The 104,242-nt window shown below is 39.0% G+C and overlaps 3 protein-coding genes across 4 annotated transcripts; 2 read left to right on the forward strand and 1 right to left on the reverse strand.

Annotated features, from left to right (window-relative positions):
- Positions 1–21,759: 21,759 nt before the first annotated feature.
- chd1 (chromodomain helicase DNA binding protein 1) lies at positions 21,760–46,608 on the forward strand. Of its 2 annotated transcripts, none has more exons than XM_063013585.1 (38): positions 21,760–22,040; positions 25,089–25,179; positions 25,288–25,445; positions 26,414–26,600; positions 27,313–27,447; positions 28,056–28,114; positions 28,196–28,345; positions 29,699–29,958; positions 30,546–30,771; positions 30,897–30,997; positions 31,095–31,273; positions 31,390–31,514; positions 33,061–33,277; positions 33,746–33,835; positions 34,778–34,968; positions 35,148–35,336; positions 35,444–35,606; positions 36,019–36,171; positions 36,286–36,357; positions 36,442–36,591; positions 36,739–36,887; positions 37,026–37,125; positions 37,216–37,311; positions 37,424–37,594; positions 38,223–38,383; positions 38,511–38,552; positions 38,641–38,774; positions 39,374–39,512; positions 39,614–39,764; positions 41,132–41,254; positions 41,517–41,660; positions 43,030–43,338; positions 43,418–43,543; positions 43,877–44,055; positions 44,163–44,262; positions 44,389–44,440; positions 44,632–44,848; positions 45,042–46,608. In XM_063013585.1, the coding sequence occupies exons 3-38, from the start codon at positions 25,393–25,395 to the stop codon at positions 45,349–45,351; spliced, it is 5,403 nt and encodes a 1,800-aa protein (XP_062869655.1). In that variant the 5' UTR covers positions 21,760–22,040; positions 25,089–25,179; positions 25,288–25,392; the 3' UTR covers positions 45,352–46,608. The 2 variants fall into 2 exon arrangements, with proteins under 2 accessions (XP_062869655.1, XP_062869656.1); XM_063013586.1 differs by having other exon boundaries at positions 37,029–37,125.
- A 1,799-nt stretch (positions 46,609–48,407) lies between these two features.
- On the reverse strand, positions 48,408–61,627 carry reep5 (receptor accessory protein 5). Its single transcript, XM_063013755.1, has 5 exons — positions 61,393–61,627; positions 61,099–61,192; positions 56,175–56,313; positions 50,045–50,213; positions 48,408–48,695 (listed from the first exon to the last, which is right to left on the reverse strand). Exons 1-5 carry the CDS (start codon positions 61,508–61,510, stop codon positions 48,646–48,648), a joined length of 570 nt encoding a protein of 189 aa, XP_062869825.1. The 5' UTR covers positions 61,511–61,627; the 3' UTR covers positions 48,408–48,645.
- A 3,895-nt stretch (positions 61,628–65,522) lies between these two features.
- On the forward strand, positions 65,523–97,447 carry LOC134332213 (m7GpppN-mRNA hydrolase-like). The gene is made up of 22 exons (XM_063013763.1): positions 65,523–65,755; positions 67,847–67,998; positions 68,100–68,227; positions 68,305–68,403; positions 68,489–68,641; positions 70,071–70,183; positions 70,288–70,383; positions 71,952–72,078; positions 75,120–75,203; positions 75,298–75,349; positions 76,886–76,936; positions 86,980–87,012; positions 90,296–90,466; positions 90,562–90,704; positions 90,853–90,945; positions 94,273–94,339; positions 94,504–94,661; positions 94,800–94,926; positions 95,206–95,271; positions 96,345–96,359; positions 96,445–96,529; positions 97,077–97,447. The coding sequence occupies exons 1-22, from the start codon at positions 65,703–65,705 to the stop codon at positions 97,135–97,137; spliced, it is 2,127 nt and encodes a 708-aa protein (XP_062869833.1). The 5' UTR covers positions 65,523–65,702; the 3' UTR covers positions 97,138–97,447.
- Positions 97,448–104,242: the final 6,795 nt, after the last annotated feature.

The raw sequence follows: 104,242 nt of genomic DNA on the forward strand, positions 1-104,242 counted from the left end.
CATTCGGCCTAGCATTTTCTGAATCAGATGACTATTGAACAATTGAAAGACGTGGTGGAAAGTGATGTGGCATAGGCATTATCTGGGTTTTGTTCTCAGTGCATTCACTCTTTCTCGATTCAATTCAAGAAGCTTTATTAGCATGGCTGTTGAAGTAGTTTTGCAAAAGCTTAAAATAACCTTGTTTCTACACTCATTGTCCATTTTATCAGCTCCACTTACCATATGGAAGCACTTTGTAGTTCTACAATTACTGACTGTAGTCCATCTGTTTCTCTGTATGCTTTTGTAGCCCCCTATCATGCTGTTCTTCAATGGTCAGGACTCCAGGACCACTACAGAGTAGATATTATTTAGGTGATGGATCATTCTCAGCACTGCAGTGACACTGACATGGTGGTGGTGTGTTAGTGTGTGTTGTGCTGGTATGAGTGGATAAGACACAGCAGCACTGATAAAGTTTTTAAACACCGTGTCCACTCACTGTCCACTCTATTAGACACTCCTACCTAGTTGTAAAGTCGGAGACGATCGCTCATCTATTGCTGCTGTTTGAGTTGGTCATCTTCTAGACCTTCATCAGTGGTCACAGGACGAACTACAAAGTGCTTCTATATGGTAAGTGGAGCTGATAAAATGGACAGTGTGTGTAGAAACAAGGAGGTGGATAAAACAGATGTGCATAAATAAACATTTTTAAGGTTTTGTATGTGTTGGGTGTATCAGTCATTGTATTTTACCCTGACCTAACACTGGCAATTACCAAATGGCAATAACCAAAAGGAATATTGCATTGAGCAATATGTGCTTTGTCTCTGCCAGTGTAAAACTGTACGCCCCTAATTTTCTAGATAATTGTTCTTACTAGTGATGGAAGAGAAACTCATTGTCATGGTGTCTAACTTCTGCAAACTGACAGCAGCAATCACAAAAAACAAAGGCAGTTTTCTTGTTATAGTGACAGCTCAGGCAGTGAAGCACTATGCAGGATCGAAATTTATAGACAAGCAATTTCACTCCAGTATTTTGATTTTTACTGGGAACGCGTCTGATTTTTGGCAAAAACTGGATGGGAAGGAATCAATTTTGTGATCAATTTTTGTTCCATTTGCTTTGTAGATACTAGCCAGTAAAGTATACTGTACTGCCATGGCATTTGCTTTGTTTTTCTTTGGCATCAGCACCCAAACGCCCACATGCCATGATGACACTGCCAGTGTGAACACTGAGTGACGATGAGCGATCAGTAATTTGGGTGTCAAGACGCAAAAAGTCACTGCAGGTGTAAGATCAGGGTAGGGTTGCCACCTGTCCTGGTTGTCCCAGGGTCGTCCTTTCTTTTTAATATTCAGTCCTCGAAAGTTTTTTCTCTCTCCCGGGACACTACAAGTTCCGGTTTTCAATGGGATAGAGTTTCTGAGATTGGATAATGGCTCAGCACTGCACTGGTCTATGGGGTTTGTTTATGTAGGCCCAATTTCAGGTTCGGTCCATTAGCATTACAGCTCTTGGAATTAGTAGTCTGTTCTGGACTACAGGGCAGTTGTAGCCTAGCGGTTAAGGTATTGGACTAGTAAGCACAAGGTCACCGGTTCAAGCCCCACCACTGCCAGGTTGCTGCTGTTGGGCCCTTGAGCAAGGCACTTAACCCTCAATTGCTCAGACTGTATACTGTCACAGTACCGTAAGTCGCTTTGGATAAAGGCGTCTGCTAAATGCCATAAATGTAAATGTACAACGGGCCAATCTACACTAAAATAAACACAGAATTCATTGACTCTCAGCCCGAGAATGCAAAATTTAAAACACACACTTTAGAAAGCTGAAGCTCAACGGCCGAGGCTGAATTGATACAATACTGTTTGGCACGAAGGACGAATGCGATACAAGATGAGCTATGTGGTACCTTGGTGAACACCCAGGCTCAAAGCCAGATAGGGAAAGGATAAACAGTCTTTGTGTAATCTTTGCTATTAATGGACCGATGCTACTCTCTAATGCCCAGACTATTATTAAACAGAGGAAGTGGGCGAGTCACTGATCCTAATGTTAGGCAGTAATTTTGATTTAAATATTACTTAATGTTTAGAGATTATTTTGGGTTTAGTGAGATCTCTTTGAATAGTATAACGCGAATGCAACATCAGCCAACTACCTTCCTGCTCCACCTATAATGCGTAAACTATTTTAATGTTATTTACAAGTTTAAATGGATTATATACTTCAATCTAAACTATCAGATTATCTAAACAACCATTAATCTCTCAATGTCCAGGGACTGCTCCAGTTAAAATACCACCACTATGAAGTCTATTATATAAGAAGTATATTTAAATCAGTAGCTACTGATTAGGAATAAAGTAGTTAGTTTGTCATGTGCCACATTTTCAGTGTATTTTTATTGCTGTATGACAGCAGTTGATGAATCACCACACAAGCGAACAAAGTCATCCTGCTTGGAACAACCAGGTTGCCCATTCGCTGTGGGTTACAGATACCAACCACCTAGTTCTTGTAGACATTCAATATCAGCATCTATATTTGCTTTAACAGCATAAGGAACACTCCTTACTTTCAGAAACTTATGTTAAAGTTGATGTTAAAGTTTTACCTGTTCAGAGCTTTCTCAATGCCTGAACATGACATGTTACCTGGTTTCTCTGGCTTTCTCTTCAATGCTCTTCTGAACTACAACTACTGGTGACTAAAAGGCTCAATATTGTCCAGATCCCTACACTACAAACATGATTACATTCCTATACTGATCACACAGACATGATCACAATATCGATCACACAGACATAATTACACTTCATTACTGATTACATTGGCATGATCACATTTCAATATTATGGTGGCACAGTGGTAGACTGAAATTGCCTGTGATAAGTTTTTCTCATTTAGACAAACTGTAGTTACACACATGCCCCAAGCCTGCTTTAGTTGTGCCATCTGCACCCATCTTAATTCACCTATACACACAAAGAACAGTAGTCTCCAAGCGCTCAGCCCACCTTCACAGTGGTTAAAATTAGAAGGTGTTTGTGGGAGATTTAACCACGCTTCTCTACCCAAACAAGGAAAATACAATGGAAAGCATGTTCAATACATATACTAAGAGTAAAACTTTATATTCTATACTATTTTATGTATGCCACATTAAAATGTTGTTTCTGTATTGACATGCTGTTTAATACGTGAAATGTAGTTGCACAGTGATTTTCAGTACCAAGATTGTAGCACTGAATCACAGAATGTAGTTACTTTTCTACATTTAAAACTGTTTTAACATTTTAGTTTAACAAATATCCTCCAATTTATTAGGAAATTATATTAACACAGGCTGCCTTCATGCAGAAAAGCATGTTCCAGAGGCCTAAGTAATGAATAGGGCCCCATTATGATAGCATGGCACTACTGTATTACTGAATTATTTTGATACTGTAATATTGATCCGACTGATGACTAATGCCTGCATTTTTTTTAACTAATTTATCTTTTCATTTCATCCTTTTTGTATCTTTAGCTCTGGTTAAGTCTAAAATTTAATCTGTGTAAAATGACTTCTTTCTTTAATAAATGACATTTTTAATTTTCAGAACTGTGTGTACACAAATGTAACACTTTACTTCTCCTTTATGTAATTCAGACTTTGGGGGATATAAAAAAAAGAGTTTATTGTTTGGGTGCATTCAGAGCCGGCCTGTGGCATAGTGGAGGTGAAACTAGGGGCAGCTTCCATTCATTGGAACAAAAAATGTAAAAATGATTTATTAAAAATAATTCTTAATTTTAATTTTTTTTACTATTACTATTTATATTAGTATTTATATATATATATATATATATATATATATATATATATATATATATATATATATATATATATATATATATATACAGTGTATCACAAAAGTGAGTACACCCCTCACATTTCTGCAAATATTTCATTATATCTTTTCATGGGACAACACTATAGACATGAAACTTGGATATAACTTAGAGTAGTCAGTGTACAGCTTGTATAGCAGTGTAGATTTACTGTCTTCTGAAAATAACTCAACACACAGCCATTAATGTCTAAATAGCTGGCAACATAAGTGAGTACACCCCACAGTGAACATGTCCAAATTGTGCCCAAATGTGTCGTTGTCCCTCCCTGGTGTCATGTGTCAAGGTCCCAGGTGTAAATGGGGAGCAGGGCTGTTAAATCTGGTGTTTTGGGTACAAATCTCTCATAATGGCCACTGGATATTCAACATGGCACCTCATGGCAAAGAACTCTCTGAGGATGTGAGAAATAGAATTGTTGCTCTCCACAAAGATGGCCTAGGCTATAAGAAGATTGCTAACACCCTGAAACTGAGCTACAGCATGGTGGCCAAGGTCATACAGCGGTTTTCCAGGACAGGTTCCACTCGGAACAGGCTTCGCCAGGGTCAACCAAAGAAGTTGAGTCCACGTGTTCGGCGTCATATCCAGAGGTTGGCTTTAAAAAATAGACACATGAGTGCTGCCAGCATTGCTGCAGAGGTTGAAGACATGGGAGGTCAGCCTGTCAGTGCTCAGACCATACGCCGCACACTGCATCAACTCGGTCTGCATGGTCGTCATCCCAGAAGGAAGCTGACGCACAAGAAAGCCCGCAAACAGTTTGCTGAAGACAAGCAGTCCAAGAACATGGATTACTGGAATGCCCTGTGGTCTGACGAGACCAAGATAAACTTGTTTGGCTCAGATGGTCTCCAGCATGTGTGGCGGAGCCCTGGTGAGAAGTACCAAGACAACTGTATCTTGCCTACAGTCAAGCATGGTGGTGGTAGCATCATGGTCTTGGGCTGCATGAGTGTTGCTGGCACTGGGTAGCTGCAGTTCATTGAGGGAAACATGAATTGCAACATGTACTGTGACATTCTGAAACAGAGCATGATCCCCTCCCTTCGAAAACTGGGCCTCTGGGCCTATTTCCAACAGGATAACGACCCCAAACACAACCTCCAAGATGACAACTGCCTTGCTGAGGAAGCTGAAGGTAAAGGTGATGGACTAAACCCAATTGAGCACCTGTGGCGCATCCTCAAGTGGAAGGTGGAGGAGTTCAAGGTGTCTAACATCCACCAGCTCCGTGATGTCATCATGGAGGAGTGGAAGAGGATTCCAGTAGCAACCTGTGCAGCTCTGGTGAATTCCATGCCCAGGAGGGTTAAGGCAGTGCTGGATAATAATGGTGGTCACACAAAATATTGACACTTTGGGCACAATTTGGACATGTTCACTGTGGGGTGTACTCACTTATGTTGCCAGCCATTTAGACATTAATGGCTGTGTGTTGAGTTATTTTCAGAAGACAGTAAATCTACACTGCTATACAAGTTGTACACTGACTACTCAAAGTTATATCCAAGTTTCATGTCTATAGTGTTGTCCCATGAAAAGATATAATGAAATATTTGCAGAAATGTGAGGGGTGTACTCACTTTTGTGATACACTGTATATGTATATATATACAGTACAGGCCAAAAGTTTGGACACACCAGCCAAAAGTTTGGACACACCTTCTCTTCAATGTTTTTTCTTGATAATTTTTTTTTACATTGTAGATTAATACTGAAGACATCCAAACTATGAAGAATTATGTAGTGAACCAAAAAGTGTTAAACAAACCAGAATATGTTTTATATTTTACCAACTCTACCTCTGCACAACCCAACTGATGGTCTCAAACACATTAAAAAAGCAACAAATTCCAAAAATTCACTCTAGACAAGGCACAAACATTCATTGAAAACCATTCCAGGTGGAAACCTAATAAAGCTGGTTGAGAAAATTTCAAAGAGTGTGCAAATCTGTCATTAAAGCAAAAGATGGCTACTTTGAAGAATCTAAAATATAAAACATATTCTGGTTTGTTTAACACTTTTTTGTTTACTACATAATTCCATATGTGTTCCTTCATAGTTTGGACGTCTTTAGTATTAATCTACAATGTAGAAAATTTAAAAAAAATTAAGAAAAACTACAGGAATGAGAAGGTGTGTCCAAACTTTTGGCCTGTACTGTATATATACATTTTCTTTATGCATTTTTTCCCCTTTTTCCTCCCTTTAAGCACGTCCAGTTGTCCGATTGCATCATGCTTCCCCTCCACCAATGCCGATCTATGCTCTGATTGAGGAGAATGAAGCTAACCCACGCCCCCTCTGACACGTGGGCAGCATGCTGTATGCATTTTATCACCTACACTTTGACGAGTGCAGTGCAGCTTAGCGTTGTGTACAGAGGGACACACCCTTAAGAGCACTCTTTTCTCATCTCTGTGCAGGCGCCACCAATCAGCCAGCAGAGTTTTTACCGCTGCGCCACCTGAGCGGCCCTATATTATTATTTCTAAATACTGCATTACAAAAAGCCTAAATCATAACCTCACAGTCTGATAATATACGCCCTAATAATTTTCATTTGTATGTGGCATTTACAAAAAATCAAAGTAACATCCTCTTATAGTATGAACATTAATAATCCACGGTTGTAGTCTGCTGTGTTTTGTGTCTGGCATTCACTGGTCCAACATCCTTCAGAGTAAAGACTCGAATCACCACATATTTTGGGTCCCATAATGAAGTAATTCATTCTACTGCTACTACATGTCCTTTTTCTGAGTGAGAGCAAGTGTAATCTATTTTCAGGGACGCAAAAATGATATTTAAGTGGCCACGACGCAGGAACAACAAAGGCAGGGTAACGGAAATGTCAAACAAATGATTAACTGAGGCACAACGACAAGAACTGCATGTTAAATGGCAGCAAAAAAACAAAACAACTCCCACATTCAGCTAAAAGAGCCATCTCAGAGAGCTGACTCAGATCTCAGTGCTTCACACTTCTGTGAATTAATTGTCTGCACTGATTCATTTAATATGATATTAATAAAGTATTTTGCGCAATACCTAATTTATATTTACACCAATCAGCCATAACATTAAAACCACCTCCTTGTTTCTCCTTGTTCATTTTATCAGCTCCACTTACCATATACAAGCACTTTGTAGTTCTACAATTACTGACTGTAGTTTATATGTTTCTCTGCATGCTTTGTTAGCCCCCTTTCATGCTGTTCTTCAATGGTCAGGACCCCCACAGGACCACTACAGAGTAGGTATAATTTGGGTGGTGGGTCATTCTCAGCACTGTAGTGACAATGACATGGTGGTGGTGTGTTAGTGTGTGTTGTGCTGCTACGAGTGGATAAGACACAGCAGCGCTGCTGGAGTTTTTAAACACCTCACTGTCCCTGCTGGACTGAGAATAGTCCACCAACCAAAAATATGAAGGAGAACCCTACAAAAGGTGGTTTAAAATGTGCCAAAGAAACCACATATAATATCCAAAGAACTTCAGGATGTGCTGCAGTCATGGTTTCAACCCATACCATATACAGCATGCTGAACAAAATATGGCTGGAAAAAGTTCTATATTCAAATTCAACCATTGTCTTTCAGACTCAGCCTTCTTATTTTTATCCTGGAGATAAAATTGCTCCAGAGAAAACCCACGTGAACACAGGGAGAACATAGTTATCTGCAAGAGGTGCCAGTACTGGGCTGAAGAAAAGCAGAAAGCCACCCACATCCACACACGTAGCACACAGACAACTAGATTTTCCATAAGCAGGCCATAGCTTTTTTTTATTTTATTTTTTTATCCAAGCAGTAAGCACAGATGAAGCAGCTCAGCGGTTTAGCACATTCAGTGTTTTGGAGGCAGATGGAACACTAATGTGAATGATTATGCAAGCACCACACTGATGCCATGATTTTACTGATGCGCAGGAGTATTTCACTGTTCATTGCTAAATGAACCTCCTAAATAAGGTGCATTTAATGACAGCATTTCTTTGCCACCGGATGTCTGGTGGCTTGCGAGCAAAACTTTTAATTGGGGCCACATAATGCTGTCATAATGCTGATAAGGGTATCAGCGTTATGGTCATTTACAGATGCATGCAATGGGCAAAGCAAAGCTGGCAATAAATGTAACTCATCAGGTTATTTAGTAAAATCTAAAGCAGTAAACTGAAGTATACAGTGCCATGGAAAAGTATCTACACCCTTTATTTTAAATACATCAAACTTATTTATTTAATATTCAAAATTTAATTTAAAACAATGACAGCATGAGTGAACAATAAGTGATCACTTATTACAGGGGAAAAGTATTTGCCTCTCTAAATCTTTTAATACTGTTTTAGATTTGCTACACTAAAAGGATCAACACCTTAATTTTGTTTGTTTTGAATTCATTTAGAGATGGACTTGCTTGTGTGGTCTGGATCACTGTCCTGCTGCAGAACCCAACTGTGCTTGAGCTTTAGGTCTTATACTGACAGACAGACATTCTCCTTCACGCTTTTCTGATTTTCTGAATTCATGGTTTAATCAGTTATGACAAGTCGAGCAGATCCTGTGAATGCAAAGCAGCCCTAAACCATTACACATCTGTTGGCACAAAGAAGACAGATGTACTGTTTTGTGGGGGAGTGAATACTTTTGCTCATGCAGGTGATTGTGTGTAAGCACATAGTTGGTGGGGGTAATGTGAAAGTACTTTTGCTCAGGCAGGTAACTGTGTGTGTGTATGCGTAAGCATGTCATTGGTAGAGTGCAAATACTTAGGCTGCTTAGGCAGATGATTGTGTGTATGTAAGCATGTGTTTGGTGGAGGGTGTGCATATTTTTCTTCAGGTAGGTGACTGTGTCTGTGCAAACATACAGTTGGTGGGGGTGCAAATACTTTTGCTCAGGCAGGTGACTGTGTGTGTGTGAGTGTGCATGTGTGTTCAAGCATGCAGTTGGTGGAGGTGTGAATATTTTTACTCAGACAGGTCAGGTGACTGTGTGTAGAACCATTTATTTGGTAGAGGTGTAAATACTTTTGCTCAGACAGGTGTTTGCTGTTATCTGTGTGGTTGCTGTTTTAGGTATTGTAGGTGGTTGCTTTGGTGAATAAACAGGAGTGAATGGGTGGAAGGAGGGATAAATAAAAGGAGAAACGTAGGAGGGAGGGTCACTATGTTTGTAAATTGGTGTACATAAATTTTGTTGGCTGTCCGTTACAGAAAAGATGGTCTTTTTAATAGGGGCAAAAATGAATGGGAGTGAATGGGAGGAACAAGAGGGAGGGGGGAAAAAGAAAAAATGGTGTAGCGAGTCAATAAGTGTGGGTATCCAAAAGCTGTATTCAAGATGCTTCAGAGTTGGAACTGTAACAATATCTCTAGAAATCTGCAGAAGAAAGCCGGGCATAAAACACTTCGAATCTCGGCATACCATAATTACTAAGGCCCTACCTTATTCACGGCTGTGAAAATCGAGTGACGGACCATGAAATGAGCCATTTTACGTGAAGTATGCAATTTGCTGTAAAATAAAAAATGTAAGGTTTGTGTTACACATTAGTGTAACAGACGTTTTTGTGGTGTCGTGTGCTGACAATGTTTTTTTGTCTCTTTGGGGATTCCATAGTCAATGAAAAAGTGTGCTTCTCTACACACTTGATCATCTCTCTGTAGTCTGTGCCAGTAAAGTATTATGATCCCAATAGTTTGTCTTTGTACAGTTTATTTCTTTCTTTATAACCTCAGCAAACTCTAAAGACGCTCGGTTACACTAGCAATCAGTTAGACAAAATGTTCAAGACGTTGAAGTCTAAAGCAGCTAAAAACATTTACATTTACAATTCCTATCAGTACTGGTATTACTGTAATACTAAAGTATTTCCAGGTGCATAAGCAGCACAATCATTACATTCAGAAACAATATGAATATTATTTACTTTGTTACCACAGTATACAGTCGATCCAGGAAGTATTTAGACACTTTGCATTCAGTGTGTCAACAAGCTTCTGTTTGTGTTTTCTCTCACGTTGGCCGTCCCACCTCAGTAATTTTAATCAGAACTGTAAGTGCTTAGGCAGACCAAATGTTTGCTGAGAATTAGGGTTAATTATCTATTCTGATAAATGGAAAAGGTTTTTATGCATGAGTTGAGGCTTTCATCATTAGAGGATTAACATTAGGCTAACATGAAATAAAGTTCTCCCTGTACCACTTATTCTATTATACCTTGAATTGTGTATTAAACACCAGTATGTACCATTATACTGTAGATAATTTTATATAAAGGCAACAATAAATATTACAATATTATTACAGACTCCAGCTCCAATAATATCTTAGAAATTGCCCTCGGTAGTGTGCCTACAGCATGTGTTATTAATATTAAGGACTACAGTTTATTCCCAGCTTATTGTGGTATTTATAGTTCACTGTTATATAGCGTCCTCACGCAGCAGTGTACTGTCTCAGTACTTTCGCTCTGTGGGCTCAGGCCCTGTTTCCATGGTTCCTACAGTGATGCTCTGATGTGCGTAATGTTAATGGTTGTGTCTCTGTGTTTTCTTTAGTGTTGGGTGTTTACATTTGTGGTTGCAATCGGAAAAATTCAACTCTCAAAGGGTGAAACAAGTGGTTCAGTGGCAGCCATAAGAAGAAAACTGAAAAATCAAAGACTTCAGGATAGGCCTGCTAACACAGGGACACAGCTCTATGGAGTGACACCAAAACATGAAGTCTGTGGCCTTATTGATCAGCAAAATGGTCAAGCATGGAGACAGGTCTGATAATGTGGGGATGTTTTTTCTACTGCAGGAACTGGCATCTTTGCCATGTGACTGGTATCATGGATTCACAGAAATACCAAGGCATTTTTGGGAAAAACACTAATTAGTCTGTGGTAAAACTGAACTTTGGTAATAAGTAAGCTTTCCGACAAGACAATGATCCCAAGCAAGACAATGATTCCTTAGGTTTGGTTAAGGAATCAGTCATGAAAAATTCTGGAGTGGTCTCCAAATTTTAATCCAAATTAAAAAAAAAAAAAAAAAAAGCTAAAGCTGATCCCACATCGACCACCTATTCCCAGCATTTTTCTCACCAATGTACGTTCTTTGGCAAACAAAATGGATGAGCAACGACTCTGGACTACAACACAAAGATGGATCATGGAGTGTAACGTCATGATTCAAATACAGACATGGCTGAATTGTAACATCCCCAATGGCGCTTTGGAGATGGACAGACAAATCGTGTTCAGAGCGGACAGAGTGGCAGAAGGAGGTCTGTAAAATTATGTTAATAAAACTTTGGTGTACAGACTCCACTGAAACTGAAAGTCATTGCTCTGTTATCTGGAATATTTGATGATTAAGGGCAGAACAGAGTTACCAGAATTTATACAATTATATTTTGGTTTTAATTGTGTGTGCTGTTGACACTATTCGGACTACCCACTGTCATGCCCTCCTTTTTGGTGTCTGATGTTTTCCTTTTCGCTGTTATGGAAATGACCCCCCCTTAACTGGGACACAGGTTTGAAGTATAGCCTGGACAGGGTGCCAATCCATTGTAGGAGTACACACTCACACATAAACTTATGACAAAATTCAGAATAGCCAATTCACCCTATACACTTCACCTTTAACTGGAGTGAGTACCTGGAAGAAACCCATGCAGACACAGACAAAAAAGTCTTTGCTCCACGCATTAAATATGAAGCTTTTGGTAATAATTAATACATGATTTAGGAAGCGCATTTGAACCTGATGTTCTGATACTGATTTTGGTAATTAATTATATTTTTTAAAAGCTAGAATGTAAACAGAACATACACCGACCAGGCATAGCATTATGATACACTGATTATCATGACACCTGTTAGTGGGTGGGATATATTAGGCACCAAGTGAACATTTTATCCTTAAAGTTGATGTGTTAGAAGCAGGAAAAATGGGCAGGTGTAAGGATTTGAGGGAATTTCACAAAGGCCAAATTGTGATGGCTAGATGACTGGGTCAGAGCATCTCCAAAACTGCAGCCCTTGTGTGGTCAGTATTTATCAAAAGTGGTCCAAGGAAGGAACAGTGGTAAACCGGCGACAGGGTCATGGACGGCCAGGGCTCATTGATGCACGTGGGGAGCGAAGGCTGGCCCGTGTGGTCCGATCCAACAGATCTGAAGAAGTTAATGATACCCCAGCACATCTTCAGGGGTCTACTGGAGTCCATGCCTCGACGGGTCAGGGCTGTTTTGGCAGCAAAATGGGGACCAACACAATATTAGCAAGGTGGTCATAATGTTATGACTTATCGGTGTAGTTGTTTTCAACTCAAGGTCTGCCCCTCAATTGCATTAACGCCGCTCCATGGTAGCACACACGCGCACACAGAAACAGCACAGTCACGATTTCTTAACGGATACAGCGCGGGTTCTGTTGTGGAAACTACCTCCTCTCATGGAAACCAAAACTCAGTATGCAGCATGCTTAATAATAATAATTATTTGCTATAATATTCAAACATTTAAGTGTAAGTCATATTAAATAATCATGTTAAATTCGAACGCAGTGTCGGCTATATACACGACTATACATTTTATCAGCTCCACTTACCATATACCATAGAAGCACTTTGTAGTTCTACAATTACTGACTGTAGTCCATCTGTTTCTTTGCATGGTTTGTTAGCCCCCTTTCATGCTGTTCTTCAATGGTCAGGACGCCCACAGGACCACTACAGAGCAGGTATTATTTGGGTGGTGGATCATTCTCAGCACTGCAGTGACACTGACATGGTGGTGGTGTGTTAGTGTGTATTGTGCTGGTATGAGTGGATCAGACACAGCGATGCTGATGGAGTTTTTTAAACACCTCACTGTCACTGATGGACTGAGAATAGTCCACCAACCAAAAATATCCAGCCAACAGAGGCCTGTGGGCAGCGTCCTGTGACCACTGATGAAGGTCTAGAAGATGACCAACTCAAACAGCAGCAATAGATGAGCGATCGTCTCTGACTTTACATCTACATGGTGGACCAACTAGGTAGGAGTGTCTAATACAGTGGACAGTGAGTGGACACAGTACTTAATGGCATAAAATTAACAAATGTGCAATTATTTGGTTAACTTTCCTTAAAAAGACTTTATATTTTTGTAATTCTTTTTACATATTCTTACTTTTCTACTTTTTGATATATGTGTAAATATGTGTAAACACTTTGTATTGTTTTTATTTTTATATTCTTGAAAGCTGCTGTAACACTGCAAACCCCCCCCCCCCTCCCCGTGGGATAATAAAAGGCTATCTTATGTTATCTTATCTTAAAAACTCCAGCAGTGTTGCTGTGTCTGATCCACTGATACCAGTACAACACACACTAACACACCACCACCATGTCAGTGTGACTGCAGTGCTGAGAATGATCCACCACCTAAATAATACCTGCTCTGTGGTGGTCCTGTAGGAGTCCTGACCATTGAAGAACAGGGTGAAAGCAGACTAAAAAGGTATGTAGAAAAATAGATGGACTACAGTCAGTTCTATATGGTAAGTGAAGCTGATAAAATGGACAGTTAGTGTAAACAAGGAGGTGGTCAGTGTATAAAACGGTACTTACTGGTTCAAGTAACAGTTCAATAACATTGTTGAATAAACAAAACTTATACAATATATATATTTAATGCCAAGCACAACGTGCAGCATACATGAATACTTGTGGCGTATGAGTTCTACATTTTCCTCAGAAAGTCTGGAGTAAACTCGAGTAACCTACTTTCCAGTTAAGCAAGGCTCAACCCCCACCAGCTGTCCAACCACAATACAAACAACAGTCGAAATACAGAGTCGATAATACAACAAATCTCGCTCTTACCTCGTTTAAACATTCTGTATAACACGTCGTGATGATGTTCCTCTACGTATGTTCGTCAAAATATAGACGTCCAGTCATATTTGGTTTCCATCATCATCTAGGTTCAACTAGGTTCGTCGTCTTCAGGGTTTTCTCACCAGGTGAGTGTTTAAGGTGGCGAATAAAAAGATGAAATATCACCTAAAATCAACCTTCTATCATCCCAAAACCCCCTCTCCAAAAATTGGTGTTAAAAACAAATCCCCTGCGCTCCTAAACGCAGCTTTCTCGTATTTCTATTAACAGTTCTTTATATATTATGGATGCAGTTATCAAAAGCAGTAAAACTACCCAGATAAATCTAGATCAGCCAGCGTGCATGTGTAGGTAAACAGAGACGCTGATGGATGGATGGAGATGGAGGGAGGGATGCTGTGTGTAGGTGGGAATGGGAGTTGTTTAGGGAGCTGGTGCGCTCTCTGACGTTAAGACGTTCACAAACACAGACAGGAGATGTTTGCTCGTGTGTCCTTAATTCATTTCACGTATGATTTATTCAGCTTTCCAGTGTTATGGATATTTTAAGGATTAGAATGTACTCGTGTCTTCTGTTTTAGTATTCTGATGCTGATTCCACCGCTGATGCCTTCAGCCATAACATTAAAACCACCTCCTTGTTTCTACAGTACACACATTGTCCATTTTATCATGCTATCCCTTTCATGCTGTTCTTAAATGGTCAGGACTCTCCCAGGACCACTACAGAGCAGGTATTATTTGGGTGGTGGGTCATTCTCAGCACTGCACTGACATGGTGGTGGTGTGTTAGTGTGTGTTGTGCTGGTATGAGTGGATCAGACACAGCAGCGCTGCTGGAGTGTCCACTCACTGTCCACTCTATTAGACACGCCTTCCTAGTTGGTCCACCTTGTAGATGTAAAGTCAGACACGATCGCTCATCTATTGCTGCTGTTTGAGTTGGTCATCTTTTAGACCTTCATCAGTGGTCACAGGATGCTGCCCATGAGGCGCTGTTGGCTGGATATATTTTGGTTGGTGGACTATTTTCAGTCCAGCAGTGACAGTGAGGTGTTTAAAAACTCCATCAGCGCTGCTGTGTCGTATCCACTCATACCAGCACAACACACACTAACACACCACCACCATGTCATTGTCACTGCAGTGCTGAGAATGACCCACCACCTAAATAATACCTACTCTGTAGTGGTCCTGGGAGAGTCCTGACCATTGAAGAACAGCATGAAAGGGGGCTAACAAAGCATGCCGAGAAATATGGTAAGTGGATCTGATAAAATAGACAATGTAGGAGGTGGTTTTAATGTTATGGCTGATCGGTGTATATTCGTTTTGTGGCAGCTAATGTTAAACATGGTCAAACAACGTCAGGCAGTCAGGAACTGACTGAGACTAAACCTGAAACTTAATCTTGTCTACTGTGTTTTAATAACATGATCTGTGTTTGCAATAAAAAAGGCTGCCACAATGGCAATTTGCGGATCAGACCAAGTACTGAGGGACAGGGACTTTGCAGAACTGTTGCCTAATGCTCTAAAAGTAGCTTACAGCAAACAAAAGGAACTTAAGCAGGCATCACTATAACTCAGTTTTGAAAAATACTGTACATCCGAACTACTGCATGTTCTTAAAAACTGGAAAAACACCAAAGACCCACAGGATATCTACACAGACATGGAAATAACTTGTGGACCCATGTTGCTATGTGGTTTCTGGTCTACCAGCTGTAGCACCATGGCATCAGTCTTGTCTAATCTATTCTTAAAAAAACATTCTTTTAAAATTCAACATTCTTTTTCATTTGTTGTCAGTGCTGATGAGCTTGTGAAAGTCAGGACATGGACCAATCTAATCTGTGTATTAAAACAACAACTCTTACAAGAAGAGAGCTGTATTAGAGGAGCTTAAAAGCAAAGAGAAATCAACATTGCGTGTGGTGTTGTGATCCTCCCGCTGCTTCTCCCTCGGGGTCTAATCGACAGACCTACAACATGGGTCTCCCATGAGCATGAGCACTTTATTATCACAGCAAGGGAAACTTTAATACCAGTGCCATAGTGAATTATAAATAAACTTTAAACTTGTCTACATTAAAGCGGTGTTAAGCATGAACTGTCTAATTAAGGTCTTGCCACAGCATTTCAATGGAAATCCAGTTACAACTTTGACTCAACCACTTAAAAATTCAATTTTGCTTCTTTTCAGTCATGAACTTGCATGTGTGCTTAGATCATTGTCCTGCTGCATCAAACAGCTGCACCTGAGCTTTAGGTCACAAATTTATGGACGGATTTTCTACTTTAGATTTTCTGATAGAGAGCAGAATTCATGGTTCCATCAATTATGACAGTTCTTCTAGGTTCTGCAGAAGCAAAGTAGCCCCACCACCATGTTTGACTGTTGCTATAATGTTATAGTGGAGGAATGCAATGCTGGCTTTACAGAAGAAGTGTTAGAAGATCCATGTCTTCTAAAAAGTTCACGACTAAATTCAGCAATGACATTTTTATTTTTTAAGTTGGAGAAAATATAGGTAAGTCGCTTTACCCCGATGACGGGGCACTCGGGATCAAGGGTCAAAAGAAAATATTTAAGAAAGAAAATGCAAAATGCAGTAGAAAGAGTAGAACAATCAATGGACAGTGAGCGTAGAAACAAGGAGGTGGTTTTAATGTTATGGCTGATCAGTGTATGAGGAACAATTAGAAAAAGAATCTTGTTGGCAACACAGTGGGTGGAAGAAAATAACCAGAACCAAAGTGTCACCATAGTCTCTGACAGTTTATCAGCTTTATCAAGTATACAATCAACCTAATATTTCATATGCTTCTTAAACTTCATAACAGTGGACTGGGTGTATCTTTAAGGAAACGAGACTGTGGATTGCGCTCACTAAAACATCAAGTAGCTGATATACAAGTGCCATTAAGTAAACTATCATAAAGAAGTATACATACAAAACATGGCAGCAATATGGGGACATAACCAACGCAGGATGACATCTATGCAGCATTAAGAAACATGTTGGAATGAGTTGGACAGAGTTTGCATGTTCTCCCCGTGTCTGCGTAGGTTTCCTCCGGGAGCTCCGGTTTCCTCCCACAGTCCAAAAACATGCAGTCAGGTTAATTGGAGACACTGAATTGCCCTATAGGTGAATGGGTGTGTGGATGTGTGCGTGTGTTTGTGTCTGCCATGCGATGGACTGGCGCCCCGTCCAGGGTGTTACTGTGTGCCTTGCACCCATTGAAAAGCTGAGATAAGTGGTTAAGAAAGTGAGTGAGTGTGAGAATAGACCATGATGGATTAAATCTAACATAACAAGTACAAAAACACCCCCACTAGACTTTGTAACCACTGTAATGCACAGGAAACCGTTGAACACATATTAATAGATTGCAAAAAGAATAAGGAAGAAAGAACAGAGTTAAGGAGGCACAGTGGAAAACAAAACATGACATTAAATAAACTGTTTGGGAGAACGCATGGAAAAGAGTGTAATGTCCTATCAAGCTATCTGAAAGATTCTGCTGCTTTTTTGCTACAAGTCCAGTTGGTGGCAGTAATGCACCCTAAGTGTGTTTGCCAACCTCCATTGAAAACTAAAGGAATTATAAAAGAAAAAGAAGAATCGTATTGCAGCGCCCCCTGTAGGTCATGGGCACATGCAGTTTGGTCTCAAGAGTGGTGAGAAGTTTGGTTTTGGTTATCCCTCACAGTTTACTTCTAAAAGTCTGCATATTAACATATTATTTATCATATTAGGTAAGAACATTGACTTGTGAATTGTCTTCAAGTCATTCTGTTAGCAATATATACAGTATATCACAGAAAGCTGTCTTCTGTAGGTGATAGCCTGCATATTGAGGACAAAAAGTGCCTTACCTTGGGTATTTTGAGATGGATATTAGATTTCCAGCCAGTGATTATAAGACAGGAGCAACTTTTACTCTCCTAGCTCTTACGTGCCCAGACCAAATCTCTGTCCTGGCGTTAGTCCCTCAATGCAGGGTCCACTCTTGTGCACAGTCTTCTCCATTTCGTGCGGTCTAGGGTGTCTTCTGGGGCCACGTTGACGATCTTCATGTCTGCATTGATACGATCCAGCCACCGTATCTTTGGTCGTCCCCTTGGTCGGCGCCCTTGGGGGTTCAGTTGCAGGGCTGTTCTGGCCCAGATCAAATGTACAATGCTAAAACTCCCTTATCTGTAGGGACTAATGATGGGACTAAACATACACACAGCTATGAGCTTGGCAAGATAAAAGCAAAACAGCTTTAATCTCTTGAGCACACTTTCATTGATTTATTGCAGATAAAATCATATGACTTGTAGTTCGGAAATATTCAACTCTCTCATCTTAAAAGGTATTGGTGATGTGTATAGAATTGACTGTATTCAACAAACATTTTCATACATTTTCATAATCATACATTTTCTGTTAATCTCACCAAAGATTTTCGACAGGATTTTAATCTGTAGACTGAGTAGGCCACGCCTTGATTTCCAGGACTCCTTAGCTAATCTTTGGGATTTTAGAGAGATACATGCTGACATTAAGGTGACATCTTTTCCTGGGAAGTTAAAGCTTATTTCAGCAAGATGATGCCTGGCCTCATTCTGCATGTGTTACAACAGCAGGGCTTGTGATAGAGAGTGCATGTGCTTGACTGGCCTGCCTGCAGTCCAGATCTGTCTCCTACTGAAAATGTGTGGAGCATCATCAAGGGGAGAATCAGACAACAGCAACCACAGATTGTTGAGTAGCTAAAGTCTCGTATCACGCAAACTGCAACAGTTAGTGTCCTCGTTCCCAAACCATTAAAGTCTCATTAATAGAAACGGTGATGGAACACGGGTACAAAAAGCAGTGAAAACAGAAAATCTTTTCCTTGTACTTATAGTATCTTATACATTACATTTAACTTTTCTAGAAATGGGGTTTGTGTACATAGGTGTAAAAATGATTTACTATGCAATGTTTGGCAAGCACTTGTGGTTTTTCAGGCACAAAAATTGCTAACAGGTGTATTAAATAAATTATATAAAGAAAAGTTGTAGGCATATTAATACCTAAGTTTTTGGAATGGAATGTCCAACAAGATTATTGTAAGTTGTCCGAATACTTTTGGTCATACAGTGTATGCTACCACCAAGGCATCTTTTTCTGGGCAGTCTATGGTTATTTCAACAATACAATCCCAGGCCTTGTTCTGCACATGGTACAACTGTGTGGCTTTGGGACACAGAGTGTGTGTGCTTGTCTGGCCTGCCTGCAGTCAAGATTTGAAATGTGTGGCACATCATAAGGAGAATCAGACAATGGACCAAGGACAGTTGAGCAGCTGAGCCAAGTCTTGTATCATGCAAAAATGAGCAGAAATTTCACTTGCAAAACTGCAATAATTAAAATGATGGGCAATGATGGGAAAGTGAAAGTGTCATTAATAGGAACAAGGTGATAGAGTTGTACATGTCTCTGTGTCAACTTTTTGAGAGTGTTGCAGGCATCAAATTATTAATTACTGTTATTAATTAATTAATTAAAATTAAATTAATTAATAACTGTTTATACTTACCAATTCACCTTAAGTTGGTCAGTGGAAACATTGTAAATCTTCTTTGTACTTTTGTCAATGAAATAAAGGTTCAACAAAAATATAAATTACAGATTTTTGTTTTTATTGCATTTTACAAAATTCCTCAACCTTTTGTTCAATGGGTTTGTACTAACATGAAAGTAATGATGTAATTTTGTTAATACCCCATCTCATTATGAAAAATGTTAAGAATTAAATTAACACCCTCTCAGTCAGCTGTTATAGACTTAACAAGACATCTGAATGAGTCCTGTGGTATCTGGTACCAGGACATTACCAGCAGGCCATTGAACTTCTGTATGTAATAAGATGGGTTGTCCTACAGTACATTCAGATGCCATCTTTTCCACAGGTAAACAACACAAATGTGCCCGGCCGTCCACATGATCTTGGAGAAAACAGGATACCAGTCAACCTTCTTTCAGTGGTCTGATTACCAGATCCAAATGCCTGCATGCCTAGTGTAGGTGTATTCAACAGTGCACATACGTAAGTTAGCAACTTTGACTGGCCTGTGACTATGTAGCCTCATACACAAAGGGGTTTGGTGTACACATTCACCTTATCACCTTATTCACCTTATAATTAAGAAGATCTGCAATATGAGCCACAATAGCTCTTCTGTTGTTCCGAACCAGATGTCATAACTTTATTAGTGCGTCTTGGCCACCAACAACATGTATGATTTTAACTAAATTTTCTGTTGTTTTACCCCAAGGTTAAAGACTGCACGTTGAGACTGCTGTGCCAACAATGCTGCTCCTGCTAGATGTGACGGTAACCTGGCTTGTTTGCACCAAAAATGTCAAGAACTCACTACGGACTTTATCACAGACAAATAATGAAGAACTTTTAGTTGAATTTAATTTTGTGTATGTATGATTTGTGTAAATCCTATTTATTCAAATTATCCTCCAGGCCACCCAAGAAGGATGGGCGTCCCTGCTAAGTCTGGTTCCTCTCAAGGTTTCTTCCTGTATTTTTAAGGGAGTTTTTTCTTGCCACTGTTGCCCTCGGCTTCCTCAACGGGGGTTTTTGGTCTGTAGGTCCTGGATTCTGTAAAGTTGCTTTGAGACAATGTTTATTGTGAAAAGCGCTATACACATAAAATTGACTTGACTTGACTATAGTGTGGCTCTTCTCCCACCTATTTGTAGCCATTTATGCATTACTAAATCTAGACTTAAATGCACTTAGCTTAGTTGCATTAACTAACAGCATTAGGCACACAAACAGCCTGTAGCTCAGACATGCATGAATAAAACTCTCAATTGTTTGACACACCTCCATTCCATTAAATATCCATTCCACTTTTATGTAAGCCTATAAAAGGTTGCACTTCTGTAACATGTCCTGTTTGTTTGTTTGTTTATTAGGATTTTAACGTCATGTTTTACACTTTGGTTACATTCATGACAGGAACGGTAGTTACTCATTACACAAGGTTATATTGAACACAGTCATGGACAATTGAGTATCTCCAATTTACCTGACTTGCATGTCTTTGGACTGTGGGAGGAAACCGGAGTACCCGGAGTAAACCCACGCAGACACGGGGAGAACATGCAAACTCTACACAGAAAGGACCCGGACCGCCCCGCCTGGGGATCAAACATTTACATTTACATTTACATTTTCAGCATTTAGCAGACGCTTTTATCCAAAGCGACTCACACAATGAGCGGAACATGATGAGCAATTGAGGGTTAAGGGCCTTGCTCAGGGACAACAGTGGTAACTTGGTGGTGTCGGGGCTTGAACCGGCAACCTTCTGTTTACTAGTCCAGTACCTTAACCACTGAGCTATCACTGGCCCTATCAAACCCAGGACCTTCTTGCTGCGAGGCAACAGTGCTACCCACCGAGCCACTGTGTCGCCCAACATGTCCTGTAAAGCCTGCATGTGTAAAATATAAGTAGCCATGTAATTACTGAGAAAGGTAACTTGGGAATGACTCACCTTTGACACGTTAAAGGAATGTTAGATAGATAGATAGATAGATAGATAGATAGATAGATAGATAGATAGATAGATAGATAGATAGATAGACAAATTTACATTAGCATACTTAAGTACACATATATACGCTCAGTGCTCATGTGACTGAAAAGTGAATCCTCAGTCATGTTACAAAGTCTAGGACTTTTTATACCACTAAAATGAGGACCAACCCGATTATTCTACATGGTTTTACACGTGAGGTGCATATACTTTTGACCACAGTGTATGAGTAACACATCAGAAATGTAATATAGTAGTATAACTGCTGCTTCTCTTACTTGAGGGCCCAGGAGCGTCTGTGTGACGTCACTACCCGGGGTTTCCATCAGCACTAGTCGGTGTAAGTGAGCGAATGAATGTGAGGTCGGGACGCGTCATGGCGGAGACCGGTTAATGTAGTACTCACGGCTGAAATGCTGCCCGTCTTCTCCGTTCGGTCTGTTTTCGGAATACACTGAGGTACAACCATTTTAGTCGTCGACATTTTGCATTTGACTATACGCGTACGGTTTCGCTCAGAGCTGGAGTGTTTGGTGCTGCGTTCATTTTCTCTCAGTGGGAGTTGTTAGCTTAGCCACGGTTAGCTGCTAACGCTAGCCGGGAGAGGAAAACAAGAGAAAGGAGCGAGTCTGGTTCTGAGCTGCTCTCTGAGGGCAGGTAAGAGCGCAAATACACCAAACTTCATTACTTTTACCAACAGAGTGACACTATTTAAATCCAGTAATAGTGTATAGAGTTAAAAAGTAAAACATTATTTGTTATTGCTGCGGATAATTTGGAAAGTTATCGACCAAAACACTTTCAGCCAAGTTGGATGATGCAGTGCGGGAATTAGCATTAGCTATCAAATTGACATATCTCCGCAGTTACAAAGTAAATCTTATTCCCCCCTGATTTTAACTTATTATGAATAGTTTTGCGTTTATGATACACACTAGAGTCAGAAAGCTAAGTCGTGTCAACTATGCTAACGTAAATACCGAAGGTTAGCTCGTTAGCCTAGCAGACTTCGCAGGCTAACTAAAAAAAAAAACTAAACAAATATGTAAATTATGTCAGCTTTAACATCAAACCCAAATATACGAATGGACTCAAATTAACATGTTTTCACTGTGTTTATAAATCATATTTTAAAGTAGTTTCTGAGTTTATTTGACACATTTTGTGAATCATGGACAGCCAAAGAAGCAGCACGCTTCTCTCTGAGCTGTTAGCATGTCCCCGCTGCTGCAAGCGACTTATGTTTTTACGAATCGGTTCTTTGAATCGGCTGTCTTGTAGTTGAAGAACAAAATGGTTAAACAAACAATTTTATTCTCTCCAGTCACGATTATGAGAAAATAAGCAACAATTAATTTCATAGATATGATAGTGATTGTAATTAACCATTTATTTGTTTGTCGTTTTGCCACTGACAAACTGCTGGTGGTAACTTAAAATGCACATATAGTAAAAATATGTCATTATATAAAACGTTTACCTTAAATCATTTGTAAAATATACCAGTGAAAACTGTGACAATTTTATATAACAACGTTTACTGGAAAGGTTAGAACAATCAGTGTTCTGTAGCAAAATGCAAGCAATAATATATAATTTACTATAGCAAAAACAGACTTTACATTACAGCTCTATAATGCATTACTGTCACACACGCACACACATCCAGTTTATTGCCCTTAATCCAAAACTAAATTGACAGGTTTATTACTCTTTGTACTTAATCATGTGTTATTAAGTTTATTTATTCAAGAAGGGTATTATGGAATGTAACCACTGATCACAGTTAACAATATTATTTACTATCTAGGTAGCTATATGGTACTAAATCATTTTCAAACATGTAATGCTTGTCTCATGTTTTAAAATAAATATGCATCATACTGTTTTATTACACATTATCTTATTATTTAAGTGTAAGCAAAGTAACATCAAACTCAATGCAAAGAGGTTGGAAACTGAAAGCTTAAAATATACATTTATAGTCGATGAATAGCATTATAGATCATTAAAGCGCTCTGTCTGGGTTTCATTGTCCAGGAGAGCTATATTTCAATTGTATTCTGTATTATTATTCATTGTTACTTGTAGCCGTTTTATGCACTTAATGAAATGTGAAATCTAATTTGTTTAAAAATAATACTATAATCAGTACTAAATGTATCAGTTAAAATGGTACATTTTGGTAATTAGATTTTTACACTAGCTTTTTTTGCTTTGTTTTTATAAATATCACTAAATAAAATATTGAAGACTACTTATAACACTTAAATATTGAAGAGACCCGAATCATTTATTCTTTTTATATCTAAGCCAGCGATTTTGTTATTTTTTCCCCATAATTTTTCCCTATAGGTATGGAGTTATTGCTCATGTGAATTTAATACAGAACACAATTTATTTTTATATATCGCTTATTTTGTTTAAGTTTGTGGAAATTGAAAAAGATTGATGACCCAAGAGTTGTTTGTGAGTCGATTCTTATTGTTGATCTGAGCCAACTGAAATGACTCGATGAAGAACCGAAACGTTCATCAGCTAGCACGCGATCCGGCAACTTTTGTTGGGCCTGTCCCAAACCCCGGTCTGTTTTAATAAAAGTGCGCCTAAGTAGTACGCGTTTGTTTTTAACTCCATGCGGTGGAGTGATGGCTGTGTGGAACGGCCGTGTGCTGTTTGGAACGTAGCACCTTTTGTCAAAAAGAGGCTTCGTCCAAAGCAACACACTACTGTACTAAATAGTATTAAAAATAAAACCAACCAATCTAACACCATTATTACGATCCTAACCTAATATGTGTCGCTCTAATATGCGCTTCGGCACGCAGCCTCGGGTTCACCATTAGCCTGTTAGCTCATTCAGATAGACAGAGATTGATAGGCTGGATTTAAAATGTACCGCGAATTGAAGACTCGCATTAGAGTAAGTAATGTAAACTCACTTTAAGATGAAACATTATAATTGATGCGGTTTTGATTTCACACATTTTGGTTTTCTGCTAGAGACTAAACACACTGAAACGGAATAACCTTTATTCGGCATTGCTCAGCATGTGCATCCTCAGGGTCGGTGTTGTAGCTCCGGCCGCCAGAGAACGCGCTCTGTCTGGGTTTCATTGTCCAGGCGAGCTTGCTGCGTTGGCCTAACACCGGGCCTGTGTCCGTTCAGAGTTAAACTATATTCTTTATTATTATTCATTGTAGCCGAAATCTAATTTGTTTAAAAATAATATTGGATCAGTACTAAATATATCAGTTAAAATGGTACATATTGTTAATTAGAATTTTACACTATTTTTTCGCTTAGTTCTTTATAAATATCACTAAATAAAAACTTAAATAATGGAGAGACACGAATTACTTGTCTAAGAAAAAATATAATTTATTCTTTTTTATCCAAGCCAGCGATTTTGTTATTTTTTCCCATAATATTTTCTTTAGATATGGAGTTTTTGCTCATGTGAATTTAATATAAAACACAAATTTATTTTTAAAGGATTTAAATATTTTATCTCTCCACAAAACATGACCGTAAAATGTCAAATCAGTCTGTAAGGTGTTTGAGGTGGGCACACAACTCTGGTTGCTGAATGATAATAATGAATAAAAACACAGTTAGGTTTCTCATCAGTCTAGTATGTGTTTGGTTATTTTACCCTGGGCATTTCTTTTGACAGTTTTCTTTTTTGTGGTCTGTGTACACAGGGGTTGATCAACAATCACTGCAGACGTGTTAACAAAAAGCACTTGTTTCACACTGTTCTGATTTCTCCTTAATGTTTGGCTAGTCCCTAAGGTAACAATTTTTCTTAATTAAAGACAAGGTTACATTAACACCTCACTGTAACATTGTATTAGTTTGCTAAACTTGACAAAACACATAAACCATTTTTTGTTACTTCAGGCGACCTTCCCTGTTCAGGGCTGGAGGTCCCAAAAATTTAAGGAGCTGGCGTGGCCCAGCTGCGAACTTTCTTCTTTTGAAGACCCAAATATTTAAGCCACAGACATGGATGGCCGCAGTGAAGATGAAAGTGTGAGCAACAGCAGTGGAGAGTCCAGGTATTAAACAAAGAATTCCTTTTAACTACACTTTCTATACTGTGTATTGTTTTTTGGTTATAATATGCAATTATAATTTAATGTTTAATCAAGCATAAAAAAATCGTTCCAAATGTAGATCAGCAGGAAAGTCATGTTTAGTATGTAATATTTGCTTTTTAAATGAGTTTTTTTTACCAAAAACACCAAAAACAATAACCCTTACATACTTACTTTGAACAACAATTAAGTACTGTTACCTCATTTTTACATTTTACTAGGTATCTTTTCTAAATCAAAGAAGGTAGGCAACTAGTTTACATTTGCACAAGTTTTAGCATAATGCCTGTTGTTGTCTGTAATATTACATTATCAAGAAGAAAAGAGCTTCCATAACACTTCTTTAATCAATGCTTTATTTTTTATAACTTTTAAAAAAAGTAGGCTTAGATAATCAATACTGTGTTCTAAACCACAGATGAAAGACTGTACGATAATACCTAAAAATCTACAGGAGTTACATTACCCTTTTAGGTCCAGTGCGAAACGAAGAATTCTTGTTTGACTGCTGTTGAGATAACTGGGCAGTTTTTAAACGATTAAACTTTTAGCAAACAAGTCCTTTCATGCAGTTTACATATTTACAATGTGGATGCCTGAGCATTTATGACCCAGTGCATGCACATGTACGATTCACACTGAGCTAAGCTTGGTAAATGAGGGTGTCAGAGGTGCACATGCATAGGCTTTTACATCCATCTTTATACAGTTTCTAGAAATTATTTTATTTTAAGTATAATTCTTCTTTAGACAGCAGTGGTTTGATGTGACAGTCATTGGACAGTGATTTGCCTAGAATAAGTGCAACCCTAAAAATTAAACACTAGTCAGTTTTGAATAAACTTAGATTGCTACAAAAGTGAAAATGGACAAAAATATTTGGACAAATAAGAATTTTGTCACTGACACAGAATAAATGTATTTTTCAGTAACTCTGATGATGAGTCTGGATCGGGTTCTGCATCTGGCTCCAGCTCAAGCAGCAGCAGCTCCAGCAGCAGTCAGTCAGGGAGCAGCTCAGGAAGTGGCTCCGACTCGGGCAGCCAGTCCGATTCTGACTCTGAGAAATCCAAGAGAAAGAATGTTCAGAATAATGCTTCCAAGATTGATTCTGAAGTAAGGCTTTTATATATTGAGATGGTTTCACTCAGATCACATTGGCTTTATTTACATGCAAGGATTTTCTCCAATATGCAGTTTGCATGTACACATAACGATCTAATGAAAATGTCAGTTAACATATGCACTACAAGTAATCAAATCCAAAATGATATGCATGTGTGCAGTAGCACTTAGTATACACGTTACCATGACGGCGAGCATCGTGAGAGTCAAGTTGGAGTAAGGGACAGAGTATTCATGTGATATGCAGCAAAATGGCTTTTGCGCTGTCTGTGCCATAGTTTCTTGTGGAGGGGCAGCTTATCTTGCCACTGCTCTTTCCTGAGCGGCACACACATTTGCAGCATTGGCTCGTGATTTTAGTGCTTGCTATGACACTGCTTTAATCTGACTGCAGCTGTATGTTACCTGAGTTTTCAGTTGATGTGTTTTTTAAATTGCTTTAAAGTTATGATGGACACCGGTAAATATACTGATTAAAGAAGGAGCGAGAGGAAGATATCATGTTCTGCAACATTCCATATTTTTTTGCTTCTGCCATGTTAAATTTTGTAAACATTTTCTCAGGCCAGGATTTGAAACAGGATTTGTGCCTACCAGCTTACATTCACTGTAAAATATATTGCAATGTGTCAGTCAGATTCTGTAAAGCCTTAACAGAGACTCACTATAATGCAACATGGTCTAACTTTCCCCCTAATTGCAGTTTTGGAAGTCTAACCCAAGTATCCTGGCAGTGCAGAGGTCAGCCATGCTCAGGAAACAGCAGCTGCAGCAACAGCAACAGCATCACCACCACCACCACCAACAACAAAGCTCTTCAAACAGTGACTCAGATGAGGTAGGTCCTTGACAGACAGCATTTCAAGAGTACTGTTTAGAATTACCTTTGTTTTTACCTGTCCCATTTTGTTTTTTATGCAGCACTATGTTGACTGGTCTAGTAGTCCAAATTACAAGTTTACACTTCCTGCACGAACATACATTTAACTTGTTTAAACTATGTTTAAATCTGCTTGAAGACACCAACATTAACATTCATGAATTTAGTGGTGATTTAATGAGTTTAACCAGGATTATGGTTGTTAAATTAATCATGGAGTAACAGATATATTTGCATTTGTATATAGTTGGCAGGTGGCCGCTCTTCTCAGTCAGGGCAGTGGTGGCACAAGCATCTGAGGAGTTACAATTGGGGGGAAATGGGGTATAAAATAGGGATACTGCAAAACAAAACACAAACAGTTTCATCTGCTTCAAAGAGAACATATGTTAGTCCTTATTTATTTAGACTGGTTGCCATGGAAAAAATGCTGGGTGGAAACTGTTACACATATTGTGTTAAAAAGATGAACCAGCCATAGAAATTCTAAATCTGGTGTTTTGGTGATGGTGTGTTAAATTGTATAATGTACTTTAGATTCAACTTATATTTTGTTCTTTTCTAAGGCGTCCTCAAGCAGTGATGACTCTGGCGATGACTCCTCAGGAAAACGAAAAAGCAAAAGGTGAGTCCCGTCACATTTACAGGGTAACATATATCGACAAAATGGTCGTGTATAATGGTTTTCTCTTTGCGTTTGAGACAGGTCTGGATCTGACTCGGATTCAGGTTCTGGGTCTAGCTCAGGGAGTGACTCGTCTGATTCTTCAGCCGAGGAAGAGACGAGACACAGTGAAGAGTCGGTTTCAGACTATGAGCCCTCCCACAAAGTCAAAAGCCGGAAGCCGCCTACCAAGTAAGACTAAATCTCTGCTTATTCAGTCAATGTGTGTTCTGTTGTTGTTCCAATTCCTATTTTCAGTAAGGTTAAAGTTAAGGTTAAAGTTTGGACAGAGGCCAAATAAAACTCCGGGTTATACAAGTCATGTTGGAAGGTTTCCTGATTAGTGTTTTTACTTGTAACAGGTCATTAATGTTGTATGAAAGAAGCATCCACCAAAAAAAGTGTGCTTCTCTACACACGTGAACATATGCGCTCAAAAGAACAGGCCAGTAAAGTATTATGCTCCCGATAGTTTGTCTACATACAATTTCTGTCTTTCTGTCTTTCTTTCTTTATAAACTTAGCAAACACTAAAGGCGCCGGTTACACTAGCAACTGGTTAGACAAAATGTCCAAGATGTCGAAGTCTAAAGCAGCTAAAAACACTACCTAGGGTAACTGAGCTTGGAAAACTCCTAACCAATTATCTGGATGTAGGGGGGGGTGGTGTGTAAAAATACAGACAACATTTGATTTAAAAGTGTCATTTTATGTGGCTCTTTAAAAAAAAAAAATTAATCTGTGAAATCTGTGATTTTTGAAATACAGGGTCCATGAATTTAGTAGGGCTCTAGTGATCTGCATATATGTAAAGGTACCATTGATGCAGAGGCTTATATTGGTGTTTTGGAGATGCATATGCTGCCCTCAAGACATCTTTTCCCATGAGCTCCATGTCTTTCAGCAGGGCAATGTCAGGCCTCATTCTGCAGGAGTTACAACAGCAAGGCTTTATAGACATAGAATGCTTGTGCTCGATTGTCCTGCCTGCGGTCCAGATCTGTCACCTGTTGTACATGTGTGGCGCATTATGAAGAGCAAAATCAAGTAGTGGTGGCTATGGACTGTTGAGCAGCTTAGGTCTCGTATACTGCAAAAATTCCACTTGTAAAACTATAACAATTATCATCTTTATTTCCCTAAACATCTAAAAAGTAAACAGGTCTCTGTCCCAGCTTTTTTGAGTATCTTGCAGGTATCAATTTTAATGCTTTTATATTTAAGAAATACAGTTAAGTTTTTCCTCCAGGAGCTCCGGTTTCCTCCCACAGTCCAAAAACATGCAGTCAGGTTAATTGGAGACACTGAATTGCCTTAAAGGTAAATGGTTGTGTGTGTGTAGATGTGTGTCTGCCCTGTGATGGACTGGCACCCCATCCATGATGCTACTGTGTGCCTTGCACCCATTGTTTGTACTTTGAGCAGGGTTTGAGCGAATTTTATTTGAAAAACATTTATCATTTGTTTGAACTAATTGGTTCTTAATGTAATTTGCTTGTTTAAAAAAAGCACTTTCACAGTGGTTGCTCCTTCCTTGTCTTTTAGGGCAAATGCCAGAAATGGGAAAAAGGTTTCAAAAAAGAAGCCGGCAGAATCTTCATCTAATGATGACGATGACTATAAAAAGTCTCTGGCTGGTCCACGAAGGCAGGCCACAGTCAACATTAGCTACAAAGAGGATGAAGAGTTAAAAACAGACTCGGACGATCTGGTGGAGGTTTGTGGAGAGGACGTACCACCACCTGAAGAGGATGAGTTTGAGACTCTGGAAAAAGTGATGGGCATAAGAATAGGACGAAAAGGAGGTAAATGCCTTACTCTGTTCTTTAACTTTCTTTCTAAGGGCCATTAGGTCCTCATGTACCTCCAGTACCTTAGGTACTGTTATATTACAAGCCGATCTTGACTCTTGGCAACCAGATGGATTATGTTTCTCAGGAACAAACTGATTAATGTTGAAGTCTTCCGGATTCTTAATGGCTCATTTATTATTCTTATAAAGTCTCCAAAATAAGACAGCTTTAGTTTGATTATCTGGGCTTTGAGTGAGAGTTTAGATTTGATTTGTTAAAGGAGCAGTTGGTTTGTCTTATCTGGAGTCCAAGGTACACAAGTCTCCACCAGCACCAAAGTTTAAAGCCACTGATATTTAAGTCCTGCTTTTTTATTGTCCAGATATTACTAAAGTTTTTTCACCAAGCTCGAATTCTCTATCATCCTTCTCTAGTCCTGTTTAGTTCACCGTGCGTTAAGTGTACAGGTTAAACAGGAATGGTGACATAATGCAGCCTTGTTTAACTCCTTTTTTTAGTGAAAATGTTTTTAATGAACATGATATTCATATGAACATACTATGGTTCTAATTTCCATGACTTTTCTTTGTTGCATACAGCCACTGGGGCCACTACCACAGTCTATGCTGTAGAAGCCGACGGAGATCCCAATGCCAACTTTATCCCGAACAAGCAGCCTGGAGACGTGCAGTACCTGATAAAATGGAAAGGCTGGTCACACATTCATAACACATGGGAGACAGAGGAGACCCTAAAGCTGCAGAATGTGAAGGGCATGAAGAAGCTGGACAATTTTAAAAAGAAGGAGCAGGACAAGAGAAAGTGGTAAGACTCCAGTCTGACTGTGGTATGACTGTATGGGTTGCATCCTCTGCTTTTGGCTCATATTGATAAAACCAGAGACATGTACTTCATTCTTTTTAATTCAGATTTTTTTATGCTGCATACAGGCTTAAAGCAGCTTCACCTGAGGATGTGGAGTACTTTAACTGCCAACAGGAACTACTGGATGATCTGCATTCACAGTATCAGATTGTAGAGAGAGTTATTGGTTAGTAGTAAAGGAAATACTTTAATACCTTTTCTTAATTTGTTTTAGTCCAACCCTGATTTAATATTTATGCAAGCATTTTCTTTAATTTTTCAAGCGCATTCAAATCAGAAGTCAGCAGCTGGCTTCCCAGACTACTTATGCAAATGGCAAGGGCTTCCATACTTCGAATGCAGCTGGGAAGATGGAGCGCTTATTGGTAGAAAGTTTCAAAAGTGCATCGATGATTACATTAGCCGAAACCAGTCCAAAATGATCCCTTTCAGAGACTGCAAGGTAACGGGACAGGAAAGACTGCATGCTTTTAAAAGTAGATAAAAATAGAACTTAAGTATTTGCTGCAGTGTTACTAAATAGCTTCATGTTTTGATTGAATGTTCGTTTTTGATTAGGTTTTAAAGCAGAGGCCACGGTTTATGCCCATGAAGAAACAGCCTCATTATATTGGTGCAGAAGGACTTGAGCTACGGGACTATCAGCTGGACAGCTTAAACTGGATGGCCCATTCTTGGTGCAAGTATGTACACTCATCTTTCCATTAAAGTTACATGAATTATTTAAGGTAGATACAGGGGTTGGACAATGAAACTGAAACACCTGTCATTTTAGTGTGGGAGGTTTCATGGCTAAATTGGACCAGTCTGGTGGCCAATCTTCATTAATTGCACATTGCACCAGTAAGAGCAGAGTGTGAAGGTTCAATTAGCAGGGTAAGAGCACAGTTTTGCTCAAAATATTGCAATGCACACAACATTATGGGTGACATACCAGAGTTCAAAAGAGGACAAATTGTTGGTGCACGTCTTGCTGGCGCATCTGTGACCAAGACAGCAAGTCTTTGTGATGTATCAAGAGCCACGGTATCCAGGGTAATGTCAGCATACCACCAAGAAGGACAAACCACATCCAACAGGATTAACTGTGGACGCAAGAGGAAGCTGTCTGAAAGGGATGTTCGGGTGCTAACCCGGATTGTATCCAAAAAACATAAAACCACGGCTGCCCAAATCACGGCAGAATTAAATGTGCACCTCGACTCTCCTGTTTCCACCAGAACTGTCCGTCGGGAGCTCCACAGGGTCGATATACACGGCCGGGCTGCTATAGCCAAACCTTTGGTCACTCGTGCCAATGCCAAACGTCGGTTTCAATGGTGCAAGGAGCGCAAATCTTGGGCTGTGGACAATGTGAAACATGTATTGTTCTCTGATGAGTCCACCTTTACTGTTTTCCCCACATCCGGGAGAGTTACGGTGTGGAGAAGCCCCAAAGAAGCGTACCACCCAGACTGTTGCATGCCCAGAGTGAAGCATGGGGGTGGATCAGTGATGGTTTGGGCTGCCATATCATGGCATTCCCTTGGCCCAATACTTGTGCTAGATGGGCGCGTCACTGCCAAGGACTACCGAACCATTCTGGAGGACCATGTGCATCCAATGGCGGTGCCGTGTATCAGGATGACAATGCACCAATACACACAGCAAGACTGGTGAAAGATTGGTTTGATGAACATGAAAGTGAAGTTGAACATCTCCCATGGCCTGCACAGTCACCAGATCTAAATATTATTGAGCCACTTTGGGGTGTTTTGGAGAAGCGAGTCAGGAAACGTTTTCCTCCACCAGCATCACGTAGTGACCTGGCCACTATCCTGCAAGAAGAATGGCTTAAAATCCCTCTGACCACTGTGCAGGACTTGTATATGTCATTTCCAAGACGAATTGACGCTGTATTGGCCGCAAAAGGAGGCCCTACACCATACTAATAAATTATTGTGGTCTAAAACCAGGTGTTTCAGTTTCATTGTCCAACCCCTGTATATCTTATATAATTCTGTTAAAGAAATAGTGCAGACAAAATTAAATGTACATGCTTTTTTGTTATTCCAAATGTATAAAGCCATGGCATTTTTATACAAGGTTAATATTGCTGATTACATGCTTTGGTTACTTACTATTTCTCTTATAGGCTGTCTTCTTATTACTATGACTATCTATAAAAAAAAAAAGTTAGATTTTTTTCAGTGGCGGAACCATGTTTACTGGTCTGTTCTTCTGCCTCAGGGGGAACAGCTGTATTTTAGCAGATGAAATGGGCCTGGGAAAGACTATTCAGACCATCTCCTTTTTAAGCTACCTGTTTCATGAGCACCAGCTCTATGGACCTTTCCTACTGGTGGTGCCTTTGTCCACCCTCACCTCCTGGCAAAGGGAAATTCAGCTCTGGGCCCCACAGATGAACGTAGTGGTCTATCTGGGTGACATCAGCAGCAGGAACATGGTATGAAACTGCAAAACATATCCAAGTTGGTCTGGTATTTTTGGTAATGATTTGTTTAAAATAAATATGAAACAAAAACAGGGTTTACATCACAATGTAAAAAGATTAATGGCTATAATGTAGCATGCACTGGCGATATATTGGTAATTATTTTAATAGAAAATTTCAATTGATTTTAATTAGCAAGTAGACTAAGCTTTTTCTCTTGTTCTGAATTACTATGAAATATTTGTATGCCATTATGTATAGTAACATAAAGATAAAGATGTTAATGAACTGAATTGCATTTTTAAGTAAAATATCAGTGCAGTAACCATTGGATCATAGACATTTACTAACCAAGTTACTGTGAAACTAGGACAAACTTACTGGCCACTTGGAATTATGCTTTTTGTGAACTGAAAATTTTTAATCCTAAAGCATTATACAGTAAATAACCCTTGTGCTGTGTTTTTTTTTTTTTTTTAGATTAGAACACATGAATGGATGCATGCTCACAACAAGCGGCTGAAGTGTAACATTCTTCTTACTACATATGAAATTCTTCTCAAAGACAAGGTATGGCATAAGTCCTTTCTTCTTTTGGTTTTATTTTCAAACTTCAAATTTCATTTTTTCAACATGTAATTACTAGGGCTGGGTAATATATTGAAAATATAGATATTACTTTTTACACAATGTTGAAAATGACCATATCGTTATATCGAGTATGCCTGGGACACACAGGTTACCATGCTCTCTTTCGTGCATGAGCAGGTGGGCGTGGGCGCCGTGCACGCATGCACATGCAAGCGCGCACACACGCTCAAACATACACCATGTGGACCCACCATTATCAGTGTGTGTCGCTATACTAATTTTCCCCACGTTCATTAAAATCATTCAGGTCTACCTCATTATTAACTAATAAGTCCGGAAACTGGAGAAAAATGAACAAAGTGGCGAAGATTTAAAAAAAAAAAAAGGGGCATGGTTCAGTTGTCTGGAAATGGTTCAGCTTCCGTAAGGATGATGCGCAACAGAGTAGAGTTTTGTGCAATAAATATTCTGGGAACATAAAGGAAAACATTTACAAAAAAGTGGAGTTTATCCCTAATGGAAGAGCACACAGCTATAGATTTGGTCTTAATTTGAAGAAGAGAAGCTCAGGTAAGCAGCAGTTATGATTTTATGCTGCTGCTTTTTCTGGATTTATTTGAAGTAAAATGGACAGTAGAAATGTAATTGTGAGTTTATGCTGGTTTGTTGTAATAATACAAAATATAAACACTCAGGCAGTGGCCTGCCATTGTACTTTAAGTTTACATTATATTGTATAGTATTGTGCATCGCCACTTCTCAAAAGCATATCGAGATGAGTTTTTTTTTGTTATATTGCCCAGCCCTAGTATATACCCAAGTTTGTTAATCTATTAATTGATATTCAGATTAGTATTAATGTTGAGGATAAGTTCTGTAGAAACAAAAAGTGATGTGACTGTCATATGTTTCTGTTTTTAGTCATTTCTAGGGAACGTCAGCTGGGCTTTTATTGGTGTGGATGAGGCCCACAGACTGAAAAATGATGATTCACTTTTGTACAAGACCATGATTGATTTCAAGTCCAACCACCGGCTTCTTATCACAGGAACACCCCTACAGAATTCTCTTAAGGAGCTTTGGTCTCTTCTCCACTTCATCATGCCAGAAAAGTGAGAGCCTGTTACATGAGTTATTGCTACATGATGTTTAACCATGTAGCTGCGAACCTTTAGTCATTCTGGTGTCCTTGTTAATGAATTAATGTGGTCTTTGGATGGGTTCTTTACAGCTATTAACTTACTTTTTGTTTACTGTGACCTATAGTTCAGTTTGGATGGTTTGTTTTTAGGTTTTACTCATGGGAGCGGTTTGAGGATGAGCATGGTACAGGCAGGGATTCAGGCTACACCAGCTTGCACAAGGAGCTGGAACCTTTCCTGTTGCGCAGGGTTAAGAAGGATGTGGAGAAGTCACTGCCTGCCAAGGTTGAGCAGATTCTCAGGGTCGAAATGAGTGCCATTCAGAAACAATACTACAAGTATGATGGTGTTATTCTTTCAATGTATACTTTGCATGAAGAATTTGTGTAAGATGTGTAAGCTGTTATTGAAGATTATGGTATGTAATACCTGTATTTTTCCAAAGGTGGATCTTGACAAGGAACTACAAGGCCCTTAGTAAAGGCACAAAAGGGAGCACTTCTGGTTTCCTCAACATCATGATGGAGCTAAAGAAATGCTGTAATCATTGCTACCTCATCAAACCGCCCGATGACAACGAATTCTACAGTAAAGTTGAGGCCTTGCAGGTACGAGTAACATTACCGACTGGAATCTAGTTTGGCTAGACCACTACTGCAAAACTGCACGAACAATAGCTGTGTAATTGACCGGCTGGGCACCCACACAGATTGGCTCTGTCGATATAGTTGAAAAGGTTCCTCATTGCTGCTGCAATTGCAGTATTTTGTAACTGGTCAGTGTGCTGGCTTGACAAATAGTTGTGCATGAATATCTGTACACTATTTTGCTCTCTGAGCAAACTTATCAGGTGAAAAGATGCAATTGGTGACTGTGCTATAGCATGTGACTCTTCTTGGTCCATGTGGGGCTGCAGTGCTGGATAAAGTTAGTTATGGAATTCAGTATAACTAGATTGAAGGGGAAAAGGGGTAAATGCAATAAATAAAAAAATAAACCAACTTTATGCTATCTGTACAGCATCTGATCCGGAGTAGTGGGAAGCTTGTCCTTCTGGATAAGCTGCTGGTGCGACTAAAGGAGCGTGGACATCGTGTGCTGATCTTTTCCCAGATGGTTAGGATGCTGGACATCTTGGCTGAGTATCTGAAGAGTCGCCAGTTTTTATTTCAGGTAACCAAACCACTTTTAGGTGGCAACCATCTCTTGACTCTAGCTTTTTAAGCAGCCAAACCGGCTTTGAAAATACTTAGTAGATAAGGTTTGTCAAAATGTGTTGTCTTGCAGAGGTTGGATGGTTCCATTAAGGGTGAGATGAGGAAGCAGGCACTAGATCATTTCAATGCAGAAGGATCAGAGGTATTTGCACAAACATACTTTTTGCGCTGTAATTGTTTGTTTTAAGAATATTGATTGACTGAACGTTAACCTCTGTCTTCTTAGGATTTCTGTTTTCTGTTGTCCACGCGAGCGGGTGGCCTGGGTATTAACTTGGCCTCTGCAGATACCGTAGTCATATTTGACTCTGACTGGAACCCCCAAAATGACCTGCAGGCTCAGGCCAGAGCACATAGGATTGGACAAAAGAGACAGGTAAACCAATTACTGCAGTTCCTAATCAACTCATCAGTTATCATTTACAAAAATTTATAGATAGTAGATAAATCATTATATCAATGTTTTTGTTGTTGTGGATGAAGTGTTTTTTGGTTAAACATGTGCTTGATATTTTAATTTTAGGTAAATATCTATCGTCTGGTGACCAAGGGATCTGTGGAGGAGGATATCATTGAGAGAGCTAAGAAGAAGATGGTGCTGGACCACCTTGTGATTCAGAGGATGGACACTACAGGAAAGACTGTCCTCAATACTGGTTCTGCACCATCCAGGTCACTTCATAATACAACCTGCATCTATTATGAGTTTATGTTTACCTGTTTATAATACTGATGTGACGCTACTTTATTTTAAATCTACTTGTTCTTTGTGAGTGTATTTATTTAGTTATTTATTTATTCATTAAACAGCAGTTCCACCCCTTTCAACAAAGAGGAGCTGTCTGCAATTTTAAAGTTTGGTGCTGAAGAACTCTTCAAAGAGCCAGAGGGAGAAGAGCAAGAGCCTCAGGTGAGTTTATTTGCTTGCCATGTAAACTGCACACAATGTTAAACCACTATCAAATAAGAGCCGTGTATAGAACATTGTTTTTATTTGCAGGAAATGGATATTGATGAGATTTTAAAAAGAGCAGAGACGAGAGAAAATGACCCTGGCCCAGCTACTGTAGGAGAAGAGCTTCTCTCTCAGTTCAAGGTAATTAGTCTTATTAGTCTCAGGCTGCTTAAATATTAGAAAACAATTTGTGTGGCATTTAAAAATAATTTTTTTGCCAGACTTCCATTTAACAGCTTTTATTTCCCCCCAGGTGGCAAATTTCTCCATGATGGAGGAGGAGGACATGGATGCAAATGGCAACCGAAAAAACTGGGACGATATTATTCCAGAAGAGCAACGCCGAAAACTGGAAGAAGAGGAGAGGCAAAAAGAACTGGCAGAAATCTACATGCTGCCCCGCATGAGAAATTGTGCCAAACAGGTTAGTGAATTAGCTATTGCAAAGAAATTTCAGATATTTCATTAAAACACTTTTGTGCTGTAGGATATCAGGAATGTACATAGACATGCACATTTATCATAGTAATATCTAAACTTCCTACTGCCTACCCAGCAAAGTATCATTACCATTAGCCAATTAATGTAATAAATTAGTTGAAATAATTTTTCACTAACTAAAATTTGATTTAAATTAGAACAGAGTAACAGACCTCACAGCTGTACATGAGTTTTCAAATGTGATACATCCTTACCCACCTTCATTTTTGTTTACATGTAGTGAGAGTATGCAGCAGTTTTAACCAAAACAGAATAAAACACTGCATTTGTATTACAAGCCTAAATTTACCACACCAGGGTAGTATGTTTTGTAAATGGCTGATTAATACAATGGCATCATCCAAACAATGTTGTGTATTACTTTACTAAGTACTGTGTTGAATTAATACCCCATCAAACGTGTCATTGTTGTTTTAGCAGTTTGCCATGCAAGAGGCTTCTTTCTCAGAATTTTTTGCCTTATTATATTAATAAAATGTGATACTTGTTGACTCCTGTGTTATTGTATTTCCTTTGTATTAAAACCTGTCTTACTGCAATTATTATTTTAGATAAGCTTTAACGGTAACGAGGGCAGACGCAGTCGCAACAGAAGATACTCCGTCTCTGACAGCGACTCTGCCTCTGACCGAAAACGGCCCAAGAAACGAGGCAGACCCCGGACTATTCCTCGAGAGAATATTAAGGGCTTTAGTGATGCTGAAATACGAAGGTCAGTAACTTCCTTAAAATCATTATACCTAAATGATCATTTATGAAGTGTAAAAGGTTGATAGGCCATTAGAAAGCTCTTGATGAGTTAAAATGTTAATTCACTGTCATGCTTTATTTCTCCATAGATTTATCAAAAGCTACAAAAAATTTGGTGGTCCTTTGGAAAGGTAAACTTTTAAACAAAAAAAATCGTAGCTTTTAGAATTTCTTCCACATTATCGACTTTTCTTTGACACCTCCTTGACTGTATAACAGGCTGGATGCTATTGCACGTGATGCTGAACTGGTTGATAAATCGGAGCATGATCTGAGGCGGCTTGCTGAAACTGTTCATAATGGTTGTATAAGAACCCTGAAGGAAAACCCATGTGGACCAGAGAAAACCTCAGGTAAGTAGATCTCACACAGCTAGCTGAATCATTTCTGACTTTTTGGGCATAATGGACCTCACCAATGTTGTTGTATTAGCTACTACGAGGACATTATATATAAACACTGAAATGACAAATTTCACCAATTTGGTCAGGCATTTGTTTGGCTTTATTTATATGTATGATGTTAATGGTGCGAAGCTACCAAGAGGCCATTAAAAGATCATAGGTGACACATCATTGATGATGAACAATAATTGCCATGTAGCGTTATAGTTGTTTTTATTAGAATCCTTAAACTCTCCTTTTTCAAGTTACCTGCAGCCACCTTGCCTAGCTGGCAGGACTGGCTAACGTTGCTAAGTGAATAAAAACAGCAATTAAACAATCAAACAACTAACAGACTATATATAACAAGAAATACTATAAGACACTGAAATAACACTATGTACAAAATTGAAAGAAACGACTAGGTTTCAGGTGAGGAAATCAGGTGTCTAAATGTGTCTACATTGTTCCAGAGGTCCATTCATTAATTAGGCTCTGATTTTTTTTGTGTACTTTTGTGACAAGCCATTGGCACTTACAATTCATGTCTGTTTGCTTTGTGTGTTTAGGAGGCAGAAAAGGAAAGGTAAAAGGACCGACTTTCAGGATCTCAGGGGTTCAAGTCAATGCTAAGTTAGTAATCTCACATGAGGAGGAACTGGCACCATTGCACAAAGCAATTCCTGCTGACCCAGAGGAGAGAAAGAGGTACTTTACGGTTATTCATTTTTATTAAAAAAAAAAGTGTTTCTGGTTATGTTTTGCTGTTTGTCAGATTTGTGCTTTAATATGACTTTGATTTTGTGTAGGTATATGCTTCCTTGCCATGCAAAGGCAGCTCATTTTGACATTGACTGGGGAAAAGAGGATGACTCCAGCCTGCTTGTTGGAATTTATGAGTATGGCTATGGAAGCTGGGAAATGATTAAAATGGACCCTGATCTTAATCTGACCCATAAGGTATGACGAAATTAGTACAAAGATGCTTTGTTAATTTGCATAATAGATGGATGGCCACATTTATACTGTTTGTTTTTTTAAACACACCTGGCCCTTCTATTTAGAAATATCACTTCATTTAAAATATTACTTCACCACAAAAAAATGTGTAATGACAAACAGAGTAAAAATATGAGACCTCAGCTCGAAGAAGACCATGGTCATGATAACAGGAAAGACCAACAACTTGTCCAGCTTCCAACAACTTTTTGATGGCGATGGTGTTGAAATGATGGACAGCTTTTGACTCTTTGTATCAATTATAAATAGTAAAGGATCCAGCAGTCATGAAATATGGAAATGGCATTTGGCAGAACAAGAATAAAGTAACTGGAAAAGATCTTCAGGTCTTAAATATTTGTTTCTTTAATCAAAGATCCTTGATTAAAGAAACAATCCTTGATCAAATCTAACCTAACCTTTCACTTGAAGCCCGGATCACCAGACTAAAGCTCTTTTATTTTTGACATCTTCTAAGAAGGTGTAATTACTTGGGAAGACAAGTATGCTTGTGATAGTTTAAATTAAAGGAGGAAGATGGCAGCATGCTACAAGATGGATTGGTACTATTAAAGGACAATAAATGGCCATTAAGAAGTTTGAAGGCCGCCGCTCAGGTGGCGCAGCAGTAAAAACACATACTGGAACCAGAGCTGGAATCTCGAATACATCGTATCGAATCTCAGCTCTGCCTGCCGGCTGTGCCGAGCAGCCACATGAACCAACGATTGGCCTGTTGTTCAGATAGGGGTGGGATTAAGCCGTATAGGGTCTCTCTCATAATCTCTCATGATTGATGCCGCCTGCAGAGACGGGAAAAGAGTGCTCTTAGGGTGTGTCTCTCCGTACACAAAGCTGAGCTGCACTGCACTCGTCGAAGTGTAGGTGATGAGATGCATACGGCATGCTGCCAACGTGTCGGAGGGGGCGTGGGTTAGCTTCGTTCTCCTCAATCAGAGCGGAGATCGGCATTGGTGGAGAGGAAGCATGGCACAATCGGGCAATTGGACGTGCTAAAAGGGAGAAAATGCATAAACAAACAAAAAAAGAAGTTTGAAGGCCTAAACAGAAGACAGGATGTTCTGGAGAAACGCTATCCATACGGTCAAGAGTCAGAATCGACTTAAGTTAGGTTAAAAGAAGCAGCCTTTTTCCTGTTTTAGGCTTAATTAGCAGTGGCCTGATTGGCTGGTTATAATATTATAAAAAAAAGCCTTCATGTGACCAGCAGACCCCCTGTTAAATCAGCCTGGATGCATATTTGTGCATGCTTATTATTAAAAGTATTGTTGAATTTCTATTTGGTAATTTGTTTCCTGTCCTACCAGCTTTTACCAGACGATCCTGATAAAAAGCCACAGGCAAAGCAGCTCCAGACTCGAGCTGACTACCTCATTAAATTACTAAGCAAGGACCTTGCCAAGAAGGAGGCCCAGAGGCAGACTGGCACAGTAAGAACTATTTTCAGTCATGCATGTGTGAACTGATGTAAATATCATTAAATTAGCCACTTTATTAGGAAAAAATGTACACCTGTTTATTCATGTAATAATCCATCCAGCCAGTCATGTGTCTGCACTGCGTTAAATCACAGGCTTCGGCTAATATTTTCATTGAGCGACATTGTGAAAAGCACGGTTGTTGGTGCTGGATGTGCTTATTTTATGTATATCTATTTATCTATCTGGTGATTCACCTTTTATTTTGTTGCAGGCAAATTCAAGAAAGAGGAAGCCACGTGGAAAGAAGAACAAAACTGTAAAACCAAAAGTAGAGGAAGTGGTCAACAGTCTTTCCTCTGCTCCTCCATCTGATAAGAGTTCTGAAGATGAAGATGATGAAAAGGAAGAGGAAAAGGTTGGTTTGCTGAAGATTGGATTTAGTTCTGTATATTTTGTATTCACTGTAATGCTATTATACCCTGCTTGTCTAAATATATCTACCAGGTGTATCTTAGTCAGTTAGTAACAATTGTCCCAATAAGCTACTGCCCAGTAATGTCTAAAGGTATAAAGAGACATATCTTCATTAGAGCTGTCCATACAGTCAGAGTTTACTATTAACTTAGCAAGTTTTTACTACTAGAGACTTAATTATGCTAGAAGAAAACTTACAGAGAATCTCAGTCCCTGCTGGTTAACTGTGAAGCAGTTTCCTCTGCTGGATAGATACTTTGTGATGTACCATAGGTGCCAGAGGTAAAGATGTACCAGTCAGGATTTTTGATGCACAATCAAATAATTGCAGATTTCAATTAGGTGAACCTTACATTAAATCAGGTGTTTTAACCTGTGTGGTGTGTGAGAAATCTAATATTAATAATCACTTCTGTTTTAATGTTTTATTTTGCTGAAGTTATTTCCATTTGATTATATTTACTTTAATTAAACAGAGCAGCATGTTTTCTAAGTACAAACGATTGGGCATCCATCCAGTTGTAAAGGCCTTAATTTGTTAAGACCCTTTAGGCTGGCCATTTTTAGGTAAGGACCATTTTCAAAGCATACTAAGTTTTCTGAAGTTTTAAACCATGTTCTAGCATTTAACTAAGGGGTCCTCCAAGAAGCTGCATGATGATTTGGAAATAGTCATTAATGTTTATATATATTATCTTATTTAAAGATATATCCCAATTTAGTGTAGTCAATTTGTCTTCCGCTGCTGGGGAATCCCTGATGTTTTTTGCAGTTGAGCAGGGTATAGAACCCTTTTCAACACATGAACTCTGCACAGACGCCTCTATCTGCCAATCAGGGTCCTTACACAGCGTTTGAAGACCCTGTCCACATATTAGTCATCCCTTCCTGAAGGCACTGCCAGTTATGCCCAGTAGATGGTGCCCAGCCGAACGGTGGCAACGCCAAGTTTCGAACTGAGGAGTTCAGAATCTCGGCGCTGGTGTGCTAGCGGAATATCTCGCTGCGCCAGCTGGGCGCTAAAATTAATGTATTAGAGCAGAGTGGGGCAATAAAAAAAACTGTAAGCTCAAAATATTAAATGTCACATGAAATTGATAAGAAAAAGGAGGCTTATATATATATATATATATATATATATATATATATATATATATATATATATATATATATATATATATATATAAAACAATGTTTGCATACATATATACATAATTTGTGAGAGAAAAAATGTTTGTTTAATCAAATACTTGGGGGTTATAAAGGCCAAAATGTTTACTAGTCACCTTTACACCCTCCACACCTTACAGGAATCAGCACCTGCCAAGCCACCACCAAACAGAAGGGGAAAAGCCTCTGATCTAGTGGTAAAAAAGGAGGAGGAGGAGGAGGAGGAAGATGATGATGATGAAGACGAAGAGGAGGAGGAAGAGAAGAAACCGGAGCTAGAATCCACAGTCAAATACACAGAGGAGGAGACAAAAGAAAAAGAGATTAAGAAAGAGATCAAAAAGGAAAAGAAAGAAGAAAGTCGAGAGAGCAAAGAGAAAAAGGAACCCAAAGAGAAAAAAGAGGGCAAAGCTGTGGAGCACAAAGTAGAAGATTCTCCCACAGAAAAGGTTATTATTGTCGAATATAATGTGTATTGTATTGTATGGTGTAAGGAAAATAGTTTTAATAGCTCTTTTTATTCCTTAGGTTCCAGAAATTAAAGTTGAAGTTCGGGAAAAGAACAAAAAGCCTGACACTCCAGTCCATGTTACTGCTGGTGGAGAAAACATTCCGGAGGAATCGGAGGAGCTTGATCAGAAGACCTTCAGTGTGGTAAGTCTTAGTTTACTGTAATTGGTTTAGTGACAAGTTTTAAAATAGTTGTCTGATGAGAATTAAACAAATGTGTGATGTATAACAATACATTTCTATATCTAAAATAATGTTACTTCGTATCCTAGACTGCATAAATGTCTACATTTGATTAAATTTGTAAATTTTTTAAAACTCTGAGCCAGCAATCACACTTAAGCCAGTAGACTTTTCCCAGATGAAAACACTTATGTCACAAAAATCTTTACTTACCAACATAAAAAAATCAAATAAATATATGTATAATTTAAAATACCATATTAACAAAGACATGTAATTCTCCCATTTTACCAGTGTAAGGAGCGCATGCGACCTGTGAAGGCAGCCTTGAAACAGCTGGATCGTCCTGAGAAAGGTCTTTCAGAGCGTGAACAGCTGGAGCACACTCGCCAGTGCCTGATCAAAATCGGAGACCATATCACAGACTGTCTAAAAGAGTACACTAACCCCGAACTGATCAAACAGTGGAGAAGGTATTTTTTATTTATTTATTTTAGATTCACGTGTTTTAAGGTGACCGCAGGTATAATGTAGGTCTGTGTGTACTTTTATAACTCATATTTTTGTCTCCCAATTACAGAAATCTTTGGATATTTGTTTCCAAGTTTACAGAGTTTGATGCCAGAAAATTGCACAAACTGTATAAGCATGCAATCAAAAAAAGACAAGAGACCGCTCAGGTAAAAAAATACACCCAACAAATGCAAATTATTAAATGGGATGTCTGCATGCTTTCAAGTGGCTTACATGTAAAAATGTCCACTGCGTATCTTTGTTATAATCAAATGTATGAATACTGTTTTTAGACAGCGGACCAAAACACTAGCACTGTAAATACACAAGCCCTCAAACAAACAGGTATGTCTTCTATCAATTATAAATGCTTATGTTTCTTCATACTATGGAGCATATATATATTTTTATCCTTAAAACACTGACATTGATATAATAAAATAAGAGACTGAACTATAACTGAGTAATACAGCAAAACTAGAATGAAACTGGGACCATATCTCCAGTCTTTCTTTCCTCTTTTCTTGTGTCCTTAGACATAGAAAGATTAAAGGACATACAACAGGATGAAAGCAGTAGAGACAGTTACAGTTCAGACCGACACCATTCAAGCTCTCGCAGCCATGAGCAAAACAAGGAGCGCCACCCTAGTGACTCCTACAGAAAAGGCTCAGACTCCAGAAAGAGACCTTACTCCTCATTTAGCAATGGCAAAGACCACAGAGACCACTACAGAGATCGCCAGGACAGCAGGTCAGAAACATTTCCCCCCTCAGATAGATATTCCTTATAAAATAGAGAAGTATCTGTTTCAAAGCAGTTCAAAAATGTTGTGTGTGGGGTTCTGCAATCATAAGTCAAAATGTTGTTGTATCATCAATACTACGCTGAAATCTGTCTCTTTTTACAATTTGTAAAAGCTGCAATTTTATCTCTATTTTCACAGATACTACAGCGACAGCAAGCATAGGAAGCTAGATGATCACCGGTCCAGTCGAGACGGTTGGTCAGACAGCAACAATAAGGAACGTCTTCACTCGGATCACCGCTCCAGCTCGGACTACCACAAATCTCGGGACTATCGCTACCACTCAGACTGGCAAATGGAGCAAAGAGGTTCAAACAGTGGACCACGTTCCCCTCGAGACCAACGGTCGCCTTATGACTCGCGTTCTCCCATGGGCCGCCGCTCACCCTTCGAGTACTCTGAGCACAAGAGCACACCCGAGCAAGTCTGGAGCGGTCGCAACACATAGCAAGCGTTCACTCAGTCACAGACACATAAACACATGCAGGCCATGCCTTAAGGGACTGTCGACCGCAGTACTGCGCACCTGAGCCTTTCTTCTGGGCCACGTGCACTCTTTATTTTTTTTTCCCAGGATGCATACTGGAGAATGAACACAAATGACATATTTTTGTATTTAAGAGTCTCGCTGCGCCACTTTCTAGGTGTGGCAGTGTAAGCTTTTGTTTTTTAATTATTTTTATACAATGACTTTTTTTTTTTTTTTTTTTTTTACTTGGATATAGTCATGTGAGCTTTTGTTTTCCTGCCACCTGCAACACTGGATCCTGGCATTGATGTACCACAGCCTTTATGTGCTGCAGCTCTTGACTTATTTAAGACAGAAGTATTTGAACAGAAAGAAACTTGCATCATATACTGCCTCCATTATTAGGCTCCATTTAAGGGTCTGTTGTCTGAACAGTTTGAAGGACTTGGGTTCACCTTCCAAAGTACCTCGTTTACAACGTTTTTCATGTGACTACCCTGCCGACGTCTTTGTTTTGTTTTTTTCATCATGCTTGAAATATTTAATTCTCAGCTGTAAAATAATCTGTTTTGCAAGCATCCAAAATGTCCTTTTCACAAATTGTACTACTGTAAATTATTGTATAAAGGTAAATTGAATGGGCTTTTTCTTCTCAGGCTTTTCTTTGAACTAGACGTTCCCTTCCCCCATCAACTCAGGCTTTTTTGTCAGTTGTGTTGACTTAACATTTGTTTGTCTATAGGACAGTTGATCCTAATAATGGTATTTACAGTGTAATGTGTGTAATAAGGGAGACCATGTCCTTTTGTGTATCCATGTGAAGGGACTCTAGTCCTTTTTCCACTTATTTCAGTTAAGCAAAAAAGCCTCGCTGCAATAGCAACATGTCAGAGAACAGTGTGAGGGGTTGGGCATAGCTAGAGGCACTTATGTGAACTTGAATTAGGATTGTTTTCCCCAATGAAATTCCATCTTTGTATCCTTTTCTTTGGCTGTTGGTTTTGGGTTTTTTTGTAATAAATGTAGGCAATAATGTTAAATCTTCTATGCAGCCCAAGTGTATTTCTGGTGAACGGCCCAATCAAGTCAAAATGCTGTTACAGTACACACTGTATATAGATTTGCTCTATATTTCAAATCAAATTTACACTGAAAATGCATGGAATTTTAAAAGTAATTGTTTTATATAACTGTTTATAATTCATTAAACTTAAATCACTGTTTTCACCTGGTAAATGCTTTGGTTGGGTCAATTTACAACATTGTTTTTGCTTGTACTGAACGTATAAAGGCTACAACGATCACTCTTTTTGACATCTACCTCTAATGTTTAAGCTATTAATCTAAATTTTGTTTAAAACAATCTGTGGGGCCGTAAAAAGAAACGCGCTGCAACCAGGGCTGGATTCTGAGAGCGTCGTATCGAATCCAGCCTTGCTTTACCGGTTCGAAGCCGAGTGGCTATATGAGCAACGATTGGCCGGTTGCTCAGGTGGCGCAGCGGTAAAAAGAAACGCGCTGCAACCAGGGCTGGATTCTGAGAGCGTCGTATCGAATCCAGCCTTGCTTTACCGGTTCGAAGCCGAGTGGCTATATGAGCAACGATTGGCCGGTTGCTCATGTGGGGGGTGGGACAAAGAACCGGATGTGGGTCTCTCTCTGTCAGAATGCGATTGCGTTCTCTGCCGGCTGATTGGAGGCGCTTACACAGAGATGGGAGAGGGTGCCCTTAGGGTGTGTCTCTCCGCATGCAACGCTAGGTGGCGCCAAACTCATCAATGTGTGGGTGGCAAAGATGCATCTGGCTGCTGCTCGTGTTTCGGAGGGGATACGGGTTAGCTTCAATCACCTCCGTCAGGGCAGGGTTCGGCATAGACAGAGAAGCACGATGCTAATTGAACAATTGGATGCACTAAAAAAGGGGAGAAAAAGGGGTAAAAAAATAAATAAAAAAATCTGTGGGCCAGGTTTTATTTAGATTGTCATTCAACTTTCGTCTGACACATAGCACATTTATAAAAAACAGCTGTACAAGGGTATCCTTGGGATGTTAGGGTAGGCAAAAATGTGTTGACAGGGCATTTGCAAGGTCTCGCTGTTTGGGTTTGAACTTGTTTCATTACTCAAAATGATGGTGCATGAAGGATCATCAAACTTGATCTGGTTCACACATTTAATGAATTTGACTGAGAGACTTTGTGTGGTAAACAAAACTGTCACATAAGTGCTGTTCAGTACTGACTTTATTTACTGTAACAGAAATCAAGTTATTTTTGTACTCTTCTCTTGTTACCGATCTTCCTAACTATCTCAGTTGTACAGGTTTTTTAATGTGGCTCTTCTGGTTTGTGATTATTGCAAAAAATAAAATAAACGTTGTGATCGATATCTTGCATCAGGAGGCATTGTAGCGAAGCAGATAGTGTTGCTGCCACACATTCAAAAAGCCAGGTCTAACCCGTGTCTGCTTGCATCTTTAAAGGTTTTTACACGTCTGCTCCCTGTCTATCTGGGTTTTCTTCATGTACTGTTTTCTTTCTACATGCCAGCAGTAAATTGGCTATTCTAAATTCATGTGACCCTAAACAAAGAAGTTACTACAGATGCTAAATATGCTGTATTGTGTAAATTCCCTGTTATTATAATAAACAGTCTATTACCAGGGTCTAATGCTGATAAATGAATTTACTCAGTATCTAGCGTTGTTTAATGTTATGTTTTGAACAGACATACCTCTAGGTCCGTTTACAGGTCTGGGACTAGTAATCCAAAGGTTGCTGGTTCAAGCCCCACCACTGCCAGGTTGCCATTGTTGGGCCCTTGAGCAAGGCCCTTAACCCTCAATTGCTTAGACGATATACTGTCACAGTACTGTAAGTCGCTTTGGATAAAAGCATGTTCACATTCTTGTATCAATGCAGTTGTGTTATTGTTTCATCCTTTATACGACAGGTGACGTAAGACAGCAAGATTATAATATTATAAGACAAAGTAATCCATTTAGCTGCTACTCCTAAAAAAAACACACAATCAGATTTCAGGAGATAAAAGTTTAATTTATTGGGGCTGAAGCACAGCTGTTGAACATCACATTTAGTTTTATGTGATTTATACATTTAAATTGTACTCGCTTTGAATTGCAGGCACTGACATTTCACAGAGGAAAAAGGTGAGCAAAACAAGGAGCAATATTACAGATGTTTACAAATACAAGAAGATCAAGGCAACATTTATTCAGGCCTGTGATTGTACCATTCGGAGTCTTACGGCTGCTTAAGAGCTCTTCTTCTCCTCGAATATCAGGTTTGCAGTGGCTTTCTTGGCTAAAAGAAGGACGGTAAACAGTCAGTGCAAAATACTTACAGCATTAAAACCCAAATTAAACATGTACACAAACTAATTAGTAAGATGTGAGGACATATAAACATTGGTTGTGCCTAGGGGAAGAAGGTTGTCTGGGCTTCATTGCTGCTGTTCATTAGTGACCTCTGCTGTCTGGTCAAGGTACCTTGCCTAATGGTGGGGTATTTATGGATTTCAGTGTCTGTATTTACGATTCTCTGTGACCACCTCCTTGTTTCTACACTCACTGTCCATTTTTTAGCCTGCTTTCACCCTGTTCTTCAATGGTCAGGACTCTCCCACCAGGACCACCACAGAGCAGGTATTATTTAGGTGATGGATGATTCTCAGCACTGCAGTGACACTGACATGGTGGTGGTGTGTTAGTGTGTGTTGTGCTGGTATGAGTGGATCAGACACAGCAGCGCTGCTGGAGTTTTTAAACACCTCACTGTCACTGCTGGACTGAGAATAGTTCACCAACCAAAAATATCCAGCCAACAGCGCCCAGTGGGCAGCGTCCTGTGACCACTGATGAAGGTCTAGAAGATGACCAACTCAAACAGCAGCAATAGATGAGCGACCGTGTCTGACTTTACATCTACAAGGTGGACCAACTAGGTAGGAGTGTCTAATAGAGTGGACAGTGAGTGGACACGGTATTTAAAAACTCCAGCAGCGCTGCTGTGTCTGATCCACTCTTACTGCTGTGCTGAGAATGATCCACCACCCAAATAATACCTGCTCTGTGGTGGTCCTGTGGGGGTCCTGATCATTGACGAACGGGGTAAAAGGGGGCAAACTAAGCATGCAGAGAAACAGATGGACTACAGTCTGTACTTATAGAACTACAAAGTGTTTCTATATGGTAAGTGAAGCCGATAAAATGGACAATGTGTGTAGAAACAAGGAGGTAATTTTAATGTCATGGCTGATCAGTGTATATTAGTTGTTAATTGTAATAACCTGCATATTGGATTAACAATTGGCCCAAGATATTGCAGTTGTGATGTCTTTTATTCTTAAAACAGTTATCTTGTCCTAAATTCTAGGATTTTGAATGGTCTTGTCTTTATCATGATAAATAATAATCAGTATGATGAGTGGGTAGTGATAGTCACTGCTGTAAATGTTTGTTCATACAGGTTGTGTAAGAGAGTTTCATAAACAGATGATGTAAGCGGTAGGAAGCTTCTGCCCATGAGCTCTAGCAACGAAGCAACACAGCCTGTAGTCGAACCAAATCCCTCGTGATCGTTACAACCACTAATTGCTCTTTAAAATGAAAGCATTTTCAAAGCAACACACAGCCATGCTTGATGTCACTTACCCTCGTCCTTAAACTTATCTGCAGCATCAGTTGCTTTGTCTTTAATGTCTTTAACCACGTTGTCGATCTTAGCCTCATTCCTCAGGAAGAAGGGACGAATGATGCGTGTGTAGATCTGGACGGAGCCGTTGGAGGGAGTGGGAGCCATGCACCACACCAAAAAAGCACACTAACACAAGAAAAGACAAATACAGACAGGGGTGTGACATAAGTGAGACCTACGTAAATGAGTGGAGAAACATGACAGGTGCAAATGTTTCCTGACAGATGTACAGTACAATGATCTCTTAAACTGATCTCGAAATTATTTAAGTGACTTTAAACAATTGTTTTAGACTGTGTTGGTAAAAAAACAGTCAACACCTGCAGTAAGAGATACACCAATGAACCATAACATTAAAACCACCTCCTTGTTTCTACACTCACTGTCCATTTTATCAGCTCCACGTACCATATAGGAGCACTTTGTAGTTCTACAATTACTCACTGTAGTCCATCTGTTTCTCTGCATGCTTTTCAGTCTGCTTTCACCCTGTTCTTCAATGGTCAGGACCACCACAGAGCAGGTATTATTTGGGTGGTGGATCATTCTCAGCACTGCAGTGACACTGACATGGTGGTGGTGTGTTAGTGTGTGTTGTGCTGGTATGAGTGAATAAGACACAGCAATGCTAATGGAGTTTTTAAACACCTCACTGTCACTGCTGGACTGAGAATAGTCCACCAACCAAAAACATCCAGCCAACAGCACCCCATGGGCAGCGTCCTATGACCACTGATGAAGGTCTAGTAGATGACCAACTCAAACAGCAACAATAGATGAGCGCTCGTCTCTGACTTTACATCTACAAGGTGGACCAATTAGGTAGGATTGTCTAATAGAGTGGACAGTGAGTGGACATGGTATTTAAAAACTCCAGCAGCGCTGCTGTGTCTGATCCACTCATACCAGCACAACACACACTAACACACCACCACCATGTCAGTGTCACTGCAGTGCTGAGAATGAGCCACCACCTAAATAATACCTGCTCTGTGGTGGTCCTGTGGGGGTCCTGACCACTGAAGAACAGGGTGAAAGCAGGCTAAAACAGTATGTAGAGAAACAGATGGACTACAGTCAGTAATTGTAGAACTACAAAGTGCTTCTATATGGTAAGTGAAACCGATAAAATGGACAGTGAGTGTAGAAACAAGGAGGTGGTTTTAATGTTATGGTTGATTGGTGTATATCTTGAGAGAAAAGTGTTTCATCCATCCAGTACAGTTAAAGACACTTGTAAAATCTTTGCTAAAGAGCATTTCAGATGTTCTGCCTGCTTGTGGTGGTGCTGGTGCAACATCTTACACAGACATTTTATGTTTGTTCTCCCTTTAATCTGTCTGTATATCTATGCTCAACACATGAGTTCTGAGAATACACTTAAGGAACAGCGTTTAATTATACAACAAACGTCTTAACAAACATTTTTCAGATGTTGAAAATAAGCAGCTTCAGGTATTTAGCCAGAAACTACGACGGCATATTAGGGCCACTGTAAAAATATTTTTAAGTTTTGATTTCGCGAATAAAGTCGTATAAGTTTTAATTTCAAGATTAAAGTCAAAATGATTATGAGAATAACGTCGAAATTATTTTGAGATTAAAGTCGAAATGATTATGAGAATAACGTCGAAATTATTTTGAGATTAAAGTCAAAATGATTATGAGAATAACGTCGAAATATTATGGCTAAAGAGTGTGCAGCTATCGTAGGCCTGTCAGTTCAGAGAAGCGCAGGTCTCAGTACCTGGATCGGCACGCAAGCGCTGAGGGCAGCCACCCTCTGTTTGGCTACCCTCGGTGGCTGTTTGTAGTGTATGCTTCAATCCACATGACATGACCACTAAACCCGTCAATGCAACAATTTATAGCGATGGCATACGGCTTTAGTTTATCGTACGAGTCCGCAAGGCTCGGTTGAAGTACTGGTTACGTCATTTTAACACAAGGAGGTGCTATGGCCATAATATTTCAACTTGAATCTCGAAATAATTTCGACTTTAATCTCGAAATCATTACGACTTTATTTTCAAAATAATTTCGACTTTAATCTCGAAATCATTTTAACTTTAATCTCGAAATCAAAACTTAAAATATATATATTTTTTACAGTAATAATACACCACCGTAAGAAACACTGTAAAGCACCATACACAAAAAACGTCTGTAGATAAACTCTAAACTAGGTTTTTTTTTATCTCACACAACTAAAACAATCAGCTTTGTCTTTCTTAGTCCGATTTCTGTGTTATAAATACATCACCCTAGCATAGACTAATTGTTTCTAGGTTTACTTTAAAGGTGGAGGAATACATGACTCATCTTTGAGGTTTAGCCTTAACAAACACTCCGACCATCCCAACCTTTAACAAATCATAGATTAGATCTTAGATCAGCTTTCCTATACTAAAGTCTTCAGTTTACACCCTAAAGACTTCAGCGTGAGTGAAGACTTTAACCGCAACTTTGACCATGTACCATTACTGCACATTTATTTTTAATGTTTTTAAAGAAACACAGCACAGTCTTTTATTTGTGTACATATTTCGAATGTTAACCATAGGGCAGAGTTTTGTGTAACAATAATGTTAGATAAGCATCAGTCAACTGTTAGTGCTGCTGTTGTTAGGTAAATACTGTATTATAGTTAGCTAGTGGAGGGTTTAACGGCAGGACGGCTCCTGACAGCAGCGGTTTTAATTGGTACTGTCTTGGGGTGTTAGATACATGTTTTTTTAGTAATGTTATTGTTAGGAATTTGAGCAGTGTTTCAGCATTGGTGTGGGTGAAGATGTCCTATTGTTGAAGCTATGCAAAGTTAGTGCCTATCGTGGTGCATTCTATTTGCAAGTGTTTGACTGTAAGGAGGGTTTGGCAATTTTCACAGTGTGGGGTGCTTACGTTCTTTACTGGGGGAAGTGTGTCAGCCTTGTATACCATTTTGACATCTGGTGTATAGCACCTGGTCCCATTATGCTGGGGTTTGCCTCATGCAGTTTGTTGGTGGTTTGCCTGTCCCACTTAGTTTGCCATCTGCTTATGACGTAAGAAGTCAATACTGGCTTAGCATCAGTTGGCAAAGACATGTAGTCAGGGTCCTGTTAGTATTCCTTGCTACCTGATCTGCTCTTTTGTTGCCATAGAGGCTGATAAGGCCTGAGATCCAGCAAAAGACTATGTCATAGTTCCGTTTACCATTACTAAAAATCTGACACCCCAAGACAGTAACCATTAAAACCACTCCTGCTAGGAGCTGTCCTGGCATTAAACCCTTGCTAAATGAGCTTAAAAGAGGCATTGGATGCATAAGACCTGTGTGAGGAGTGCCAGGTTGCCATCACAACAGACACTGGTGCTAACATTGTTAAAGAAATAAACCTCGACTAGGATCCAGTGTTTTTGGACGTATTCTTCACATTGCCATTGGTAAGCTAAATTGATTTAATCTAGTTTGTTACAGTGTTACACACTGTCGTTACATTATTATGACCACCAGCTAATATCCAGGGTAACCGCCATGTGCAGCACAGATAGCAGCTAGACGGGCTGAGAGTGCTGGGAGGTTGTCACAGGTATCTGGAGCCATGCTGTCTGCAGTGAATCCCACAGCTGCTGGATGGTGCATGGGGTAGGATCCATAGAGCGAACACAACGATTGAGGTTGTCCCACAGATGCTTAATTGAGTTCAAGTCTGGGGAATTAAGGAGCCAGGGTAGTACTTGGAAGTCTTGGTCATGCTCTTTCAACCAATGTGGACATTTGCAGCCATGTGACATGTCGCATTGTCTTGCTGGAACGTCCCATCTGCCCCAGGGAAGACGATCAGCATGTGTGGATCTATGTAATCTATCTACAAGGATGGATTCATACCCAAATTGGTTAAGAGTGCCCTACACATGGATGTATGTGCCCAGAGAATGGCACAAAAACATTCCTCAGACCATAACGCTGCCACCATCAGCTTGTGTTCTTCCAGCAGTGGTTGCAGAGTGTTTGTTCTCTGATGTTTCTCGCCCGACACGCCAATGTCTAGCCGCTCGATGAAGCAGAAAAGTGACTCTTTGGAGAAGGCAACCCTTTGCGAATCATCGGAGGTCCAGTTCCGATACTGCAGTCTTTTCTGCCGATGCAACTTTGTTAGCAGAGGTGCAGTGACCATCCGTCTGCTTCAGAGCCCCATACACAGTATTTTGGGTTGCTGAACTGTTGTTTTAGACACGTCTGGTACCCCCCTGGTTTAATCTGGTGGTTAGCTGCTCCACTGTGGCGTGTCAGTCCACCCTCACGCACCTTCGCAGCTGTCTTTCACCTCTCACATTAATGCCATGTGGTGCTCCGCAGTTTCCATGTCGCTTATTCACAATGGTGCCATCTGTCCACTGATGATACACTTTTATCACAGAAGCACACGAACAATACAAACTGCACAGTTTCAGAAATACTGCCACCCTTGGCCCAAAAGCCAATAATCATCTCTTTTTGCCGACAGCCTCACACATTATTTACCCACCAAGCCAGCTCACGAAATGTGACTTCCTTCATGAGCTATGAGTTGTCGAAAGTAGGAAGTGGTCATAATAATGTGACTTGACAGTGCCATTTCACAATGACAAACTCACTCACTTACTCAATTTCCTAACCGCTTATCCAATTAGGGTCGCAGGGGGTGCTGGAGCCTATCCCAGCTTTTCAATGGGTGCAAGGCACACAGTAACACCATGGACGGGGCACCACACCATCGCAGAGCAGACGCACACACACACACCCATTCACCTATAGGGCAATTCAGTGTCTCCAATTAACCTGACTGCATGTTTTTGGACTGTGGGAGGAAACCGGAGCTCCTGGAGTAAACCCACGCAGACAGGGGGAGAACATGCAAACTCCACACAGAAAGGACCGCCCCGCCTGGGGATCAAACCCAGGACCTTCTTGCCGTGAGGCGACAGTGCTACCCACCGAGCCACCGTGCCACCCATACAATGGCAAACTGTTTAATAAAAACAATATCAAAATTTTACCTTATTAGCTTTGTATACTTTAGCATTTGTTCAATCCTGTGTTGAGAAGATCAGTCAGGAAAAGAAGAGTCATTTTGCTAACATACAATACAGATCTTCAGAGATTTTTATAGGCATCTATAATAAAGGATTATGCTTAATGCATTAACAGTTAACAGGGCTACTGGGATATGCAAAAAGATTGTAAGCCACTTCTCCTATAGCTGGTATTAAAGAGTGGCCTTGAGGGAGGGCCAGAGAGAGCTCAACCTTCCAGATGCCATGGTGACAGACTGCTCAGCACAATGGCCTTAATAAGGACATATGTGAGCATATCTTAGCTGATGCCTGTTCTGCATCTTCTGAACACCTCACTACTGGCTGAGGAACAAGTGGGCACTGATATGAAATATGAAGACACGAAGGACCTATTCAACATAACATTCGTAGACCCAAGGTTCTGAACACAACATCTGTGCAGAGGTTAATTATTGCACACACTGTATTATGTGTGTGTTTTGGAAATTTACCAGCAGCAGCCTAACCCTAAAGCACTACAGGAATGTGCAAAATCTACCTCCACCTGAAGCCAAGATGAAAACTTTGGCCAGTTTCTTCAAGTATAGCCCCCACAAAGTGACACCAGTATCAGTGTCAAACACATCTGTTCCAGTGGTACCACACAGAGAAACAGTAGCCGCAAAATAACAAAATAAGCTTTCCTCAGCTGGGTAAACTACCACAGAAATATCTGTGCATAGAAGCAATAAGCTCTCCATCAGAAAGAGAGCTTTTAGCACTGGCGATAATGTTGTATCAGCCCATCGTTCATGTCTGAAACCAGATAGGTAAATATGCTTGTGTTTTTGGCACAGGTCTGGGCTTTGTTGCTCCCTGTTTGAGACAATACAACCATGCTCCAGAGGCCTTGCTGTGTTAAACGGCCAGAATCACGGACTGAAGAAATAAACAAATTGTTTTGTTTTTGTAGTTTAGTTAGTAACCCCTACATTCCACCCAACACACATTTTATATTTCCACCCGGTCTTCAGTGGTTCTTTACTTCAATTTAAAGCTTACACTTACCTTTCCTGTGTAGTAGAATGGAAACCAGGACAGAAAGATGTCAGCAAAGAACTCCGCCACGCTGAACACACCATACACGACCCAGTAGGTAAGCCACTTCGTGTCATCTTCTTTATCGCTACTTTCAATGGCTTTGATTCTGTAAACGAGTAGGTGTTCATGTGAGTCATACAATCTGGTTATTACACTTGTGAGATTAACTACAGTTGCAAAATAAAGATCTCTCCCTACTTGCATCATATTTATGTCACGCTTTCCCCATAATACAACAGTATTTTGAATTCAAATGAATTGGGCACAAAGGGTAGTGTTGTCGCCATGTGCTCGATTATCTGTGTGAAGTTTGCATGTTTTCCATGTGTTTGCATACTTTTCCCCCAAGTGCAGTTTTCTCCCACAGATCCAAATACATGCAGGCAGGTCAGATAAGGATACTAAATTGCCCTAGGTGTGTGTTTCTGTGAGTGTGAGTCTGTCTGCCCTGTGATGGACTGGTGACCCGTCCAGGGTGTTTCCTGCCTTTCGTCCAATGAATCACACCCACTGCGACCCTAACCAGAATAAAGTGGTGGTAAAACAGACAATGAATGAATGAATAAATGAATTGTGAGTGAGAAGCAGATATCTTTCTCTAGGCCACGTGTCAAACTTAAGGCCCGCGGACCAAATCCGGCCCGCCACGTCATTTTATGTAGCCCCCGAGAGCTTAAAAGACGTACGATTGTCTTAAAATACACTGCAAAATCCAACATAAACTGCATGCCGATTTTGTGACCAGCAAAGTGACAGCATCCCACCACTATATGGCAGTGTTTCCACATCAGTGTTTAACTGAGGCGGTTTTCCAACAAGTGATGTTGAGAAATATTTACAAATAATCCCAAAATGTACAAAAAGAGAAAATTGAAGCAGAAGGAGGTAATTTAATTAAAGATGGGAAAGTGAATACAAGTTTGTGCTTCAAGAAGAAAACCCGGTACATCTCTTGTGTGATGAGGCCGTGTCTGTGATAAAGGAGTACAATATAAATGTAGATATATATTATAAATATACAGTATAAATTTGGCAGAATTTAGCCTCCAAGAAAAACAAAAAATTGTCTAAGACTTAAAAGGCAGACTGCAATCACAGCAGGATACATTACAATCGTCCCTTTGAAGGCCACCGTAATGCAGGTGTGGCCCCTGGTGAAAATGAGTTTGACACCCCTGCTCTAGGCGTATTTGCATTGCTGTGACTTCTCCATTGATTACGGTTTGTGTTTTAAATAACATGCAGGTAAGAACATGAACTGTGTACAGAACTCCAGTATGATGAAAGTCAGTTAGTCAGAGGTACATGTGGTACAGCATACAAAATGTCGTAGATGTAGGCCAAGCTGCAGCCACGTGCTACTGGGTGAGTCACAGCGGGTTTTTGTGGTTTAACACAAGAAACTGTTTCTAGGTTACTTAGTAAACTAATTTTCTTTGTAATGTGTTTGGTAAACGGTTTTAACACATTTAAAAACACACAGAAAGTTTATCATACTAAAAAGTAAAACCAATCCCATGATCCCATCAATCCAGACAATATAGCCAACACCACTGGCAGAAACGCAGCCCCAAACCAGGACATACCCTCCACCATGTTTCACTGAAGGCGAGCAGTCATTATTCCATCTGTCTCCTACTCTTTCACTAACATACTACTGAAAACTGGACCCAAAAATTTCAAACTTGGATTCGTCACTTGGATTCGTAATATTTTTCTTGGCTGCTACCCTACCAAAAAGGCCATTCCTGATCAAGCTTCTTTGGACTCTAGAAGAGTCACTTTGGCATCCCAATGAAGCTGCCAGATGCTGAGCCAGATCATTGCTGGACTTCTAAAAGTCTTGTCAGAAACTTGTCCTTAGATTTTGAACGTTTTCTTGGCCTTCCAGTCCTTTTTTGTCCTTGACCTCTCCTGATTTTACAAATTACTTAAAAACAATTTAAATACCACATCTTAAGTATTAAGTTTGTTTGCTAATTTCCCTTTGAAAGTGGCCTTATGGAATTGTGTTATTGAAAGTTGGTCTTATGCATATTAGCAGGCTTCCAATAATTTAATCTCATCCAACATGTGTATGTAATGTTCAAGCATGTCTTGCACAAACCTGGTGTAATAGACCATTTAGGTTCCTGCTATTGCTCAACTTTAAGGGGAGGTCACACTAAATTGTTGCCACTTTAGCCAATAAAGGAAGTTTTCTGTTCTTTTCACTACTGGATACAACTTCTACTGTCTGGTCAAAACACTGTCACCAAAGGTGGAGTAGTACATAACAGTTTATAATAGTATATCTTCCACACAAGGTAAAGCTCTCTATAAACATTTACTGCCCGAGCAGAATACTTTACTGGCTTGTACTTTTGAGGCTCAGCACAGACTACAGAGAGATCACATGTGTAGAGAAGCACACTTTTCCATTGACTATGGCACTCAATACATAAACACATACATAAACATTAAACAGCACACTACACCACGGAAAAGTCTGTTACACTAACGTAATTGTTGTATGATTGCTAGGACCACATTATATTACATATTGTGCCTTATATTTAATCTGCTACGCGAATGAAAAATGTTTAATTGCTAAACACAAACCTTAAATTTTGAACTTACAGCAAATTGCATATTATATGTGAATAAGGTAGGGCCTTAATTATAGACAAGTTTAAATTTCAATTATTGAAAGAGTAAGTATTGAAACAGTAAGTATTGTTACCGAGTTCAGGTGTTTCCACACCCATTGCTAACAGCTATTAAAACCCAAAAGGCTGAAGGCTGTTCTAGTCACAAAAAGAGGGTGGGCAACTCTATATTAATATCCAAGGTTCTTTTTACTTTTCTTGCACTCTAATCATTCTATAAAATAATGATATCCAGACATAGTAATCTAGTACATTATACCAAGAGAACAAGAGATTTAGTCCAAAAAGGTAATAGAAAAACACAAGATGAGACAAATAACGTAAAGGTCAATTTTATTATTTTAATTTTAAGTCATTTTAAGTCAAATTTTAATTATAATAAACTATTGTCAGTTCCTTCTTACACTCCAAATTCACACAATCAGGCACCTTAATCACTCATCAAAAACTATCTGTATTTAAGTAAAGGTGATATGTCAAATATAATGTCTAACTAAATATTACCAGAAAAAAACTAAATTATTTAAAAGTGGGTACAACATGTTTTCTATTGCTATTTCTTTGCATAAAAAAAGAAATGACCTGGGAATATTTCACTGCCATGATGAAGTTTTACTGTTAAAATAAAAATACATTCCCAGTATATTAGTCTTTGGGTTTTTATAGTTGGATGGTATAGTCTAATGCTAATACTGTGTATACTAAAGATGTCTTCAAATACTGCACTATTTCTATAACACATCGGCCACTCCTAACATATCAAATATATTTACACATTGTCTCAGGAGACATCTGATCTACTTTAAGAAGGCTGCAGTGAACCTTAGAAATGCCAGGGCGGGCCTAATGTGGCAACAAGACCTTGGGCAAAAATAACATTTAGTATTAAACAGATTAGAAGCCCAAAATAGTAGTTTGTTCCCCATATCAATAACACACCAACCCCCAATTCCCCTAAACTCCCCTCAACTGTGATTAATCTTTCCCTTTTTGGTACTGCTTTGTTGTTTTTGTGAATTTTAACTTCTGAAACCAAGGGAGCTCAAATAAAGTGTTAATTAAACCATTCATTTATTCATTCATTCACTTAGTTATTTCAAGTAACAATCTTATTCTAGTCAGGGTTGCAGTGAGTCCAGTGCCACCCAGAAACCCTGGTCACAAGGCAGAAACACGCCCTTGACAGGGTGCCATTGCTCACTTATATCTGGGTGCAATTTACCTTCTGTAAGTTGTCAGTGTGAGGACACTATGGTATGTTAACACAAGATAAACATGTAAAATATCACTACCTTTTTATGATGTTTAATGTTCCACTGGTGTTTTACATAAATAATTGTGCATCTGCACATGTCAATGTTTTGTGCCAGAATATATATGCTGCTCTATCAGACACTCCTAACATATCATAGTAGAACAAATACATGTGTGTATGTATTTATGCAATGACATTAATTAGGGTACCATACCATTTAGGTTTCTGCTATTGCTCAAATAATGTTACACTAACTTGTTGCCACCTTAGCCAATAAAGGAAGTTTTCTGTTCTTTTCACTACTGGATACAACTTCCACTGTCTGGTCAAAACACTGTCACCAAAGGTGGAGTAGTACATAACAGTTTATAATAGTATATCTTCCACACAAGGTAAATCTCTCTATAAACATTTACTGCCCAAGCAAAATACTTTACTGGCTTGTTCTTTTGAGGCTCAGCACAGACTGAGATGATCACATGTGTAGAAAAGCACACTTTTCATTCTTTTCATTGATTATGGAATCCCCAAAGGAGACAAAATGCACTCAATACGTAAACACATTCATTAAACATTGTCAGCACACTGCACCACGGAAAAGTCTGTTACACTAACATAATTGCTGTATGATTGCTAGGACCGCCTCATACTGCATATCGTGATTTAAATTTTATGATTTACATCTGCAAATGTCAATGTTTTGTGCCAGAATAGATCTGCTGCTCTATCAGACACTCCTAACATATCAAATAAATAGGCATTGTCCTAGGGGACATTTGATCTACTCCAGAAAGCCTGCATTGGGCCTGGGCAATGTCAGGGCAGGCCTAATGTTGCAACATAGCTTAGGAATCAAGCTCAGACTCCTTCACTAGTAAGTAGGGGAAATGCGGTTTGGGACGCAGCCCTCCGCCTATAGAGAAGGAAGCAGGGGGCTCGTTGTTGTTTTTTCTTTGTCTAAAAATACATTTAAAACAGGAATACTTACGATATGTAAGCAGGATAAGCAAATCCAATCAGATTACAGAGCAGGGAAGCGCCATAACCGATAACGAGGTATACTGCAACAATGCCGATGACAGCTACAGAGGAACGATAAAGCATCATTAGACCATCCTAAATACATCATAAATCTGATCAGAGTAAACAGAACTAATCACTCATAACTATTCAGATCTCTTTAAAGGAAAAATACCTGTAAATATTGTATCGATCTGGACTAGTTTAGTATATATCACATTGCGTATTTGTGCCACATTGCGGAAACGGTTTGCGCACTTACCGAAAGCGATATACGATCTTTTCACTCCCGTTTTAGCCTCGATCTTCGCTAATGCGTCAGTCATTACATTTTTTTCTTGCAGAAATTTATCAAATCTTCCCATTAAATTCTGAGCCATGGTTTTATTATTATTTTTGTGTTGATTGTATTGGAATTAAATTAAAGTTTACGAAGTACGACACCCATATGCAGCGAATCGCACTTTCTACACAGTTCAACTGTGTCGTTCGCAAACGTACCGGCTCTGAACCGATTCTAGGAGTCGGCTCTTTTAAGCAAATGTTTGGACCCGAGCCGCAATAAAGAATCATTCTGAAGTGCAAAGCCTTGTGGAATATGGAGAAGAATCAGTGTGTCGGTTCTATTTTTTATTATTATTATTTATTAGGATTTTAACGCTATGTTTTACACACTTTGGTTACATTCATGACATGAGGGCAGTTAACCTAGTGGTTAAGGTACTGGACTAGTAAGCAGAAGGTCACTGGTTCAAACCCCACCACTGCCAGGTTGTCACTGTTAAGCCCTTAGGAAAGGCCCTTAACCCTCAGATGCTTAAATTGTAAGTCGCTTCGGATAAAAGCGTCTGATAAATGCCAAAAATGTGAATGTAAATGACTGAAACGGTAGTAACTCGTTACACAAGATTCATCAGCTCACCAGTTAATATCAAACACAGTCATGTACAATTTAGTATCTCCAATTCACCTCACTTGCATGTCTTTGAACTGTAGGAGGAAACCGGAGCTCCCACACAGACACGGGGAGAACATGCAAACTCCACACAGAAAAGACTCCGACCGCCCCACCTGGAGATCGAACCTTCTTGGTGTGAGGCGACAGTGTTACCCACTGAGCCACTGTTCAGTAACGTCTGGGGGATGAGAAGGTGATGACTGACACACGTTCTTTTACAGGGGCATTAGACCTTTTGCAGCAACAATTAGTAGATGCAGGATTTATTGATAAAAATGCATCCTGGTAATATACAGTAGCTTAGCTTCCACTCAAAGTTAATGGTTTCTTGGAGGTCAACCCACCTACAAACCCTTTTTTTTGTAAAATGCAACAAAAGCAAGTATTTTCTTAATTATCTTAAGCATATATTAAAGTGACAAACATAGAAAGAAAACATTTCCATCAACTTAATTTTGTCAATATCAACAAATGAAGAATTTGATGCATGCAACACACTCAAAAGATAGAGGATAGAGGCTGTTTCTGATTCTGCTTTTCATGATCTTCCAAAATTTTTAACAGGAGACAGGTTTGGGTGGCAGGCAGGCAACTTAGCTGCATTTTGCATATAATTGATGCATGGCTTTCTCTTTGCACAACAGTTTCAGGCTTTGTTTCCTGATGTAACGATTGACTGTGTTAGGTAACAACAGTTTTCTGAAGTACTCCCAAGCCCATGTGACTGTCTTTTTCACAGTTTCATGATGGCTTCTCATGCTATGCCATCTGAGGGCTTTTTCCTCTTCTGTGGTGGAAAAGCTATGTCATTTCACTGTCCTTTAACATCTGGATTCATGGATTCTTACAAACGATACTTCTGTGACATTTGTATTAAAGTGTAAAGAGTCGTCATCAGCAGCAGTAAAATCTATATGTAATATTTACCCAATACAATAATTGATTAAAGTAGTAAATCAGCTCAAGCCTTATTTATTAGATGGAACTATAACGTGATAAACAAAGTTACCCACCAAATTTGCATTTGTGTCCTTATAATATTGTGTATTTGCTGTACTAAAAATACTGAACAAGGAGCCGTTTGGTAGCTGAAAGAGTCGACTCTTATTAGTAAGCTGAGCCAACTGATTTGACTCACTAACATGAGTCGAACTGCTCGTTACTACTGCACACAGATGCTGCGTCAGAGAAACGATAATGCTGACGTCACTGTACAGTAATAGGTGTGAATTCACTCCCCCTATTTCAGTATTTCAGTTTTTTTAATTCAATTATTGTGAAGAAAACTGAGATTAGAGTTTAGAAATATGAATAAATGGTCACTTAGGAGTCATTTAAACCATTAAAGTTTCATGTTTCATAATGACATACTGATGTGTATATACATACACCATTATGACAATATAACATTATGACCACCTTCCTAATATTGTGTTGGTCCTCCTTTTGCTGCCAAAACAGCCCTGACCCATCAAGGCATGGACTCCACTAGACCCCTGAAGGTGTGCTGTGGTATCTGGCACCAAGATGATAGCAGCAGATTCTTTAACTCCTGTAAGTTGTGATGTGAGGCCTCCATGGATTGGACTTGTTTGTCCAGCACATCCCACAGATGCTCGATTGGATTGAGATCTGGGGAATTTGGAGGCCAAGTCAACACCTCAAATTCGTTGTTGTGCTCCTCGAACCATTCCTGAACCATTTTTGCTTTGTGGCAGGGCGCATCATCCTGCTGAAAGAGGCCACAGATATCAGGGAATACCATTTCCATGAAAGGGTGTACATGTTCTGCAACAATGCTTAGGTAGGTGGTACGTGTCAAAGTAACATCCACAAGGATGGACCCCTCTGCTGGCTTGCCTTCTTCCCATAGTGCATCCTGGTGCCATGTGTTCCCCAGGTAAGCGACGCACCCGGCCATCCACGTGATGTAAAAGAAAACGTGATTTATCAGACCAGGCCACCTTCTTTCATTGCTCCATGGTCCAGTTCCGATGCTCACGTGCCCATTGTTGGTGCTTTCGGCTGTGGACAGGGGTCAGCAAGGGCACCCTGACTGGTCTGCGGCTATGTAGCCCCATATGCAACAAACTGTGATGCACTGTGTATTCTGACACCTTTCTGTCAGAACCAGCATTAACTTCTTCAGCAAGTAGCATATTTTAATACTGGGAGATGTCCTTGACTTAATGATACTGCTATTGTGATAACTACTGTCTGTTTGGGGTGCTGACAAGAGTAGAATTCTTGAGTAGCCTATACCTATAGTGCGTTTCTTTTGTTAGCTGTGGTCCTATGTAGAAGTATGCCAATGGATGTTTAAAAGAACAGCCCAATGGCTTCACGTACCGAACTGACCGTAAAGTACTCTGTGGTCCTTCTTAGCCAGCATTAGTATCGTGTATGAAGGCAGAATGTGCAGTTAGATGCGAACAATTGTCACTTTATACTTTACACCGATCAGCCATAACATTAAAACCACCTCCTTGTTTCTACACACATTGTCCATTTTATCAGCTCCACTTACCATATAGAAGCATTTTGTAGTTTTACAATTACTGACTGTAGTTCATCTGTTTCTCTACATATTTGTTAGCCCTCTTTCATGCTGTTCTTTAATGGTCAGAACTCTTTCATGACCACTACAGAGCAGGTATTATTTGGGTGGTGGATCATTCTAAGCACTGCAGTGACACTGACATGGTGGTGGTGTGTTAGTGTGTGTTGTGCTGGTTGTGATGAGTGAATCAGACACAGCAATGCTGATGGAGTTTTTTAAACACCTCACTGTCACTGCTGGACTACGAATAGTCCACCAACCAAAATATATCCAGCCAACAGCGCCCCGTGGGCAGCGTCCTGTGACCACTGATGAAGGTGAAGGTGAAGATGACCAACTCAAACAGCAGCAATAGATGAGCGATCGTCTCTGACTTTACATCTACAAGGTGGACCAACTAGATAGGAGTGTCTAATAGAGTGGACAGTGAGTGGACACGGTATTTAAGAACTCCAGCAGCGCTGCTGTGTCTGATCCACCAGCACCATGTCCGTGTCACTGCAGGGCTGAGAATGATCCACCACCCAAATAATACCTGCTCTGTAGTGGTCAGTCAGTAATTGTAGAAATTCAAAGTGCTCCTATATGGTAAGTGGAGCTGATAAAATGGACAGTGTACAGTATACGCCGTGTTTTATTATGCGTGTAGGTGCCTCACATTTAAGTCTGATTGGCTGTTATTATACGTCAATCATTTTAATAATGAACGATTGGCTAGTCTTTGCCGTTAGTCTTTTTACGCGATGCTATTGGTCTATGTAGGGTTGCGCCCGCCCCTAAAGAAGTATTTTCCTATTGTCGCGCGCGTAGCGTTAGCCAGGCAGTATTTTTAGCTCGTTAGCTAGCTGCGCAGTTACAAATGCATTGTGTAAACCTGTTTAGTTCTGTAGTGTTTTTCAGTATATTGTTAAATACTTCGTTAAAATGCTAAGAGTAATGTCTTTTTATCAGAGTTATTGTGGTCTAAGCTGAGTGAGTATGGTACATTAGTTGTGCCCGGGTTGTTTATCAGAGCGGCGTCGCAGTTCGGGATGATTTTTGAGTTGATATTAATATGGAGAATAAACGAGGAGAGATTCCGACCAGCGTCCTGGATAATCTCTGCAGGTAACTGCTTATCATGTAGAGAGCCAGACACCCGGTGCTGTTAATATTACTTCTATTTCGCGAGTACAGGCTACATTCGTCGTGCAGAGGAATAAAATGACTCAATGCCATATAAGTTAACCTGTACCTAAGCTCAAGGAATTCAGTTTATATTTTTAAACCATGTTATAACTTATTTGGTTTGAACTACAGTATTTAAATTATACCTATAAGCCAATACACTTCCAATGACTTGCTGTATGGAACACTGTTAGTGTCAGTCTCTAACTTACCTCAGCGTTACAACTTAACTTTTGTTATTATTAATGGTGATAATAATAGTACTGCACAATATTTCCCCATTTTACATTAAAACCACCTCCTTGTGTCCATTTTATCAGCTCCACTTACCATATAGAAGCACTCTGTAGTTCTACAATTACTGACTGTAGTCCATGCTTTGTTAGCCCCCTTTCATGCTCTTCTTCAATAGTCAGGACCCCCACAGAGTACATGGACATGGACATGGTGGTGGTGTGTTAGTGTGTGTTGTGCTGGTATGAGTGGATAAGACACAGCAGCGCTGCTGGAGTTTTTAAATACCGTGTCCACTCACTATTAGACACTCCTACCTAGTTGATCCACCTTGTAGATGTAAAGTCAGACACGATCGCTCATCTATTGCTGCTGTTTGAGTTGGTCATCTTCCAGACCTTCATCAGTGGTCACAGGACGCTGCCCATGGGGTGCTGTTGGCTGGATATTTTTGGTTGGTGGACTATTCTCAGTCCAGCAGGGACAGTGAGGTGTTTGAAAACCCCATCAGCATTGCTGTGTCTGATCCACTCATACCAGCACAACACACACTAACACAGCACCACCATGTCAGTGTCAGTGCAGTGCTGAGAATGATCCACCACCCAAATAATACCTGCTCTGTGGTGGTCCTGTGGGGGTCCTGACCATTGAAGAACAGAGTGAAAGCAGGCTAAAAAGTATGCAGAGAAATAAATGCACTACAGTAAGTAATTGTAGAACTACAAAGTGCTTCTATATGGTAAGTGGAGCTGATAACATGGACAATGAGAGTAAAAACAAGGAGGTGGTTTTAATGTTATGGCTGATCGGTGTATATCCACATGCATGAAACTCTGCATGCAGTTCTGAAGAACTGCTAAAGAATAGTTATCTTTCTAAATCAGTTTTGCACATAAATTGCCCCATTTAGCACACTTAGGTCACCTAGAAACATTGGCTTTCAAAATGCAATAGTTGTCTTTCTAGTGTTTTATTTTTTTTTTTTTCATTGAACTTACATAGTTGACACACCACCACCATGTCAGTGTCACTGCAGTGCTGAGAATGATCCACCACCTAAATAATACCTGCTCTGTAGTGGTCCTGACTATTGAAGAACAGCATGAAAGGGGGCTAACAAAGCATGCAGAGAAACAGATGGACTACAGTCAGTAATTGTAAAGTCATTAAAATTTAAACAGCCTCATGAAGCCAACACACAGCGAAGATTCGCAAACTGAACCACAGTTGAGAACCACAGTTGTCTGAGGGGAAGAACTGTAATTCGTTATTTATTAATAACCACTCTATCCTGGTCAGTGTTTTAGTGGGTCTTGCGCTTACCCATAAACACCGGGCACAAGGCAGGAATCTGTCTTGATCAGTGTGTCAGTTAATCTTAGGGCAGCACACTTAAATATTCATTCACACAGGACTTTTGGGTGAGAGGACACATGAGAAGTGCAAGCAAACTCACACTGACATGGGAGAACATGCCAAAATCTTCATAGGCTGTGAATTGACTGTACAATTTGCTGTCATTTAACACCTGTTTTTTGCTGTTGTTAACTTGTTTTGTGGTCCAGCAGTGCTGTTACCAGCTTATTTTGGTACCTTGTAATTTTCTATGGCAATTAAAATGTTGGTCTTTTAATTACAGTCTAAAGTCATAACACCCATATTCAAAATATTACTTAAATGGTACAAATCCATTTTATTACATACTTTTGTAAAACTGTGTATAAGTTTACAATGATAGTTACATTTTTCACAAACCTTCAATTTCAAACGTAATAAAAAAATTTTTTTTTGTAGTCGCTTCATCCTGCACGTCCCAAGTGAAGAAAGAGACAATGCTATCCGAGTTTGCTTCCAGATTGAGCTTGCCCATTGGTTTTACCTGGACTTTTACGTGCAGAACACACCAGGATTACCTCAGTGTGGGATAAGAGACTTTGCCAAGGCTGATATCCTTCTGTGTTTGACATTTGACATTGTTTTGCTTTAGATTTTCCATGTTTATGCGTCTGCCTTCATGTCTAGCTTGTTTTCCTTGACATTTTTTTACTTTTTAATCACTGTCCCTTCCTGCTTCCCCAAGGCGAGGATGTTCAGAAGGTTTTAGATAAGTGGAAAGAGTATAAGATGGGGGTTCCTACATATGGTGCAATTATCCTAGATGAAACCCTTGACAATGTGAGTATGCTAAAACAAAAGCTTTCAGTAGTTTTAGAATTGGTTTCTCATTGAAGCTTCATCTGTGTTATGTATAGGTTTTACTAGTGCAAGGATATCTAGCTAAATCAGGATGGGGCTTTCCTAAAGGAAAAGTTAATGAGGAGGAAGCGCCACATGATTGTGCTGTACGAGAGGTATATCTTAACATTCACTAACAGAACTGAATTTTAAATTGTAAATATTTTCCTATATCTGCTTCATGTTGTATATCTGCTGTAGGTTTTGGAAGAGACTGGCTTTGATATCCGAAACCGCATCTGCAAAGACACTTTTATTGAGCAGAAAATCACAGAACAGATTGCAAGATTGTACATAATACCTGGTGTTCCAAAAGAGACGAAGTTCAACCCCAAAACCAGGAAAGAAATAAGGGTACAGTCATTAAAAATACTTTAAATGTTCACAATTTTTCACTTGGCCCAAATATAGTTGTATACTAAAATATCTATGTAGAATTAACAGCTTTTTTAATAGGTACAGTACAGAAATACAATACAAAATTATTCACAACCTGGTTAAATAAAGGCTAAAAAGTTTGTGGTTAATTGTGTTTAATTGATCTAGTACTAAGAATATGAGAAATCTGACCTTTAAAGTTATTTAATTTTGAGAAAACAAAAACCTTTATGAAAAACAATTATGTTCCAATGTTATTAGATCTCCTTATGAACAAAAATCTATATATTTGTAGCATGCTCCTATTTAAGTTTCACTTAAGTTCACTTTCGTCTTTGACTTCAATTCAGTGGCAAGATTTTCTTAGTTATTTAGCAACAGAAGATTAAAGGATACACAATTGACCACATTAAAATATGCACTGGCCATATTATATTCACTGTTACTGTAATAATGGGAAAGTTTAATGTATTTTGCTTTATTGGCATGGAGGCAAATGATTACAGACTAAGGCTTTCTTGAGAACAAGAATTGAGCGGCATATTGACAATTCATTCTTGTTCTTAAATTTTTTTACCAACTGCTTCATCCTGGTTGAGGTTTGCAGTGGGTGAAAGGTGGCCATGTAGTGGACATGTAAAACTCCTCACAGAGAGGGATTTTGATTCATTTACACACCTTAATGTCTGGAATGTGCTAGACACTATTAAAACTTTAAATGAAACTGGATTCTAGGGTCATATTTACCAAATAATGGCCTTCAGCAGTAAACAGTATGTGGGTTTGGGGTAAAATCCCCCTGTGCCCCATTTACTGAGCGTGACCCCCATTGTACCCCCACGGACAAGATGTTTGGTGATTCTCATCACTGCAGTGACATGGGCAGTGGTCAGCTGTTAAGATACTGGGCTCATAATCAAAATTGCTAGGATTTTCAAATCTCTATGTCAATACTGGGAGGAGAATGGTGATCTAACCAAAATAAAAATCAGACAGTGTAATCAGATACAAGTCTAGACTAGTACTAATACAAGATTAGCGGGAGATTAACGTACGTTGTGCATGAATAAATAAAAAAAAACAGATCTAGTCTCTACACCTATGATCAGTGCTAGCAAGGTATGCTTTCCTAATTGAGACACTAGTTAGTGTAAGTTTAGCTTTATTTACCTTTTTTGTAATTAAAACATTCCAACAATACTGCTGTACCTTATACACTTATACCAGAACAAGACACACTACAGGTTGTTTCCAGGTTGTTGTAATTGCAGTGCTGACTGGTCTGACTGGTCAAAATGGGTTTTAATGAGCAATTAAATTCACTAATCTGTGACTGTCATTTTATAACAATTGTGGAAAAGTGGTTACATTTGTCAAATTTAATTCTCCTTGTTATTTTTATTAGAACATTGAATGGTTTTCGGTTGACAAACTACCCTGCCATAGAAATGACATGACTCCTAAATCCAAGCTTGGCCTTGCTCCCAACAAGTTCTTCATGGTTATACCTTTTATGAGGTATCTCTTCCTTTATCTTATTTTCATTATTAATTTCATTGTCTGGTACGTTACTTATTCTTCATTGTATATAACATACTACTTCTGTACCAATCCCCTTACAGACAGCTCAAAGAATGGATATCCAAGCATAAATTGGAATCAACTAGCAGTGATGAAGACTTTATGTCTAATGGTAGCACTCCATGCAAGTCTTTTCAGTAAGTAAGATTATTTGGTTTAGCCTTTAGGGGTGGATTAGTAAATAGTAAATTCATTAACTAGCATCCTACCCTTAATGAGATGTTATTGAGTACCTGTCAGAGTTGCACTGATATGAGCAAGATACATTTTATTACATTTAAATGCATTCAGTACATTTAAATGTGTTGCCTGCAGGGCTGTGATAATTTATTAGGCAAAAGGTTAGCCAAATTTACATTTACATTTTCAGCACTTAGCAGACGCTTTTATCCAAAGCAACTAACAGTATTGTGACAGTAAATTGTCTAAGCTCAAGGGCCCAACAGTGGCAACCTGGCAGTGGTGGGGCTTGAACCAGTGAACTTTCGATTACTAGTCCAGTACATTAACTACTAGACTACAACCCAAGTGCTTGCTGTAGTTATGTTTTGTCAATACGAAAAAATACAACAGGCTAATATTGATGCCCTGTCCCAAAAGTCTATTTAACCATGCACCCAGGCTAGTGATTTGTTCACCCCCAATTTTGCTTTACAACTTACAGCATACAATCATTTGGGTACGTTTGCATGTGCACGTAATTGTATTAGAGCAGCTCAAACGGCCACATATGCCACTATGTGCTTTGTTAGCTAATGTTGTAAATTTACTGGCTGTGAAATGTAAAACCTGATTTACGTATGTTTTTAAAAATTGACAGAAATTGTTTAGCCCGTATTGACGTATGACTCAATGGATGGGTCTAAAATTGTCATTAGAAATTGTCACCTGTTTACAGCCAGGTGACAACAACATGTTCTCTGCTCATGTTCTCAGGTTCTCAGCTGCAAAGCAGAGAAAAGCTATAAAGAACTTTCTGAATTGTTGTTAAAAAAGTAGTTACGGCTAATATTACTACTATACAGTTACACGCAGCGGTAAAACATGCTAGCACACCAGAGCTGACATTTCGAACTTGTCGGTCATCCGACTGGGCTGGGTGGCTATATGAAGAACGTTTGCCTGTTGTTCGTACGGGAAGAGAAGCCGGATAGGGACCTCATAACTGATGCAATTATGACCTCTGCAGGCTGATCAATGGTGTCTGCACAAAGTAAAAGAATCATGCGATCAGGGTGTGGCTCTCCGTGCACAAAGCTGATCTTTGTATGAACGCTCCTTGTGCAGGTGAAAAGATGCCGTTGGCTACTGCACACATGTTGGGGGCGTGTGCCAGTTCGTTCTCCTTAATCGGGGCGGGGGTCAGCACCAGTAGAGAGGAAGCATAATGCAGTTGGGTAAAAATCGGGAGAAAAAGTTCTGTACTACATGGCAGTGTGGCCTGCACAGACGGGATCTGCAAAGAAACATTACCAGTGACCTCATTATGAATGTCAACATTTCAGTTATTCAAAACATCCTCTAGATAAGTTGGAGACATGTTGAAAATGACTTTTGGACTGATAATGTAAAATCCAAACTATTTGGTCACAGTCACCAAATGCACAATATGTTTAAGGGGAAAAAAAGAGAGAACACAGAACACTTGGCTAAGGTGTGGTGCTAACACTTTTACTGTAACTGTACACTTATTGTATATGTTCAGCTCTCGGCCGAGGCGCTCACATGTGTCAGTGGACTCATCTCTGGAAGATGGCTTGGCAAAGCCCAATCAACTAAAAGCTATTGGACAACCCAGTCCATGTGAGTTTGGAGACTTTCTTACAGTCAAGGTCAGTGTTTACTGTATATTTTTGGACAATTATATGAAATGTATTTTTGTGTCACCATCCTGCTGCAAGATAAATACTTTTTCACAAAGACACAGACCAGAAGGTATAGCATGTCTCTTAAGAAGGGAGTAAAGGAAGTGGTGTCCAGTAGACAAAACATTACCAGACTTTAATTTTCCCACCACATGCTACACTGTTTTTTTGATGCTCTGTTGCATCAATATCTATCTTTTTTTGCATACATGTCAACACTGTACCAATACCAAGCTCTTGCCATGTTTACCTTCTTAAAAAGTTGTTCAGACACTGCTACTTAATTTATTGACCTAAACAAGCTTCTGATCGGCCAGCCAGGTGCCTGTGTGTGTGTAGTAGCCAACCGCTTCTGTTCATCTGTGTCAAAGGAGACGTGTTAGGTACGTCCCTCCTTGGCCTGGGTAGTTATCTGCAGCAGGAGAGAACTTATAACTGGGTAATTGGATATTACTAGATTAGGAGAAAAAGGTAAATTGCATACATAGAACAAAAACAAGCTTCTGGTGAGTAGATCAGATTTACCTGAGTATTATTGTGTGAGCATGTGCTTCAATGGAAAAAAGATCAATAAAAAGGAAATCCAACCTTTTGTACAAAGTAATTGACACGGTCCAGTTCACCAGTGTGTTTACCTGTTTTTTTTTTAGTAGTGCCGAATATTAAATTCAGAAATTCATGTTAAGTTTTTATGTGAACACTAAACCACTGATGTAAATTGTAATGCTTATTACATGATTTGTAAAAATACAAAGGTGTTTAATTCAAGAAAAACACAAACTAGAAACAAGTGCACTAGTGGTCTCAGATTCTTGGCCCCAGCTGTATATGTATGCTAATATAACAGTTTCTACCCCTAAATGTGTATGTAGTTTTAAATTCAATATTTATTGTGTTATGTTAGAAACAAGCTTTATCCAATGTCCTAACAGGTCACTTTAGATCACAAAAATTTAGATTCAGCTTAAACATTTCAATGTTGATGTCAACCATTGTGTTTTTCCGAGTTTATATTAAGTACCTTTGGTGAACAGCAGAGGTCAGTGTTGTAATGAATTTTGCTCACACCATGATTCTTTTGTCTGTCATTCTGGCTCTGATTAGTTACATCAACTGCTTTATTCTGTACAGGGTACTGGTTGGTCCTGCCATGTTCAGGTCACCAGTCCTCTCAGATCTTCGGCCATTCCCCCACCCCTGACATAGCCAATAATGTCAGAGTAAATGCCTGGCCAGCTGATGGCACTGCTTAAATCTGATCATTCTAAATTGTATACATGTACAGTAGTGTTCAAAAAAATAGCAGTGATTTTTAAAAAAGTGAATAAAGCACAAAATCATTATAATAACTTTTATTTCCATAAATGCAAATGCACTGAAAATACTCCACTTTCAATTGTAAATCAAAACATTAACAAAATTTAGCCAGTTTGTGTTCATCCTTTACAGAAAGTTAAGAAAAATGAATATTAGGCTGTTCAAAATAATAGCAGTGCAGCATTTTTCATTAAAAACTCCAAAAAATTTATCTATAACATGAAATTTTTTTTGAGGTTTTACTTTACTTTAAATTACTGAACTAATATTTAGTGGCAAAACAATTGTTTCTGAGATCTGTGTTCATCACTCCGATCAACTTCTGGCTCCTCTGAACAGGTATTCCAGTCCAGGATGATTAGACTACATTCCACAGTTCTGCAATTTTGGGTTTTGCCTCAAAAAAATGCGCTTCAGATATCAGAACACAAGTTCTCTCTGGGATTGAAGTCAGGGGATTGGGCTGGTCACTCTATTACCTCAATCTTGTTTGTCTGTAACCAAGATGTTTTGGGTCATTGTCATGTTGAAACACCCATTTTAAGGACATTTCTTCTTCGACATAGGGCAACATGATCTGCTCAAGTATTCTGATATATTTAATCTGATCCATGATCCCTCGTATGCCATAAATAGGTGTAACACCATGGTATGAAAAACATCCCCATATCATAGTTTTGTACCACCATGCTTTACTGTCTTCACAGTGTACTTTGGCTTGAATTCAGTGCTCGAGGGTCGTCTGACATACTGTCTACGGCCACTAGACCCAAAAAGAACGATTTTGCTTTCACCAGTCCACAAAATGTTGAGCCGTTTCTCTTTGGACCAGTCAATGTGTTCTTGGCAAATTTTAACCCATTCAGGACACGTCTTTTTCTTAACAACGGGACTTTGCAAGGAGTTCTTGATGGTAAATTGGCTTCACTTAATCATCTTCTGTACTCACTGGTAACTTCAGATGTTCCTTGATCTTTCTGGAGGTGATCATTGGCTGAGTATTTGCCATTTTGGCTATTCTTCGATCCATTTGAACAGTAGTTCACTCACTTCCTTCTGCATCTTTCAGGTTTTGGTTGTCACTTCAAGGCATTTGAGATCATTTTAGCTGAGCAGCCAATAATTTGCTGCACTTCTCTGTATGTTTTTCCCTCTACTATCAACTTTTTAATAAAAGTATGCTGTTCATCAAAACAATGTCTGGAACAACCCATTTTACCCAGTATTTCAGAAGGAAACGCGCTATGACCAACCTGTGCAACATTTGCCACCCTCCTACCTTAAATAAGGACCAAAATTGACACACGTTCTTCTGCAGAATGAATGACTTCACCAGTTGAACTCCTCACTGCTATTATTTTGAACAACCCCCTTTCAATCAATGCTTCGATTAGAATGAGCGGCATGCATGTCCTAATTGTTGGGTTTGTTTTGTTTTCATTACTCTACTACACTTTCAAGTCAATTATTTGCTATGCAGAAATATCACTTCTACTAAAAACAGTGATTTATCAGGTTAATGGTGTTGGACTGCTATTTTTTTGAACACCACTGTATAATAATATTACAGTTTATTATTGTGTTGCTTATCTAAGTGTTAGTTTTACATATTGTTAAGACTAAGCAGTCTAATCCTTAGAAGGAGTAGCAACAAAAACTGCAATAATCTTCGTAATGTAATGTTTCTTTAGAATCATAATGTGAAATGCAATGGAAAGAAGCACCAAGATTTGTCTAATGTGAAGAAAAGGACAAATGACTTCAATAATCATCAGGTACATTCACCCCCTCCCAGTTTCTAACCAATAAAGCAGGAAATGTAAATTGTGATTTGTAAATAACTATGAGAACAATTACACTCTTCTGTAGAAAGAGGAGAAGAAGCTTCAGCCCAGACGACTGCAGGACAATTTTGATGCTGGTATGTAGGGTTTTTTATTGTTTTTGTTTTGTTTTTAAATTTTTGTTAACTGTTTTTAATTTGAAGTGGTTAAACCATATTAACAAAAGTCTTTACCCCTGAAATGTTAACTTTAATGTACTTTTTAGCTTAGGGCCTTATTAAAATCACTTCAAATTCTTGTGTGCTTAGATCTACCACAGTTATCCTAATGCCTAATTACAATCGTTTGAGATAATCATGATTCTCAATATAAGTGTATGTTCCACAACTCTGCATTTCATGTATTGACAAAAGCAATGTTTATTTTAAATGATTTTATTTGCTGGACTGTTTTTTTGTATCATAGTTTTTATACGTTTAATGTGGTATTATTATCGTTACCATTAAATGCTGTCATCCAATATTGATATGGTCAATAGCTATTGATCAAATTGTGTATGCCTTGTAAATTGCTACAATGCTCAGAATATATAAAGCATTGTACAATGAGAAATATAAGTGGCACAACATAAAAGACGATTCATCTGTAAACTGCTGATTTGCATTATGGTATTCAGCTAGACCTAAATTCAATAGTTTATATACACTGATCAGCCATAACATTAAAACCATCTCCTTGTTTCTACACTCAGTGTCCATTTTATCAGCTCCACTTACCATATATAAGCACTTTGTAGTCCTACAATTACTGACTGTAGTCCATCTGTTTCTCTGCATGCTTTGTTAGCCCCCTTTCATGCTCTTCTTTAATGGTCAGGACTTTCCCAGGACCACCACAGAGCAGGTATTATTTGGGTGGTGGATCATTCTCAGCACTGCAGTGACACTGACATGGTGGTGGTGTGTTAGTGTGTTGTGCTGGTATGAGTGGATCAGACACAGCAGTGCTGCTGGAGGTTTTAAACACCTCACTGTCACTGCTGGACTGAACAACAGCACCCTGTAGGCAGCGTCCTGTGACCACTGATGAAGGTCTAGAAGATGACCAACTCAAACAGCAGCAACAGATGAGCGATCGTCTCTGACTTTACATCTACAAGGTGGACCAACTAGGTAGGAGTGTCTAATAGAGTGGACAGTGAGTGGACATGGTATTTAAAAACTCCAGCAGCACTGCTGTGCCTGATCCACTCATACCAGCACAACACACACTAACACACCACCACCATACCATGTCAGTGTCACTGCAGTGCTGAGAATGATCCACCACTTAAATAATACCTGCTCTGTGGGCTCCTGACCATTGAAGAACAGGGTGAAAGCAAGCTAAAAAAGTATGTAGAGAAACAGATGGACTACAGTCAGTAATTGTAGAACTACAAAGGGCTTCTATATGGTAAATGGAGCTGATAAAATGGACAGTGAGTGTAGAAACCAGTGGGTTTAATGTTATGGCTGATCAACTGAAAAGATATTTAAATTTTGATTGTAAATTAAAAGGAATTTACTATGATTAGTAGATCTAATCAGATGCTTAACACAGCTGGATGTTCATGATGTGATGAGCTGAGATTGCACAATTTCTAAGTGTGATCATTTGTTTTTCTTTTCCAGATGCTCAGGAAGAAGTGCACAGTGTAAATGGACGATCAGATTCTTGCAATGGTGATTATGAGCAAACGTTCTCCTCACAGTCCTTCCTCAACTTTAAGTTTGATCGTGAAGCAATCATGAAGTCATGCTTTGACTTCTGACTACCTTTTTCAGTTTCTGCAGTTTTTAAATGCACCACATGTTGGTGCTTAAGCTTTTCTGGCAAACATGCACAAGCATAATAGGTTTTCTATTATGTTTTATGATGAAAGGGTAGTCGTATAATGTTCGTTGGACCAATATGACAAACAAGGGGGTATTGTTTTCACTCCCAAATACTGATTTATGTGTGTATCATTTAGAAATGGTGAGAGTCGGTGGTTATTTTAGATTGGTCAGTTGAATGGCAGTAAAATTTCAAATATGTCTTTAATCATGTCTTTCTGTCCTCCCCTTTACTGTGGGTTTTAAATGATTGAGCTTACAGTATACTGCAGTTGGCCTGTTGGGTTCTAACCAATCGCTATAATATACAGCTAGTGCTGGACATTAAGGTTTTAAATAGAAACGATGCTTCTTCTAAAAACTCTGTGTTCGCTCTCTGTTAGTAAACAATGGTTTGGTGTGTCCTTAAAAACACTTAACCACTGGATACTATAGACAGTATGTATGTTTTCGAAATTTATTATAGGCAAAATTGATGCGGTAAAGAGGCAAGCGTGGATATCTATAGGTGTCTGTTATTAGTCGACAGTTGTTAACTGTTAAACTCACAGCGTCCCGTCAAAACATAAAACACATCACACAGTTATATATTTTCTAAAAACTCAATGCTTTATGCTTTTTGAATGTGTCAGTAGATAATGGTAAGATGAACAAACTCATTCAGCAGAACCAGTTCAGTATTCAGACAGCAGATTTTAAGCAGAATTAACATTCTAATCGAATAAGAGATACAGTCAGTATATTAAAGCTCTCCCTGACATTATTGTAGGTATTAAAATATAAAGAACAGTTTAACCATTATACTGGTGTATGATGCAAATATCCACTAAATAAAGACATTACACACAGATCTACAAGTGCATGCCATCAGACTCCACACTGATTCTAACTGGCTTCAGTTTGCCTAATCTTTCATTATTTCAGTAATACACCGATCAGCCATAACATTAAAACCACCTCCTTGTTTCTACACTCATTGTGCATTCTATCAGCTCCACCTACCATATAGAAGCACTTTGTAGTTCTACAATTACTGACTGTAGTCCATCTGTTTCTCTGCATGCTTTTTTAGCCCCCTTTCATGCTGTTCTTCAATGGTCAGGACTCTCCCAGGACCCCCACAGAGCAGATATTATTTAGGTGGTGGCACAGCAACGCTGCTGGAGTTTTTAAATACTGTGTCCACTCACTGTCCACTCTATTGGACACCTACCTAGTTGGTCCACCTTGTAGATGTAAAGTCAGAGACGATCCCTAATTTATTGGTGCTTTTTGAGTTGGTCATCTTTGAGGTCTTCATCAGTGGTCACAGGACGCTGCCCACGAGGCGCTGTTGGCTGGATATTTTTGGTTGGTGGACTATTCTCAGTCCAGCAGTGACAGTGATTGCTGTGTCTGATCCACTCATACCATCACAACACACACTAACACACCACCACCATGTCAGTGTCACTGCAGTGCTCTGTAATGGTCCTGGGAGAGTCCTGACCATTGAGGAACAGCATGAAAGGGGGCTAACAAAGCATGCAGAGAAACAGATGGACTACAGTCAGTAATTGTAGAATTACAAAGTGCTTCTATATGGTAAATTAAGCTGATTAAAACAAGGAGGTGGTTTTAATGTTACGGTTGATCGGTTTATAAAGACATACAACAAGTTTTTTTGTTTGGGGTAGAAACTCAGGGTGCACATTCAGGTGGGTAAAAGCATGCTTCATATTGTCACTTTTACATTGTACAGACTGTAGATACTTTGATACTAGGCATTTTTGAACATTGGGCTAATCTGATCTGAACACATTACATATTTTAAGACCTGAATTATCTTAATGAATTGGCCGTCCTACTGAACAAATGTTTAACAAGTAACTATTTGGAAGTTTTAGTGATTTTGGGCTGTTTTCATTACATAATGTATTACTTTGCACATATAACCAATGTTATATGGTTTATTGCCATTTGTGCTAATAAACCATGCAGCTCAAGGTTTATGCAGCTGTGTTTATTTTTTTTAAATTAGTTTTTTTTTTTTTCTAACTAGATAGACACAATGGCATCATTGGTCTCCTTCTGTAGTAATAATTTTATATGTAAATGTGTGTTTTTAAGAGCTCTTGCGTTACACAAGCTTTGCTATTATAAATAGCCACAGCTATATCATTCCCTTTTAGAGATTATTTTCCAAGAATTAAAAGACTCCAGTTTAACATTAGCTATCACACAACCCGAAGGCAATATGATGCCATGTTGTGTTGTAATGTCTGTTGATCTACTTGTAGGTGATCAGACTATAACCTACCACTATGTTGTGTCTGTGAAAAAAAGCAACCTTTTTTTTAATTCTAATGTGAATTTATTTTTAAGTGTCAGTTATTGTTTTAAGGAAGCAACTGTACTTTCATCATGCTTCAGATACTGCTGAAATTTAAAATGTTGTTCCTGCGTTCTTACTTCTTTCTTAATTTCATGTTCGCTGTAAAGTGGCACTGACATTTTAAGAACGTAATACATTTCATGTGGAATATCATAGTGACTTGTTGAGTTTTTCTTTAATAAAGCTTTTATGTGGTACCTTGGCAGTTTTTAAACCAGCTTTTCTATAAAAAAAAAGAAGAAGATAATTGTCTTGTTTTTGTATTTTAACACCTCTTCTGAGAATAAAAGGGCAACTTTGTTACTTTTTCCTTTATTAAAAATAACATCTAAAATGAATTTATCTTTACAAAAGTTTTTTTTTTTTGTTGTTGCTATGAACAGCTGCTGAAATTTCATTACTAGGTCAAGCTAAACCATTTAAAAGGCATCTCATATACGTATAATTTGTACCTTTGAGTGGAAGTTGCAGCTGCCTGCAGTGTTTGACACTTATACACTAAAAATAACACAAATATAATATAAAAAACACTGAAATAAAAAGCTGATTCTGATTCTTACAATTTCTCAGAACCTCCAGCTGTAAAACAAGTTTAAAAGTAAAACAGTGAGGAAAATCCAGCTAAACACAGATCCATGTGGAGTTTTCAAAGTGAATTTGATGGTTATTCCACACAAATGCAGATTCGTCTCATATTCGCACTTTGATGATGTTTTACCACACTGCTCAAGCCGAGCGCTGAACAAAGTGACTATTGTTAATTGGAAATTAAATAAATAAAAAAAAATTTTTTAAACAAACTGAACACGTCGAGTTTTTAAAGAACGTCAGTCTGTCCTGGTTTTTTTTACTTGAAGGGAAGTGGCTTCTTTGCTGCTCTTCTTGACACCAGGCTGTCCTACAAAAGTTTTCACCTCACTGTGTGTACAGATGCGCTCACACCTGCCTGTGCTATTCCCCAGCAAGCTCTGTACTGGAAGTGACTCAATCCCATAGCTAAATCCTCTTTAGGAGATGGTACTGGCACTTGCTGGACCTCCTTGGGCACCCTAAAGCCTTCTTCACAGCAATTGAACCTCTCATGAAAGTTCTTGATGAGTCAATAATCAATTGATTTAGGTGCAATCTAACAAGCAGCACTGTGGTAACCATAGTTAACAGAAGAAGACAATGATTTTAAGCACCCCCTCTTTTTAAAGCAACTGGTCTGCTCTTCTAATTTAATCAGCATGACAAGTGATATCAGCTGCCTTGTCCTCATTAACACGTTCTCCTGAGCTAACAAGAAGATTAGTAAAATGATGTTAGCAGGCCATTTTGTGGCAGGGATTAAATGCAGTGGAAATGTGGTTTTTATGATTTAAGTTCATTTTCATGGCAAGGAATGACTTTGCTGTTAATTGCAATTCATCTGATCACTCTTCATAACAGCACAAATTGCCTCCATAAAAACTGAAGCAGAAAACTTTGTGAAAACCAAAATTTGAAACTTTTGGCCATTACTGTAAGTGCTATTTCATTGACAAATAGAAGTTGTACAAAGGTTCAAATGCAGGGGTGCAATTGATTGTTGCACAATTTCGCTTTTTTTAATAAGTCGGCTTTAACTAAATGTTTATTGTGAGATTAAGACTAAATCAGTAAAAAGGTGTATATATTTATTTATGTCATAATATAAAAGTTGACAATTATTTAAGTACACTTTGCTCAAGATGTTTTGTATATATAAAGGATGGGGGTGGTGGCCTACCAGTAGCTGTGGAGTGTTAAAAAGTACATTAGCTAGCACAAGGTGTTTGGAAGACTGTCCAGAGGGAGCTAGAGAGACAAATGTACCGGGCACCTTGAGATGGCCCTTGATTGGTGGTTTTCTTGAGGGCAGCCTTTAAGACTCCACCCCAGGTGACAGTGCCTCTAGTCAGTCAGTCACTGAGTGAGTGAGAGTGTGTCTGTGTCTGTAAGGGGAGAAAACTCTGGATCAACATGCTGTTAGAGCTTTTCATCAGTGTCCTCCTGGTTCACAATCAGGTACTGGGTGACACCTCATCTGAAGGAGATAATGGGAGCAGTGAACACAAAAGTGGGTGTAAATATACAGTTTTTTTTAATTATTATTTTAAATAAATGCTACTTCATATGTATGTTCTAATCACTAAATAAATTATTTCATAATTAAATCAGTTCAAGATGTTACTGCTTTTATGGACTAATAACTAATAAAGTCTGTAATGAATCATTAATCAAGTGAAACACAAGAAGGGTTTTTAAGTGACTATCTTTGAATTATTATTCATCAAGTAATTAGGGGTTATCTTTCTATGTCATCTGCATTTTTTTAAAGCACAGGTTTTAAAATTAATGTTATTTGTCAGAACCATGATGTGTTTAAATACCATTATTATGTATTTAAATTGGCGCCTGGTCATTGTCTGTGAGCACCCTGGAAATGTTGTTCCCATATGGCATGGTTTATTGTTTGGATACTCTGGTTACTTTCCATCTCTCAAAATTATACAGATGGTGGATTGGCTCCTGTAAATTGCATCTATGTGTAATTGAGGAAATTAATAAGTGAATGAATGAGTGAGTTATGATGGAATGCTGATGGATTAGTGCCCTGTCTGAGATGTAATTGCATGTAGTGTTTTCAAGTAGACCCAGCAAGACCCAAATCGAGATGAATTGGTTACTGATGACAGTTCTACTGCATCTGTAACATATTAGCATTTATCACAATTATTATGTACCAGAAATCCTGTGCTACAAGTATTTAGCAGTCATATTAATAAGCTAAAAATGCTTGAAGAGAGTTTTGCTTGCAGTTTAATTTGATTGATTCAATTGTTCCACTTTGTCCAGTCAAGTGGAGTTTTTAAATACCATGTCCAGTCACTGCCCACTCTATTAGACACTCCTACCTAGTTGGTCCACCTTGTAGATGTAAAGTCAGAGACGATCGCTCATCTATTGCTGCTGTTTGAGTTGGTCATCTTCTAGACCTTCATCAGTGGTCACAGGACGCTGCCCATGGGGCGCTGTGTGCTGGATATTTTTGGTTGGTGGACTATTCTCAGTCCAGCAGTGAGGTGTTTAAAAACTCCAGCAGCGTTGCTGTGTCTGATCCACTCATACCAGCACAACACACACTATCACACCACCACCATGTCAGTGTCAGTGAAGTGCTGAGAATGATCCACCACCCAAATAATACCTGCTCTGTGGTGGTCCTGACCATTGAAGAACAGGGTGAAAGCAGGTTTAAAAAGTATGTAGAGAAACAGATGGACTACACTCAGTAATTGTAGAACTACAAAGTGCTTCTATATGGTAAGTGGAGCTGATAAAATGGACAGTAAGTGTAGAAACAAGGAGGTGGTTTTGTATAGATGAACCTGGAAAGACCAACAATGCAGACTACAAACAATAAATGTTCGCAAATATCTTGTTAATATCACAATAGCACGTTAATGTCAGACATTTACTAAATGAAATTCTGAATTTGTATTTAAATTGGATTATTCTATGCCAAAAATATGGAAGTAAGCATTGCATAACTGAACACTTTGAATATACTGGGGCGGACGGTCCATGGCAACACACAAAAACTGCACAGATCAGAATTTCTACTCATGACTTGTGCTAGGAATTTTGTTTTAGTCAGATTTGTAATAGTCAGAGAGTTGATAGTCACCAGCATATTCATTATGATGTTAGTTGCTTATTCACTGTGGCGTGGGTGAGGTTTTTTTGCTAGTTGTGAAACTTATGTTGGTGAAATCTGGCTGTATTTGCAGTTGTGGACATGCCGTAAACTTATCAAGCTGGGTGACCTCTCTTCAGTGGGAATCACTGAGTTTACACTGATTTGACACCAGACGTCCCGTTTCTGCTTGATTAGTTCAGCTTATCACTAAAGTGGAAATGCTGGACTTGGACCAGCAGAGAATTAATCTTCTTTTAACAGACTATTCAAGTATGAAGTATGTATACTGTGTTGTATGTGTGCTGACTTTAATAATAAATTTAGGCTCAATTGGCTTACAGTTTAGGCTGGACTACACTACCACTACAGAACTATGTTTTCTAATATGAATGTCAGATAAGGTTGCTGAGCCTTTTGGTGTTCCCTAAATTTCAGCATTATTTACTTAATTTATTACATTATTTATGGCACAGTGGTGCACTTGGTAAGTAAGTAAGTAAAATTTATTTATATAGCACTTTTCACAGATAAGAATCACAAAGTGCTTTACAAAAACATTGCATTACAAAATATATACGCTCCTCTATATAATAAACAATAAACAATAATAAAAAATAATAAAAAATAAAATAAATAAATAATTCATTCAACATTATACAAATGCCTGCTTGAAAAGATAAGTCTTTAGTTGTTTTTTAAAAGAATCTACAGAATCTGCAGATCTTAAAAAGTTGGGTAGTGCATTCCATAATTTTGGAGCAATTATTTGGTAGCACTATCGCCTCACAGCAGGAAGGCAGCCTGGTGCGTTTTGCCCAATGAATCGTCCCACCACGACCCTAACCAGGATAAAGTGCTAAAACAGTCAAAGAATGAATGTCTGTTATGATGGCTCAATATGATCTATGTTCAAACACATAATAGAACACAAAACATTACATAAAAAAGTCAGTTGTATCTGTTCTAAAAAGTCGGGTGTTTAAAAGAATTCGATTAAATTAGAGGTGTGGGTTGTAGAGGTGCCATGCATAATAAAATAGCACATCAGTGTAAACCAAGACCCAATTAAACTAATTTTGTAAGACTTTAAAATAATAACTATACAGAAGATTAAACCTAAAAAATGTAAATGCAATAAATGCACTATGGGTGGCACGGTGGCTCAGTGGGTAGCACTGTCGCCTCACAGCAAGAAGTTCCTGGGTTCCATCCCCAGGTGGGGCGGTCCGGGTCCTTTCTGTGTGGAGTTTGCATGTTCTCCCCGTGTCTGCGTGGGTTTCCTCCGAGAGCTCCGGTGTCCTCCCACAGTCCAAAAACATGCAGTCAGGTTAATTGGAGACACTGAATTGCCCTATAGGTGAATGGGCGTGTGTGTGTTTATGTGTGTGTCTGCCCTGTGATGGACTGGTGCCCCGTCCAGGGTGTTACTGTGTGCCTTGCGCCCATTGAAAAGCTGGGATAGGCTCCAGCACCTCCTCGTGACCCTGATTGGATAAGCGGTTAAGAAAGTGAGTGAGTAAATGCATTATGCTACTGATCAGAGAGTTTAGGCCCCACCACTCCGCCTTAAGTCTTATTTGTCTTAATTTCAAATGCCCAGTAACAAAATAATGTAATATAATGTATTTCAGTAGTTGCTAACTTAAGAGAAGATTAAGTCTTGCAAAGATCCTATTGAGAAAAGCAGAAATTTCCTACTACTGTTCATGTATCCACTAAAAGAATAACACCTGCTCTCCAAAACATTTCTGCACGTACCATGGTTGCAAAAAAACACCTGCATGTCCCACAATGTTTTAGGAACAGTGTTTTTGAATAGATAAGACAGCTTTTTAGAGCCAAGTGCACTTCACTATGTTAGAGGAAACACATAAGTGCAAAACAACCTTCACCACAATTTTTCTGCATATCCTGGTGTCCTCTCATCTCAGATAAACATACCCTAAGTGGATTGACCCAGGAACCCGAAACACACCAGTACATGAATGACAGAATGGTCTAAAATGACCCAACTGAGATGTTTTGGCATAAACTGAGGAAGGTTGTTCATGCATGTCTAATCTGCAGCTACCAAAAACATTATTCCTGATAAATGAGGTTGTACAGTAAATAAGTAATGCATATCAAATACAAACATATTAACCAGCCGGAATTGTGATCAAGTATTTCTAATCTTGATTTCTTGCTTTAAGAACATGGTGGTTTTTTTTACTTGCATGATTATTTTTACTTTCTCTGTTACTTCTGCTAATTTCTGCCTTTTCTTTAATACTTGAACACAGTGACTGTATCTAAAGGTCTGGACACACTTCTTCGTAGTTATACAACATTGGTATAAGTGATCTAGTACTGCATCATTTATTATAATTTTTCACTTGGATCAGACACAGCAATGCTGATAGGTTTTAAACACCTCACTGTCACTGCTGGATTGAGAATAGTTCACCAATCAAAAACATCCAGCCAACAGCGCCCTGTGGGCAGCGTCCTATGACCACTGATGAAGGTCTAGATGATGACCAACTCAAACGGCGATCGTCTCTGACTTTACATCTACAAGGTGGACCAACTAGGTAGGAGTAAAAACTCCATTAGCATTGCTGTGTCTGATCCACTCATACCAGCACAACATACACTAACCGACCACCACCATGTCAGTGTCACTGCAGAGCTGAGAATGATCCACCACCCAATAATACCTGCTCTGTGGTGGTCCTGGGAGAGTCCTGACCATTGAAGAACAGGGTGAAAGCAGGCTAAAAAAGTATGTAGAGAAACAGATGGACTACAGTCAGTAATTGTAGAACTACAAAGTGCTTCTCTATGGTAAGCGGAGCTGATAAAATGGACAGTGAGTGTAAATACAAGGAGGTGGTTTTAATGTTATGGCTGATCAGTGTATATCTTTTGTGTTCTTTTCTCTATAAATACCCCATATCCTAACACAGCTTTTTTATAGTTCTCTGCTTAATGTTGAAACAACTTTACAGGGCGGCACGGTGGCCTCAAAGCAAGAAGGTCCTGGGTTCGATCCTCAGGTGGGGCGGTCCGGGTCCTTTCTGTGTGGAGTTTGCATGTTCTCCCCATGTCTGCGTGGGTTTCCTCTTTTCCTCTAGGTGCTCCGGTTTCCTCCCACAGTCCAAAGACATGCAAGTGAGGTGAATTGGAGATACAAAATTGATAAAACATGTGCTTACCTTTTTTAAATATATTAATACTGTGTTTTATATAATATGTATGTAAGTATGTAATGTATTTTATTTTAAATGTTTACATAAAGAAAACAATTTGCTGGACTCATGAATTAAGAAATGTGAAAGTAAGAAATGTGATCCCTGATGGTCATGTTTTTTTCTCAACTGTTAAATCAAATTAAAACTAGCAAATATTTGGCAGTTGTGAGTTTTGATGCATTTAAGTTGCATGAACTGCAGTTTTAAAACATACATACATGTTTGAATCTTTTACAGAATACAGTCTCTTTCTTTTTTTTAGTTGGTTCTTTTCTTGTGACAAATTCTACCTATTTTTCTTGGTCATTTTTATGTACCAGCCTAAAAGTCTGATCCGAAACTGTATCACTAGCCACCATGTAACCTAACAATACTTCCTGGAGCCCTGGTGGCTAGCAAACTTCTGGGCTTACACTGGGAAACATAATGGCTTCATTCTTTCAGTTGGAAGAAGAGGGAATTGTGCAAGTGTGCTGACTCGAAAAACTTGACTGAGAGTACATTTCCCTTGAGCACCTGTGAATGACTCTTATTTAGAATCAGGAACTTTGTCTAATGTTTGTCTGTAATGTCTTTACAGGATCTTCACATGGACATCACTGGGGCTATAATGGTAAATTTACATTATATTATTATTACTTGACAGATAAACGCTGGCAGAATACATTATATTAAATTCTTTAAAAAAAAATTAAGAAAATTTAAGCTCTGCTGAAGCTGCCCTGATACATTTTGTTATAGTAAAGTGGTTGTTTATTGCCACTTTTTTGTTGCCAGCAAGTTTGAAACCTGATAAGAATAATTGTTCATCTAAAAGGACATGGACTAGGTTTTTCATGACACACAAGCCTAATATAGCTTCACAGCTAGTGTCAAGCAGAGTGGTGTAAAGCATGTCCTATTGGACTGTAGAGAAGTGTAAATGTTTTCCAAATAAAAAAATTTGTTCCTTATCTTTTCAATCTTACTCATGAATGTGGTTTGTTGCTTCCTTAAAGAGGGCGGCACGGTGGCTCGGTGGGTAGCACTGTCGCCTCACAGCAAGAAGGTCCTGTGTTTGATCCCCAGGCGGGGCGGTCCGGGTCCTTTCTGTGCGGAGTTTGCATGTTTGCATGTCAGGTTAATTGGAGACACTGAATTGCCCTATAGGTGAATGGATGTCTGTCTGTGTGTCTGTGTGTCTGTGTGTCTGTGTGTCTGTGTGTCTGTGTGTCTGTGTGTGCCCTGCGATGGACTGGCACCCCGTCCAGGGTGTTACTGTGTGCCTTGCGCCCATTGAAAAGCTGGGATAGCTCCTGCAGTTTAACAGTTGTTAATTGCCACATCCTAACCCTAATATACGGTTTAGAAAGTGAAGTGAAGAAGCTTCCTTAAGGAACATTACAGTTGCCTTCCATAATGCCAATTGTTAAGTTCTGGGAGGATATGGTCTAGGGCTGTTTAGATAGCTTGTTTTGGTATCCTTGCTAATAGGAAATCTTAAAGCTACAGCATATAATGACATTTCAAAATTATATGCTTCCAACTTCGTGGAAATTATGAAAATGCATAAAACAACAAAGTCTATTAGGAAATAGGTAGGTGAAGGTTAGTATCAGTAGGTTAGGTGGGAGGCACAGAGGCTCAGTGGGTAGCACTGTCCGGGTCCTTTCTGTGTGGAGTTTGCATATTCTCCACGTGTCTGCATGGGTTTCCTCCGTTTTCCTTCCACAATCCAAAGACATCCAAGTGAGGTGAATTGGAGATACAAAATTGTCCATGACTGTGTTTGACATTAACCTGTAACTGTCATGAATGTAACCAAAGTGTGTAAAACATGACGTTCAAGTCCTAATAAATAAATAAAAGAAATCAGTAGGTTAGTTAACCCAAACAGAAGATGTTTGCCAGGAATAGGAATTAGCTCATAGGCACTACTTGACAGCTACAGTAATTTGCTTACATTAAGTCTTAACAAAATTTATGATTCATCCCAGAAGCAACATAAAAATGTCTATTAGATTTGTGATATACTGTATGTTTGACCTTTGGCAATGTAGGGCACATTTGCATGTTGGAACAAAAATTCTACTTAACCTTGAATTAATGATTGACATTCTTTAATCCACGATTGTTTTAAGAAGTGATGAGATTTAAAGGAACTGTGTGATTATTTGTGGCACTTTATGATCACAGATTTGGTATACATTAGTTATTAATTGCACAAACACTGGATAATAGCTGTCACAGTTTGATACTGTGATAACGTTTGTGCCTAATAATTACTTGGGACAGCATGGAAAATGTAAATAATAAAAAAACACAGAGTTCCTTACATTTACTTTGACTTTTATTTGATTGCAGACAGGATGAACCTGAGATATTTCATGTTTTGTCTGCTCAACTTCATTTCATTTATTAATAAACATCCATTCCTGCATTTCAGGCCTGCAACACATTCCAAAAAAAGTTGGGACAGTAAAGCATTTACCACTTTATAATGTTGCCTTTCTTTTTCATCACACTTAAAGAACGTTTTGGCACCGAGGATACCAAGTGATTTAGTGTTTCAGCTTTTATTTTGTCCCATTCTTCCTCCAAACACGTCTTAAGATGTATGGGGTCGTCGTTGTCACATTTTTTTGTTTGAAAATTTTCCACACATTCTCTATTGGGGACAGGTCAGGACTGCAGGCCCTCTCTTCTTCCACAGCCATGCCTTTGTAATGTATGCAGCATGTGGTTTTGCATTGTCTTATTGAAAAATGCATGGACGTCCCTGGAAAAGACGACGTCTTGAAGGCAGCACATGTTGCCATCACAGAAGTGTAAATGACCTTTGCCAAGGGCACTGACACAGCCCCATACCATGACAGACCCTGGCTTTCGGACTTGTTTCTGAAAACAGTCTGGATGGTCATTTTTGTCTTTGGTCCGGAGCACACAGTGTCCATTTTTTCCAAAAAAGCTGGAATGCTGATTCATCTGACCACAATACACATTTCCATTGTGTGATGGTCCATCCTAGATGCCTCAGAGCCCAGGGATGTAGTGCCATTTGAGGGATCAAAGATTATGGGCGAAATGCAGGAATGGAGGTATATTAACAAATTAAATGAAGTTGAGCAGACAAAACATGAAATATCTTGAGTTCAAACTGTCTGCAATCAAATAAAAGTCAAAGTTAATGTAGAGAACACTGCATTTTTATTTTATTTGCATTTGCCATACTGTCCCAACTTTTTCTGATTTGGTGTTGTACAAAATGATAAAGGTGTGACACAATCTTAATATAATTTTGGTATTAAAAAGGGTTGAATTGGAAGTGTCTCATTTGTCAATTATAGCAAAATGTTTTATTGGCAGAGCTTTGGACCCCAACCCTCCAGGTAAAATATATTACCTTTAAACCATATTTATCCAAAGCAACAAACAACTGAACCAAACTGGATAATTAGAACTCTAAAGCTTTGGAAACGTGTCAGTTATCTATACCTGGAATTGTATAATTGAAACCCGATCTAACCTAAAATATAAAAACTGAACTAATCCAGTTGTCATCTGGATTTGGTTTGTTCAGTTCTCATAAAGTACTGATATCTGTAAATGTAATTAAAATATACTAATAATGTACTTGTTCCTTCTTACTGCTAAGCATCTGTAATAAAAAAAAAAAGTTCAATGTCATCTACCACAGAAACTGCAAGACAGTTCCTCTTTTACATTATATCCTGTTAAACTGGATCATTTAGATTTGCTTACCTCAGTTTTACTACATTAATGAATAACTTATCTGAATTTCTCTGACGTCTTGGCCCTCTTCCTATGACTCCCCTCATACCACTATTCATGCCAGTGTTTTATAATTAACGTAATACCAACATTACAACGTCAATGATTGCCATTTTGTCTCTCAGATCAGAGCTCGTGGTCGAGTGCTTTCCAAGACTGCAGTGGAAAATCTCAGTCTCCCATTGACATTGAGACTAGCAAGTCAGTATATGATCCCAGTCTGCCTGCTATAATACTGGACGGGTATGATCTAACAGGTCACCCTGGTCTGACACTGCTTAACAACGGTCACACATGTAAGTCCAGTATTAGTCTATGTTCATAAGGTTAATATGAAAATACATTAAAATAATTCATAATAATAGCACACGTCTTTGTTTTTTTTCATTAGTGCAGCTTTCTTTGCCCAACACTATGCGCATAGTGAAAGGATTTGATCAGATCTATCTGGCTGCCCAGCTTCATTTTCACTGGGGCGCTGTTGATACTCCTGGCTCAGAGCACACCGTCGATAATGTTCACTTCCCTGCTGAGGTGAGCGTAGTCAAATTATGTAGTTATATACAGTTACACTGTTACACTGTGTTTACACAAACTAGGTTGACCTTGAGTATGGTTAGCATTATGTACAGTATATTTAAAATACAACAAAGCCTCATAATTTCTCATTTCTGTGTTTAAGATCCATGTGGTTCATTATAACTCCAAATACCCCAATATCTCAGTGGCTGCAAGCAAACCAGATGGACTCGCTGTGTTGGGAGGACTCATTGGGGTAAGTCATTTCACCTTCCACACCTTGAACTATGGAGCAACTGGTATTAAGATCCATGTAAGAATTTTAATTCTACATATCAAGATCCAGGCATTAGATGAAGGGCCATTTGGGGTCAGATGAAGTAAATCTCCAAACAGTCCCATTATCCCTTCATGTTGAGCCCCAACATCTTAAAACCATACCCTTCTGTTTTTCAGTCCCAACAACATTCCATGGTCCAGATGCATAACCTAATATCATCTGTCAGTTCCATGTGTCTACTGTCTTTATCTTGGGTTATGTACTCTTCCTGGACTCTTTACGCGTGGACTGTTTTGTGGCACCAGTGGTTCATAGGATTTGCCAACTACTACAGGGGGTTTACCCCACCTCTGCCAAGTTGCCAGTGTTGGACCCCTAAGCAAGACCCTTAACCTTCAATTGCTTGCATTGTATCAGTATCCACTGCAAATCACTTTGGATCAGGAATGTAAATGTATTACCTCCCTTTGTGACTTCACTGACAAGAAGGGGCTTTCCATTTATTCATGTTATTTAAAATGTACTGTATAAGTACTTGGAAGACATAAAAAAAGACCAACACCTTTCCCCTCACCAAGCCAGATGGACTCTTTTTTTCCACACTCAGTTCTTGTCCACTGTGTCCTACAGAAGTGGATCCAAGAATAGCAAAGCAATTATCTCACATGACCCTGACCCTGTTCATCCAGTCCTCTGGAATATCGACAGGAGATTGTTGAAGAAGGAGCAGGAGATACCAGACCCTGTAATATTCCCACCAAGAAGGTGTATGTCCTTAGACCAAAAGTTCTTTAGCTACAGACCAACCAGCCGTCACTAAAACCTGCCAACTCCTGTGAGGCAGAAACTGGTGGCCAATTATGCATTGAGATGTACATAAATTTGTCTCATGTTCTTTTTGTGCCCAAGCAAAAACATACTTTCTGCTAGCACCCTGGAACCTCTGCCCATTCTCAAAGGTCCTGGATGTACCTCTCGGTGGTCTTAATTTCTCCTCCAGTTCTCCCTACGGCCTACTAGATGGCTGAAATTCTGTTTCAACATGTCTTCTGCTGCTATGGATTACCTGAGGACATTGTTTCTGAGTGTATTGAACAATTTACTTCCCATGTGTGGAAAGCACTCAGGGACCAGTTAGGTATTTGTAAACTTTTACCCAGTGTCATAAGACCATTTCAAATCATTAAATGTGTCAACAGGGTGATTTATGGACTTCAATTACCATCCCACATTAGTGTCTCCCCATTTCCTGCAGGAAGCTGTTCCCGAAGACACATTATCACCTACATTCCTAGTGGACATAGAACCCACATACACTGTATGAGCTTTCCCACAGGAGAGGGGGATGGCTCCAGTCAGGGATGTCCTAGACCTTTTCCTAGAGGCGGAATTTCATCAACAGTATCCTCAACTGCTCAAAAGGAAGACTTCTTTAATGAACTGCAATCCAAGAGCCCCAGAAAGTGTGTGACCACAGCATTCCAAATCACCTGAGTACTAACACTTGGAGCTCACCTCATTACAGCACCTACTCCATAAACTCCTGCAGTCTGTTTTTTAAGAACACAATATAACACCAAGTCAATTAGACTTCAGGGATATTAGTCTGTCCAGTTAGGCATCAAAAGCTGTTGTGAATCAGTTTCAGCTTCTTTGGTGTAAATGATTGTCCTTGTCATTACTGGTATCATGAGGCAGCCCAGCAGCCCCTTTAGGCCTTTGTACGAGAAGCAACAGGAATCGTACTGCAAATGACCTTCACTGTCAGAAACAGAATCCATGAGGGTGGGATGGGGGCATGACGTCCTCTAGTGGGGCCTGTGCTCACAGTCCAGCACCATGCAGCTCAGAGAACACCAGAATTTGACAGACGTGGAAGAGTCTGACAATGCATGGACTTCACCTGTGTGTCCATTATTCAGTATGACTGATTTGGAGGTGGATCATTGATGGTCTGGGGAGGCATATCTTTGGAGGGTCACACAAACTTCCTCATGATAGCCAACGGTACCCTGACTGATGTTAGGTACCAGGATGATTCTGTCAGACCTTACATTGTGTATATAAAATAAGGCACACCAATGTAAATTCTCCATAGACAATAAACCCTGACAGGAGAATGGATCTCATAACAGTGCCATGTTAAAAGAATGCAGAGTCTCTATTTGTACACCCCCAATTATTACTGAGTTCAAGTGTTTTAGATACACCCACTGCTAACAGGTGTATAAAATCAATCGTATGAACTAACTATATGCCTCCAACTTTGTGACAACAATTTGAATACGTTTTCCTGTTCCAGCATTACTACTTCATGGTTGGATAAATCTGGTTTGCTAGTTGACCTGTAGACCTGGTCAACAAGTTATTTTTAAGAGCAACAACTAAGGCTCAATAGCAGTAGGCTACTCCAGCTCATAGAACAAGATCTTAATACTTAATAAAACATATCTGGCCTTAGTTGTAACACACGCTACATAATCATGAATGTTATAAAGTCTTTGAAAATAGTATGACCACGTGGACTGTTTGTTAAGAGCTACAAACCAGATCACCATAAACAATGCAGAGAGACAGCAGGAATGGTGTAAATGCTGTTTGACTCTGGTTTTTGGAGTAATAACACACACTTGGTAGTCGGTTTTGAAAAGTCAACACAATGTTGGGGGACATGGGCTGTTTTTGATAGCTTGGGCTAAACTCATTTTATTTAAGATCATACAATGACAATGTAAAGAACAGCATGCTTACAGATTTGTGAGGCTTTGAAAAGAGATTTCTAACACATACCTGGACTCAGCTCCATCCAACACTTTTGGGATGTATTGGAACACTAAATATCAGAGTCAGATCTTAATGAAGAACAACAATTCTATAGCGCTAATGAAGGAGACTAGTGTCCATGAATGTATTGTAATATTTCTAGGTGATTGTCATTAGTGTTTCAGAAAAAAAGAAATACTAATGTATTGTTACTTAACCTGGGCAGCACGGTGGCTCGGTCGGCTCGGGTAGCACTGTCGCCTCACAGCAAGAAGGTCTCCCCGTGTCTGTGTGGGTTTCCTCCCACAGTCCAAAAACATGCAGTCAGGTTAATTGGAGACATTGAATTGCCCTATAGATGAATGTGTGTGTGTGTGTGTCTGCCCTACGATGGACTGGCGCCCCGTCCAAGGTGTTACTGTGTGCCTTACGCCCAATAAAAAGCTGGGATAGGCTTCAGCACCCCTCCACGACTGGATAAGCGGTTAAGAAAGTGAGTGAGTGTTCTTTAACCTAATATTTATGTACCTTCTATTACAGATTGGTCTTCACGAGAATGAAAACTATGGAAACATTCTGTCTGTACTTAAAAACATTAGTGTACAAGGTAATCTTTAAAGAATTTATATACACTAAATAAGACTCAAATACTTGTGACTACTTGTGTATTTCTCATATTTACTTTTGATCGCAATCTGAAGTAACATAAAATGGTCTTGAACCTTAATTAACATGGTAATATAAACTGGCTATAAATTTTGTTCTTTACAGAGACAAACGCTCAGATCCCAGGTTTTAATATCCGTCACCTGCTGCCAAACAGCTTGCAAAATTTTTATAGGTACACTGGTTCCCTGACAACTCCACCATGTTTCCAGTCAGTAAACTGGACACTGTTTAATGACACAATCAGTGTCTCGAGGAGACAGGTTGGTGTTTTTCATTGTTGCTTGTTTACTATACTGCATGTCAGGGTATTGCCCTGATAAGCTCTGCGTAATTAAAACTTTGTTTAATAAAAATGGTATAGAATTACATGTGGTAAAGATATTGTTGTCATCACCCAGCTGGCTGCTCTGGAGGACTCGTTGACAGCAGGGCAAAATCAGCTCCTGTCCAAAAACTTTCGAGTTCCACAGCCTCTTAATGAAAGACGAGTGCTGGCCTCTTTTACTAGGTTACCCACTGTTCAGGGTGAGTGCATTAGTTTTCCCTTTTTCCCACCTTTATTTCTCCTTTAATAGCTTATAATAGCACACTTTTAGTGACTTTTTTAAATGTATTTAATGTTTTACTCATTTAATAGCATTGTAGTATACTTAGTATTCATGTTTTATTGCACAATTAATACATTTCTTGCAATAGTTTTGCTTTTTATTTGCTTACAAAATGTGCACATTAATATTGGTTTGTTGTTTGTGGTTAATGCCCCTATAGTAAACTCATGTTAATGGGATTACTGATATTTAACAGGTCCTAATGCAGGTGTGCCATTTTCAAAAGAAACTATTACAAGGGTTAAAACAAGTGGATCAAATGGTAAGTATTTGTTTGTTATAATGGGATATTATCATGACACACCAATACAGTATTTGTGTAGTATATATAAAGAGTAAAAGTATCATAACACATGTTGCTTTTTAGCCACATTAAAAATCTTCAGAATGTTACAAAGTTGTTTGTGGCAGTTTATTTGGAAATCTCTTTCAGAACACCACAGTAAAGTGAGTGCAAGTAAGACACATTAAAAAATGTCCCCAAGTGTCCCAAATAACTCAAGATGCAGTGCAATTATTTACATATTTAGTCCTGCGACCCAAGCCCCATACCCGTACCCCCAATGTTAGAGTATCTTTCATACCAAAAATTAGTTACATTTTAGTTAATTTTATAAAATTATCATTGTGTGTATATACACTGTTCATGTGTAATTTGTCAAAAACTTTGTGTTAAAACGAATGACAATGTCTGGCATCACAAAGGAGATTTTTTACTTGCACATATACAGATTTGCATATTTGATGTTACTGCAAAATGTGGTCAAAAAGGCAACATATAACAATGGTTTTTGGCCTTGCTCTGTCAGATTTCTTAGGATTACCTGAACATTTTCAAAATATTATGTATGGTAGATGATAAAAAAAACTTCTTGCTGTGCACTTTTCTGAACCTTTGGTAAATCCTCCTGTTACCAATTCACCTGCTTATTGTGGAATGTTCCAAAACAGTGTAACTTATTTTTCCGTGTTTAAATTTTTTTTCAAATTATCTTTAAAAATACAATCAGGTTGGACAACCAAACATTAACATATATTTAATTGGCTAATAAACGACTAAACATCCTTTAACAGTGCTATATACAACGCAGTTCAGTGTTATTACAGAATTGTTGATATTATTGTGTAGGTGTGCCAACTGCGCTTCATTTAACAAATCAAGATTAAAAAATTTTGGTCCACTCATATTTCATGCTAAATTCTATAAACATGGCATTTTATAGATTAGATGACCATATAGATAATACATTAATAATGTTTGTGCCATTATTAAGGTAATTTATCTGATGTTTGTTGGTTAATAAAATTCCAATACTGTTTCTTTTTGCATTATAGATGGACTGTCCAAAGGTATGCCAGAACTCCTCTGCCGTATTACTTTAATAACAATAATTTGTTAATAGGTTGTGTTTTAATAAAGACTTTCTGTTTGTAGGTGATATTTTGGCCATTCTCTTTGGAGTCTTTTTTGCACTAACTTTGCTGGCTTTCATCATGTATGCTTATCAACAGCGGAAAAGGTATGTAATGCAAATTTAAGTGCTATTTTTTTAATGTAAGAACAGACTAGTTCTGCAAAACTTTTTGTAAATCTTAAGCTCGCTCAGGTGGCGCAGCGGTAAAACACACTAGCACACCAGAGCTGGGATCTCAATTACATTGTATTGAATCTCAGTTCTGCCATCTGGCTGGGCTGGGCGACTGCATGAACAATAATTGGCTGTTGTTCGTAGGGTAGGACAAGCAGGATAGGGACTCCTCATAACCGAGCAAATCACGACCTCTGCTGGCTGGTTGATGGCTTCTGAACAGTGTGCGCTGATCAAGGTGTAGCTCTCAGTGCACAAAGCTGATCAGCATATGAACTCGCCTCGAGCAGGTGAAAAGATGCAGTCGGATACTGCACATGTGTCGGAGGGGGTCGAACTCAGACAAGCAAAATGTCTAAAAAGGGTTTTATTTTGATGTTCTAAAAATGTGTTTATATAAAAATAGGTTGCACAATTAATATTGTACAATAATGTGATGCACATATTAAGCTATGTGTCTTTTTTATCTTTTATCCAGAACTAAAGACTCCAGGCAAAACGTGGTTTATAAACCAACATCCAGGAAGGAGGACATATAAAGGCACCACACACACATTCACAAACACTAACACTTAGGTAAATTTCCAGTAAATCCAGTTGGCCTGACTGACTGTCTAAAAAAAAAACAGGAGCACTCGAAGGAAACCCACACAGACACAGGGAGAACATGCAAACTTCACAAAAAGGACCCATGTCTAGCTGGGGAATCAAACTTAGGTCCTACTTGATATGAGGAGACTGCACCACCGTGCCACTATTCCATTTATGATTTTCTACATTGTATCTTGTTAAAGAGATACTTTAAAATTAAATGTCTAATTATTTGGTGTTATATCATGTAAACCATGCGGATCATATAAATCTGTTTTAATAAAAATGTTTCTTATATTTCTATTTTGAATTTAATTAAAAAAAAAATTTAAATAAGAAAACTTTGCAATTTAAGTTTTTGCTTCATCAACTAAAGATCACGAGTTTGAGACCGATAATGTAATAACTGATAATGTTCAAAAGTTAAGAGAGCATAACTGACTATGCTATTTGGGTTGGGTTAACACGCTCTTCTCCTGTTTAAGCAAAAATGACATTACCCATTATTAGAATAACATTCAGAAAACGGACTCCATTGTAGGGTTGCTTGAGCAGCAATATACATGTGATTGGGCAGTTGTAGCCTATTGGTTAAGGAACTGGATTAGTAATCGAAAGGTTAGTGGTTCAAGCTACTGTTGGGCCCTTGAGCAAGACCCTTAACCCTCAATTGCTTAGACAATATACTGTTACAGTAATGTAAGTCGCTTTGGATAAAAGCGTCTGCTAAATGCTGAAAATGTAAATGATTACTGGCTTTATTTTTTTGTACATGCTAGCCTTCACCCTACCAAACTGGTAGCTGTCATGTGGGTGATAAGAAGTGAGAACTGACAACTGTAGAGAATTTTATCAATTTCACAATCATTTAACTGTTACATGTGGTATAATGCAGCATTCTAACATGTTCATTAGTTTTTTATGATTAGACCAAATATCAGGGGGTGTTCAAGGGGCCAGTGATAGCTCAGTGGTTAAGGTACTGGACTTCTAGTAAGGTACTTCTAGTAAAGAGAAGGTTGCCGGTTCAAGCCCCGCCACCACCAAGTTGCCACTGTTGGGTCCCTGAGCAAGGTTGTGTAAGTCGCTTTGGATAAAAGCGTCTGCTAAATGCTGAAAATGAAAATGTAAATGAAAATGTAAATGTGTTCTCATAAAAAAAAAGCTGCATGGATATTAAAAGTTAGCAAGGCTTTGTTAGACTAGAGAAGCTAATTACTAGCATGCAATCAAACCATGTAGCAGCTGTCGGAGGTGTAAAGTAATGTGTCTTGTAAAAAGTTTAAAGTTCTAAATTGGAGTGATTATGAAAAGAAGATGCCATAAGCCAACAGTGTTTAATCAATAGCAAAGTCTTGTAATGATCATTTCAAATATGTATTTTTATATAAAGTTTTTTAATGGCAAATGTGTAAATTATGGTTAATTAAAGTGTAAATTGTAAATAACACTACTGGTAGGTTTTGAATGTCGGAGAAGAAGTTTCTGTTGGTAGAGATATACAGATCTGCTAGATTAGCTTCATCAGGGCTGAAACTCTGGACTGTTATCTGATCAGATTTGACATATTTACAATTTGACTCATTGCCACATTTCATGCAAAGAATGTGTGGAGTGTCAGCAGACTTCAGATGTTCTACATATGGTTACTTTAAGTCTGCTGATATTACTTGTGGCACTTTGGGTAACTTGTGACGGTGTGCAGACATATGGCTCAATAACTGGATGCCATGTAATGTATTTACAAGCTTTAGGCAAAGTTGAAATATGCTTGCAATATCTCCAAATTCCAAAAAACAACTTGAGAAAGCCCAGGGTAAATGTGATGGTGGGTTTTAGGTGATGCTGAGGGTTAGAGATATGTTTGTTTTATGTATGAGCCTAAAGTGCAACAGGTATTTTACACATTGCATTATATTACACAGGTAAATTTGTAATAAACAATAACAGTCAAATATGTTGTCAGACATTTTTATTAATACATATTTTTAAAAGACGTAAAAAAATGTAACTTGACTCAAATTCTATCCAGTAGAGTGCAAATCAGATTTTACAGTTTCCAATGTATTAACTGCTATAATATTACTGTGGTTGTGTCCATCATATCTAAATTTGAACAATTTGCATTTCGCAAGAAGCCATGATAGCCACCTAAAAGACAAAAATGAAAGAAACCTGTCAAACCAAAGATGGTGTATCAAAGACAAATTACTGTAAAGAATTGTACAGTGGAGAATAGCATGCAGGATCCTGAATTAAGCAAGAGAAAGGAGCCAGACATGCTGATGACACTATAAAGGTCATATTGCTGATAAATGCAGCAAAAACAACTATGAACACTGAAGATGTACTGGAGGTTATGGTAGAAGATTAGAACAAGTGAACTCTTTCTACATGGCTGTGATTGTCACATTGACAAGAATATGGAACAAACAAGTCAATTAGCACCATAACCAAGCTACAATTGATTAAAGTCTTGGTCTGGCTAGTAGCCACATATAAATGTGAAGCCTGGACACTGAAGAAAGAGGAAGAAAGACTCATTGAGGCTTTTAAAAATAAGTGCATTAGAAAACTGCTGAAAATCACATGGAGGAAGATGATGACCACTGAAAAAGTTTACAAGATGACCTAAACAGAAAAGGGAGCTACTGATTACTGAATCACATCAAGTCCTGATAAGACATTCACATGACATCACTCAAGGCAGTGTTATGACTGGACTTGTGAAAGGACTGGATTAAGGATAAGAATAAACTGGATTGACATCACTATATGGATTACATTATCAGGGGCAGGTCTGCTACAGGCGACAGAAGGCATAAAGAAGTTGACCCATCTGTGCAGCCAACCATGGCAAAGTGATTACGGCATAGCAACATGACAAATTTGGAGTGTATAAACCTTGAACAGTCAAACAGGTTTAAACAAATAACCACTTAAAGAGATCCAAGCACCATTCTGTTGTTTAAATAACAACATGGCTTTAAAAAGCCCCTGTTCACACAAGTGAGATTCTTGAAATGTTACCTCAGAAATGAAGCAAGCACCAATATTTAAAGCAATATGGCACAGTTAATATCAATTGAAAAGGTTGAAATTTTTATGTAACATTTAAAATAGAGAACTGGGACAATATGAAGTAGACTGCAAGTAAATGAACTGCTATATTAGAGGACTTATACTCCTTGTATTGGCTTGTAAGTCAGACAAAACTTAATTTGAATAGTAAGTTAAACTCTTATATCTGAGATTAAATGAATAAAGAAATAGTGAACTCTTCATAATCTGTAGATATAAACAGTAGATGATTCAACATCTTTTCAAGTGACCTACCAATGAGGATGTAATGAAGTTTAAACGTTCACATTGCATATGTTTACTCAATGTACAACTTAAAAGTGTTTTATCCATGTGACGTTATATGGTAATATACACTTATCAGCCATAACATTAAAACCACCTCCTTGTTTCTACACTCACTGTCCATTTTAACAGACTGAGGTCCATCTGTTTCTCTACATGCTTTGACCCATTTCATGCTGTTCTTCAATGGTCAGTACTCTCCCAGGACCACCACAGAGTAGGTATTATTTGGGTGGTGGATCATTCTAAGCACTGCAGTGACACTGACATGGTGGTGCTGTGTTAGTGTGTGTTGTGCTGATATGAGTGGATCAGACACAGCAATGCTGATGGAGTTTTTAAACACATCACTGTCACTGCTGGACTGAGAATAGTCCACCAACCAAAAACATCCAGCCAACAGCACCCCTGGGCAGCGTCCTGTGACCACTGATGAACGTCTAGAAGATGACCAACTCAAACAGCAGCAATAGATGAGCGATGTATCTGACTTTACATCTACAAGGTGGACCAACTAGGTAGGAGTGTCTAATAGAATGGACAGTGAGTGGACACGGTATTTAAAAACTCCAGCAGCGCTGCTGTGTCTGATCCACTCATACCAGCACCATGTCAGTGTCACTGCAGTGCTGAGAATGATCCACCATCTAAATAATACCTGATCTGTGGTGGTCCTCTGGGGGTCCTGACCATTGAAGAACAGGGTGTAAGCCGGCTAATAAAAGTATGTAGAGAAACAGATTGACTACAGTCAGTAATTGTAGAACTATAGCTTCTATATGGTAAGTGGAGCTGATAAAATAAACAGTAAGAGGTGGTTTTAATGTTATGGCTGATCAGTGTATATCCAAATAATACATAAAACAAACCTGCAGTGAAAGTGTGAAATGAAACTTAAACCACATCCACGATAACAACTTGTGACGTGAGCTGTGTTAATAAAAAACAGATCTGCAGCTGAATTCATGTTGGCACATGTCTGGGACCAGACTGTGTCAAATCGATGACCTCTGTCCTGGCTTGGAGTTTGGATTAATCTGATTAGCATCAATCATTAATGAGTTTTTAGAAATAATAACCAGCTGCATCAGCTGAACTTCTGATGGATTCCATGTTTGTAATTGCAGACTATCCTCTTAAGTGTTCATTCTAAAACAAAAAAAGCTCCAAAAACAAACTTATGAGGTTTAGATTAGAGTTTTACAAGCACTGGGCTATTGACCACAAAAGCCAGTGAACCTCACTGAGCCAGTGACCACACTATAATGCAATAATAACATGTATACTTTTTAAAAAATTCTTTTGTGTAATGTTTACCAAAGACAATTCTTACTAAGTAGTTTTATGTAACATTTCTTAATTGGTATTTTTTATATATCTTTTGTTTATGCATTTTTTCCTCTTTTTCTCCCGACTTTTTAGCACGTCTAATTGCCCGATTGCGTCATGCTTCCTCTCCACCAATGCCGATCCCAGCTCTGATTTGAGGAGAACGAAGCCCCACGCCCCCTCCGACACATGGGCAGCAGCCGTATGCATTTTGTCACCCACACTAGGTGAGTACATATATGCGAATCAGCCTTGTGTATGGAGAGACACACCCTGATCAATGCACTCTTTCCCCATCTCTGTGCAGGCGCCATCAATCAGCCAGCAGAGGTCATAGTGCATCAGTTACGAGGAGTCCCTATCCGGCTTAATACCCCACCCCTATATGAACAACAGGGCAATCGTTGTTCATGTGGCCGCTCAGAAATTTGATACGGTGTATTCGAGAGGCCAGCATTAATTGGTCATTTTTAATTGATAATTTTGGTTTGGTTTTTTCTTTTCTTGTATGCATAATAAATAAATCGGTGAGCCTCGAAATTAGGAATCCCTACCTTTAACTGACTACTGAACAGATAGCAGCCAAAGTGTGCCAGGCAATATTCAATTAAAGGAGTCTAACAACTAGTGCTCAAGACATCAGTGCACAAGAAATCTAGTAAAATATTTCACCACACAATGGCACAATCAATAACACAAGAGAAAACACCATACTTATCAGATGGCAATCAGAAAATGTACCAACTAATTGTTGGTCTGTTTTTTTTTTTAGATTTTGTTTATGCATTTACTCCCCTTTTTCTCCCTTTTAGTGTCTCCAATTGCCCGATTGCGTCATGCTTCCTCTCCATCAATGCCGATCCCCGCTCTGATTGAGGAGAACGAAGCTAACCCACGCCCCTGCCGACACGTGGGCAGCAGCCGTATGCATTTTATCACCTGCACTTTGACGAGTGCAGTGCAGCTCAGCGTTGTGTACGGAGAGACACACCCTGACAGCACTCTTTTCTCACCTCTGTGCAGACGGCATCAATCAGCCAGCAGAGGTCATAATTTCACCCGTCATGGATCGTTGTTCATGTGGCCGCTCAGCCTTAGCCGGTAAGGCAGAGCTGAGATTCGATACGATGTATTCGAGATCCCAGCTCTGGTTCCAGCGTGTGTTTTTACCGCTGCACCACCTGAGAGGCCCGTTGGTCTATGTTTTAATATAAAGCTGTGTTTAAAGTATTTTATTTGGTGATTTTTTATGTATTTTAAATGTTTGGTAGAAAATTTAACTCAAGGTTTACATCAGGTTATGATCATTTTTAAGTTCAGCTAGTGCAACTGGCATAGGTCACAAAGCATAAATGGTCTCTGGCAATGCAGACACTACAGAATACAGTCAGCAGTGACTGAATGTGTTTGTTTTGCCGCATCACAGCAGAATGGAAAACCTTGAGTACAGTTTCGGTCAAAATCGAGGCACAACAGAGGTGAACTAACAAACATTACACAAGTACATTAACCTTAACTTTCTCTAATACAACGTCTAGACACTTAATTACGGTCATTTTCTGACCATCTAATTACCTAATGCATTAGAAGAACACTATTGGAAATTGGATAGAATTTTAAACGGGGTGAATAATTGGCCCACAGTTAACATTAGGATGTGAATCAATGGATTTTTTCTACCTCATAGAGCTCATGCTGAGCAAAGGACACTTTTGGCCTGCAGTCACAGTGAACTCAAATAAAGCTGAGTGTAGAAATGATGCAATACTCTGATTAATAAAATGTTATATAAAACACAAGACACTTTATGATGCTTAAATACAATAGAAACAAGGAAAGCCAAGCTTTTAGTGGTTAAATATTAATCAGTGTTCTCCAGTGCACTAGGTGGTTTCTATAATCATGTTTTGTTCCCTTTGCCGTAAGATTATACACTGATCAGCCATAACATTAAAACCACCTCCTTGTTTCTACACTCACTGTCCATTTTATCAGCTCCACTACATATAGAAACACTTTGTAGTTCTACAATTACTGACTGTAGTCCATCTGTTTCTCTACATACTTTTTAGCCTGCTTTCATGCTGTTCTTCAATGGATTCTCAGCACTGCAGTAACACTGACATGGTGGTGGTGTGTTAGTGTGTGTTGTACTGGTATGAGTGGATCAGACACAGCAACACTGCTGAAGTTTTTAAATACTGTGTCCACTCACTGTCCACTCTATTAGACACTCCTACCTAGTTGGTCCACCATGTAGATGTAAAGTCAGAGACGATCGCTCATCTATTGCTGCTGTTTTAGTTGGTCATCTTCTAGACCTTCATCAGTGGACACATGACGCTGCCCATGGGGCGC

Source organism: Trichomycterus rosablanca, chromosome 18, assembly GCF_030014385.1.
Source record: "Trichomycterus rosablanca isolate fTriRos1 chromosome 18, fTriRos1.hap1, whole genome shotgun sequence".
Taxonomy (NCBI): domain Eukaryota; kingdom Metazoa; phylum Chordata; class Actinopteri; order Siluriformes; family Trichomycteridae; genus Trichomycterus; species Trichomycterus rosablanca.

Bases quoted from the DNA above. Each gene is read 5' to 3' on its own strand.
- chd1 (XM_063013585.1), top strand. From the start codon at position 25,393: ATGGATGGCCGCAGTGAAGATGAAAGTGTGAGCAACAGCAGTGGAGAG. The intron at 37,126-37,215 runs GTGAGTTTATTT...TTTTATTTGCAG, and splicing joins GAGAAGAGCAAGAGCCTCAG to GAAATGGATATTGATGAGAT. The intron at 43,339-43,417 runs GTTATTATTGTC...TTTATTCCTTAG, and splicing joins AAGATTCTCCCACAGAAAAG to GTTCCAGAAATTAAAGTTGA.
- reep5 (XM_063013755.1), bottom strand. From the start codon at position 61,510: ATGGCTCAGAATTTAATGGGAAGATTTGATAAATTTCTGCAAGAAAAA. The intron at 61,193-61,392 runs GTAAGTGCGCAA...GTTCCTCTGTAG, and splicing joins AAGATCGTATATCGCTTTCG to CTGTCATCGGCATTGTTGCA. The intron at 50,214-56,174 runs GTAAGTGTAAGC...TTCTTGTGTTAG, and splicing joins CATTCTACTACACAGGAAAG to TGTGCTTTTTTGGTGTGGTG.
- LOC134332213 (XM_063013763.1), top strand. From the start codon at position 65,703: ATGGAGAATAAACGAGGAGAGATTCCGACCAGCGTCCTGGATAATCTC. The intron at 90,705-90,852 runs GTGAGCGTAGTC...TCTGTGTTTAAG, and splicing joins ATGTTCACTTCCCTGCTGAG to ATCCATGTGGTTCATTATAA. The intron at 94,927-95,205 runs GTGAGTGCATTA...GATATTTAACAG, and splicing joins TAGGTTACCCACTGTTCAGG to GTCCTAATGCAGGTGTGCCA.